We start from the raw sequence: 114,123 nt of genomic DNA on the forward strand, positions 1-114,123 counted from the left end.
TTTGGAACGATTTCTAAGACGGATTAAATCTCAGCTTACGCGTTAATAGCGCGAATTATATCGCGCGTTAATTGTCCCAAATTGGTCAAAATGGCCAAAATGGCAATCTTTAAACCCTCGCAACTTTACGAAAAATGGTCACAGGTGAAAAATTCTTTTCAAATTTAAGCTCAAGACAACAATAGCTTTCGAATGATATAAAAAAAATTCCATCAAAAATGGCTAGTTAAAAAGTCGAAATTTGTCTGAAGAAAAAAAAAACCCACCCGAGCACAAATTTTCCGTTACTTTCGTATCGAAAGTCGGAACAATAATGCCTTTTCTACAAAATGCATGCGTATTTTAATTATGGTAAAAAATCGAAAGTAACTGTAATTCGTTTGTCTAATTCAACAAATGAAGCACCACCTTTGTTGGTCAAATATTTGTTATAGCTTCATCAAAAAAGAAGAGCGCCGATATTTATTCAGAGCTGAAAAGACCAAATGGTCTGTTGCTTGAATGCGATCTATTTTCGGAGAAAAAAAACTGATCAAATTGATTGAAAAGTTAATCAACTTTAATCCACTTTGATTAAAAATATCAGTAACACATTAAATTTCAGTATTATTCGAGCTGTTGGTTTTTTACAGAGTAAGTTACTTCAATTAGTGCTCCAGACAAAATACAGTATATCAGCAACAACTTGAACTTAATTTTTTTTTGTTAGTTGATCCTTTTTGCTCTTAGCACTTCCAGCACTCAAAAAACTAAAATTGCTATTGGCTACATTTGATTTTAAATTGTTGTTCAAATTAATTAAATGTAACAACAAGAGTTTTGAAAAGGATTTAAATCGGTTTCAATTGATCTACTTATAAATTGATTTGTTAAATTTATAAAGGTTACTTTTTCAATATCAGTTTTTATTGATTTGAACGGATTTTGGGGGTTACTAATTTCTTTTCAAATTGAGTAGGTTTTTGGAGTTTTATAAAAAAACAATTTGTAGCCAAAGACTAATATCACTCTCAAATTTAAGTCAAATTCTGTAAACAAAAAAAATCAGATGAGCATGCGCTTGAGGATATTTTTTCAAACTATGGTTTTAGTTTCAGGGGATGCTTTCGACATTTTGTGGCGTCATTTCTAAGATCAACGTTTTTAACGCAATTTTATAAATCGAATCAACAAATCAAAAAAACTCTTTTGAGAATGACTAATTTCATTTGAAGAAAACTTCTCCTTTTTTGATCTTATACTTTTTTTTAAGTTGAAACATCATTACGAAAAATCAATTGAAAAATTTAATGAATGAGAGTCGATCAAGTGAAAATAAATGTATGTAATATGTAACTAATGTTTTATATACAAAGTGTGAATGAAAATTGATTTAGATCGATTTGGCTTGAATTGAAAGGACTCAAATAGAATTAAGTTGACTTGAAATGCCTCAAAATTGAAGCCATAAAAAGAAAAGTGATGAATTTTGATCGATTTAGATTCTATTCAATTTGATTTCTTTAGCTTTATTTAATTCAAACTGGCGTTATTTCATAGTTTTTTTTATTAAAGCCTTTTTATTAGTAAAATTAATCGCAATCCATCTTTGTTGGTAAAAGTTACTCTTTATTTTATTAATCGTCAATAAAACGACAAAATCTGGCGAATGAAAACCTGTCGACAAAAACTGAGGTTGAAAATGTCACTTTTTGTTCATTTAACATCAAAACGTTGATAACTTACTGAAGATTTCCGAAAATAGAAACAAGGAAAATATGCCATCTGAAACGTTGTTAAGTGTTAACATCCTTGTCTCCTTGTCCAAAAAATTGGTTTCATATATTAAGGTATTCACGAACTATATTTTTGTCATAGCTGGTCATATATTTCTCCCAAAAGTGGTTGTCAAATACAAAAACAAGCACTAGTTTCTAGCCTGATGGTTTAGTGCATTGATACCTTAGAAAAAAATTAGTGCATGCTTTTTTAAGTACCTTTATCAGAAAAAAAAAAACTACAAATGATTATTCATGCGCCAATAACACAGTGACAAAACTTTCAAAACTAAATCCCAGGATCAAAAATCTCCGTGTTATGTCTTTTAAATTTGTCAATGTGTTAGTGTTCCGCAAGCGGTTTCTAGACTCCATTAAATGTGACCCAATCAATTTTGCAACGTTTTGTCACAATATCGGAGTCTTAATAGAAATTTCATTAAAACCAGATTAAAACAAGGATAGCCGGTTACTATGAAAAAAGCACAGAATGTTCCGAGCATAGTCTTTAAAAAACTACAAAAGAAAGTTTTTTTCAAATTAGTGTATTTTATTTGCGTGGTGTGACAAAAGGATCTGACGTAATACTGTAATTTAGGCTCATACAGCCATAGTAAATCAGACAATTAAGCCATTCTTTGAAAAAAAAACTAGAAAAATTGAAAAAAAAAGTTAAAAATTTTTTTTTTTGCTGAAATTTTCAATTTTTCGAATTTTTGTTTCCCAAAAAGGCAGTAGAACCTAATTAATTTTAACTGCTTGAAACTAATTTTTTAGGGCTTAAGTGAAGCATAAACAAGCTGTTGTAAGCCTGCTCACTCGCTTTTTTCGCTGGAAATTGAAATAAATATTTTTAAAAAACTCAACCAGTTTCGAAATATTGGGAAAAAACTTTAGAAAATTTTTTTAAAATGTTCAAACCGCGATTGAAAACGCTTCAATTTATATATGACACTTGACTTATTCCGATGCTCATTTGAGATACCTGATTTTGCGAGGTAAACAAAACAAAAAGAAAAAAAAGGAAGAAAAAAACTAAAATACATACGAACACGAAATTTCTCCACAGATTTCAAATTTCAAAAGATCGGAACAAAAAGTCTCAATAAGTCTCATTATCTTCAAGTTTACTTTGTCGCAACAAAACTTTGCTGCATTTTACTTTGACCTGATTTCAAAATGAAAACTCAATGTCTCAACTTTCCCAAAAGTTCAATATCAACAAACTTGATTCAGTAACGAAAGGCTGCAGAGAATTTATTTCATTCCAGATCAAATCTAGATTTACGTGTACAATTTAAAAATTATTACGTGTAAACGTACATTTTAAGCGAGTAAGATCCGTCAAGCGACAACCGTTAAGCGACTCACTAGATCATCCAACTTCCTTTTAACGCCCTGTTTTAGTTTAAGACACCCTGATGATTTTTTTTTCGAAAATCGACAACCACATTCTATGAAAAAAGCAAAAAGAATTACCTCGTTTTTACTAAAACTCAAGTCTACCTCGATTACGTTTTAACCGATTTTTGAACAGATTTAAATCGCTGTTTACTTTTGAACTGAACAAACTATTTTCATTTATCACATTCGGCGCAAGTAGTATTTTGAAGCCTCAAATTATTACAAATTAAATTCATTGCAATAAATTTTGGAAAAGTATTGTAGCTGGCGTGCCAAATTTTATAGTTGTTATGAAGATATTCACAATTTTTCAAATCCTATTATGACATGACAAATTTTCGATTTGAAAACAAAATTTTTGACAAACGAGGTTTTTCAGTCTTTTAAAAACCATTAAAATAAAAAATAACAAATCATGTTGTTCATGCGAATCGCTGAGGGTCTATCAGTAGATATCATTAGTCCTGTTGAGGATAGACCATTTGTATTATCTCCCCAAAATCTGGACTGTGATTTTATGTTGAGCAAAGCTCTTTTCTTGCGAATCAATTCTCTTGAAAATTATATATTGTATAGATTGAAATATACAAAGTTAAACAAAAAGTCGATACACAAATTAATTACAACTTTCGAAAAGACTTTATTCAGTTTAGTTAATCAAAAACAAACTATCAAATCGATTAATGACAAACCTATACGACAGTGAGTCTCTTTTTCAGTTCAACAAAATTTGAAAAGTGTATTACCTCTTTGATTTGATTACTCAAATTTATTTTCGTTTGATAGCAAAAAATTGTCATTTTACTTTCTTAATTTCCTTAAGTACCAATTGTTATTTTGAAGCAATTTTTAAATGTTTTTTTTTGGCCTTAGGCTCTCAGAAACTTTGTTGAATTAAATAAGAGGATCACTGCCCAATAACTTCTTAGCTGTTCAATAACTTTCTTAACAAACTTTCTGATAATACGGCGTAATTTTTGATTGACTAGGAAACGCATGTAAGAAAAGCAAAAAAAAACTTTTTTTGGGGTATAATTTTTTTACCCAAGATTTGCGAAGCAAACTTCACCATACTAATTCTGTTAAATTTTTAAGTAAAATTTGTCTTCGCCATTTTTTGTCTAAAATCAACTCAATTTGAGTAAAAATATTTTTCAATCTTCATTCGTTTTGTCCAGACATTGTAAATCAGCACTGTTTGTCAATAGAATAAAATTAGGTTTTAATGATTGAGTCTCAAAAGGAATCAAACACCTCGATTGTTCTTTGCTTTTGTTAATCAGTAACTTTAAATACTAAAACTAATTTTTTTGTACTTTGTTTGTTACTTCTCAGATGTTTCAAAGTTTTCAGCACTTTTACAATTTTCAGCACTTTTACAGCACTTTTCGAAGATCATTTTTTGAAAAAAAAATTGTTAAATTTTGTTGGCAATGTCTCGACCCACGCGCCAACCCCCACCGAATTGAGCAGCAGTGTGCTAGGAATAACAAACTTTTGACATGAGAATATTTTGTCAACCATTCGGTATCGGAATGATTTTGTCACTCTATAAGCATACGACCTCCCCTTTCATATCAATGGAACGCCTTTAGAAAAAACAAATCAACTAAAATTGCAGTTTGCATTGAAAATGTCCCGAGGCTAAAAAATATGACCCAATTTCATTTCTAGATTTAACAGACGAATTTAGTGATTTAAATTGGGCCTTTTTTATATCTAGCTTTCAAGGTTTGTCTTTTTTTAACCTTCAGAAAGATGCAGTAAAGTTTGCAAAAATGCAAAAAGTAATTGTTTTTATTGATCCGACTTTTGATTATAGAAGGTACTTTTGACGTCAGGTTCTGTATTAACTTGTTTTCTCCTTAAGCGTTCCAAAAAACTTCTTTTTTTAACCTAGCTTTTTGTTTGCCTTTATTTCTGACGTTTCTTGTATCTTCAAATTGCTCGGGGTCAAATTTTAGTTATCCAATTTCAATATCTTATGACGTCACATAGCATCAATTGCTCTTTTTAGCCGTTTGTTGCCTTCAAAACCTTTTGTTAATCTATTTTTATTTGAGTATTTATTTACAGCCACCATAAAATTAAAGCAGTAAATTGCTTGTGTCCTTGAAAAATACCTGTAGCCCTATATTGTCCAAGGCTGTTTATCCTTAAAGAAAAGTTGATAACTTGATGAAAGTCACATTTTTCGTAAAAATAAAGAAAATTATTGCCATAGTTACTGTAAATTGGAAAATATAATTTTTCACTTTTGATTTTTGGACAATCATTTTTTGTTTTAGATCGCATAGACTTGCGGAACTCCAACCACCGTTACGATACCGACCAAGCAACTATTTGGCACCTATTGAATTTGTCTTTTGTATTAAATCGGTCAAAAAATTTTGCTTCAAAAGACCCTATTATTCGAGAAATTTTAGTGTGAAGATTAGATAGAGCAACCGGTCAACTTTAATGAACTTTGTAAGCTGTCAGCTCTTCGGATATTTCAAAGGTAAAAATGGTCTCAATTACCCGGCTTGAAGTCCTTTTGCCTCTGACCAATCAGGGTTAAAGATAGTTACTATCACGCTTTCAATCCATTTTAAGCCCCGTCAATTCAACCGCATCGACACTGTCACAAATCACAAGTAACTTCTAACCTTTTTTATCCGGGGTATAATCCCCCGATAAATTTCATTATTACTTTCTTATTCCAGAATAAATGCAGTCCTAAAAACTTGACCTTCTGCGCCGTTAAATGAAAATATCTCAGGGTACAATTTGAAGATACCTGTAAAATATTGCTTTCTATTATTTATTTTATTCAAACTCGTTTTTTATTCATTTTACTTGCTGGAAAATAGCCCAATCACTTCTGCTCATTTGAACTCAATTTATTTTCCCGCAGCTTTCTTATTTTCTCTGAAATCGAAAAATTACCTTCTCAAACTGTCCAAGTTATGTACTACCTTGTTTGTTTAATTTTTCTGCAATTAACAGCTTCGGAACTGGAGTATACACCGTAAGTTTATATGGACAATTTTTTCCGGAGATCTATCTCAAAAATAAACAACAAAAACCACGCGCAATGTTTTGCTTCAACACCTCGAATAAACCTATACCAACAGTGACAACTTTGAAGTCATAACAGAAGATTTCACAGTTTTTATGGAGTTTTGCAAACAATTTTCCCATTCTGAGGAATATTGTGATATATGAAAAAAAAAACATAGAAAATGTGAGGATGATTTTTGAGTTCCCGGGTTGAAGTCTCACCGTTAATCATTGCTTTTTCTGTAGTTTCTGTTATTTAAGGATTGATAGCAAAGAGGTAGCATACAGGTATTTAAATCTCAAGATAAGGGGATCGCAACCCTGTTAGAGCACTAGTTCTTCTCATTTTGATAGGTTTTTTATCGCTGAAAATAAGCCAAATTAGCGATGTTTATCGATAAAGTTTGCTATTGTGGCAATGAACATCGATAATATATCGATGGGGATCGCTGTTTTTTTTTCATTTTTTTATCGCTAATTTTCAATGTGAGCTCAACCCGGGTTGCAATAGTTCAAACAAAACTGGATTGAATTTGCCTTTTCGGAATCACACAAACCAATCAATTTTTTACTCAAAAAATAAACTCATATCCCTTTCCTACAGTTAGTTTAGGGGCATTTTTTCAGCAATAAAAATCAATGCAAATTTTTAACGGAGGCTGATAATACTATCTTTAAATGAAATTTGCAACTGTTAGTCCCCAATATTGGATATATAATGGCAAAAAAAAGTTTTCAACGCGGGAAACATTTTTGAAAACCATTTCGAAAGTATGAGATGACTTGCATGTAAATTGCTACCGATTTGCGAGCTAGTTTCGTTGGTGACAGTTCTTAGCAAGTGACAACTTATCCCAATTGTTAAAAAAATAACAATCAAAAATACGAAAAGAACTGAGACCAAACAATCATACTGGTACCGTATTTTCACTTTTTTACCTGGGTAGTGGAAGTTTGTGACAAAGCTTCCAATCACAAGTGGATCTAAGATTCCTCAAGTGCAGGTTCGGAAAACAAAAAATGTTTTTATCGAATTTTTAATCGAGATTATAGAATTTCCCCAAACTTTCTAAAGATCTTACTTTGCCAAATTGTTATAAGCCGCGTCTGCAATTTAAAAAAAAACAGGCAGGTCAAAGTGGCGTTCTAGGACACTTTTGGATTTGATAAACAATCTTGTTTTGCAGTAGACTACTCTTATGATAGAGGGACCAAATGATGGAAAACTTTCAACCAAGCTAAATTGTTTTTTTTACCAAATTGAATTCGAAATTAGCAGAAAAGGAAATTTAGCAGTACAACTAATTTTGTTGTACAATTTGTGCAGATACCAGGCAAAATTGTTTTTCTGTTTCAAAAAATCGGTAATTTTTAAGAATAAAAAACTTTTTTTCAATGCGTCTTAGTTCTAACAATAATAGATTTTTTTTCGGCTTCTTTTTACAATCAATCAATGTCATTGTTCCGACTTTCGAAGAAAACGGAATATTTATGCTCGGTGTTTTTTTTATTCAGTCAACTTTCGCCGATCGAAATAATAGCTATCAACAAAAACTTTTTATAACCCATTGAAGATATCGACTTTATGATTTCAATTTTTAAAAAATATTTTACCTCCAATTATGTTTTGTAAAGTTCTGGGGGTTTTAAAATTGCCAAATTGGCCATTTTCTGAACTAAAATATGCGCACTTTGAAGAGTTTATCCATACTGCTGAGTGAGTAACGTGAATTATTTATGCTTGGCGATTTATCCCGCACAATAAAATCGTTCCAAATTATACGGAGGCTAGTTAATCGTTCGAATTAGTTTTGTACAACTCAAAATTTCACACTTTGATTTTGTCCAAAATTTATAGGTTTTCAATATTTTCGTTTCCCAAAAACTATTCGATATGAATTAAGGGACTTTCGGAACATTCAAGTTTTAGGGCTTTGCACTGATATACGAGCATTCTTGTTTTGTTAGCCTGGGTTGGTTGCGTCCCTCATGCTGGAGGGGCCGAATGCCTGAAATTTATTTTGGCTTATTTTCAGCCAATCACAATTGAGTATTCAAAAAACTCACGGAAATTGCGAAAATCTTAAAGTAAGCAAATAAATCCAGGGCCCTTAGTGTTAATATTGCCAGATTAGATAATAAGCAGATGAATGAAATCAATACCGGATCGAAGGCGGATTGGAACAAATTTAATATTTTAAGAAAACCGATTTACGAAAAACAAATTTATTAGATCTGCACCTATTACATCTGCATCTATTATAGTTATTAGATCATTATTTTCTGATAATTTTGAATTCGATTTTGTGAGAAAAGCATTTAGCCAATAGGAACGCTTAGGAATTTTGATTGGTTGAAAATTTTCCCCCCTTGGGTTTCTTTGGTTAATTAAAAATTTTCATCATTTCTTTGACATTTTTGATTACTCAATTTTGATTGGCTGAAACTTGTCTTCCATCATTCGGTCTAAATGATCAATGAATGGGAATCAGTGAACAAATATTAGAAGACTAGGAGGTTTTATTCATCAACGTATAAACTAGCGTATCAAGGTTCATAAATTCTGTGCTGTGTTATAAAAATTTGGCGCCTTAAGAAAAGTTTTGGCGCCCTAAAAAAATTTAACGGCTGATCGAGTAATCTGATAAAAGTTCCCAAGGGGAGACCCATTTTAGTGGTAAGGTAACGTAGAGCGTCCGTGCCAACCCTCTTTTGCCCCCTTTCTTTAATGTTCCCCTGTGTTCCATTCGTTTTTTGTATAGTTGATTTTAGTTTTTTTTTTTTCATTTTTCATTTGCCTTTTTTTTTTCATTCCTCGAAGCTTCACATAAATCAGTTTTCTCTGCTCATAAAAATAAAAAAACTATATTGATAATTTGAAGAAAAAACAGTTGAACGCTGTTAATTTAAGGCAGTACCACGAATTATTTTAAATTTCAATAGATGATAGTTTTATTTGTTAGTTACAGGGCGCGGATGTAATATTTTTGCATAATTTGAATAATAATCATAACTTATAACAAACTGAGTGAGTGATTGGATTTACTTAACAATTGCCCTCCCTTTGGTACCTAGTTAAGAATTGCCTCCCCTAATAATGAAAGCAGTAAATTAGCGCTAGAGCTTTGTATTGAGACTTCTAATTTTGCTGCAATCTGCAATTTTGAAAATTTTCTTCGTTGCAGCCACCCCCACTGGGACGAGGTGGAGCAGGACGTGGGGAAGGGACTGGTGCGGGAAATATTACGTAACAGCAGTCGCAGTCTCCGCCCAGTGACCTCAAGTGAGAGGAAACTGATGGTCAGCTGCGAGTTTGACCTCTACCAACTCAACGACCTCAATGTAGTCGAACAAGTTAGTACTCATTCACTTTGATAATTATATTTACTTTTTTTGAGCTTCGCGGGCGTCATTAAAAATTTGTATTGTGTGGGTTTTAGTTTTTTTGCGGGCGTCATTATAAATACTAGAAGCTAGTTGTTGTTCCGACTATTGAAAATGCGGAGGAAATTTGTATTCATGTGTTTTAGTTTTTTTCTTTTCCTTTTTCGTTTTTATTTTTGTTTTCTACGCAAAATCAGGTACCACAAGTAATTATCGGGCCAGGTTAACTGATATAACAGAAAAAAAACCTTTTCAGTCGTGACTTGAACGAACCTAAAAAATGGTGAGAAAAACTGGTTTTGTTTTATTTCGACCGAATAAAGCGAACAAATAAAGTGACGATAACTTGCTAAATTAATCATTTAGGCTAAAAAAACCTGTTTTTTTTCAATAAAAACATCTTTGAAAGTTATTTGGCACTTGCCTTACAAAAATGCTTACAAAAAAATTTAAAAGATTCTGCAAAAAAAAAATACATTTTTTAAATTGTTTTTCTTTGTTATTTTTCCTTTGAGGACAACTTTTGTCAATTTAAGAATTTTTTTACGCGTGTGTATAGTTTTCTCACCATACCACGCACTAAAAAAATTACACTAATTTGAAGACCTTAATAATTTGAACATTTTTTGTTTGTAGTTTTTTTAAATAGGACTGTATATCTGTATATAAATAGGAACTGAATATTGCCCAGCAGCTGGCTGTTTGAAATTTATTATAAAATCTTTGAAAGTTTTTTTATAGAAAAAACATAAATAGGATAAAAAGATTAAAAATGATTTACTATAAAGAAGATTTTCATGTGAAACCCGCACTAATAAACTTGCCGTCCCGATCATCTGAAATTGAACAGAAAATTGAACTGGTCTTTTTTGCAATTTCGCGCAAATTGAAGTGTCATACATAAGCATCAGATCCTATAGATATAACAGTCCTTGTAACATTCGCCCGGAAGATACATATCGACGGATAACAAAACTAAGTCTTAAGACGACTGGCTAGCGTCTAAACAGAGCTTTGCATGTTTTTCACCGTCTCTACCAAGCCAGTACTTTTCGGTGGTCTTTCTTACATCAGGCTGACAAAAACGTTACTGTTCTCCGGCTTCGACCAGAACGCTCAAATTAACTGAATTACATGCAAAATTAGTGAGCTCATGGCTGGGTCTCTGTATCCCCAGACCACGAGGTCACTCCTAAAAACAGGGCTACTACTTATTATATTACTATTGTTTTTGTTCAGTAGATAAAAATCATCATCTCCATCGAAGATGGATCAACCCTTCCCCCCCTACTTCTAGCTCCTCATTCTTGTCAAAACGAATTAAGATCTTAATTAAATTCAAGTCAGGACATGACGGATGCTAAAATTCAATATAAGTTCATAAAAGTCCACGTCCCGAGACCCTTCCGGATTCTTGAATCCGGTGAATCAAGCTTCTTAATATCCAGTTCACAATAACTCGGAAGGCTGGGTTTTACCCTTCACCGTTGCTCGCAACGGCCTTGCAACTATTGTAACAGCACAATAGTTGCAACTCGGAACGTCCTCTGCTGTTCGGTAGTTCGTTGTTGTTTTTTAGTCTCGATTTCGTACTGTTCGTAATCGCAGATAAAAGTTGTTCTGTTTCTTTTTGCTATTTTAGCTAAAATGGCCGTCTCTGACGTTTCTCAGAAATATGACGTCATAATTCGAATTTTTAAAAATTAGAATTCCAGAATCTTCTAGCCTTCACCGTTTGGCCAATCGTTCAAATAACGTCCTTATCCGTTCTAAATCGCCAATTCGGAAGGCTTGCTGCTAAAATACCGAATTCTGCAGAGACTGCATTTTGGCCATTCTGGTCGAATGTCACATACTCCCCGGACAGTCCGGTCAATGTCCTCATTGAATCGCGCAATGTTCTAAACGGTTACAGTGTCATCGAACAGAATTTACAAAATGCACGAAATTACTTTTACCTACGTCACATCGACTCACTGCAGAATATAAATGGCATCATACTACATCACTATAGCCTTCAAATTCTTTCATTAATCTGCACATTGAGGATATGACTTAAGATAAAACATATTTTCTGACTTCCAGTGTCAATATCCCGATTGAAACTTTTTCTCCTAGATTTAAAAGGTGTTGGCTTGCAGGACAGTCCTGCCAACCAACAAGCTAAAATTATCCTACTATGCTCCTTCCCTTCGGAAATCTTGCTTGTCTATTGTCCTGAGTATTAAAACTAAGAAACTTTGTGGTTAGAAAGAACAATGCAACAACCTCCCTCCGCAAGAAGTTACTCAAGTTTTTCATGTCACCACAAAGTTATCAGTCTTCCTAAGTGATTAAAAACAATCATGCAGGCTGGAATATTTAAATATACTCTTCCCTCAAGCCTTTCTAAATAAATAATAAGTGAGTGTCTCTAAAGCCACTTCAACTAAAACCAAAATGCAAATTTATAAATGCAACAATTTCCAAACTCAACTTAAATGTTTCAGTTTTCAATTACAACTTGGTTGCTTGGTTTCTCACTTGAGTTTTTCACACACATAAAACAATTCTGAGTTTTAACTTTTCTTCATCATCCCTTTGTTCTCTTCTTTTTTCGTCGTTTAGAAGTTCTAAAACTTCTAAATTCTTCTAATTTTCTTTCTTGCTGCCTCTTGTTTTCTCGACCATTCGTCAATGCTCCATTTCCTCCTCCTGTGACACTGACTCCGCACTCTCGGTTTCCGTGTCTTGTAGCACGTCATTGACTATCCTGACGCTGTTGGAAGCCGTCCTCCAACACTTCTGCTCTTCCACCCTCTGTTTACAGCAAGGTAGGGGATCCACGTTTGATTCTCTGTTTCTACAGAAGCTGTTGTGGAGACACAACGTCACGTTTCTCTCCAAATCTTCTTTCAGCATCTCTGCCTTCTCATTTCCACTACGCTCGCTCGTCCTGGAAATTCTTTTCACAGCGGTGGTCACTGCATTCCGATGGGTCACGAAAGCTCGCTTGAAAGCTCCTGCCCCAATGTCCAGCTGATATTCACTGTACACTCTGCCATGTTTCGACATATGCTTTTTCGCATACTCGTACAACCATGCAGTCATGTTAGCTCTGAACCATGGCATCAATCGTTTTCTTGCCCATATCTTCTTCACTTCCATCGGAATGTTTAGAACTTTGCACATTGTCTCAAAAAGATCTAAATCTTTTAGACAATCTAATTTCTGCAATTGTTCTCTCGTCGGTGCCTCCTGTCTATTATTTTCTCTCAAATGAGCTTCCAGCCATCGTATCGCCATCATAACTCCCACTATCACTATTGTTATGGGCTGTGATGAATCTGGTAAACCCATGGAGAGCAGCTCTCCAGAGTCCCATATCAACACCAAATTACTACGCTTGGGATACCACCAGGTCTGCAGCAAGCAGTGGCAAGGAAACTCGTCATGTGTCAACATGACGCTCCTCCAATTGCGTTTTCCTGAAGCTTCCAGCAATGGTTCCACTTCCATCATCACTCGGTGGATTTCATCATTCTCATCTACTGCATTGTAATCTGTGACAGTTGATCCTCTCTGTTTCTGTTTTTCAAAGTCACTGAAGTTCCCGCTCACATATCCCATGAACTTCTTTCCTAGTATTGACTCCAACTCCTCTTTGGTTCTCTCTGGAACTGCTGAGAACATCTTACATAGTAACTCGTAAGACTTTTCAGACATTCTCGCCAATCTCACGCACTTTGGCACTGAGAAAGCTTGATCCACGATCGTTCTTGTACTCTTCACGTCCACAGCCACGAAATGTACAGGGTATCTGCTCTTGCACATTGGAGCCAACGTTGAACCCACCAAATATCGTGCTCCTGATGGTCTACAATAAGTTTCGCTGTGTCTGATGTTCATCTCCGTTTCGATTGCTTCCCTCCATTTTCCTATATACTTCTGCTCAGTCTGCAGAACTCCTGGGAATACCTCTACGCTGATGGCTGTGACCATCTCATGTTTCTGTTCTAGATTCAATAGTGACTCTAGAGAACCAAACATGCTGTAGAATCCTAGTGCTGTCACTAGATTCACACCGGTTCCTCCATGGCAATCTGCTATCAGTTCCGTTTCCGTTCTTGCTTTCATCACTACATTTCCAAACAATACCGTCAACTGCTTGTGTTGTTTCTCCAGGGTTTTCACACAGTCTAGACTTCCACAAACGTGACCCTCTAGTCCACAGACTTCCGCCAGACAGCTACCAGGTTTGACCCAGTCTTCTGGTCCCCAGCCAGGCAACTCCACTCCATCTTCTCCGTTGCTCTTAGAGGCTGTTGTCATCACATTATATATGATGTTGAGGTCACGCAGGTTACAGTCCACATTCAGTTCCCTCTGTATGTCCTGTGTCGCCCGTAATATTGAGTCAGCGTTGGGACTAGGACACCACGATGGCTTCATCAATTCCCACACTGCCATCAAGCTCGTTCTCAGTAATTCATCTGAGAATCCCAACCCAAATTCCACTCTCTTGTCGGATTTTGGTACTGAAGGTGCAGTCACCTCTTCTTCCAAGACCAATCCCAATTTGGCCTGTGGATTGTTAACGCTCTTAGTCGTCACAATTCTGGACGTCCAGAATCTTAGTAACACCGCCTGCTCATAATCAAAGAAGCAATCACGTATGTCTTCACTCAGGAAAGGATTGTACGCTATCCCTATGATCCCGGATACATAGCGATATGACTTCTTCTTGATCGGTCCACAGTATTCACTGGATTTCGGCAATGCTCCCATAGATTCTTTAGTGAGCCTCAACTCCTTGTTTGAGAATCTCCTGATCTCGTCTATCTTTTTCATGGGTTCCAATTCTTCAGGTTCTTTCATGTTCACCCTCATCGGTTTACTTTGCTGCATATCCAGCATTGCTAGTAAGAACATGGCTTTCGTTCGCTCATCGCCTTCCTTCAACATTTTAACACAAGTGCTTAATGCAGGTACTGAGATCTGCTCTATCAGGAATCGAATGAAACAGAGAGCGTCTCTCCGCTTTGCACACGCTACTGCTGCTCCCTCCTGGACTATCAGATCCCTCAGATTCGTCATAAGGAAAACTTTTTCCTCCTTTGATCTCTTCCTTTCTTCCGAATCATATTCTTCGCGAGTCAGTCCCATCATGCACCAGGCGAGCCTGAGTTGTAATTCTGTCCTTACGTAAGGTACTGCCACGAGAGCATGTATTCTTGGCGTAGTCCTCATTTCTTCTTCGAAATACCTCAATACTACTGCTTTCCATGGAAGGCTCACTAACTGCTCGATCGTCTCCGCCTCTACGTCAGACGACGCCAAAGTTCCATACGCCTTCTGCTTGAGGGTGGTGCCTTGCAACATCATTTCCAGATAACCCTCCATGGCTTTTTCGTCTTCCAGGGCCACTACATACCCTCTAGCCGAGTTCCGGTATTCCAACATCTCCATGTATCCACCGGTGGGTTCATCTATCGACACTGTCTCCGACACTGTTAGTCGGTTGTATTCCACTGGTGTCAGTTGTCCTGCAACACTCCCTTTTCCATGATTCATGGGAGATGGTTTGAAGTCCCTCATTTTACTCTCTCCACATTGACTGAGTATTTCCATTTCTAAAGTTGCTCCAGTCAGAGTGCGGTCACTCCTTTTGGATTTATAACCGGTTGACTTTATCCCCGCCATGAGAATGGGTGGCACCATCGCTATATCAGTTAATATTCTATCTGTGCCAGACAATTGATAATCACCTTGCCCCAAATCCATGACTTCCTCGACTCGTTTTCTTTTCGCTGAGTTACCAGCTTTCATCGATATTTCCGAATCCACTTTCGTCTTTCCAATCCTCCTCGGCATCACTCTGCTGCCTAACTTCATTTTCATCGCATTGATTTTATCAATCACCATTTTCGATCGCATCGTTCCTCTCCTGGTCCTTGACAGGTACACCACCTCTCCTTCATTATCCTGCGGTGTCATCTTGATGGGAGAATTCGCTTCACTCTCATCAGTGGCTGAGTCGATCAATAACTCACTCAGTCTCCCTTCACACTCATCAAGCTTGTCAAGTACTTCTCTCATCAAGGGTTGATTGAGACCTGTTTTGAGAATGGACTGGGTCCCATAGCTCTGAATCACAGTCCAGACTTCTTCCATGAACGCCACTCTGTCCAGCTTACATCCCGTCCTACTCTCGTGGTCTCTGTGATGTACTTCCCATTCTTCTTCGGGTAGCGTTCCCAAGAAAGGTACTCTGGCTGAGGCCTCTATTCTTCTCCTCCGAGGTGATTCCATGAGGATTCTCTGATCGTTATTTCTTGTATTGCCAGGAGAGCTGCTCTCCGGCAAATTTCGTTTCATCTCCTCAAAGGCTGACGGAGGTTCCAGTGTCGAGATGCCTTCATCCGCTGGCTCAGTCGTTTCCAACGTGTCTGCATTATTCTCAAGATCACTGAAGATATTGAAATCCAGGCTGGATGTTCCTCCTGTCGATGCCCTGTCGTCCTCCCCACCAGCTTGATCTTGTTGCATGGGTTCTTCAGTCTGACGGTTTCCACCCTGTCCGTCATCTCCTTCTGACTTGTCCCTATTCGAGTTCGATGGTCCTTGTTTGTCATTGTCAGCTTCTTCCTGGAATCTCGGTATGAGCAATGTACCGGCTGATTTATCTTCCTCTTCTCCATGGACCACTTTGATGTCTTCGCAGCCGAAGGGTGCTAGGAAAATTCTCGTCTGCAATATTCCCGCAACTTTCATCTCTTTTCTCACACTGGTCAGGATTACTGAGGCTTCAGGCAATTCAGTCCTGCCTCTCATCCTCATTGGAGCTAAGCCTAGTCCCCTCCATTCCTCATCAAATCCTTCAGGCTTGGGAGTAGCAGCGTTGCTTATTCGCCTTCTCGTCGCTTGATCCGTGTACGCAAATCGTGTGTACTGTAACACGGCGGCATTTCTCCCCACGAAGTATGGATCCATCGTCGCCGAGAAATTCCCTACTCTCCTTTCATTGGTTTCGAATGCTCTCAACCTAGGAGTTTGTACTACGGAGACTGCTCCGAGCAACATCCTTCTTATCAGAGGGAATTCAGGGATTGCTTCGGGTAGCTTCTTGTAATCGCCCCAGTCCTTCGTCTCTTCTCTCACCTTGTGATACGCTGCTGTGAGACGAGGCACTCTGGTCATTTCGCCATTCGTTTTGTCATAGGGCCTCAGATTCCAAAGCTTTGGAAACACCTCGATGTGCCCTCTTTCTACTTCTCCCATGCGGTCACAGAAGTGATCGTCAAAATTGATGACTGTCATCTCTGGCTCCGATATTTTCGCAAATAACAGATCTTCACTCATGAGCTCTCGCAATGCGCGCTGCTCACACCAGTTCAGTGTACTACCGTCCACTGCCGATATGAGGTTCAGGTGCAACACCGACCTCCTATATGCTTCCACTTTAACGTCAGGGAACGCAAAGGTGACTGCTGGTCCATAGATCACTGTCACGAACTCCGTGACTCCTCTGATCAGTGCCAAGGGATCGATTCTCATAGCTAAGCTCAAATCTGTTAACAGCGGCATGCCTCCAACATGTCGTCTAACATCTTCCTCTCTTTCAATTGTCTCGTCTTCTCCGGTTCCAAAGCGATTTTGCTGCAAGAGATACTGGATAAGAGTGTGTCTCAGGTCTCTTATTTTGTTCCACGAGTCTGTGGATTTCTTCATATCCAGATTCCTCACTCTCTCTTTCATCTGCTCTGGACAACGTGCCAGTTTCATCAGCCCTCCCAAGTTTCCGTGGGTTATTGCGATCAATGTCAAAAGTCCATCTAGTCGCAGGTTCTGTATTCCATCCGTAAGCAGTATCACCGGTCCTTTCACGAAATTCTCCGCTCCAAATGTCACAAACAGGGCTATTAATTCCACTATCGATACTTTCACTACCACTTGGAGGAATTCCTTTATCAAGTAGTGCGAGACTTTCGAGTAGACTTTTGCCAAGAAGGACGCGGTCCATCTGGCTCCCAACCCTTCTAGCATGCTGTCTGTCCTTTCAAATCCCTCCTGTCCTTTCACTTCCTGGGTCCAGAAGGTTTCCAGAGTAATCTGACACATTCTGTTCACGAACTCAGCTGTCTTTTCTCCGGCATTTTCCGCCAGGTTCACCTCCTTCAACAAGTAGGCGTATATCTTAGTGATCATTACTGGGCCTTGCTGAAAAGCATCTGCACCCAATGCCGCTACTCTCGGATTCAGGTGTAGCCACTGGTTTGCTTCCGGCTTGGTTCTCAGCACCATCGCTTCCAGATGAGCTCTCGTCTCCAGTGAATTCTTTCTTCTCGTGTCTTCACTCGCCACTTCCATTGCTCGGAACCACAAGTCGTTGGACATTGCCGTAATCACTCGATGGTCGTCATCTATTCCTGGTTTCAGTTTGAGTTGCCGACTGAAGTTGGACAGTTCCAACCCCAGCACTTCGTCCAACACCAACATGTGTAGCGCGTGGTCCTTGAACCCTCTCATCGCGTTTGAGATATCTGACCATACTGCAGGCAGTTCAGCCTTAAGTGGCCTCAGGTTCTCCATTTCTATCATGCGATTCGGGGCTGATATGATCACATCATATTTTCCCTCCGAAAGTAAGGCTACCATTGCATACACAAATTTCAGTCCATCCGGGAGATATGCATATCCCGGAGACAACGCAAATACTACTCTCAACGTCACTTTGTTGAATGTTCCCTCCTTTGTCGCGTCCACCACTTCACCCATTGATTCCAGGATGTCTTTTATCGCGGGCCATACTGCGTTTTCTGCTGTTGCAGGATCTCTGAGCCTGCTCAGAAAACCTCTACTGTGTAGATGGTCATTGATGCCAGCAAACACAATCGTTATCGGGTTCATTTCTGTCTGCCTTTGTACCCCTATAGCCAATGACACTGATTGCAATAGGTCTAGGTCAACTGCGGCCAGCATTATGACGTCCGGCCAAAACAAAGACTTAGAGGTGTACACGAACTCTGAATTCGCTACTACCATGATCTTGGCCTTTCTCATTTCTGCTTTGTCGTAGGCGGCGAAGATGCTCTCATCTTTCTTTATTGCTGTCAATCCGCCATATCTCTGGGCATCACCATCTTGGTTCACTTGTTTTGGGTATACTCTCTCCTTCACATGACTAGGTGGTGTCGTCAGTTGCCTGAATATCTTCACGTGTTGTCCAATTGGCGCTCTCGCCGTCAGGAATCTTCCTGGCCTTTCCTCACGATTCCTCTCCTCATGGTTCAATCTGACATCCTGCAACGGTCTTGCATTCACAGGTCCCATTGTGTTATTGGAGGGCAGTCCTTCCAAGTCAGCAAATCTTAAGGCTGTCGTGGAGCTGAAATTTATGCTAGCGGCTATCAACCAGTCTACGCCGGTTATTGAGTATAATCTGCTGACGGATAGCGTCGCTCCATTTAGCATCCTCCTTGCATCTTCGATGAAGCTTACTTTCTGCAGGTCCAGCTTCATCAGTTCTTCTTTGTATATGTGCCAGGGAGACGGCATGGGTCTAGACCATAACAATGAGCCTCTGTTCGGTCTCTCTTCTCGACTGCTACTCGTTGTCTCCGATCTAGTGTCTGATCTGGACGTGCCTGCTACTCCTTCGTTTGGTTGGTTGACGGGTCCTATCCTTCTCCTAGGATGAATTGTCCTCCTCGTCGGTGCTTCTCCCAACCGATCCTGCACGTCAGTTCTTCGACCTGATTCGCTGGAGCTTTGTTGCCGGTAATTTATTGCGGCTGGGACTGTACCCAAACGCGTTTCCAGGTTAGGAGGCACAAAGGTAGTGATCACCGTATCATTCACCGTTCCCTCTTCCTTCAGTACTCCTGTGTCAGAGAGTTCTGCTTCTAACTCGTCCAACCGTTCTTGGAAGACTCGATTCAACCAAGCTTGTCCCTCGATTGTGTCAAAGTGGATGCCATCCGAAGTCAGTCTGGCTTGCTCCATGGCTCTCAATTCGTGTTCAATGTCCATAAGGATCATTCTTCCGGCATTTCGATTTGCTAGGTTTCTTATGATGTTGTTCCATCTCATGACTCCCTCGTTGTGCCTTCTTCCTGATGCTGTCAGGTTTCCTGCTTTCATTGGCACCGTGCAAACGGTCAGTACCGCGCAACTGAACTTCTGCCAGAGAGTGGTGAACAAACACACCATCATTGATTCCCACTGTGCTTCCTGCTCGTCTGATCCTCTGGAGATATCATTCGTCCCAACTAATATCATCACACTGGGTATCCTCCCGGGATTCATCAGCTCCACCATCCGGTATAATTGGGCAATTGTCGCGCCTCCAAAGGCCATCACCGTGGTGACCCATGAGGTCCTCAAATTCGTTAGCACTCGGACTAAGCTGTCTCCCAATATCAGGTGAGATGTCCCGAGTGGTGGTTGCTGCAGGTTCACAGCCGGGCTCCAGGTAGCTCGATTGAAGCAGACTCTCGGATCTGTCTCCGGAACTCCCGTGAAATTATACTTTAATTGATTATTCTTCTGCACGTCCATCACACGAGACACTTTCTTCGCTGGCATCTTCCTTACTTTTCTCTCTGTGATCTTCGAACTCCCCCTGAGTGGCGTCACGTCACTTATCCCTTGTCTGATTATTGTCTGGGAGAGTTGTACTCTGCCCGTATCGTCAATCGTTCCATAGGGTGCAGTCACCCCGGAACCTGGTGCATTCTTGTTAGCGACCAATGGTCCAGCGGTCTCTATCAGTTTTCTCACTGTCTGTTCTACGACGGGATCACCCAAGGTGTCACTAGGATCCGGGATTGTTACTCGGTTCGTCTCTGCTGGAAGCCGTGTCTCCGTTGTTTGACTCATTTCTCGAGGTGTCAAGAGCTCCATCGGGGACTGCCCACGAGGAATATCCCTTGCAGGTATCACTTTCTCAATGGACGTCGTCAACGCCACCTGCTCCGATCGCTCTTTGTATTCCTGCCTTAAGCGTTCGATCTCTTGACCCTGCTTTTTGTTGCAGTCTTCAAACAACTTTCTCCACATGTCCCGGTCTTCCTCCATCGCCAGCATGGTCTTCGTCATATCGTCTAACTCCTTCTTCGTACTTCTCAACTGATCGTTCATCTCGTCCAGATCTTGTATGGTTTGGTTCGTCTGAACCTTCTGTGTTACTTTCGCCCCTTTTGGTGGCACAGCTACTCTCAGTGGTGAACCAGACGAGGTCGCCTCGCTGTTCATCTCCTGATGCATTCTCGTCAGCCCAGGTTTGGGCTTGGAGGGCATTGGCATCTCACCTGGTTGGTAAGTCCTAGAACTTCCCAACCCAGGCTCGCCAAGTCACTCCCTGAGAGAGCCCCGTTTCTCCACCTCATCACTCTCATGTTCGGGCGGTCTAGTACTCCTCTTTCTCCATATGCTGCCATCAACAGGACTTCCGTGGGGCGGTCCCCACGGTTGTCGTGCCCCAAGATGTTAATCAGGGCGGTCAGCAACATGACCACCTCTGGGTCCTCCAGAGCGAAGTCTCGTTCGATCAGCCGACGATAGATCGCATCTACCATCGGTCCTACATATGCCTCTGCCAGGTCCATCAATTCATCCAGGTTGAAATTGTCCATACTGTTCTTTCCAAGTTTGATTTGATTTCGATTTCAAGTTTTGACTCAAGTGAGCAATTAAATGATCAATCAGGATCTAGAAAAGAAATCACGAATGTCACACTTGTCAATTTCACCTTAACATACATCGTTAAAATTTGCTTAAAGACAGTTCAGATAAAAAGATATTTATCCTAAAATTTATTAAAATCAATTGGTCTCTAAAATTTTGGAATTCGACCTAAGATTGGACAGTCCAAACTTTGGATCTATTCCCAAGATCGTCATTTAGTTGTTCATGGTCACTAACCCCTACTTACCCATGATCTTAATAACCTAACACATAACATAACCTAACATAACACACATATCACATATTACATGCAACTTGGTCCTTTGGCCTAACACCCTCTCGCACATCATTCAGCCTATACTTAAGTAATATTTCTTATGTAGATATACTTGTATGTTCGTATCAGAGAATATCACGTGTACAAGCGCGTACAATTCCCGAGGATGCAGTCTTCCTCTATTTGGATCGTACACTGGAAGCGAAAGCTCCTTCACGTCCATTTCCACAAGGAAGTCCCTCAGCCTCGTCAAAGACAAGACTAGGTTTTCTGGGTCCACGTGCTGCTTCTCCGTCGCCCTCGTTACCAAGAAGCACAAGTACTTTCCCGGTATCTGCGACACCGCCGGAGGTAAGGCTGCTACGCCCCCTATCCCCGGTCTTTGCTTCCAAAGGAATTCCACGTTTTTATATTCCCTCTTAAAATCTGCCGCTAGCGCCGTCCTAAAACTCATGTCTGCGGTGATTGCTATCGCACATGTTCTGTTTGTGAGTATGAAATCACTATCTGTTAGTACTATGTTACTTGAATATTCATTTGGTATGTTAAAATATGACTCAACTACCCTGCCTATGTCAGTTTTCTTAGGTTCTTCGCCTGTTTCTGCTTCTAGGTTTCCTGTTTCTCTTGCTATTCTCAATTTTTTTATTATCAAGTTTTCAGTGTGGGTAAGTCCTACCCCCACTCCCCGGACAAAAATATCCATCGGCGTCCCCGTCGATCGCATACCGGGTATTAAGTCAAGATTAGAAGCTGGAATGAGAAGTTGTCCTTCCTGGGCAGCCCAGGAAGGATCATCTCGTTCGGTCTTAATGTATTTCGCGCTTTCGCGATCTACGTCTTGAATCGTAACGCTGGTCTTTTCAGGGTCTGATGTCATTTCGTTCAGCCACTCTAAGACACGCAGGTTCGTCAGGTCTTGTTCATTTGACTGCTGTTGCTCATCGTCGAACTCCACCTCGGGTTTCGACCAGTCGTCAACCCACTCATCGTTGTGATCATCGACTATGTCAATGTCCTGTGACACTGCTATTTCCTCTAAACCCACTACTTCCTCCACTATTTTCTTTAGATCTATCCTATCCACTACAAAGTCGTCACCGTAAGGATTGTATTTCTTTCTTAGTCTCGTCCCGTCTTTCTGACGAGTCTGCATCGTGAACGGAAGATCTGGTTCCATGTTCTTGGGAACCTCTGTCTGTTCGGAATCCTGCCAATCTTCCTCTGCGTAGGGCAAGGTTTCATCGTCCGCTTCGATCTGTTCGTTTGGATCCAGGTCCAATGGTGTATCCGTACCTTCCTCTACGACTTCGTTTCCATCGTTCTTCTCCCTGGTGCCTTTTTCATTGACCTCACAAGCAGGATCCATCATTAGATAATCCCCTTCTTCCATGTCTGCAGGTATACACCAGTCTTCTGTCGATGGATTGTGTGGCTTGATGTTCTCGTAATGGGCGGCTCGGCCAGTACTCAGTCTATAAAAGCGTCCCTCTTGGTGCACCTCTGTAATCATGAAGGGTCCCCTCCACTTCTTCAGAAGCTTTTTTGTCCCTTTCGGTGGTATAACGTTCTGAAATACCCATACGTAGTCTCCCACCGAGTAAGCCTTTGCACCAGCTGCTTTCTTGTCGAATCTTTTCCTCTGCCTTGCCTGTGCCTGCTGAGTGTTTCGTCTACACAAGTCGTTCAACTCTTGTTGGCGTCTGATCACATCCCTCACGTAGACCTGTGGGGATGTTTTCTTTCCCTCATACTCTGGGTAGAAGAATGTCAAGGGTAAAGATTTCTCGTGTCCCGTCAGCATCATGTGTGGACTGACTCCAGTGGTGGAGTGTTGCGTGCTATTTAAGCTCCCATCACCTGTGGAAGGTATCTGTCCCAATCGGTCATGTACCTGGAACAATATACTCTCAGCATCGATACTAACGTCCTATTCTGTCTTTCCACTAAGCCATTCGTCTGAGGGTGGTATGTCGTGGAGTGAGCCTGAGCGACCTGTGACCGTCTCATAAGCTCTTTCGTAAGCTCGCCTACGAAAGCCGTTCCATTGTCCGATTGAAACGTCATTGGACATCCGTGTCTTGCTATCCACGTATTGATCAGGTGGTCGCATGTCTCTTCCGCTGAGGCAGTTATGCAGGGCACGGCCTCTGCATACTTCGTGAAGTGATCTATCATGACCAAGACTTGGTTGTAACCGCTGTCTGTCATGCATATCTTCTGGTGATCTATCTGCACCACCTCGTTGAATTCAGACGACTCAATTGATTGTAAAGGAAATCGCAACTTCCTAGGATCCTTGACCTGTTGGCATGACAGACATGCTGTCACCCATTTCTCGCATGCCTTTTTCATCCCAGGCCACTCAAATCGCTTCAGGATCCTCTGATACACTTTGTCGATCCCTTGATGGCCCATCTGATCATGCGACCTGAATAATAGTTCTGTCTGATAGAGTTGCGGCAACACTATCGCGTTATATTTGTATAAGACCTTGTCTTCTTCTCTTCTCCTGCAAGCCACGATCCCATCCTTGTTCAGATATAATCTCCCCTCCTTCTGCATGAAGTATTGTCTCAGGATCCTATAGCTGTCTTCTTCCATGTCACCTTTGTCAGGTGCACCGTTTTCTATCCACCTTTTTAGGTTGCTTGTCATGCGATCATTTCTCTGCGCCCTTAGAAGGTCCGAGAGTCTGTATCTCGCCTTCAAGTACGTCTTCATGACTCTCATCTGACTGTTCAGCTCGTTGGGCTGATGTGTGTCTTCTTCCATCTTAACGCACCAAATCTTCGCCAACGGTTGTGTTTCTTGTTGAAACGGCTGAAGATCAGTCCTGACTACCTCTTTCTGCGGCAACAGGCTTATCGAACGTTTCGATACCGCTATCGTTTCTAAGTCATCCGCTGCGTTGTCAAAGACTCTTTCGCTTGGTATTAGGTAGCGATCACTGTCAGGATCCTGGTACACCTCTCTGTCCAGGTTTCTCGCCCGAGTTTCCACTAGTAGCGTGTGTATCGCCAGTTCTGACAGTTCTGATCCCGAGGTCGAATCCCTGTCTGAATAGGTGTTCATTCTCGAGCTTTCTGACTTATCATCCGTCGAAGGTGTTGTGCTGGAGACTGCACGCTCCTCCAGATCATGTCCGTATTTCCTTCGCATCCATCTGAACTCCCCGGACAAAACTTTGTTCTCTAGGTCCTGTTTCTCATCAGGAATTTTCTCGTCTATCTCGGACTCCCCGGACAAATTCACTTGTCCCGGGTGTTGATCTTGTGATTGCTGGTTTTTCTCCTCATCCTTCTCCCCGGACAAATAGTCTTGCAGCAGATTTTGTTCTACCTCTTCACCCTCTTTTTCCCGGTCTACAAAGGTGACGGTTTTCTTTCGCTTGCTGCTCCCCTGTTCTTTCCGTCCGTAAGAAGTACTGGTTAAAATCTCTTGGGGTATTGAGGATGCTAGTTGCTGAACTATTGTCCTACAATCCCTCTTGTTCTCTTCGTGCTGTTGTCTGGACGGCATGATCTTCACTTTCTTACTGACTGTTAGCGATGCCACTGCTGCTGTCCACTCGGGGTCATCTCTGGTCACTTCTCTTTCTAACAATCCCCCCAGCATCCGCATTACTTGTGGTGTGACTTGCACCGTTTTATCCAATAATGAGAGGCTGTTTATATTCATGCGAGAGAGTTCTTGCTGGACCAGGTTCGAGCGCAGCAACAAATCTAAGGGGACTAGATCCTCCTTGGACAGGATCTTTATCTCAGCTGCTTTCTCTACAGGTAACTCAGGATGCCCTGGAATTGGATGTCCAGACTTATCCAACCATCTCGTTAAGGGAAGCGCTTCATAAGTTTCTTTGTCCAGAAACGAGAATCCCTCCTTTACTTCCGCCTGATTGGCCTGCTTCTGCTCCAATCTTTCATAGAACTCAGTTTTCTTGCTGAGACTGTCAGCATTCTGATGTTTATCACGCATCCTATGTTCGATTATCATATGGTAGCCATCCAATCTGACTATCCATCTACCAATATAACTCTGATCCATCGAGTAGGTCTTCAACCAGGATAACGCTCTGTTGTCCACGCGTAACTTAAAGGGAGCGCTCCCCAAGTATGCACGGTACTTTTCCATGAAGGTGACTACTGCAAACATTTCTGCTTTCGGTGCGCCATATTTCATCTCTGTGTCACTCAAGACCTTGCTGCCGTATGCAATGGGACGGAGGACTGTTCTTCCGTTCCATTCTTGCTCTTGATGCAATATTCCTGAGATGGCCACCACCGATGCGTCTGTGTCAAGAACATACATGCCCTTTTCTGTAGGCATGCCCAGCACTGGCGCTTCGCACAGTTCCCGCTTTATGTTCTCGAAAGCAACTTGTGCCTCATCGTCCCATTCGAACTTTTTCCCTTTGTTGCGCATCAGCTTCTGCATCGGGTACACCTTGTCCGCGTATCCTTTTATGAATTCTCGGTAGTAATTGGCAAACCCTAGGAAGCTCATGAGCTGTGTGTCCGTTCTAGGAGCTTTCCATGTCAGCACAGCCTCTACTGCTTCTGGATCTGGCCTCACACCATGCCGGTCCACCATTCTTCCCAGGTACTTGATCGAATCCCTAAGGATTTCACATTTCGATGGTTTGCATTTCAAGCCTGCTCTTTTCATACATCCGAAGACCTCATCGAGTCGATCAATGTGATCCTCCAGGGTTGGTGTCGCTATGACTACGTCGTCCACGTAGCACATCAAGAGATTCCCGTACTTTTTGGTCACTCCTGTCAAAGCCTGAGCCATCAGCCTTTGAAAGGTTGCTGTTGCATTGCACAAGCCGAAGGGCATCCTCTTCCACTGGTACAACCCCAATTCGCACGCGAATCCTGTTTTCTCCCTGTCCTTCTTTCGCAGAGGAACCTGCCAGAAGGCAGAACCCAAGTCCAATGTGGTGAAGAACTTTGCATCACCAAGTTTGGATAGGCTCTCGTCTATTCGCGGTATCGGGTACGCATCTTTAATCGTTACCGCGTTCAAGTAACGAAAGTCGCAACAAAATCTAAGCTGCCCCCCTTTCTTTTTCGCCATTACTACTCCGCAAGCCCATGGTGATTTCGAGGGTTCTATCATGTCGTATTCAAGCAACATTTCTATTTCCGCTCGGCACGCTTCCGATTTATGTGGCGTCATTCGCCTTGCGCCTTCCCTATGGGGAACGGCGCCCTCTTCTAGTTCGATTTCGTGTTCGACGAAATTACAGCAACCGATGTCCGCCTTATGTTTTGAAAATACTTCGGCGTTCCGATCTAGGAGGTCCCGCAATTTTTCAAAATCTCCCTCACCTATTTTTCCTTTTAAATGCTCTATTTCTGGCAAAACCGGTTTGTCAGAATCTAGTTCATATGACGAGGGGCGTTCCGGAAAATTCGAGCAGCTTGATAAGCCGTCGTCCGTTTCGGATTTCATTGAAAACAATTTACGAATAGATTTTAATTCATCAATCCTCTTTAAAATTTTTTCTTTATTGGCATGATAAGGACAGTCTTTCACACTATATTTCTTCAAGTTTTGTGTCTCTTCATAGTCGGTCCTCATCGGCAATGCGTAACCAAGCTTCTTTCCACGCTGGATTGAAACCGTGGTGTCCAGTGTGTTCAACAACACACTGACACACAGTCCGTTTCGCGTTACCGAGAAGCTCCGGCCTAAAATCACCGAACTCTGACTATTTGGATTCGGTACTAAGCAAACCTGTTTGCTATCACTTAACGAATTTAAATTTCTCATTCTAAAAATTGCTACTACAGCTTGTCCTGGTTGTAACTTTACTTTTCTATCCAAAAAAACTGGTACCTTATTTTCATCTGTTATTATCCTATTAATGGGTCTCTTAACATACTTTCGGTCCGGGTTTCTAATCCGTATTAGACCGTTGTTCAAGTCAATCATCACATCAAAATTCCTGACAAAATCTCTGCCCAAGATGAATTGGTCGGCGTCGTCCAGATTCTCTACCACCAGGAAGCTCATCCAAAGGTTCCGTCCTCCCATGTGAAGGACCGTCACCGGTGTTCTTCCGGCTACGTAGATAGCCCCTCGATTTGCAGCGGCTAGTCGGAGATTCGTAGGAATCAGATCTTCCCGCGTGAAGCCCATTCTCTCCCAGGTTTTTATCGGCATCACACTCACCACCGCGCCTGTGTCCAGAAGCCCTGTGACTCCGATTTTTGTTCCGTTGGTGTCAAGCAGGTGTGCTGTCACATCTGCTTCATATCCAATATGTACCGCGTCTTGTTCCATCATGGCGTCATGGCCTATCCTGCGGACTTTGAGTTCCTCTTCACCCAAATAGATCTGCCACATTTGGTTATCATCTGTTGTTATGTAAGTCCTGGTGGAGATGCTGATTCCATCCACGTTCAGCATTATTTGATACGGCCCATAGACCTCCAAGTAGCGTCCATGAAGTTTCTTCATGCGAGGGCCACCCGTCGTTAGTAGTGCTCGCACAGCTCTCGACTCAGTGCGTGGCTCCACCTGCCTCAGATAATCTGCATATGTGTCCAAATGCATTAAAGTGAACTCTGATGGTTCACTCAAATTTCTTATTACCTGGTGTCCAGCCACTGAGATTATCGACTGTATCTTCTTTCCTTGCGGCGCCATGCCGAACCTCTTACCGGAGATCACTTTAAGTTTCATATTTAAACTGCTTGGTGTTTTCGTCTCCTCGAACTCCGTTGCTTCGAAGGTATTCAGTTGCTCCTGAAGCTTTTCATTTTCCAGTTCAAGTTTCACTTTTTGTTCGATCTCTTTCGTCACCAGTTCCTGTTGTACTCTATTTAGAGCATCCTTTGCGGCTGCCTTGTAATCGATCTTGAAGTCATCGGCCGCAGTTGCTGGTTCCGGTTCACATGCTTCTCCTGTTACCGCTTGTATTTTCTTTGCCGCCAGCTCTTGAGGTTTGTCCTTCCTGCGTGCCTCTGCTTCGTTTAAAAGTCGAGCCTTGCTTGCTTTCACTCCTGATAAAGCTTCTTCATGCCTTGGATGCTTGATGTCTGCCACCGCATCCCAGAATTGTGGACAGTCTGATTTAAAATGACCTTCCAAGTTGCAAAAGAAACACCTCGGGCCGAATTTCGCAATTACTCCTCTCATGAAATCCTCATGTTCCAACTCTGACGCATCTTCGTCCTCGAGGCTAAAGCCTATTGCTTTCATGCCTTGTTTATAAGCTGGGCATGCTGACACATGATGGTCTGTTGAACTACAATTAGCACAAGAGCGTCTCTTGTCCATATCGTCCCTCGGTTTGTACCAATTGTTCCCTTGGTTCGCTGGTCCGTTGTTAAAATGGCCATAATTGTTCTTGTAATATCCAGATCTCGAAGGAGGTTTCAGCAATAGATACTCTTTCGATTTGAGTCTCAACTCCTCCGGTGTTGGCGCATTAGTTGATAGTGGTGTGTAATGCGTTGCTAGCATCGTACGAAGTTCATCGTTTTTCACACCATCGATGAATTTTGAGGCTACGGCCAGGTTCATCCTTCGATTTGACTCATCCGGTTGGCTGCGTCTTCTCAGCATTTCCAAATCATCGAGAAACTTGTCTATAGTTTCATCTTCCCGCTGCCTCCGTTTCTCGAAGCGCATCATCGCCTGGTGCCCCTGCACCCCTGATCCGAAACGGTTTAATAAGATTTCGAAGATTTTCTCAGCAGTGTCACGTTGATACTGTTTCTTGGCCATGACACAGTTCAGGGCTGTCCCTTCTAAGTTGCTGGTGAGCGCGCTGCATTCCTGTCTCTCAGACAAGTCTTCTTCCTCGAAGTGCAGCTTCATTACCTCTATCCAGGTATCAATACAGCCATCAGATTCGTCTTTGTAGCATCTTGGTTTCTTAAAGACTCTTCTGGACTTTTCACTGCGTTCATTGGTTCTAGATAACCGCGTCAGGAATGTCTCTAAAGACCTGTTCAGGGGTTCAAATGCTGTGGCCATTGCCGTAGCATCCCTTGAGTGTCCCGCCTGAGTGTCCTCACACCTTGTCGAAGGCTCTGTGTGCGGTACATCCCTACAATCCGAATCACCATGAGCGTTTCCCGCTTGGCCCATGTGACTCCTCTTCGGGCTTGTATGCCCCATGTTGCCAGAATCGCTTCTCCCGGTCGCATGTGTGCTTTGCGTTGGTCGTTCGTTCGAGGTTTGTCTGTTCCCCGTTGAACTTGCTCTACTGTTCGGGCCCCATGCTGTATTACCCCTTGTGGCATAGCCTGATGAACTGCCCCTGCCTCTAGTGGATCCATTTGTCTTCCTCCTTTGATGTTCATTGAAGTTCACCCTCGGTTCCCTGCTGGGACCTCCCGAGTTCGGCTCTCCTTCTTTTGGTCCACTCTTGCTGCTTAGTAGCCCGTCCAACCTATCCATGATAGCCTGCGTTCGCCTCTCCATCATCGCGTCTATCTTTGTGTCAAGAGACCCAAGAGACTGCTCTTGCTGAATTCTTAACTTCTCCATATCGGCTCTTAATCGTAACTCCCTCTGTTCCGCTTCTCTTGTCATTCGCGACAAGTTCCTCGTCATATGTTCGTCCGTTCTTTCTTTCAAGCGTTTTTCGCTTCTGTCAACTTCTTGTCTGTTGCGGTTTATTTCTTCCCGCAGACTTTCTCTTTCAATGTGAACTGCTCTTTCTAGTTCACTCATCCTTATCGACATCTGTTCATTTTGTTCTCCTAAACTGCCCACTATGTTGTTTAAGACTTCCTCTAGTGCTGCCCCGTTATCCATGAGTGGCGTCACTAGTGGTGGTTTAACTCTGTCGGTCCCAGGTAGCTTCGTGCTGGTAGAGATCCGGGCCTTGACTCTCCGTCTTGACGTCTTTTCATTATCTATTTCAGGATCCGCTACGCGTTGCCAAGCCCTCTGGTTCTACTCTCTTCAGGTTGTGGCTCCGAACTTGTCCTAATCGCGAAGTCCTTCGACTGGCCCGGTGTGTTTGCCTCATTGCTTATCGTTGTCACTACACCAAATTTATCCATGGTTCCAGTCTCTCTTCCGACGTGTGCCTCACTCTCCTGGATCGAACTATTGAGACTGACTTGAGATCCAAAGTCCCCTTGCTCCTCTTCATCCTCTTCCTCCTGGGACTCCCCATCGTTTCCTGCTCCTCCTCCCATGCTGAATGGAAAGATGTTTCCGAAGGTGTTCTTCATTCTTTCTGAGAACGATGATGAGGTTGTTTGTTTTCCAGTTCCGCTTGCCATCATAGTGTTGTCTGTCGGAGATCTTCTAGTCGCCGTTACTTCAGTTGAGATGTCGGACAGTTCCGACATCTCCTCTCGATCCAACGTCCCGGTGGAAGTGGCAAAATCATGGCCTTGTTCTACCGGAGTAGACTCACTCGCCAGCCTTCTGCCTCTCCCTTCCAGTCCATTTACTCCCTGATTGTCGTTCATGGTATGGTCCGTATTGACCTCCACTTCTAACAGTTCTCTTTGCTCTTCTGAGGTCTTCTGACTTCTCGTTTCAACCATTCTGCCTGAAACCGTCCCCTCTTTATCGGACCGGGTTCGCTTGATCCAATCCACAAAAGGATCGGTCATCGTTTTTCTTTGCTTTTCAGGTATGAATTTCCTAGAGCTATTACCTCGTTTTGGTATCCTTGACTTGTCTAAACTCATTCTTTATTTGTCACTTTCCTATGCCTACTCTTGACTCAATTGCTAGAGACCTTATAGTTTTATTAACAATAATAATGACACAACACAATAAATTTCACCAGATTCTATTAAATAGTGACCACGAATCCCTGTATGTTGTCAGAGTACAGTTTGTATAAAATTTATTCACACTAGCCGATTATTGGTCCAAAGATCTGGAAACTAGCACAATATGATGTTATCAGTCAATTTAAAAGATAGTGTAGTCACTACCCAATCAAGCACAGTTTAGGTTGATTTAAAATCAAAAACAAAAAATATATATTGACACAATATGAATGTATATAAAAAAAACGTATGTGTCTTGTACTCTTAGTCGGTCGCAGTACAATAGTCGAACCTGTCTTTTAAAGAAAAAGCTTTCCCTGCTTGGTGCTGCACCAAACAGACAAAACTTTGAAGGCAGTAATTTTCTCAAGTGGGCGTCTATTGCACCCACCGAGTACTGTGTTACCTATCTGCCTTCGGACTGCCCGAGCTAGACCTACTAAAATCCTCAGGGCAGTCACTTTCCCCAAAAACGTATTATGTTTCAATCCACACCAATGAGTCACGCTCTTTTTTAATTTAGACTTAGTGTGGCGAATATCCGAGTTCGGACCTGTTTTGTATTAGTCTGGTTCTTTTTGAGAGGCAAGTTACCAGTGCAGTCACTGATACCTAGCCTGTGTATTAATAACCTAATACCTCTCGCTTTTTAGTCTTTCTTTCGTTTGCCTAAGTCCTTAATAAAATAATACCCCTCCGGATTGGCACAAATAGGACCCTTCCGGACTGTCAGAATATAGACCCCTCCGGATTTGGACCCCTCCGAATTAGCGACTATAAGACCCTTCCGGATTCGGACCCCTCCGGTTTTGTGGAAAGTAGACCCCTCCGGATTCGGACCCCTCCGACTTCGGAGCCCTTAGCTCTGTCAAAGTAGCTTTTTGTAGTTTTCTTAATTTCAGCTTATACCCCTCCGGATACGTTCTGCGTTGCTATTATGCTGTTTGAATTAACTGGGAAGGGTATAGGGTCCTTTCCTAGACCCCTCCGGGTTGAAGTTAAGGCACTTATTTGACAATTCACACTAACGGTGAAGGGTCTTATCACTTGCCTCACTTCGACTCTATTATGGTTGTCTTGTGCCTTCAGCCTTCCCTTTTTGTCTAGAACTGTCCTAAGTTACTTAGTTCAATCGCTATCAACTTTTGGTAGAGGTATAAGGGTTTTTCAGAAAAATTTATAAAACGTGAAGGGTGTACCCCTCCGGATTTGTGTAATTTGCTAAAAACAATCTCAAAAAATTTTCTCGCTCGCTTTTCCGAAAAATTTCTGATCCTATTAGTAAGCTCAGCTAATTTCTGATCTATTGGTACCAAGATCAACTCGATATGATCAGTAGTTCCAAAGTTATTAACCAAAACGTCTTTTTTCCGAACTCAAAAAATTTTCTCTCTTATAGGTTCCGCCTAACTTTTTCCGCAAATCTGGTCCTTTCGACCTAAAAATTATTGATCCGAGCTCAGAAGGCCTATAATCTTCTAGTTCAACGCAAAAGACCCGATCTAAAGCGCTTTTGTAGAAAAAATTTGCGAAAAACTATGCTACCTGGACCCCTCCGGATTGATGAATCCACCAAATCAAACACGTTATGTTCGATTTCTCTGCAACCCGGAAGGCTTTCGGGTAGCGGGTTTTAAAACTCGTAGATTCACTAGTGGACGTTGTCCGAACAACTATTTTTACTGTCCTAACTCAAAGATTTCAAAAAATTTTCTGATTTTATAGTGCTTCTTACTATCAAAAAATGGGAAAATTTGGTTTTTGGTACCAAACTAGTTCCAACCACTTCCGAACTAAAGTTAACCGGTTCTACTTATTACAGTAGTGCACTTACGATGTAACACACTAACTTAGCGCTTTTTTCCGTTTCAAAAAATATCGATATCTCAAAAATCGCGACTTGTGGGGGGATCAAAATATCGCTATTTTGACCCTAAAAACCGGTCTGTTTTCGTTGTTTTTCACTGAAAAACGATATAAGACTATTAATATAGGCTATATAAATAATAATATTAGTAATACTATACCCCTCCGGGTTTGTTTATTATCCGAATTAAGGTGCTTAACTCGGATATTCGCAGTTCGGTGAAGGGTCACTACAGTGCAGCACTGTCGAGCCCCCCACAGATTACTATCTTACTTTTTGTACCAAAAGGGATACAAAACTTGTTAACGATACCCAACAGTCGATTGTAGTTGTCGTTGAGCCTCTTCCTGTTGTTCCTTGTACTGCTTGCCGGATCGGTCTTCACCCCGGACCCTTCCGAATTGAGCGCAAATCAGCTGACCCTTCCGGATTGGGCGCAATTTATCATTAACGTGCTTAAATGCTCAAATAACCCTACAGTACAAGCCTCACAAACGGGCCACAAAATTGATCGTAACGATCCTGACTGATATAAATGCCTGTAACAACAATATATCTATCAACAACAAACGGGGGGTTGAATCACATCTTGTCTGGGGGGATGATTTCTACTGATTTTTTACTTTTTTACTGTTTTTGGTTTTTTCGGTTATTTTTTTATGTTTTTTGTTTTTCTTGGGTACTATACTACTTTTTGTTTGGTTTTACTTATATCTTTAAGTGTTTTTGGTCACCAACCGCTCAGGGGACGAGGGGACGGCCGATCCCCCCACCCTTCCTGGTTTGTGAATTTTCGGTCTTAACTAGGTTAAAAAACTATTCACGGCAATCCGGAAGGCCTCCGCGTTCCGAACTACCCTTCCGCCCCGGCGGTTTAGGCCTAATAAGGGCGTTAATGTGAGCATCCGCTCGGCGCGGAATGCTCGTTAACGGTTCCGCCGGTCATGATGTTAAAAAAGAATAACACCCAGGAGCGCCATAAAAACATACATGTAACATTCGCCCGGAAGATACATATCGACGGATAACAAAACTAAGTCTTAAGACGACTGGCTAGCGTCTAAACAGAGCTTTGCATGTTTTTCACCGTCTCTACCAAGCCAGTACTTTTCGGTGGTCTTTCTTACATCAGGCTGACAAAAACGTTACTGTTCTCCGGCTTCGACCAGAACGCTCAAATTAACTGAATTACATGCAAAATTAGTGAGCTCATGGCTGGGTCTCTGTATCCCCAGACCACGAGGTCACTCCTAAAAACAGGGCTACTACTTATTATATTACTATTGTTTTTGTTCAGTAGATAAAAATCATCATCTCCATCGAAGATGGATCAACCCTTCCCCCCCTACTTCTAGCTCCTCATTCTTGTCAAAACGAATTAAGATCTTAATTAAATTCAAGTCAGGACATGACGGATGCTAAAATTCAATATAAGTTCATAAAAGTCCACGTCCCGAGACCCTTCCGGATTCTTGAATCCGGTGAATCAAGCTTCTTAATATCCAGTTCACAATAACTCGGAAGGCTGGGTTTTACCCTTCACCGTTGCTCGCAACGGCCTTGCAACTATTGTAACAGCACAATAGTTGCAACTCGGAACGTCCTCTGCTGTTCGGTAGTTCGTTGTTGTTTTTTAGTCTCGATTTCGTACTGTTCGTAATCGCAGATAAAAGTTGTTCTGTTTCTTTTTGCTATTTTAGCTAAAATGGCCGTCTCTGACGTTTCTCAGAAATATGACGTCATAATTCGAATTTTTAAAAATTAGAATTCCAGAATCTTCTAGCCTTCACCGTTTGGCCAATCGTTCAAATAACGTCCTTATCCGTTCTAAATCGCCAATTCGGAAGGCTTGCTGCTAAAATACCGAATTCTGCAGAGACTGCATTTTGGCCATTCTGGTCGAATGTCACACCTAGAATTTTCTCGAGTGGGGGGAGGGCGGATTTTAAAAAAAAAGTTTTGAAAATTTTGTTGAATTTTTTTTATTAAGTCGACTAAATTGATTTTCTGAGCTCTCCAAAAGCACTAAAAAACACTGGTTTAGCCAAATTTTCGGCGCCGCATAAAAAATTATTTAAAAAAAACAGGCCAAAAAGAGTTTTAAGCACTTTTAGGAAAATTTTCAGCAAAAAGGAGTTTTTTCGGCGCATGCTTCCCCCTCAAATATAGAATATTTTGGCGCCAAAGGCGCTTTTAGAAAAGTTTTAGGGTCAGCCAGCCAAAAAAGGATATCTCAAAATAGTACAAGGGGGACCCTTTGGGTCGGCAGTGAGTTAAATCACTGAGGCAAGAGAGCGTTCCCCCCAAACCCGCCCCTGATAACAGTTGTGATTCTAGTGACATTGGAAAACTTCCCAAATCTTGTCGAACAAAATTTAGCTTTAAGATTTTGTTTGGTAAAGTAAGTCAAAACAAAGATTAGATGAATCCGATTTTTAAAGTTGTAGAGAGGATACATTTGGTTGATAGCCGCTTTGCGCAAGTTTTCGGTTTTAAACATTTTGCGCAAAATTTTGGAGTTTTTTTCTACTTTGTCGGACTGTTTGACTCCTAAAATAACATTTAGAAAAAAAAATTCTTAAGAAAACAAAAAATTGGATGAAATCGATCCATACTCATAGTTATGTTCTAACACGACTGCTATTATCAGGGCAAAACCATGAACGTGCAGACTTCCCTTAAGAGTTTATGTAGTATTCGCTTGAGAACAAAATTTTGAAAAGTACAAAAAAAATTCTAATTAATTTTCAGATTTTTTGCAAAAATCATTCCCCACAAGCTATGTAAAATACAAAGGAATACATTTAGCATATAGCTAAATATTAAATAGATCAAATAGCATGCCTCAATTCAATTTTAAACAATTTCTTAGGCGGAGTGAATTTCCGCTCACGTGTTAATAACATAAACATATCGTGCGTTAACTATCAGAAATTGGCCAAGTTGGCAATTTTTCAACTCTCATAATTTTACAACAATTGATCACTTTTTAAATTTGAGCTCAGGGCAACAAAATTGTTTGGTTGATATAAAAATTTTTCGTTCTTTCGAAAGTCGGAACAATAAGTATGTTTTTTTTTCTCCCTAAATTGGTTTGGGGCTGAGGACTCATTTTCTTCATGTGAGCGAACCCTCACAGCATCAAAGCCAAACCATGACCACTAGTGATATGTTTCGTTAGGGTATTGTATGTAACACACTGAGGAGCACTTGTGCACAATTGAATTAAAAGAAGCGAACCTCGATATATTTATTAAATACACAACTGATTGTATCAGAGCGAAGCCCTGAAGAGTCTGACCGCCTTTTCATTGTCTCAAATGATGTTCGGGTTAGAGAAGAGAACTCGTTATATCTTAACTAAGTAGATAAAATTACCTTGAATAAAAACTCCAGATTTATTGTTCTGACTATTTTCGAAGAAAATGACGAAATAATTGTGCTCGTGGAGTTTTTTCTCCGGAAAAAATCTGAAATTTTAACAAAACCTTCTCAATATCTCATTCAAAAGATATTGATGTATTGAGTTCAAATTTAAAAAAATTTTTTACCTGTGGTCATTTTTTATGAAGATATGGGGGTTCATAGGTTGCCAATTTGACCAATTTAGAAAAACAAACGGTCGTAACAATTCAAGTTTAAATTTTTTTTTCACATTTGTTCATTTTTCATGAAGTTATGAAGGTTTATAAGTTGCCAATTTGACCAATTTAGAAAAACAAACGCGCGATGTAATTCGCGCAACTAACACGTAAGCAGTGTTTAATCCATCTTAGAAATTGTCCCAAATTGAACTGAGACTAGCAATCTGGCCTATCTAATACTTCACTATCAGCAAAAAAATTACTCTGTATTTTAATTAGCGCGTGGGTGAAGATCTCCAAAAAAAATTTGAAAGTTTTCATCAGCTTTTCTCATTTTTTCTTATAAAATGTGACCAATTTTCTAGAAGCGAAAATTATTGCTAATACCTTAGAATGCAGTTGGAACATTCAAGATTTTCAACTCTCATAATTTTACAACAATTGATCACTTTTTAAATTTGAGCTCAGGGCAACAAAACTGTTTGGTTGATATAAAAATTTTTCGTTCTTTCAAAAGTCGGAACAACAAGTATGTTTTTTTTTCTCCCTAAATTGGTTTGGGGCTGCCGACTCATTTTCTTCATGTGAGCGAACCCTCACAGCATCAAAGCCAAACCATGACCACTAGTGATATGTTTCGTTAGGGTATTGTATGTAACACACTGAGGAGCACTCGTGCACAATTGAATTAAAAGAAGCGAACCTCGTTATATACATTAAATACACAACTGATTGTATCAAAGCGAAGCCCTGAAGAGTCTGACCGCCTTTTTATTGTCTCAAATGATGTTCGGGTTAGAGAAGAGAACTCGTTATATCTTAACTAAGTAGATAAAATTATCTTGAATAAAAGTTCCAGATTTATTGTTCTGACTATTTTCGAAGAAAATGACAAAATAATTGTGCTCGTGGAGTTTTTTCTCCGGACAAAATCTGAAATTTTAACAAAACCTTCTCAATATCTCATTCAAAAGATATTGATGTATTGAGTTCAAATTTAAAAAGATTTTTTACCTGTGGTCATTTTTTATGAAATTATGGGGGTTCATAGGTTGCCAATTTGACCAATTTAGAAAATTAAACGGTCGTAACAATTCAAATTTAATTTTTTTTTCACAAATGTTCATTTTTTATGAAGTTATGAAGGTTTATAAGTTGCCAATTTGAACAATTTAGAAAAACAAACGCGCGATATAATTCGCGCAACTAACACGTAAGCAGTGTTTAATCCATCTTAGAAATTGTCCCAAATTGAACTGAGACTAGCAATCTGGCCTATATAATACTTCACTATAAGCAAAAAAATTACTCTGTATTTTAATTAGCGCGTGGGTGAAGATTTCCAAAAAAAATTTTGAAAGTTTTCATCTGCTTTTCTCATTTTTTTAAATAAAATTTCACCAATTTTCTAGAAGCGAAAACTATTGCTAATACCTTAGAATGCAGTTGGAACCTTCAACATTTTGCTCTGACACGAGCAGTCTTGTTGTTAGGACTTTCAAATTTTTATGCTTGGGTGTTTTTTTTTCATTCAGTCATTTTTTGGTGGTCGAAATAATAGTTTTTAACAAACAAAGTTTATACTTCAATACAGATTTCGATTCCCAGAAATGAAAGATATTTTACCTCCAATCATTTTTTGCTAAATTCTGGGAGTTCGAAAGGTGCCATTCTGGCCATGCTCCGTACTAAGTTCTGCGCGCTTTGAAGAGTTCCTTCATAATATTCCAAGCGTAGCGCGAATAATTTATTTGTCGCGAATTAGCCCCGCAGAATAAAATCGTTCCAAATTGAGTTTCGGCTAATTTCGTACGACTGAAATGTTTGCACTAGATCTTATGAATTTAGGGCCAGTCGGAACATTCAGGGCGTTGCTTTGATATACGAACAATTTCTTGTAAAATTTTTTACAATGTTTCTTTTGCACGCACTGTTAATGACAAAGCGACATTTTCCAGTATTTGCCATTTTGATCAAATTGACCAAACTAAAACTTCTTAAGTGCACACAAACCAGACTGCTCGTATCAGGGCGAATCCCTGAATGTTCCGACTGCCTGGAGCAGTATTAATATGAAAAAATTAAAAAAAAAAAACAATTTTTTTTATTTCAGATTTTTTTTGTGAAAATCATACGACATATAAAGTACGACATATAAAGGGTATTGTATGTAACACACTGAGGAGCACTTGTGCACAATTGAATTAAAAGAAGCGAACCTCGATATATTTATTAAATACACAACTGATTGTATCAGAGCGAAGCCCTGAAGAGTCTGACCGCCTTTTCATTGTCTCAAATGATGTTCGGGTTAGAGAAGAGAACTCGTTATATCTTAACTAAGTAGATAAAATTATCTTGAATAAAAACTCCAGATTTATTGTTCTGACTATTTTCGAAGAAAATGACGAAATAATTGTGCTCGTGGAGTTTTTTCTCCGGACAAAATCTGAAATTTTAACAAAACCTTCTCAATATCTCATTCAAAAGATATTGATGTATTGAGTTCAAATTTAAAAAGATTTTTTACCTGTGGTCATTTTTTATGAAGATATGGGGGTTCATAGGTTGCCAATTTGACCAATTTAGAAAATTAAACGGTCGTAACAATTCAAATTTAATTTTTTTTTCACATTTGTTCATTTTTCATGAAGTTATGAAGGTTTATAAGTTGCCAATTTGACCAATTTAGAAAAACAAACGCGCGATGTAATTCGCGCAACTAACACGTAAGCAGTGTTTAATCCATCTTAGAAATTGTCCCAAATTGAACTGAGACTAGCAATCTGGCCTATCTACTACTTCACTATCAGCAAAAAAATTACTCTGTATTTTAATTAATGCGTGGGTGAAGATCTCCAAAAAAAATTTGAAAGTTTTCATCAGCTTTTCTCATTTTTTCTTATAAAATGTGACCAATTTTCTAGAAGCGAAAATTATTGCTAATACCTTAGAATGCAGTTGGAACATTCAAGATTTTCAACTCTCATAATTTTACAACAATTGATCACTTTTTATATTTGAGCTCAGGGCAACAAAACTGTTTGGTTGATATAAAAATTTTTCGTTCTTTCAAAAGTCGGAACAACAAGTATGTTTTTTTTCTCCCTAAATTGGTTTGGGGCTGCCGACTCATTTTCTTCATGTGAGCGAACCCTCACAGCATCAAAGCCAAACCATGACCACTAGTGATATGTTTCGTTAGGGTATTGTATGTAACACACTGAGGAGCACTTGTGCACAATTGAATTAAAAGAAGCGAACCTCGTTATATACATTAAATACACAACTGATTGTATCAAAGCGAAGCCCTGAAGAGTCTGACCGCCTTTTTATTGTCTCAAATGATGTTCGGGTTAGAGAAGAGAACTCGTTATATCTTAACTAAGTAGATAAAATTATCTTGAATAAAAGTTCCAGATTTATTGTTCTGACTATTTTCGAAGAAAATGACAAAATAATTGTGCTCGTGGAGTTTTTTCTCCGGACAAAATCTGAAATTTTAACAAAACCTTCTCAATATCTCATTCAAAAGATATTGATGTATTGAGTTCAAATTTAAAAAGATTTTTTACCTGTGGTCATTTTTTATGAAATTATGGGGGTTCATAGGTTGCCAATTTGACCAATTTAGAAAATTAAACGGTCGTAACAATTCAAATTTAATTTTTTCTTCACAAATGTTCATTTTTTATGAAGTTATGAAGGTTTATAAGTTGCCAATTTGAACAATTTAGAAAAACAAACGCGCGATATAATTCGCGCAACTAACACGTAAGCAGTGTTTAATCCATCTTAGAAATTGTCCCAAATTGAACTGAGACTAGCAATCTGGCCTATATAATACTTCACTATAAGCAAAAAAATTACTCTGTATTTTAATTAGCGCGTGGGTGAAGATTTCCAAAAAAATTTTTGAAAGTTTTCATCTGCTTTTCTCATTTTTTTAAATAAAATTTCACCAATTTTCTAGAAGCGAAAACTATTGCTAATACCTTAGAATGCAGTTGGAACCTTCAACATTTCGCTCTGACACGAGCAGTCTTGTTGTTAGGACTTTCAAATTTTTATGCTTGGGTGTTTTTTTTTCATTCAGTCATTTTTTGGTGGTCGAAATAATAGTTTTTAACAAACAAAGTTTATACTTCAATACAGATTTCGATTCCCAGAAATGAAAAATATTTTACCTCCAATCATTTTTTGCTAAATTCTGGGAGTTCGAAAGGTGCCATTCTGGCCATGCTCCGTACTAAGTTCTGCGCGCTTTGAAGAGTTCCTTCATAATATTCCAAGCGTAGCGCGAATAATTTATTTGTCGCGAATTAGCCCCGCAGAATAAAATCGTTCCAAATTGAGTTTCGGCTAATTTCGTACGACTGAAATGTTTGCACTAGATCTTATGAATTTAGGGCCAGTCGGAACATTCAGGGCGTTGCTTTGATATACGAACAATTTCTTGTAAAATTTTTTACAATGTTTCTTTTGCACGCACTGTTAATGACAAAGCGACATTTTCCAGTATTTGCCATTTTGATCAAATTGGCCAAACTAATACTTCTTAAGTGCACACAAACCAGACTGCTCGTATCAGGGCGAATCCCTGAATGTTCCGACTGCCTGGAGCAGTATTAATATGAAAAAGTTAAAAAAAAAAACAATTTTTTTTTTTTCAGATTTTTTTTGTGAAAATCATACGACATATAAAGTACATAGGGATAAATTTCGCTCCTATTAACAAATTAATTATGGCAAATAAGCTTCCTTAGCTTCCTTGGAACAATTTTTGAGAGATTGAATTTCAGCTAACGCGTTAAAAGCGCGAAATATATCGCGCGTTAATTGTGCCAAATTGGCCAAAATGGCATTCTTTAAAACCCCATAACAAAAAATGGTCACAGGTGAAATATTTATTCAAATTTAAGCTGAAGACAACAATAGCTTTCGAATGATATAAGAATTCCGTCAAAAATTGCTAGTTAAAAGTCGTAATTTGTCTGACGAAAAAAATCCACCCGGAGCACTATTGTTCCGTTACTTTCGTAACAATAATAGCATCAAATTTTTCAATTTGAGATTGCGCTCGAGATATCAATATTTTTCAGTTGGTGTTTGCTCAACCTCGTGGATTAATCGTGCTACCAGCCACCATTCTATCGTGTCTGAAAAACTTTGATATGTCGAAAATTTCGAAATTGATAAAACAATTTATGTACAATTTTACAGAATAAGTCAATTTATAAAGAGCTTTTTTAAAGTTTTATTAAAGCGTTGATAACCTTTTATCAGAAGTGGCAGCCTTCTGCCTATTTTTCATCTTTTTTTGAAGCACTCAACTTAATTGTGTCAGGGTAGATTGCGCATCTGGCTTTTAATAAGACATTTTGGCATTTTACAAGAGGTATTGCCTGGAGACGTTTACGGTTGCAAAATATCTAATCAGTTAATGTATTTTGCTGGTGGTTTTTTATATTTTCACGGCAGGTGGGGGAGGGGGTTTTTGTAAGTTGGTGCTTTTTGACTTTTAATGAGCAATTAGAAAAATATTTGAAATAAGAGATGCACAATTTCAGTGTAAAGCTGGATGAAAACTTTTTTCCTTTTGAAACGCGAGATTTGTTGAAATTTTGCGCTAGAATTTTTCAAGTCAGAAAAACCCCACATTTTTGCAAAAATAAGAGACATTACCGTATATGGGTATGAAAGAAGCACTCATTCTATTTTTGTGTAGGTTGTGGATGTGACGATGTGGGTGGGGCTGCACTGGTTCAACGAGAAGGTATCCTGGGACCCGTCCAAATACGAAGGCAGGAAGAGGGTGGACTTCACCGAGAAGTCTGACATGTGGATGCCCGATGTGGGTAAGAAAGATACCGTTCAGAATATTATACTAATTGCTGAAATAAAAACGAGCCAAAACTACTGAGCAGTTACATAATAGTTTCGTCACAGTTGTTGGGGGTCTACGTGACAGCCGCCCTCCCTATTGCCACCCTTATAAATAAAAAGCAGTAAGTTAGCACTAGATCGTTGTATTTAACAATCGAGTTCTGCTGCAATCTGATTGGTCTAAAGTTCTACTAGACAATGCTCCCCCTTTCTTAAAGGGAGGGGGGGGGGGGCAATTGTTGAGTAGATCCCAGTTAAGTAGCATCGTACGTTCGATTCTTCGTAACTCAAAATTTGTGTTTTGAATCAGGGCCTCCATCAAATTTAGTTTTTTTTTTCCAATTATTTTTGTCGGCAAATGGATTTCGTACCTAAAAACAAAAGTTCAAAACAGCCTATATGCACCACTCATGATGGTTAAAAACATACAAATTACGGATCTCTTTCACTATATCACTCTCTTTTGCAAAAGAGGGGAAAGTCGTTGTATGGATAAAATTCTCATATGCTTAATTGTTGAGTTGTTTTTTTTTTAAATGGGAGATATTCGTTACAAGGTACCCGAGGGGGATATAATTAAAGCAATTTAAATCACGTTCTCTCAGGCTTGAAGTAAGTTGTATATTTTACAATAACTTTTTTTAAGTATAAGCTTGAAAACAATATCTTTAAAAACTTTTTGTTTTGGGACTAGTTCTAAGTTGCGCGACTATAGGCTCAAAATTTGAGATTTAGAAATTTCAAGAGGAATCTCAATGTGAACGAAAGTCATCCAAGCACACCTGCAGATACTTATACAACTGAAAACGAGCAAAAATGATTTTCAGAAATGCACAAAATAAATGCGCTGATTTAAGAGCAGTTTGTTTTCTGATAAATAGTTATTTGAGTATGCAAGATTGGGGGTATTATTATGACCGAAAGTTCATATAAGGAAAAACTTTTGACGTATTTTACAGATTACAACAAAAATTATTCTATGCTCACGGAGACGGAACAATAAGCAGAATGGTCCAAGCGCCGAATGGGTCCAAGAGCAGAAAAACAGAAAAATATTGACTTATATTAGTTTATACGGGCTAATTGATAAAACAATTATTAGAATCGTCAAAAAATACCAACAAAATTAACAATTTATACATGAATTGACCAATTTCATTAAGGTTTTTGATTAAATTCTTTCAAAAAATTCTTGATTAAGTTGTTCAAACTAGGCATAAAATGTTCGTTGCTTTGCTATTATAGACATTTCTGATAATCATTTTACCGATTAGCTTATAGAAGTTGACATTTTTCTATTTTTCTGCTCTTGGACCCATTCTGCTATTAGACCATTCTGCTTATTGACCATTCCGTATGCCACCGTATGCTGACTTTCTCTAGCTAACTAATTGATGATATTAGTCAGAAAAACTATTTTTGTCCAACATTTAAAGTTAGATGGCATAAAACAAGCCAAAAACAACATTTTTACTTTAAAAAATCAAACGCTTTATCAGTATACATCAGATTTATCAGATAAGAAATAAATTTTTAAATGGATTGGAACTTGATTTTATCGGTGTAAGTATATGACGCAAATGTTTATCAGATTAAATGGATGACACATAAAAGGACCAAATTTAGACAAAATCTCATCACAAGTTTCTGTAGTACATTAAAAGGGCTAACATTATATTGTACAACTTCAAAGTGTGTTTTATGACAAACCCTTTTCATGCTTGAAATTGCAAGTATTTTATTGAAACAGCAAAACACATGAATGTGATATATGAAGCAAACAAATCAAAGTGGAAGAGATACGAAAATTTTCAAAATCAAAAATTTCGCTTACCTTCTTTAAGCTAAATTTGAAATCCTACCCTTCTGGAGAACCAAACAAAAGAGGAGATAATGCCTTCACTCTTTCCTCTTTTGATTGGTCCTCCAGAACGGCAGGATTTCAAATTTAGATCAAAAAGGTGAGCTAAATTTTTGATTTTGAAAACATTCGTTTTTCTTCGACTTTGATTTGTTTGCATCATGTATCACATTCATATATTTTGCTGTTACAATGAAATAGCTGCAATGATGGCAACCAAAAAATCAAAGTCGAGAGCTATTTGATAAATTTATTTTACTTAGTAACACGCGATCCGGGGCTTGAAAATTAGGCAAACAACAAACTAGACGTGACCAAAAAATGAATTTTGACGTGGATGCAAAACTACAATAATGGGAAATTAGACGTAATTGTAATGTTATCGTTTGTGAATTTTGTTTGCTTACTGTAATTAACTTTTGATGACTGCAATCAACTTTCGTTCGTGCTTTCTTAATCAGTTTATTGCATGTCGCAAATGTATAATTTATGCAATTTTAAAATTGTTTTTATAAAACTTGGATTAACGTTTCGTCAATAATAAATACTTTAAAAAAAGGATTATAAATTATTCTTCTACTTGTGAAAGTTTTTTTTCAAGCTTTGTTAGCCCTTTGCTCTTTGTCCAAAATGCTATATTTGCAAATAGAAGACCAGTTTTGACAAAAAGTTTATAGAGAAATATATTGATGCCCTGAGCTCACAGTTGATAAAACATTTTAGCTATGATCAATTTTTTTTGAAAAAAGGGGCTTTAAAAATAGCTAAACAGGCAAACATGGGATATTTATTGGTCGATTTACTGCGTTCTTTAACGCAGTCTTCGATACTGTGATTCAATTTGGCTTCGGAAACATTACATTTTGAATTGTGTTACGCTAACTTACCAACATTTAATGTACTAAAATAAAGAAACTTTATCAATTGTTGTGGAGAAATTTTTCGATTAGCAGTATTTTTACATAACACCGTATCTTTAAGTTACTTCAAAAAACACTGGTGTTTGCCTTCTTGAACATATTTCTTAATGACTCTTCAGAATTATCAAACTACCAATTATCCTAAACTACCAATTATCCTATTATCGACTTCAGAGCTAGATTGACAGCAAACAGATGCTTTTTTTACAGTTATTGCTGACAGCCTTTTAAGATCTATAGAATAATACTAGCTTTAAGAATTGATGCAATGTTAAAAAATAAACAAAAATAAATAAATTTTTGTAAGATTTTTGTGAAAATCATCACCTCACTTGCTAAATGAAGTTCAAAGTGATAAATTTTGCGGATAGCAAGGTATGAAATAGATCAAACTTTGAAAATCATTACCTCACTAGCTATATTAAGTTCAAAGTAATAATTTTTGGGAATAGCAAAGTATTAAATATGTATCACATTCAAGCTGTTCGAAGTTGCTTCTTGATCTACATTTTTATTTGATGATACAGCAATTAAAAACGACCAATGTAGCTCTACTGTTGATTTTGCTCGCAGCAAATTAATTTTGCGGAGCTAATCTTTTCTTGTAAGAACAAATGCTCGGAAAGTCTTTAAACCAAAGCTATGTAACCACAAGCTATATAAAGTACTACAAAGTGATTTACATTGCAAAGTAATAAATAGACCAAATAGCTTGTCTTAATCCTATTAGGAACGATTTTTGAGACGGATTAGTTCTTCGCTTACGCGTTAAAATCACGAAATAATCGCGCGGTAATTGTCCCGAATTGCCCAAATTGGCAATTTATTCTTTATAGCTTTATGAAAAAAGTTCGCAGGTGAAACAACTCTTTAAATTTAAGTTTAGAACAACAAAACCTTTTGATTGATTTTTTAAAAATTTCTTCGAAAACGGCTTGTTAAAAAGTCGAAGTTTTTGAGGAAAAAAAAAACTACCGGAAAACTTTTTCACCTTCTCCGCAAGTCAGAACAAAAACTACATATTTTTCACTCGCTGTCGAAAAGCTTTTAATTAGTAACTATTATTTTTATTGAAAAATTTTTTAGGTTGATTTTTTTGGAATGAATAATGCATTCAAATTTTCAAAACTTTTTGAAGCGGCGAAACACTCCACCTAATAAGTTACTCAAACAGAATTGAGGCGAGCTTATTGAATCAAATATTAAATTAACAGGCGCAAATGAATCGTTTCATAATCGTAACATTGCGTGTGGCTGATTATCTTTTTGTTCCGACTTTTTTAATTGCCGCAGCTCTGAGTGGTTGCTATGCCTTTATCTAACGTATTTGAGTAGTCAAAAAGCTTTGGTATTCAAGAAACATCAAGAAAAAGATACGAAAAAAAATAAAAACAAATCATCGTTATACCCAGTAGACTTATACACTTCCCTTCAGTGAATCGACCCACTGACGACCCAAAAAGTCCCCTCTTTGATACCATACTGATACCAGACATTCTTTTTGGGCTCACCGACTCTTTTTTGGGCTGGCCGCCTATATATCCTAATTTTGAAGGGGCGAGTTTGGATTGAAGGGCGTTTTGATTTTTCGATCAAAACTTTTCAAAAAAGTTTTTTTCTTATGTTGCTTGCTGGTCCCGAATCTCTCCCCCCTCGCCCGAGAAAATCTTAGATCCATCCCTGGTTTTATTCAGTTATCCTTTCATTTTTTCAAGATTTTGGAGTCAAGATTTTGGAGTCAAGATTTTGGAGTCAAGATGAATATGTAATATACATACAATCATGATCACTAAAAGTCTCTATTATTGACTGTCTAATACAATTTTTCATGCCTGTTATTTGTTCAGTGTTCTACAACCAGATAGACGGAGCCCCCCTGACTAAAGAACTAATGGCCCCCTACAGACTGTACAACACAGGGGAGACATACTTCTCCCAGTCTATCAGGAGCAGCTTCCTCTGTCCCCTAGATGCCAGCTACTTCCCCTTTGATGAACACGTGTGCAGTCTCAAGTTTGGACCCTGGACTTACAATACCGAGGAGTGTGACGTCGAAGGTACTATTGCTCATTTTTTTGGATCCTGTTTAGTTGACTTTTTTGAGACTCGAAACACGATTGACGATTTTTCAAGGTGAAAAGTATAAGTCATGCTTTTTTTTCGAAACAATTTTGCTTTCAGCTTTTCGACAGAATTGAATTACTGACAACAATTAAATCAGTTGCTGATTTTGTAATAAAAATTATTTTTACGAAAATCTGATTTTTAAAACTCATTTTCCCGACCGGCTCTTTTATTAGTTCATAATAAGTGAACTTTGTGCTAGTAAACTTTATTTTTTTTTCATCATCAAGATAATTTCATAGATGAAAAACAGTAGCCCCCAATTCTCGGACAGCATTTGTTGTTCCGACCACGAAGTGAGAAGTAACAAAGGCTTCTGGTATTTTTCCTGGAAGTTTTTTCAGTCGGGGGCCGAATGATGCTTTAAAAAACGAAAAAAAGGAGTATGGACGATATATAAAAAAAATGGCAATTTCAAAACATCGACGATGAGATTAGATAATCTGTCTACCCAATTCTGTTTTAAAAAAAATTAGTTACAATTTGAATAAAAATAAAAAAAAAAGTAAAGAAAGACTACAAGGTGGACGCATCGTTCAAATTTGGTGCTCCTAAATTGAATTGGGCGCATATTTGAGTAATATGTACTTAGAAAGAAAACAAATATTTTTTTGAACAAAATGGAAGAAAAAAATTTGCTGGCGAACAAAAATAATCTGCTATCTTTTCTGTAATGATAATTCGTTTATTTAGTTTTCATTCTGCAGTCAAATATCGAGAACACATAAACGAATCAGAGGCCTAATATTGTATTCTTAACAGCAAATAATTTGATATTTGGTCAAAAAAGTTACTCTATTGGTGACAATTTTTTATTATGTGGCGGGGGGGATTTTCAAAAAAGATTTTGGGGGGATTTTCAAAAAAGTTCTAAATTTTGTCGAAATTTTTTAGGCCGACCGAATTGGTTTTCCGAGCTCTCCCAAAGCACTTAGTAGACCCTGTACTGGCCAATTTTTCTGCACTGCAGGCAGCACACTTCTGAAAAAAGAGACGAAAAAGGCGTTTTAAAGAACTTTTGGAAAATGTTTACCAAAAAATCGCGTTTTTTCAGCGCGCGCTCCCCCCTCAAAATTGGTAAATATTGGCACCGAAAGCGCCTTTAGAAAAAATTGAAGATCCGTCAGCCAAAAATGGATATCTCAAAATATTACAAACGGGGACCCTTTGGGTCGTCAGGGGCCGAATTCCTCCCTTAATCCGCTGGTGATTTGTATGTGAATTTTATGTGGATTTCTAAAAATCATGTCCAATAAGGTCATTTTTTGCTAAAATTGATAAAGTAATCCAGTTAAAGAATATGTTGGAAACAAATACCTGACCAAAATGGTTGTTTTGTCAGTCTGATGTTTTGGGCTTTTTCTTTTTCCAGTTTTTTAAAGTTTTTTTTTCGGTCGGAATGTTTTGTTTTGTTAATTTTTTGGCTTTTGGATTAACAACTTATCATTTGACATATTTAAAATTTAAACTTTGTTCTCTCTCAAGAAATTCATTTTGTGCTATCTATTTAAAACTGTTTTTTTGGCGTTAATCAATTCTGCTTTTGAGACAAGGGAATATGTCGGCTGTTGTCACGTTTTCTCAAAATTTACGGCTAAATGATTTCTTCATCAATCTTGAAATAACTAGACATAATTTTAACAATCCATCAATTATAAAAGCTCAGCTGATTAGCCAAACATTACAGTTTTTAGCGACGCTTCAGAGATGAAAACTTTTATTGATAGAAAGAATTTTTTGTCTGTATGCATTATCAATGTTCTAGGATAATAGTTGTAATAATAATCATAGTTATAATAATAGTTATAACAGTTATAATATCTGCTGAATTTTTGAGGTGTATGCCATGGGATATCTAGTTTCTGTCGGTTTTGTTTAACTTCTCTCAAAAAACTAAATTTGGAAAATAAAATCAATGACCTCTACATTTTCCTTCAATTCAATTCTGTTAAATGTTTAAGTTTAGGCACAAGTATCTTCTCGTTTCTTTTACTTTGCCGTCACCTTCACTAAGAATCCCTTCTCTATACAAAACAAAGACAAAAATTGTGTACCTTAGCAAAGTGCTCTTAGAATAAATTTAAAATTTACGTGTACGAGCATTTGACTATGAGAAGTGTAACATTGACTAATTGATAAAAAATTTGGTGTAACTATTGTTAATAGAAAGGGCCAACAAATGAAAAGGCGAAGGAGTTAACAAAAAAGGCTAAGTTTTTTTAAAATTCATTTCCATGAGATGATTAGATACAAACATATGCATCTTTAATGAGCAACTACTTTGTTTTGTTGATAAAAACCCTTCAAAACTCTAAACTTTTACGCTCTAAATAGATAAAAATTAGCTCTAATACATTACCAATTTTCTCCAAATTGTAATCCATTTATCTCTTTTTTATTTTTTGTTCCCACCATTGAAAATGGGGAGGAAATTTGTATTCGGGTGTGTTTTAGTTTTTTTACTTTTTGTTTTCCTCGTAAAATCAGCTATAACAAAAATCATTGGACCGGAATGATTGATAGATCAAATTGAAGCCCTTTTAGTTGTGATTCGAACGACTTTAAAATTTTTCAAAAAAGTTTACCAGTGTTGAAAAAAACTGGTTTGAAACTTTTGATTTTCGTCTTATTTCGAGCGAGTGGGTGAGCAGACTTACATTAGTTTATTTATGCTTAACTTTAGCTTCAAAAATTTAATTTTACGCAAATTAGGTTATTTTTTGGAGTTTTAAGCTTCATTTTGGAAATCAAAAAGTATTCAAAAATTTGGGAAAAAATTTGAAAAATTAAAAAAAAATTATAATTTTTTTTTGGTTTTTTGGTTACCAAAATTGTCTTCCATTTTGCATATTTTACAATGACTAACGAAAATACCTCAGCTATACTTTTTTGCTCAGATTCATTTATCACACTACGCCGAAAAAATAAAGACACTAGTTTGAAAAAATAATTTTATTGTAATTTTCTGAGACTAGTAGGAACATTCTGCGCTACTTGCTCAGTAACCGGCTATCCTTAAAAGAATATTGGATCTGCTGCACGTGAAATGGATGAGTGCTTTTGACAAGCATGCAAAATGACTAAGACGCAACATAAGTTAAAATAAAATGTTTTCTTAAGCACATGCGTATTTCTTAAGTTTTCATTCTCAAAATATACATATTTTAAAAAATATCACACAAAAGTATCACAAAAATATCACACGAAAAATTAATTTAGGAAATGAAGAGTTTTTGAACTGCTTATTCTAGATATTCATACCTTGAGTGTCTAGAAATGCATTTTTAAAGCTGTCAGATGAAAGAAATGAGTTTCTTATTTGGGTGAAAACATGATCGTTTTTTTGCACTTTTCATGTATGACAAACTGTCTATCAAACAATTTTCATACAGGTTTCAAAGATATTTCTCAATGTACTCATCGGAAACTTTTTGGTAGTTGTTGTTCCGACCATTGAAAATGGGGAGAAATTTGTATTCGGATGTGTTTGAAGTGATAGACCAAATTGAAGACCTTTTAGTCGTTATTTCAACAACATTGAAAAATGAAAATTGTCCCACTGCTGAGAAAACTGGTTTTAAAGATTTTTTATTGTTAGATCGCGTAACGACCGTTAAATCATTTTTCTTAAAAGATTTTCAGGCCTAGAAATTTTTTTTTCATAAAAAAATACCAATTGTGGATTTTTAATTTAGTGCTTCCTCGGCAATAAAGATTTACTAAAAGATATAAAAAAATTTAATGCAAAAAATGAAAAAAAAAAGATTTTTTTTTTCATTTTTGTTTGTCATTCTTTATTTGAAGACAAATAACGCGTTAGTATAATGAAACCGATCGAAGCCCCCCCTCATTTATGGTTGCAAATTTTTTCAAAGGGTCCCCCCCCCCTTGGTATAACTTTACGACAACCATTTTTGCCTAACCAAACTCAAAATTTTCTAAAGGCGCAAAAATATATAATTTTAAGGGGGGAGCGCGCGTCGAAAACACGCATTTGTTTAATCCGAATTTTTCAAAAGTACATTAAACGCTTTTTTGGCCTCTTTTACCAGCGGCGCAGAAAATTTCCCCTAGAAAAATTTATGCGCACGCCACTGCGGTAGTTTAAACAGTAAAACGAATGCCTTGACCTAACTTAGCTGAACCAGTGATCCATTGTTCTAGTTAACGAAGACATGCTATCAATCAAGTGTTTCCTATTATCAGATATCTCTTTTAAGTTGAATCATCATCAGGGTAGGTATAATTTATATCCGAAGGGGTAACTAAATTGTAATTAATAGCGTACGACAAAAAGTCAAAACCATCTGTTTCAATTAAAATTTTCAAATTGTACTTTCAGTGAGCAGAACACAGTCATTAAAATTGACAGACTGAAAGGCTTTTGTGAAGCGAGATCCTTGAAACAAACCCATTCATGAAGAAGATGTCAATTAATCTGATTTAGAGCTTTTCTCTGTGAAAGTTTAAAAAAATTAGGATTAAGAATTCCTGATGTAGCTTAGTCTCTGATCTGATGTGTTTATATTTAAGTGAGACTTTTTTTAATTGGCCGCGTTTTGGAATGATAGTCGTTTCATAGTTATTTTTGAACCTTTGCTCTGTCGATAATCAATTGAAAATTCAATTTAAATAAAAAGAAAACAGAATAATTGTTTTTGTACCGAAAATGAACTTTCATTTCAACCTCACCTAATTATTGGACTTCCTAATTTTATATGATATCTGTATGATGTTCGTTGTCTTAAAAAGGGCAAAAACCAAAAAAGAATTTTGCGTCTTGTACGTGTTGAAATTTAGAGGGGAAATAACAAGACTTCCCTTCAAGTGTAGAACCTGAGATACAAAAAATTCTCTTTTTTTTCATTTTCTTTTAGTTTTGTCTTCATTTGAGCTATCAAAATATATAGACTAGGTTGACCTCAATACCTCAATTTTCATCTTCCTGTTTCTCATCTGATAATCTGAGTATCTATCTCAGTTATGTGTATCATGTTTCAGAACTCGTTGCTTATTTCCAAACTAGGAAACTGATAAAAAACTAAAAGACTGAATTTCCATTTGAATTCGGAAATCTGAGGCTCGTCAAGTTTTTGCTACTTCTGAAAGCAGTATGTAATAAAAACGCTTTTGGATATTGTATCTGTCAACTAACAAAGTTACATTTAAAGTGTTAAGAATTCTGATCTTCAATGTTCTGACTAAGGTTAAGGCTGCACTGTTTTAAATTTAAAAAATAATCGAATGCTTATTATCAATATAAAGGTTTCAATCAAAAGTTCTGGAGAAGATTTATTGAACTTTTATGGCTTTGAATATTTGTGGTCGTTGGGATGATATTTTCAGAAAATTTTCGAATATTTTGTTGAATAGTTTTTGAAGCAACTCTTTTGAATTAAATACAACCATATCATGGCAAAGCCCTCAATATTCCAACGGCTGATTTCCGCGTCTGATGCAGTATCTTGGTAACCAATTTTGATAAAATGTGTAGTTTATTTTTTGAAAATTTCCAAAATTTTTCTAAAAAGAAGATTTCTTTCTAAAAAAGAGCAAAAAAATTGCAATTTATTTGGATTATTTAGCTGGCCTCAATGTTCCGACCACTGAAATGGTGTTTTGAGTTTATTTATTTCCAGTGAAATTAGGTACCATAAAAGTAATTGGAACCAGTTGAGTGATATATTTTGTTGAAGCCTTTCAAATGTGATTGAAACGACATAAAAGATTTCCAAAAACTTCTCAAAATCTAAATAAACGGTTTGAAGCGTTTGCCTTTCTATACAATTCGAGCTATGAAAACAAACGTGCAAGTTTATCTAGGGCAACAATCTTTTATTTAGCTTGAAACCTAATTTTTCTACATTAAAATTAATTTTTGAAGCTTTTTTTTAGCACTTTATTGGCAAAACGATTCAAAAACAGTTGCTGTAAAATGCTTGAAACGATTTAAGAAAAGTATTTTTTTGAACTTTTTGAACAATCCTATTTCTTTTTAATATGACAAATAATTTCAAATATGATTGTTTTTCTAAAAGTTTGACGTAGGCCCAAAGTTTTGTTTTTGATTTGTTGTTTAGATCACTCATCGCAACACAAACAAAAAACAATATACATCAAAAAAAGAATTGTTTTTTACTAACAGTTTTTCTTCATTATTGTGGTCGGAATGCTCTGCACTACTTGCACAACATGCTGCTCTTGTTTGTTTTGGAATGATTTTATGAACCGAATGAGTCCCACGACTCGCTGCTTTTATTACGCTACGCATTCATAAAAATATGGATTTTTTGCCGAATGAGTTTTGCAAACTGGCAATTTTTAAACTTCCTTCTCTAACTCATAAAATGTAGCAGATGAAATAACATTTTAGCTTTGAACTCTGTGCGTCATTTTTTTCAGATGGTTCAATTTTCATCACAAATTGTTTGGATACAAAGTCAAAATTTATTGAAAAAAAAATAATACCAAACACAAATGATTCGTTACTTTCTTTAAAAATCAGAGCAATAATTAAACTTGAAATTCATTTTCGTAATCATTTGTTTTGTAACATAAGTTTTTCTCAGACACTTCATAGGGTAGCCAGAACATTGAGGGATTTGCCTTGAGACGAGCAATTTTTATGCTGGCGCACAGACAATTCGGCCAACGACAATTCGGCCAACGACAATTCAGCCAAATTGAAATTCAGACAATTCAGCCAAAAGTATACAAACATTCTGCCAGTTTTTGCAAAACGCTAGATTCAAAAGAAAAAATCAGAATTAGAGTTGTTTCTCGGTTTGAGTTCGCCGGTGGACGCGCTACGTGCTACTGCGGCGGTCACTATTATTGGCTGAATTGTTTGAATTTCATATCAGCTGAATTGTTTTTGGCCGAATTATTTGGACGCGGTTCATGCTACATGGGTCCGCTACAGAGAAATTGTGCTCGCTAATTAATTTTGACTTCTGGGTTTCAATATTTTGCAGATGTAGGAGAAATTATTCGGCGCTTTGATCGCACTCATTGAATATTTGGTATCATAATTTTGTAAATGATATTTTGGTTTTTTCAATAAAAATATGTTATTAATCTCAAGTTCTCGAGTTTTGTTATTTACTAAGTCCTGAATTTCCTTTGTTTCATTTATCGGCAGGTTCATAAGAACTTGTTTATCTTGGAGGTCATTGAAACTATACGTAACTGCGTCCGGCAAACAATCAAAACCATCTGCTCTTATTAAAACGTGCAGATGTTTACCATAGAGCGAAAAACTACATGTTCATTGAAAAGGGTTGTCTGAATTGTATTCAGTAAAAATATCTAAAGCAGACGTGCTTAAGAACATTTCTCAGCTCAAGTTCCTGTTTTTAGAGATATCAGCTGCAAATACGGATAAGAAAGCACAATTGTAAAACTATTTAAAAAGCTGATAAGATGTTTGGAAGAAATTTATGATTCGAATCTGAATATTAAGTTGAAGACAACATTTATAATAAGTTCGAGATCGTTTCTTTTTTTTTCCACATACTGTTTTTTCCGCGCGTGCTAACTGAAGTTTTGGGTGTTAGGTGTTAGAACTGAACGCACTTTCAGAAAAAAGATTTATGGTTATTCGACTGAAATTGTGAATGTGAAATAGTAGCAAAGAGAGGCTATGGTTTGTCAGCGAGTCAGGCCCCTGACGGAAGAAAGCGTCCCTAAACTCACGCATTCCCTAAATCCACCCCTGTCAGGGTGATTTCTTCGTTTTTATGTTTTTGAAAAAAAGTTTTTTTTTTGATATTTGATATATAAAAATGATATTTTACATACTTAAAATGATAATACGGTTTTTTTGAGGAAAAATAAGGATATAACTTGAGTTACATTATTAGTATTTGAATTATTAATAATCAAATTATTAATATTTGATTAAATTTGTTCCCGCGACATATGCCCACACGCCATGTTAAGTACACTATGATCTGTTTCTCACTTAAAAACTGGTTCTGAAAACGAGCGTCCATCTGTCCAATTTGCAAGTGTTTTTGAGTCGGATTAATTTGCAGCTGGTGAATATCAAACCCTTGTAATTTAAACAAATTTGATCACAATTGAGAAATTGTATCTACTTAAAAATGCCCCCTTTCAACAAAGGGGGACAATTTTTCAAAGTAGGTTAAGTGAATTGAATTCTCGACTAATCAGAAGGTTTTAAAATTCGAAATCCACAACGAACGCTCAAGAGCTAATTTACAAATAAAAATTACTGCTTTCATTTATAGAGTACACAGCTTTTTAGTAGATAACAAAGGGAAGACGATTGTTAAGTAGATCCGAGAGATTTTTCTGAAGCTTTGGACCAAAGAAGATATAATTCTCGGACTATTTTTTAGAGTTTTTTTCGAAACCTGTTAAATGAAAAGATTGAACTAACTTGAATTGGATGAAATTTCTTCCAAAAGCAATTATCCTAACCTTTCTTCCAAAACCGGAACAACCTATTTCTGTACACCAATATCTCTTTGAACAAACGTTGCCAATACTTGTATTCAATAGTTGCCAAATAACACTACTTCTTAGGAAAACTATTCTAAGGAGAATGAAGACCACCTAGTTTTGCTTCTAAGTTATCTCAAAGTAAAGGTCATCAAAAAATGCATATTCTTCTCCGCCTACGCCAAGCTTGAACTTTAATATTTCTAATTTTTTTTCTAACAAGCTAAAAGACAAAATGGGATCTTGAAGGCTTTGCGCTGTCAATTTTACAAGCTCATTCTAAAATCAAGGCTTCACCTCATTTTAAGAAGAACCAAATATTGAAGATTTCAACGTCATTATTAAAAATGTTTCCTAATTCTCATTAATGCATAAATGCTTTTCCGTTTTTGCTTTTTTTTCTTCAAAATTTAATCGATTTAGAGTATTTCATTTAATAAAGTTTTATGCCTTTTCCAGAAAAAATTTTTTCGAAAGAAATAGGAGGAAAAATATTTTGATAGATATGTTTTTGATTATGGATAGGTTACAAAATTTTTTTTATACTTCAAAATTCAGATGGAAACAATGATCGGTAAATTATATTGCCGCATATATTTTTTGCCTCTAATAATCAAGAGCCCTGTTAAGTCACATTTGATTTTTTCATTAGATTTTTAAGAAAAAAAAATCACTAAATTGGCAATCGACTAAATTATTTACTAGTTCAGAAAAGACCAACGATTTTGATTGATGAGAGAAAAAAGGCAATTTTTGTAATGGAAACAATTTATATTATGAATATCTTATATCTAGGAGTTCTGTAATTTTCCGGAGTAAATGAAGAAACGAAACTCGATGAATTGATGCGCAAAATAAAAACTAGGTTTAGTGTTTATCTTAATGCATGTCAATGTAATAAGAAAATAGAAATAAATTAGTTAAAATTACCAAAATGCCGAATTCGCGGAAGAATGAAGTTTTCCCGAAAAAACCAGTGGATAAACTTTTCTAATGAAAACATCAAAAGAGTTAAATTTTGAAATTTGGTAATTAAAATTTTATAAAATTTGGTTAGAAGCAAACTTGATGAAGGCAAATTTAGATATAAAATCTACGTTTTATGATTTGAATTTTTCCATTCCTTCCTGGTATTTGACATCTCGCCATTTCAGAAAAAAAGTTTTAAATGTTGCAAAAAGTTGCAATGCATCTATAGACAGGGTGATTTTCAAAGTTTTCCCCGTCCAATTTACCAATCAAACTTGCCTGTTCGTTTGCTTCAAAAGCACTTTTTGAAATTTTTAAAGATTAATCAATTAAAAACGAATGTATTAAAATCATATCAAATTGTTAAGACACTATGATGGGCCTGGCCTCTACCTGATCTGCCAATGATGAAATGGCTTGTCAAATCATGATAAAAAACAAAAGCTTCATTTCAAACCTACCCGGGTTCACCGAAAAAAAACGCTTATCTTACATTTCCATACACCGAAAAGGCTTATCATACAATTCCATACATCAAATGTATGGAAAAATGCTATTCATACAATTTTCATACCATTTCAAAAAATCATTAAAAAAAGATTCCAACTAGTTTCTGCGGCTAATTAAACCAAACAAAACAGTCTGTTGATGAAACAGTCTGTTGATTTCTTTTTTTGGAAAAAATGGTTATCATAAATTTTCCATATAAAAAAATTGAATGACTAGTTGGTTACAACAAAAATTTTTCGAAGTAATATTGAAATTGCCCCCAACTTTTTTCTATTTTTTTTTCAACCGCAAATCATTTTTTGTACCCAAACAAACATTTTCCAAAAAAAATTGCATGCAAATTTTAATTTTTTTTCTGCATAACGTAGTCCTAGATACACAAAAATTGGATTTTTCCCCGTTCCGCTGGATAACTTTTTCAAACAGGCTAAAAACTCCTTCTTCTTTTGCATGGCATGTTTATATATGCCTTGATCAATGTCTGATAATTTGAAAATTCTAATTTCAAAAATAATCATCTTTGAAATTTTTTGCCAAACTTTTTAAGTTTGATGCTTTTATTATATGATTTGTTAAGAGAACTCTTACACAATTCAGGTCGTTTCCAATGCATTGAAAATTCCAGATGATGAACCCTTTGGTTTTGAGAACTGAACCACTCTAGTTTTGAGTAAACTATGGTATAAGTCACTTGTGTTCGGTCATGAACACATCCCAAAAATTATGAGAATTTTTTTTATAAATCAACTTTTTGGTTTATGAAAAAATGCTCGTCCTACAATTTCCATTTATAAAAAAATGTTTAAATTTTTCCGTATCTATGGAATTCTAAGAAATTGTATGATAAGCTATTTTCCATATATATGAAAATTGTATGGTACGTTTTATGGTCAACCTGGAAAACCAACAGAACACTTATGACAAAAATTTCCGGGTAAACAATTAGAAATTATCTTGATTCTGTAAACTTGTCATTTTGCTTAAAAGTGTTAAATTATTGAAATTTGTCGTTTTGTTCTCGGATGATACGTTTAATTCTGTTGTATTTTTAAAACACTGTTTTAATATACTTTTTTTGAGCTAGAAGCAAGGTTGTCAGAACATTTGTGAAGCTTGGTCATCAACTGATTATTATTATGTTTACACCAGTTGAACAGACTTTCAGGTCAAACAACAGATGCCGTACTGTTATTTATGATTGTCCCTTTTTCCATACTTTTCCTAATCACTATTGAGCTGTTCGACGGGACTTTTTGATAGCTAAAACTTATAAATATTTGCTTTTAAAAGGTATCTAACAAGGTATTTCTGCTTGAGTCCCGGAGCTTCTCAGAAAATAATCTACTGTGGCATATTTTGCAATTGATTATGTCTTCAGCGCAGCTGAATCTGAAAAAGAGTATAAATCACTTCAAATGAAAGCTTTTTGGGATAAAAGTGTGATTAAGTTAGTCAATTCAAAAACGAGGGAGAATATGGAGTCAAACTAAATGATTTTCAGCTTCCAAATACATGTCGACCATAATGGCTTGATAAGAATCCTGTAAATAAAAGTACGCCCAGTTTCAAAAATTAGCCCGGTGACAAGTTATTTGAAATTTGCCATTTTTAAATAGTTTATTAAGAAAGATATAAAATATTTAAAAGCGGCATACTATTTTTTTTTCGAGGAACAACCGGATATTTTTGTTATTTTTCCAATGAACAATTGGAAAGAGGGGGTGCGCAATTGTTTATTGACAATAAACAATTGGAACTAGAAGCAGGAGGGCTGGATGTGAGGAGGAAGGGGCGGCGGAGGGGGGGGGGGTTTCGGAACATTCGGTTTCGAAACATTCAGATTTTGAGCTCCCTTAACTATAACATTACTTTTGAGTCCATCTCTAGAAAATCTTAAGGTTTTTTCATATTAAAATTTGCAAAATAAGGTGCTTAGAAACTCTTTTGGAAAATTTGAGCATCCAAATTTTGAGAAAGACTGTTTTCTGCAAAACTTGCAAAACTGGGTTTTTCTAAGTTAAATACTTAATTAGGATCCAAGTCACTCACATTATAAAAGACGGCGAAATTACTTTCTTATTTTTTCTACGTTATTTCAATGAATAAATTCAGCTGCCATCCGTCTTTCAAGTCATAAATCATTTTTTGAGCAAAATATTTTTGTTACTTTTGGTCGCATTTGCATTTGTCAGAGAAAATGAAACGCGAAATTGATCAATAAATCTTTGTTCATTTCACAGAATGTGGTCACTTCAATTTTTATCTTGTTCGATTTGCAACCTTATCGAATTTACCTTCTACTATTGAACTTTCCTTAGTCGTAAGATGAAAAAAAAATCACTAAGGGTTTGTTATCAACAACATCAAAGATTAATAACGGATGCTAAGAATTTGAAGGAAAGTAAAAAAATTAGTCCAACCTCTGCTATTTTAGTCCAAACTATGCTATTTTTTTTTGGTTTCGATGTTGCTATATTAAACTTTCCTCCTCCCAACACCAAGATGCTTTCAGTAAATCTCTTTTTTTTAAGGTTGTCTTCGCACTTTTGCAGAACTCCAATATAAGTACAATAATTCTGAACATTAAAATTCCAAATTTCAAGGGAAAGTAGGAATAACCGTGATTTGTTCCAACATCTCAAAAAAAAGAAGGAGATATCCTGGCTAAATTTTTCGATCACTTCAGGTTACTCACAAAAAGAAAATGGTATCATGTGAAAGTCCTCCTCTAAGTCGTTTATTTATATTAGTGAAAACACTTTCAATATTTTTGTAGTATTTAGTTTCTCAAATTAGCGAGTGAAAATAACAGAGAGGAATAAGTGGGAATGGGTACTGACAAACAAGGCTTCAAAAAATTTTTCATAAATTCTCAAGTAGGTTTGCAACCACCCCTTCCTCCCTGTTTTCGTTAGGAAATTTGTTTTTGAAATGTTTTTCCAAATAAATTCTAGGTCAGAACATTGTGTGTAACAGTAACAACTATACTTGAAAAGAAAACTTTTTTTTCAGGAATTCGTCTCACAATGAATTTTCTCCTACCAAATACAGTGTGGGAAGTTCTCAACCTCAGTTCGAAACACGTGTGTGAAGACTACGGCGACGGAATCGGCAACTTCTCCGCTATAATTTATTCAATTCGGGTTCGGAGACGAAGTCAATTCTATGTAGCCAACATTATCATACCGAGCGTCGCAATCAGCTACTTAACAGTGTTTAACTTCATAATACCATGTGAGGCTGGTGAAAAAATTAGCTACGGGGTCACTATTTTTCTGTCTCAAACCGTTAACTTGATGCTAGTTTCCGAACTTATGCCACGAGGCGGGAAAAGTGTCCCGATTTTGGGACAATACCTGCTAACTTCAATAATTTTCATCGTTTTGTGTCTTTTGACGACGATTGAAATCATCTCGATTTACGCCAACCCATTCCCAGAAAACGCTATAGGTCAACGCAAACTGAAGTTTATTTTGAAAAGGTTAACCCCAATTATGGGGCCAAAACTGCCGAGAAAAATGAAAAAGGTATGCAAGGTCAACCCTGAAATCGAAACTGCAATTGCCAATCTGCATGTCAATGGAAACGCTGTTCTAAAGGAACAAAAACGCGACCCAAAGAAAACCAATGGACAAATTCACTACTCTACAAAGACAACTTGCAATAACAACGAGGAATACCAGAAGATGACCAAGCGTGAAGAAATAATTATTGCATGCGAAACTCTGAACAGATTCGGGCTCTTTTGTTCGTTCACGTTTTTGACTGTCCTGACTTTTGTTTACATAATGTTGTTGACTCACCAATCAGGCGCGGAGCCTCCGCAAAATTTGATGTTGGCCGTTTGAAAACAAATAATTACCCAGGAAAACTAACTTTAGACCATGTGTATCAACTTAAGTGTTTTAGTTTGTAACTATTTTGAAAATGAAATATTATGTTTTTCACTTTTTTTATTAAAAAGGATAAAGCATAAAAAAATTGAAAATGCACATCCAGATAACAAACAAACTCTATGACTGGATTAAAAAATTTACCGAAAGTTCCAAGTATTCTAAAGGAAGAAGATAAAGCAACCATCAAGATCAAACCATGTTAAGAAGCTCCTTTTGACGGTTTTATCAATAAGCGATAATTTTTGATCATTTAGTTTGCGTGCTTTTGCTTTTCCTCAAAAAACAGAAGTAAGACTGCATAGCAAATCAATGTTGCAGCAAACTGCAGTTTTAAAGCATAAAAATTTGCGATAATCAGAGCATAGGAGTAAGTTTTTCAATGGCAACAGCCAAAATGATGCAAAAACTGGATCATGGTCTTGAGAAAAAAAATGTTTTCTTTTGCAGTTTTATATTGCAGTTTCATTGCAAGGACTAATCCGATATAAATTTTCAGGATAATTGAATTACCGAAAATTATACAAAAGGCCAAAAATCATAAACAATTTTTTAAAAATCTACAACAATTAAACTGAGTCTATGAACAAGTTTTTTAAAATAGCATTTAATTGAAAAACGATCAAAACGATGTATTTCAGAGGAAAACAGACATACCCGCTGTTTCTACGAAATCCATTCTCCAATTAAAAAACCCTTCTATCCAATTTAAAAAGGAAAAAATTTTAAAGCGTTTTTTTTTCTTCAAAAAACAGATTTAATAAACAAATTCAAGCGAAAAATAATGAAACCTTAAAAACGGCTCCAACCAAAATTTTTTTGATTATTTCGTCAATTTTTAAGGTGAATTACTGCTTTTTAAGGTCTGTGGAGTAGTGTTTGCTTTCAAAAAATTAATGCATGTTTCGAACAAATACAAGTTTTGTTTTAGAGAAATGAAAGAAAAAAGATATATATTTTTTTAAAAATCATCGCCTACACGTCATATAAAACTCAAAATGACACAATTTTCTACTATTAATGTTGCAATTATGATAAATTACTTAAGCTAACCAATTTAGAACAACTTATAAGACTGATTAAATCTCCAAGTACGCATTAATAGCGCGAAACAACTTGCGCGTTAATTGTCCCAAACTGCGCATAATGACAATCTTTAAGCCCCCTTCATTTAACCAAAAATAACCACAGGTAAAATATCTTTTTAAATTTGGGCTCAAGACAACAATACCCTTTGACGTATTTAGAAAAATTCTGTCAAAAATGGCTAGTTAAAGAGTCGAAATATGTCTGGAAAAAAAAACCATTAGTACAAATGTTTCATCCCTTTCTTTGGAAATCGGAACAAAGTTTTTTAAAATGATCTTACAGTGCAGTGGGACATAGACGCGATCTTGTTAAGAAATTTTGTTTCTTTTTCAATTTTTCAAGCAAGAAGCAGTATAGAAACTCCAAAAGTCAAATGAAACAGTCAAGAGATTTTCTTGTTGTTCAGAAAAAAATGAGGATTATATATACCCATGGTGGTTTTTTATTCAGACCAATTTTAGAATAGTTGACTGCGCATGGTCATTGATGCAGAATTTTTGCCATTGGCAAGTGAGTATGCTTCCACTTGACTAAAGTGTGACTTTGCTACTAGAATAATTTTTTAATGAGTTTGTTTCAATACGCGAATTATTTATGCGTAGCAAATTATCCGCACTAATAATCATTCAAAATTAAATTGAGGCGAACTAATGCTTCTAATTAATTCCCATAAACAACTCAAGTTCAAATACTTTCATATATTCAGCCTAAAAATTGTAGTTTGTCATTATTTCATATAGCAAAAACGACACGACACCAAATAATAGGGAAAGTCGGAACATTCAGGGCTTTGCACTGAGACGAGCAGTCTTGATAAAAATTGACTTTTTTTACTTTATGAAAGCAGACTGAAAACATGTAATAGATAACTCACAGCTAAATATCTTCAAAGATTCAATACTAATTCAGTTTTGATTTATGAAATTTTCAATATATAGATTTTTTTCAGTTATAAATCAATGTCAAATCAGAGTAAACGCTTGAGAACTTTTACTTTTTACTTAAACACCATGCTTATCAAAAATCTCAATTACTGAAGTTGATATTCGGCGAATTATAACAGCACTGGTCGAGGTCCGGCACTCATAAAAAAAAACAGCGCGAGCCAAATTTGGCCATTCTTGACCAGCGCGACTTTATAATGGCAATTCCAGACTGGCGCGACCGCAAATTGGCAATTGAAGACCGACACGAGTGATAAAATTCATCGCTGCCTAGGCCAATCAACAAACCGTCGGGACCTGCGCGAGATAGGTTAATGGCGCAACCGGCACGACTGAGAATAAACCACCGCGACATGCGCGACTGAGCAAAATACTATAAGTCCTTTCCTAAGTCGCGCCGCTGAAGTCTCTATTTAAGTCGCGCCATCAGTTTTTTCTTTATTCGCGCAGTCAATCTTTTATAAAGTCTGCTGAACTTACCAAAATACTGAAGCCGCGACTTGAGGAAAGACTGGCACCGCGACTTAAGAAAAGACTGACGGCTCAACTTACGAAAAAACTGACGGCGCGATTTACAAAAAAAACTAAAGCGGCGCGACTTAATAAAAAACTGACGTCCCGATTTACAAAAAAATCGACGGTGCGACTTAAGAAAAGACTTAAGCGGCGCGACTTACGAAAAGACTGACGGCGCGACTTAAGAAAAAACTTAAGCGGCGCAACTTAACAAAAGACTGACAGCGTGACTTAAGAAAAGACTGACGGCGAGACTTAAGAAAAGACTTAAGCGGCGCGACTTACAAAAAGACTGACGGCGCGAATTAAGAAAAATTTGACGACGCAACTTAAAAAAAGACTGACGGCGCAATTTTAAATTGCGGCGTGACCTCGAAATTCAATCTAAAAACGGTATGCGGCGCGACTTGCAAAGTCTTTTCTTAAGCTGCGGATCTCGACCCGGGAGGTGATTTTTCGAAATGGTTCCGTACAGGTATCAAACGCCTGGTCGCAAACTGGTCGGAGGTTTGTTTTCCACAATTTATCCTAGATGCCTCAGAAGTGTTATAGAACTGTGACAGATTTCAATTTTTCAAGATCAGAGATAAAGTGACGTTCTCGAGAAATAAAATTTGGAATTCAGTGAAGCATTGGCAAAACGGTACTGATTTGCACTGCTTAATTAATCTCGAGTTGATTTTTTCTACAAGGTTTTTCAATCAAAGCGAATACTCGTTTCAAACCAAACCGATATCTATTTGGTTTATTGGCGGGGTGAATAATAATTGAGAATAATCTAAATTTTGTTAATCAGTTGTAATTTTAAGACTGCTTCTTGCCTTGTACGGCTTCAATCTCTCGAGCTTAGTTTAAAAACCCCCTTGATTGAGAAGGGGGACCGAACGTTTAGCAGACCATTCTTTTAGCATAAAAAGTGAAAAATGAGTCTCTTATCAGACCAACGTAATGAAGTGATGAATAGTTGATTAACATACTCAAAAATACGCTCAGTCTGGGGACAAATTTCCCCAATTAAGACAATTACATCACGACTTGTCAACAAAACTATCAACTTCAAAAACAAAACAGTCTAAAATAGCGGCAAAACAAAGATTTACGCGCACAATAACACTCGTGTTGAATTGAAGCGCAGCGGAGCAAACGGTCGCTAATCGTCAATGCCGCGTTTGAAGTTAGCTATCACACTTTATTCTTGTTCTGAGTCTGCTAAAAAGCCGGTCTGCTAAAAAACCAGTCTGCTAAATTCCCTAGACCCATTGAGAAGGTATTTTTTGTTGACGCTTTATGTTGACAGACAAGTAGACAAGTAGTAATTGGAGTGCAGATTAATTAATGTTTAACAATGAATTTGACAATTTCAATTTTTAAAGGTTTTCACTTTGCTTATTCAAAACTGCCTCTGCAATTTCCCGACGAGGCCGAAGTTTTTTAAAACTATCAATTAAAAACGAATGCTGTAGGTTTTTGGTCTCGGAAAATTAACGACGTGGAGCAAATTTGTATTTGATTAAGAACGAGTGCTTCAAAACTTCTTCAAAAATCATAGTTGCCTTAAATCAAATTGTGGCATAAAAACATGCAGTCCATGCAATTTTTGCTGAATCGCCGGTTGAAGTTTCCAATTAGAAAGTGTTTATATGCGACTGTGAGTTGGAATAAGTGATACGAACCCAATAACCCAAAGAAAAGTATACAAACCCCCATTTTTAAGTAGCAATCGGAGGTTCTCTTATGCAGTTTTTTCAGCATATAAACTTCCTCCGACAACAAACTATGGGCTAAGCATCAATGCCCATTATAGGCACTCGGATCTTGCTAGCTTGATCACTGATTGTATAAATTTATTTTTACTTTTTCAGAAAAATCAACCAAATCAATTAAAACAAATAGTTTCTTTTTAAAACTTCGAAGTAATAAAATTTGTCAAACAGTTTTGAATGATGAAGCCGCCGGGAGTTTAAGCGAAAAGATTTATTACCGGAATTTAATTTGTAAACTCCACCACATAAAAACTAATCATGAACAATTGCAAACCTTTTCATCAACAATTAAAAAAGCTTGATCAATACCATAAGAAAAACTTAAAGCACGCATACTGTTCTAAAACTTGAATAAAACATAGAATGTTCATGACAAGAAAAAAATTTCATGAAACAATGAGTTGCATAAGAGTTGCAAGAAAAGCTCATATGCAAAATTCATATGTTGAATCATTTTTGAAAAAAAAGCAAAAAACAAAGAAAAGCAAAAAAATTTTGAAACGCAACTGGTCTTTCAATTATGTAAAATATGTAGTTATAACAGCAAAGCTAGAGAAAAATAACTTCAAATATCAGCCCAGCTAAATCTATTTTTTTATGATGATTCAAGTTTCCTTTGCGTTCTCTTGAATATTAAAATCAATTATGCCATTTAGGTAGGTTCTTTTGTTCTGTTTTGAAAAAGGACACATTACAGCCATAAACGTCCGGTCCATTCAAAGCGCAGAAAAAGATACAGATTATGAGCGCAGCTGCAAATCAGCTGCAAATTATTTCATTTCTTATTAAAAGTTATATATCAACAAACAACTAATGTACAATTTCCCTATGAGTTGGAAGAAGAAAATGCTATCGGATAAAACAAAAAAAATGATATTTAGACAACAAAAAACTGACACGTTCCTGCTTCAAAAAGACCGGTATACATCTTCATTGTTCTATCACTACTAGCTTAGTCGAGCTGATAACATATTTATAGTTTTTTTCTGAAGCTAAAACCTTTTTATAAACTAAATTCCTTTGAAATAATAAATAGAACTTATTTTCAGAACTTTTTGTTTTTAAAACTTAACGTACAAACAGGTTTATGGGAACCCAGTGTTCAAATTTTTTGCTCTCAATTGTGTTTAATCTCAATCATGTCTGCTTTTATATCTGTTTGTGTTGACTCTAAGTCAGATCGAAAATTTCTTGTGATATTAGGTTGGACTTAAGTTATAAATTATGAACTATAAATTATTTTACTTAGCAGAAAAGACAACCTATATAAGCACAAAAATTTTCTTCCAAGTAAAACTAAGTTAGCTCTATAAAGCATATCTTATCTCACAGATCATTTTGATCCATTTATATATCCTTTAATTTTAAAAAGTTTAACCCAAATATAATTGATAGTTCGAGTCATAACTTGAGACCAATGTAACTTTGTTTCAACAATTAAATCAAAAGAGGAAAAATAATTGTAGTATAGCTTACACTTCACTGAATTAAGCTTAACTTGATTTTTTCTAACTAATTAAACACTCGTTCGATAAAAAGTTTTTTTTTCTGATTTGTTTCATAATTATTCTGTTTTGTCTTGGATATTTAGATCAAATATGTCACCAGGTAGCTAGACTAGTTTTTTCCTCTGCTTTTCAAAAGAATACAATAAAACGATAAGCATTTACTCTTTTCAAAGCCTACCAAACAAAGTAGTCGATAGCATTTTGAATAGTTTCCAGTTTTTTTTTAGGAAAACAAACCTATTATGTAAAATAATTCCCTTTGTCTACTTTACCTTTCCAGAATTGAGAGAGATACCTTTTTATTCAAATTTAATAGTTCAATGTTCAAACAATTCAACTAAGTTGCCCTATTTGGGGGTATATTGTAAATAATTCTAGTACTCTTATTTATATCTATATATCTATTTCATTTTATGTGAATCCAGAACTCTTTCATTAATTTTAAGGTCGATCAGAAAAAGTATGAACTGAGGTGACACTTATAACGTTATCTCAAAATTACCATAAAAAACCAAGGAAAAAGCTTTTGCTGTTCTTCACAAAGCTATAACAATTGCAGCAGAGAACTACTCGATAAGTAACTGATGGTAAACGACAGATCCAAACAGCTTTCAACTAAAAATTACAAGAAAAGTTTTGGTATAAGACAGTTACTACCTGATACTAGCGTACGAATCTCAGTTTATTATATTTGTTGTATAAAAATTAAGGGAAATCTTACCTGCTCAAGTCTACTAGTAGGATAAAATTTTTAGACTAAACTAACGTACGTATCGATTATTTAAGCATTACATCAAAAGTTCACCTTTGATTATTTTGAAAACCAATGATTAATATTATTACCAACAATCTCAAAAACTAAATAAATTCTCAAACTTTCTAAAACAAAGAAGGTAAAAAGTATCCTATATGTATAAAACTACCCTGAATTGATTTATGTCTCATCAAACACATAACCACATCTTTCATTCCGTTCTCATTTAAGTTTCCTTGTTCAGGCTTTCGACGTCTATTCTCAAATTTCCCTAAACTAAACTTCAGTTGAACTTATGATCGACATCATCACCAGGGAAAGAATCATACACCAAAACTAAGAAAGAGACTGATGCAAAACCAAAGGGAAGAAACTGATTTGGATAATCCTTAGGAAAACCGCAGTTTTTTAAAAAACAAAATTTACAACAAAACTTAGGAAACCTAAATTCTATCAAACCATTTCGTTGCTGTCGAGTTTCAATTTTTTAGGGAAAACAGCCGCTATTGAACAGCTTTCATTTTTGAACATTGGTTTTAAGTCTAGAACCAACGTTCCAGGTTTTGAGTTTTAGGTTTGCGTTATCATATTAGCACACTATTTTCATGTCTTGCTTTTGAAACATGAAACTAAAACTTAAAAAAAATTTAACCCAAAAGTCAGTTTTAAAACTCTACAACCAATTTTTGCTATAAAGTTTGAGCGTTTTAATTAACGAATTAAATTCAGAAATCTTTATTTTTTGAAAAAGTTTTAATTTCAGGAGGCGTTTTTTTTACTTAATTGGAAAAGGCCAAATATTTATTTATAACGTTGTACCTCGAATGAAGATATCGTACCAATGTTCAGGATTTAGATTTTTCTGTTTTAGCTTATAGACTCAGGTTTCTGAAAATTATTAAATGGTTGTTTAGTGAGAAGATAGATCAAGTATCTAAGGTAATCTTTTTCAAATATGATTCTGAGTTTGAGGGAGCCTTAGGTTCTTGGCTGCAGCTTTTAGATTTCGAGATTTAGGTTAATCAAATTTAGTTTACATGCAAAACTTTGCAAATTATGGTCGGAAGTAAGGTAGCGAACTTCAAAAATAATTAATCATTCAAGTCTGAAACCAAAGAAACAATTCGAAGTCTTAGATTTAGGTTTTCTTTCCAAAGATTAGATTTATTAAGATTAATTTTTTGGTGCTTGTGACAATCAAGATTCAGAATAAGGTTTTAGTTCCAAAAACTACGCTTTTTTAAGCAAATTTCTCACCTTATGAAAATGATAAAATTTTTTGAACAAAAATGAGGACTTTATAGCGTTTTTAAGCAAACTGTAATTAATTCAAAGGCTCAACTTCCCGTTAGTTCACAAAAAAGTCACTTAAATTTTCGTAATGTAAAATAAAATGCTAGAGCGACAAAATGCTAGAAAAAAAAACAACTACTTTCAGAGCGACAAAATGCTAGAAAAAACAACTACTTCCAATTAAATATCACATAGTTATCCATAAGATCTAATACTTAGACCTATTTTATTCAAAATTTTACAAACCGCAATTTTGATCCTATTCAAGCAAAATGATTAACCAAACTTTTGATTTTGAACTTGATTATTAAAAACTATTAACGGAACTCTTTGTGCGAGGTCTGAACACATCAGGTCTAGAGTAAAAATTTTATCAAATTTTGATCGAAAATCCATCCGCAGCTTAACGACAATGATAAGATCTTAAAGGTATTGAAGACCTCAGTTTCACTGTGAGAAGCAAATTATTGGAACAGCATCCAGAAGCGTTGATCCAGAAGTTAGAAATAGACAAAAAACAGCAAACAAGTTTAATTTTAAATAGATCATGAAAGTAATGCATCAAATAACTCAATTAAGAAAAGATTTTTCCACCACCAGAACACGTTAATGTAACTGGTGTTACAGAACAAACCAAATCACAAATAAATTTTTCAAGTAATGAGATTATATAAAAAATGTTTAGTTGGACAAGCTTAGTGTGGAGGAAGTTTTTGTGATAAAGAGATCATGTTTAGGTAAAAATTAGTCAATGGATATTTTCAATATCATTACCAGGAAACTCAATGAAAAATGTATAAAAGCAGAACTGATTACTCTAGCGATTAAAAAAACAACAAGGATCTTAATTTCAATAATCAAAAATAAAAATATGATGATGATGATGATGATGATGATGATGATGATGATGATGATGATGATGATGATGATGATGATGATGATGACGATTTTGATGATAATGTTGCTGCTACTAATGTGAGAGAGAAACTAATGGAAACTAGAGCAGTCTTCGCACAACAAAAAAAAACAATTGAATCATAATTCAAAGCAAAATTTTTTCGGAGACAGTATAAAAAAACACTCTAAAAATCATTTTTTGAGTAGTTTCCCTTATAAAGTGTTACCTTATAAAGGGACAAATTGCTCCCTTGTAAAGTTTTAAACTTCATAGAGGAAAGTTCTAAGTTACAAACTTTTCAGACTTAAATCAAATAGACAAGCAGTTTTTGGAGAAGGAACTAGACCAATATGATACATTTTCTTGAAGCTGGTTGTGATGCTAAGTGCGTTTTTTGGTAAGGAAGGCATTGAAAGCGGCCAGAGACTGATGGAAGCTTAACGTCATAGGACTGGCTTTGGCGTCCCAATGTATTAAAAACATTAGGTTTTGCAACAACTATTATAGAAAAAATGTTTCTGAGAAGATTAATGCCTAGAATTGAATAAGAAATACAATTACCCCGAATTAGGTTTTTTATGATAAAACACCTTGAAATCAAGATAAAATTTTTGCACCAATGCCAACTTAATTAATCCAATTTCGCCTGCGATCTTAGTAATGAAGAAAGAGCGTCCTTTCCACTTGATAAACTAGTAGAAAAAACTGGCCTCACGCCTCGATGCTTATTGCTTTTAGGAACAAAAAACATAAACTATCACAGTAAAAATCTTGAGTCTACATGTTTATGACTCCACAATTATGAGTCCACAATAATTAAATCAAAAATATTTAAAATAACGCAAAAAAAAATCCAAAAATTAACAAAAAAAAATTAGTTAAAAGTTAGTTTTTGAAAAAAGGTTGCCTATCGTTTTCAAAGCTTAAGGTTTTCAGCGAGTTTTTTCTCTGAACTAAATGGATTTTGTTATGAACGGTAGAGTGGTAATTTTTGTTTTATATATTCTATACAAAACGAAATTTACAATTCTCGGATTCTGTAAGACGCATAAATTATCAACGTGTATTGATGTTTAGCAACGGAGGGCAAATATGTGATATTTCTATGCTGCGTTCTTAGGTAATGATAAAACAGAAGAGTTATAACTTGTAAATTAAACTCTTGATCAATCTTGGTTTTGTTTAGAGATCATGATTGATAGTTTCTTTTATCTCTTTTGTTGGCAACTGTCCAAATGACGTTTGCATTCGGCCTACAAGATTGGCCTTGAATAATAATAACAATACATAACAGATTATTAATAATACTACTTCTCCAAGGTTACTGTGGCAACAGTACTTCACAGTACCACATTCACCTGAGAACAACAAAATTTTATATAATACCATATAAAATTTTTTAATCAATATATAATTTTGTATCTCATTTTACTATAAATGTTTGGGTTTGAATTAATTTCCTTTGTTATTCTTTTTCAATTCCGCTTTGTTTCTCGCAGCATTCCACGATCCAGAAACGTCCAACGATGTAGCCCCAAATCTCCTTTTGAAGAGATGTCTCTCTAATAGGCCAAACGTGTTGTTTTCCAGCGTTGTTTCTTTGTTATTGGGATTAAAAGTCGCTAACCTTGTCCTGTAGGCCTCGAGAGCTGCCAGATTTAGATCCGTGATATCGTCCTCACAACTAATCAGTTTTACAGAATGGGACACGGGGCTGCCATATCTCTTTGGCCACTGATTCTTTGTTTGCCCCTGTTGCTCCGCCTAACTGTCGTTGCTTCCTCTTCTTCATCCGACTCGTCGGAAAAATCTGGTGGAGGACAAGTATTACTTGGTCCCGCTTGTTGAGTCAGTATTTGTTCAGCTTCTTTTTGAACCCCTCTGGTCAAAACCTGCTCTGTGATACCATCCCATTCGTCTGGCATCATATCCTTTTTCTGGAATGTATCCAGAATCTCCTTTTCGTTGGTTTGAAGAGTAATACGTTTACTCTCTGGTACTTTCTTCGAAGTGGATGACTCTGTTAATTCAGCATTGCCCGTGTCACGCTTCTTGGATTCTTTTGCTACTGTTTTAGCAGCTTTTGATTTCCGTGGTTCTTGTGTTGTGGACTTGCTCAGACAACTTTTCTGATTCTGTACTAACGGCCCTGCTCGATTTGGCTTATTCCTTTTCCCTCCTATGTTAAGGCCATCGCCCATCTCTGTCTCTTTCGACGTTACTATGATCGGCGAGTTTTGAAATTTGTCAACAATTTGACTATCTTTGTTTAGTACTTGATCTCTTGGCCCCTGATCGTTTATATCATGTTCGTCGGCCGACTCACTATCAATGTCTTCATACTGAGTTACTGTCTTTTGTTGTTTCCTTCTTGGCTCTTCCGCCGTTGGGCTTCTTTTTTTGTCCGATCCTTCTACATTAGACTGTACAGGCAGTCTTGATTTCGCTATGTCGCTCTTCCGATAAACTGCACCAGCAGCCGTCTTTACTGCCTCCGATACAATTTTCCATTTAAGTGGTATCGTTAGAGCCTTTCCACTTTTCCGTTGCTCGTGTTTACGGAGGAAACTACCTGACCAATTGTCAGACACTGCAGTTGGTTTATCTTCGATAAACCGTCGTTCCCATGAATATAATAATTCTTTTCTTAGGTCGGGATTTATCGTGCTGGTCTCGTCTACGACTCGTCTTAGCTCGCTATCTGAAATGTCTCTTCGAGTGACGTTCCATCTCGCATTGGCCTCCAGTAGTTGCTTCAACTCCTTCGCTCTTGCTCTTTCTTTTGCTGCTGCCGTATTACGCAGAACAGTGGACTGACGTCTCGACTTTTCTGTCCTTTCCGAATGATTTTCACATTATCCCTCGATTGGTCTATGCGTCTCATCAACTGCGAAGCTGTTAACGCCGATCTTTCCAAATGTTCTTTATCTAAACGACCAGACTCATTAAGGAATTTATCTCTCACAATTTTAAATTCACTTTTGGGTAATCGACCAAAATGCGCCTCAAATGGTGACAACTTTATCGTTTTCTGCTTATTCCATCTTATATCGCTAATGATTGTACTTAAGCAAAATTTAATCAATTGCACGTTTTCATCGAGAAGCACAACACCCAATCTTTGTTTAATAGTCTGTATTGTTCGTTCTACCAAACCACATCCTCGATGATCACCGACCGGACATAATTTTTGTTTAATATTTTTTTCTGTGCAAAACATTTTCATCGCCTTTCCTTTAAACCCGGAAAACTGATCCGTTTTAATCGACTCCGATATCCCATGTGTGTCAATAAAGGTACGAAAAAAATTTATTGTTGATTTTCCCCCAGTAGATTTCGTGACCTTAACTGATGGAAACTTAGAGTATCTATCGATAGCAACTAATAAATATATCTTCTTCCCCTTATGATCTTCAAGAGGGCCCGCGTAGTCTAATTGCATTTCTTGTCCCGGCTGTGTCAACAGTGGAAGTGATTTCGCCAAATTTTTTGTGATTATATATTTAGCATTCTTACCGTAACGACTGCAACTCTTCGGCCATGTTGACTATGTCTTTGTGCATGTGGGCCACCATAAATAGTTGGAGACCTCTAACATCGCTTCTTGACCGGGATGTCCTTGATGAAGTCGCCGAAGCACAGCTTGTCTCAACTTATCCCGTACGGCTAATCGGTTATCCACCAAAAGACAGTCATCCACCACAGACATCTGGTGCCACAGAGCATTAGTGTAGGGCCCCATCAGCTCAAATACTTGTCTGTCATTCCGCTCCACCACTCGCCTGAGGCGATCCATCCAAGTATTCTCTGATACTGGTTCGGCCAGCAGACTTTTGTCGAACAATTTTGTGAGTGATAATGGGCCATTCTCCGTATTTAATTGCTCCGACAGTTGATGTTCGTTTTTCCCAGATCCGTGACCAACCCTTTTTGTTTGTTGAGGTGTGACCACACTAACTTTTGGACTATATTCCCTGTACCCGATGATATCCGCAGTTAGATCCACTTCAATTACTTGTCCTATCCCTGCTTCATCTCCTGATGTGTTCTGCAAAAATGATTTCGGGCTTTGCATCAACGAGTTGGCTTCTAACTCCATCATTGATCTGGGGTGATCATTTCTCTCCGCTCCTATGAGTTCCCAAAACGAAACTAATGCTGGTTGGGCTGTTGCAACAGTTGATGTTGACTGACCGCTGTTTCCGGTGTTTGCCAGGATTTGTCTGTTCATTGCTTGCCATTCCACCTGTGGTATTTCGTCTGAGTCCGAATTTTCTGAGTCTGATTTAGTTGGAGTACGCTGTATCGTCCTAGTCCTTTGAAATGTCGTTTCCGTTACCTCTTCCCTCAATGTATCAATGCTATTCCAATCCTGTATCCTGACCATCTTTTTCCCCTTTCCGTTCTTCGCTACTTCGCCTGGTTTCATTTCTTTATTCTCGTGATCTGATAAATTTCCAGTTATTTTAAGTGATTCGACCGACTGTCTTTGCTGACAACTTTGAGATAAACTGATTTTTGAATTTTCGTACTTTTCTCGTTGAAACAATCGCGAACTCGTTTTGCTTTCGTTCCAGTCGTGCTTTTTCCGTTTTCGACCGTTTTGGTTGCCATAGCAACTGTTGGATGACTATTCTGATTTGATACATTTTGATCAATTCCAGAATATTCTAGAACGTTTTTCGTTCCGGTCGAGCCTATCGTGATCACTAAGTCGACTGTGTAAACAGTCGAGAGCTTTGTGAAAGCTTTCTATCGATGTGACTACAAATTTTTCATCCAACACTGACTCCGGCCACGGTTAAATTTTTGGGTCTCTAGACAAGTAATCTACTATACCCATATCTTTCCCTGGTATATGAACAACCTTAAATTGATAGGGTAATAGTCTGTGGCTATCACGAATTTCTTTCCTAACAAGTAGTGTTTAAATCGGTCAACAGACCATACTTCTGCTAGCAGTTCCAGCTCATTTGTGGAGTATTTCTTTTCTTGTGTGTTCAAGTTTTGGGACGCAAATGCGATCGGTACCCACTCCCCCTCAATTTTTAGTTGTTCCAACGATGCGCCTAGCTCACTGTGGCTGGCATCACATTTTACCCTAGTAGCCAACTTAGGGTCGTAATAGTGAATTTTGCTTATGTTCGCAACCGCTGTTTTTATCGATTCGAATATCTCCGAATGTTCTTCCCCCCATTCGATTTTTTTAACCTGAATTTTCACACTTTTGAGTTTCTTTTTCTCGCTCTCTTTCTCGCAAAAGAGGTCTCAGTTTTTCAGTTAAATTCGCCGCGTTGGGGATGAATTTGGCCAAATGATTTATGCTACCCAGAAATGACCTGAGTTGTTTCAATGAGGTTGGCGGACTAAGCTTCAATATCGCTTCCGTTTTTGCTACTTTTGGTGAAATACCGTCTAACAATAACTTATGTTCCAGCCAATTTACCTCATTTTGAAAGAATTCACATTTCGACAATTTTAATGCCAAGTTTACTTTGTCTAACTTTTCCAGCACATTCATAATCAGTTTTTCATGTTCTTGTTCACTCCCTTTAGATACAATGAGTATGTCATCAAGGAAACAGAACGTATTTTTCGCATGATTTAACGTTCTATCCATAGCTTTTTAAACTCCGCTGGCATGTCTGCCAGGCCATGAAATCCGGTCAGAAATCTGTATGTTCCAATAGCTTGTCCGCTTATGATGTTAAAGTTGCATTGTTTAGCTGTCTCTGCAGTCAGTTTTAATTGACTGTACGCATACTTTAAATCTAGTACTGAGAAATACAGCGTACCGTTTGTATTCGCTGTAACTATTTGACTGACCCCATCCAGTAACTCATCAACATTATGCATTTGATATTTGATTTTGAACAACTGTCTGTTGATGGGTTTTGCATCTAGAGCCAATTTTATGGAATCATCTTTTTTCACTGTGATTACAATAGAACAATCACTAGTACATTTGTCCAGACGTTTTATATGCCTTTCTTTTAGCAGTTTTTCCATTTTTTTATGCACCTTTTCCTGAATAGGTATTGGATTTCTTCTCCCTTTTTCTTGTAAGGGACAAAGTGGATATTTGAACTTTGTACTGACAACATGATTTTTCGAACACCCCTGACGATCAAAAAGGTCTTTAAATTTACTATAAAATTTGTTTTTCTAACCTTCTGGCTGTTCGCACAGTAGCACATCAAACCTCGTCTTGTCTTTTGGTGCCAACTTCTGTGTTGTGTGTATCCCCACTTTGCTCTGTAAATCCAGCCCCAATATACATCTCGTGCGTCGTTCTGTAATCAGGAACGATGCTCCCACTACTTCCCACCCTGCCGAACGGATGGTTGGGGTGATTGCTCCCAGTATATTAATTGGCTGTTTATTGTAGTCTACAAATTGAGCGGTCAAATTTAGATTCTCCCAATTTTGAAGACTCTAAAATTTGTTTTGCGGTCGCCCAATTTAGGAACGATTCTGGACTACCGGTATGAATAGTCATATTTATGATTTGATGATCGATTCTCACCAAAGCTTTTATGACCTTATTTGTTGTGATCGAGGATTCCTGCGAATATCAACCTTCTGTATGTTCTTACTGCTGTCCCCGATTTCCAGTTTTCTATTCGATAGCTGTTTTATATATTCATCTATTTGTTCCATCGACGAAATCTCAGATTCTATTGCCATTATTTTGAACTCATCACACGAGTCAAAAGACTGAATCAAATTACACTCTTCATCTGAGTTAGATGATTTTTCAGCAATTTCATTTACTTGTTGGGACTTACACATTTTTGCAAAATGATTTGGTTTAGAACATTTTTTACATGTTTTGCCCATGGCTGGATATTTCTTCAAATGTCCTTCTCCAAATAATCGACCACATCGAGTACACGTTTTTGAATCCGTAGAATTTCTCATCTCTCTTCTGTCCGAAGTTTTTCTCTTTTTCTACGTATTGCTCGATTATCTCCTGCCATTTGCATTTTTATTACCAATATTCATGATCGGTTCTTGTTTTATCTTCATTGTTCCATGAACCTCACCTGCACTTGCAGTCGCTGTGTTCGATTTTTGAAATGCCTGAGTTGTCTGTTTACTCTGCTCAAACTTCAATGCTCTCTTCAAAATTCCCCTGTTGAGAATGTTTCGAACGTTAATGTATCCTGCAATACCACATTTTTCATTTTCGATATGAATAGATCACGCACTAGGTCATCTTCAAGTGTTCCTAACTCCGCTTTGGCTGCCTGTGCAGTTAATGCTGCATGAAACGCCTCTATTGTTTCACCTGTTTCTTGTGCTCGATTAAACAGTTTGTAACGTTCATACGTAACACTCTGTGTTTTATCAAATGAGACTTTTGCCAAGGTAACCACTTCCCGAAATTCTAACAATGAAACTTCCACATGCGGATTCTTTTGTACAAATTGCTTTTTTTTCTTCTGTTCCCAACGCTAGGAATAATCTAGAGGCTACTCTTTTCTGTACCTCATTATAATATACATTGTGTCCAACCTTTGGTCCTCTAGCTCTCCTTTCTTCATTTTCCAAAAGAATTTTGTCCCGTGCTAGTTTGTCTCTCTCTGCAATCGCTTGTGCATTTTCATGTTCTCATGGGGTCTCCGGTCGTGGTAACGGCTCAAACAAAACTTCCCTCGGTTCTTCTAACAATAGTTCCGGATTCACGCTCTCCTTAACTGTAACTGCCAGTAAAAATTGGTTTAGCCATATCTTGAAATTCCAAGGAGGGTCTGAATTCGCTGTTGTCCAGAATACAGGAATTCCCATATCCGTTCTATTGTCTTGGGACATAAATCCTGCTGACTGCGCCATGTGATATTCCTATGCTGCGTTCTTAGGTAATGATAAAACAGAAGAGTTATAACTTGTAAATTAAACTCTTGAACAATCTTGGTTTTGTTTAGAGATCATGATTGATCGTTTCTTTTATCTCTTTTGTTTGCAACTGTCCAAATGACTGTTGCATTCGGCCTGCAAGATTGGCCTTGAATAATAATAACAATCCATAACAGATTATTAATAATACTACTTCTCCAAGGTTACTGTGGCAACAGTACTACACAGTACCACACTGGTTATAATCAGAAAGCTTCTATTTAAGTTTGGACTGATTGATTTGTTCTGTTTGAAAAAAGCGAACAAAAAAGCGATAAACATCCTATCAAAACCTATAAAAAAAAACAGGGAACCGTTGCAAATCAAAGACTTGTTAAATGTTCGACTTTTACTTTAAAAATTCAGCAAAAGACTGTTATAGAATTTCCCGGTAGCTGGGAAGATGGAAGTGCTATCGAGTGATTAAAACATTTGATAATGAGACAGTTAGAATCTTACTCATTTACGCTTCAGAAAACACCTGTCTAAATCTTCGTTATAACATCCCCGCTCGCCCAGTCGAGTTGACAACATTTCTTTTTTTATCTAATAAGTCCCAATTTGTCAACTAAATCTTTTGTATACCTTAAAGATTTCTGAACTGAGTGAGGTGTAACAAATTACCAATTAGTACCAAATTCAGTTACTAAAAATACATTTTTAGCTGGGGCGGAGTAAACCATGTTGAACAATGTTGAAGCTTTATCGCAATTCAATCATTTTTTTAATTTTTACGAAAAGTTTTCCCATTGTCGAGAAAAAATTGATTGATTTTTTCTGCTTTCAGACCAATTTAGAGCGAAGACAGAATTCACGAGTAAGAGCCCTCTCCTACAAAACAAGAAAATACCACGAATATAGATAAAAACTAGAAAAAAAAGAGAACTGCAAAAAAAATTGTGGATGGATCCGTCTCTGCCTTTTGCGCAGCAATCGGCTGTTCTTTTTATGTATTTTGCACTAGTTAGCATTTTTTTATTACGTTTACAACTGTCGTCTTGAAATTTAATCCAGGTATGTCGTGTTTTAAAACTTAACCCTCTTTCTTTTCATGGTTTTCTTCCAATGAAATGATCTTCAAAACAAACCAGAAACACATCTGATCAAAGCGAACATTAAAGTTTTGTTTCTGAGTTTCTTTATAAATAAAAATAATTACAACTCAGCAGACAAATTAAGCAAATAGATCATAGGATTACCCCTTTAACTTTATATTTATCCAACTTGAAACGTGATCAGCTATGCCGTTGGTAACAAATATCAATGTTTGATCCAGTTTGTTATCACAAACACTATCTATGTTTGATTGAGAATATGATTTGGCTACAGTTGCGAAAAAGCTTTATTTCATTAAATTTGAATACTTCTAAAACAAACCTGGCAATTAAATCTTACTTCAGAGAAAAGCTTTTGGTGTATGTTTTTAATCATGGCCAAATGGTCGCATGTTTGACCGAATATAACGGGTTACAGTAAAATTTGCAGTTGCAGCTTTGTAATCATTCTTATAGATCAAACTTGAATGCAGCCTTAAGTTGCTTAGAAGTCGGAGGTTTACCAAGATAAAATTTTTTAATTTTTAAATACTTTTCTGTGCAGCAAGCGACGGCGTAATTTAAGTTGGCTCTTTTCCACACCCCTATCTCCTCTACATTTGATTTTCAGTTCTGAAAGTTCACTAAAAGTTTCGTGAAAAATGCAGTGAAGTTTTGTGAATTCGTGACCATATTGGTCTCAATAATCTATATCGCAACATCACACATCAATCCATAATAACAAGTCTAAAAACTATAAAAATAGAAGAGGTGTTGAAAAGGTGCTTCTTCAACATTATAAATAAGTAAATATGACACGAAATTGAAGACAAACCTAAAAAAAGTTATGAAAAAACAATTTTGGCATAAAACTATGGCTATTCTTGCTATTAGAGGAAGATTTGGGGCCGACTGACCCTAACTTGTCAGTGGCGTGTTGTCAGGGTCGGAAATCAGTAGATGTACCAGGCAATTCAAAGTGAAACGTTACGAAAAAAGGAAATGGAAAAAATTCTTGTCTCCAGAGCAGCAGTGCAATTTGCTGCGGATTGTTTTAATTTCAGAAGATTCAGATTATACTTCGAAAAATTTGACAAAAAGGCAAAATTTACTTGAAAGGAGCTTGGCTAAAAGCGACAGACAACCAAGTCCAAACAATATTAAGCCAAACATTATTAAGCGATGGAGTTTTTATTTTTCCTTCAAACTGTACGTTTTACAGTAAAAATTTTGACCAAACAAATCCGATTTTGTATGCAGGGTACAATTTTCCGAAAAAATTTCAAGTTCCATTAGAAAATTAAAATCAGTTATTGTTTTTTGATGGTGGGAGCAATTTGATTTAAGTTTGGCGCCCGAAATTATACAAGACTGCTCGTATCAGGGCAAAGCCTTGAATGTTGCGACTGCCCTTCAAGTTCTATGGAGCAGTAATAACGTGAAATAATTAAATGTAATAAAATGAAAGGAAAAAATTATTAAAGTTTGAGATTTTTTGTGAAAATCATCCCCCACACGCCATATAGTAAAAATAGTAACAAATCTTAGTAACAATTCATTTATGGCAAATAGATTTCCTTCAACCAAATTGGAACGATGACTAAGACGGGTTAAATCTCCGCTTACGAGTTAATATCACGATACTGATCGCGCGACAATTGTCCCAAATTAGCCAAAATGGCAATCTTCAAGCCCTCATAACTTTTGAAAACGAAATCGTTTATTTAGTTTTGAATCAAATATTTAGCCTGATTTTAGTTCATAAAAAAAGTAAAAGGATGAGCTCACCACCTTATAGATTGGCTAATCAGCTTAATTTGTACCTGGATCTAGGATTTTCTGGAAATTTTTGTCGATCTTTTTTTTCGACCAAATTGATTTTCCGAGCTCTCCCAGAGCTCTAAAAAGACTCTGTACTGGACAAATTTTCTGCGCCGCAGTAGACAACAGACCATACTTCTGCTAGCAGTTCCAGCTCATTTGTGGAGTATTTCTTTTCTTGTGTGTTCAAGTTTTGCGACGCAAATGCGATCGGTACCCACTCCCCCTCAATTTTTAGTTGTTCCAACGATGCGCCTAGCTCACTGTGGCTGGCATCACATTTTACCCTAGTAGCCAACTTAGGGTCGTAATAGTGAATTTTGCTTATGTTCGCAACCGCTGTTTTTATCGATTCGAATATCTCCGAATGTTCTTCCCCCCATTCAATTTTTTTAACCTGAATTTTTACACTTTTGAGTTTCTTTTTCTCGCTCTCTTTCTCGCAAAAGAGGTCTCAGTTTTTCAGTTAAATTCGCCGCGTTGGGGATGAATTTGGCCAAATGATTTATGCTACCCAGAAATGACCTGAGTTGTTTCAATGAGGTTGGCGGACTAAGCTTCAATATCGCTTCCGTTTTTGCTACTTTTGGTGAAATACCGTCTAACGATAACTTATGTCCCAGCCAATTTACCTCATTTTGAAAGAATTCACATTTCGACAATTTTAATGCCAAGTTTACTTTGTCTAACTTTTCCAGCACATTCATAATCAGTTTTTCATGTTCTTGTTCACTCCCTTTAGATACAATGAGTATGTCATCAAGGAAACAGAACGTATTTTTCGCATGATTTAACGTTCTATCCATAGCTTTTTAAACTCCGCTGGCATGTCTGCCAGGCCATGAAATCCGGTCAGAAATCTGTATGTTCCAATAGCTTGTCCGCTTATGATGTTAAAGTTGCATTGTTTAGCTGTCTCTGCAGTCAGTTTTAATTGACTGTACGCATACTTTAAATCTAGTACTGAGAAATACAGCGTACCGTTTGTATTCGCTGTAACTATTTGACTGACCCCATCCAGTAACTCATCAACATTATGCATTTGATATTTGATTTTGAACAACTGTCTGTTGATGGGTTTTGCATCTAGAGCCAATTTTATGGAATCATCTTTTTTCACTGTGATTACAATAGAACAATCACTAGTACATTTGTCCAGACGTTTTATATGCCTTTCTTTTAGCAGTTTTTCCATTTTTTTATGCACCTTTTCCTGAATAGGTATTGGATTTCTTCTCCCTTTTTCTTGTAAGGGACAAAGTGGATATTTGAACTTTGTACTGACAACATGATTTTTCGAACACCCCTGACGATCAAAAAGGTCTTTAAATTTACTATAAAATTTGTTTTTCTAACCTTCTGGCTGTTCGCACAGTAGCACATCAAACCTCGTCTTGTCTTTTGGTGCCAACTTCTGTGTTGTGTGTATCCCCACTTTGCTCTGTAAATCCAGCCCCAATATACATCTCGTGCGTCGTTCTGTAATCAGGAACGATGCTCCCACTACTTCCCACCCTGCCGAACGGATGGTTGGGGTGATTGCTCCCAGTATATTAATTGGCTGTTTATTGTAGTCTACAAATTGAGCGGTCAAATTTAGATTCTCCCAATTTTGAAGACTCTAAAATTTGTTTTGCGGTCGCCCAATTTAGGAACGATTCTGGACTACCGGTATGAATAGTCATATTTATGATTTGATGATCGATTCTCACCAAAGCTTTTATGACCTTATTTGTTGTGATCGAGGATTCCTGCGAATATCAACCTTCTGTATGTTCTTACTGCTGTCCCCGATTTCCAGTTTTCTATTCGATAGCTGTTTTATATATTCATCTATTTGTTCCATCGACGAAATCTCAGATTCTATTGCCATTATTTTGAACTCATCACACGAGTCAAAAGACTGAATCAAATTACACTCTTCATCTGAGTTAGATGATTTTTCAGCAATTTCATTTACTTGTTGGGACTTACACATTTTTGCAAAATGATTTGGTTTAGAACATTTTTTACATGTTTTGCCCATGGCTGGATATTTCTTCAAATGTCCTTCTCCAAATAATCGACCACATCGAGTACACGTTTTTGAATCCGTAGAATTTCTCATCTCTCTTCTGTCCGAAGTTTTTCTCTTTTTCTACGTATTGCTCGATTATCTCCTGCCATTTGCATTTTTATTACCAATATTCATGATCGGTTCTTGTTTTATCTTCATTGTTCCATGAACCTCACCTGCACTTGCAGTCGCTGTGTTCGATTTTTGAAATGCCTGAGTTGTCTGTTTACTCTGCTCAAACTTCAATGCTCTCTTCAAAATTCCCCTGTTGAGAATGTTTCGAACGTTAATGTATCCTGCAATACCACATTTTTCATTTTCGATATGAATAGATCACGCACTAGGTCATCTTCAAGTGTTCCTAACTCCGCTTTGGCTGCCTGTGCAGTTAATGCTGCATGAAACGCCTCTATTGTTTCACCTGTTTCTTGTGCTCGATTAAACAGTTTGTAACGTTCATACGTAACACTCTGTGTTTTATCAAATGAGACTTTTGCCAAGGTAACCACTTCCCGAAATTCTAACAATGAAACTTCCACATGCGGATTCTTTTGTACAAATTGCTTTTTTTTCTTCTGTTCCCAACGCTAGGAATAATCTAGAGGCTACTCTTTTCTGTACCTCATTATAATATACATTGTGTCCAACCTTTGGTCCTCTAGCTCTCCTTTCTTCATTTTCCAAAAGAATTTTGTCCCGTGCTAGTTTGTCTCTCTCTGCAATCGCTTGTGCATTTTCATGTTCTCATGGGGTCTCCGGTCGTGGTAACGGCTCAAACAAAACTTCCCTCGGTTCTTCTAACAATAGTTCCGGATTCACGCTCTCCTTAACTGTAACTGCCAGTAAAAATTGGTTTAGCCATATCTTGAAATTCCAAGGAGGGTCTGAATTCGCTGTTGTCCAGAATACAGGAATTCCCATATCCGTTCTATTGTCTTGGGACATAAATCCTGCTGACTGCGCCATGTGATATTCCTATGCTGCGTTCTTAGGTAATGATAAAACAGAAGAGTTATAACTTGTAAATTAAACTCTTGAACAATCTTGGTTTTGTTTAGAGATCATGATTGATCGTTTCTTTTATCTCTTTTGTTTGCAACTGTCCAAATGACTGTTGCATTCGGCCTGCAAGATTGGCCTTGAATAATAATAACAATCCATAACAGATTATTAATAATACTACTTCTCCAAGGTTACTGTGGCAACAGTACTACACAGTACCACACTGGTTATAATCAGAAAGCTTCTATTTAAGTTTGGACTGATTGATTTGTTCTGTTTGAAAAAAGCGAACAAAAAAGCGATAAACATCCTATCAAAACCTATAAAAAAAAACAGGGAACCGTTGCAAATCAAAGACTTGTTAAATGTTCGACTTTTACTTTAAAAATTCAGCAAAAGACTGTTATAGAATTTCCCGGTAGCTGGGAAGATGGAAGTGCTATCGAGTGATTAAAACATTTGATAATGAGACAGTTAGAATCTTACTCATTTACGCTTCAGAAAACACCTGTCTAAATCTTCGTTATAACATCCCCGCTCGCCCAGTCGAGTTGACAACATTTCTTTTCTTTTTCAAATAAGTCCCAATTTGTCAACTAAATCCTTTTGTATACTCTAAAGATTTCTGAACTGAGTGCGGTGTAACAAATTACCAATTAGTACCAAATTCAGTTACTAAAAATACATTTTTAGCTGGGGCGGAGTAAACCTTGTTGAACAATGTTGAAGCTTAATCGCAATTCAATCATTTTTTAAATTTTTACGAAAAGTTTTCCCATTGTCGAGAAAAAATTGATTGATTTTTTCTGCTTTCAGACAAATTTAGAGGGAAGACAGAACTCACGAGTAAGAGTCCCTCTCCTACAAAACAAGAAAATACCACGAACGAAAATACCACGATAAAAACTAGAAAAAAAAATAATAAAACTGCGAAAAACAAAAATTGTGGATGGATCCGTCTCTGACTTTTGCGCAGCAATCGGCTGTTCTTTTTATGCTTTTTTTGCACTAGTGTGGTACCGCACTAGTGTGGGACACAATGTCTTCTACCATGAAGTTGAAAAACGCTTGACATCGAGATTATTCCTCGCTTTGGGAGCGGAAGGGAAGAAAAAATTTATTCAAAAGAATCCTTACACAGAAATATCTAAACTGGGGTTTCGCGATATAATTCGTTTAGCCAAGGTCTCATTTGAGAAGACGAAATGTATTACCTATGAGAGATACAAACTGTTCACACGGTCTCATGAATCGAATGAAACGCTGGAATCTTTTCATGCGGCACTGACTGCACAAGCAGCAAAGGCCGAATTGGGAGCGTTGGAAGAAGAATTGGTAAGAGACTTATTTATCTCCAGAATGAAAAATGTTGTCCTTCAAGACACATTAACTTTCGAAACGTTTTCTCCCGAAGAAGTCCTAAAGCGTGCGATAAAGTTTGAACATAGCAAACAAACCACCCAAGCATTTCAAAAATCTTCATCAAGCGCAAACAACTCAGGATTATTTCCAAATACACAGATGAAGATCAAACAAGAACCAATTATGGCAATTGGAAACAAAGGGTATAACTCTAAACGTCAAAATCAAAATAAAAGAAAACAGTACGAAAATAAGAATACTCAGAAAGCTAAAGGAGACCAAAAACAATGCACGAGATGCGGTAGAGCGTTTGTGGAAAATCATTTGAAAAATTGCCCGGCAATGGGTAAAACATGTAAAAACTGTAACAAACCCAACCACTTCGCAAAAATGTGTAAGTCTCAGCAAGTTAACGAAACCGCAAATGAAGATTCGAGTTCAGAGGAGGAGTGCAATTTAATACAAACGTTTGATTCATGCGACGAGTTTGAAATAATGACCGTGGAGGAGGATTTCACCTCCATTTCAAACATAGAAAAATACATCAACAAACGGGTGTTAGAGAACGTGCACAATGATGAAAAGATTCAGAAGGACGGGTTGACGAAAAAACCGGACAATATTGAAAAAATCGAAATTCGCCGGAACCCAAATTCTCATCAAATTAAAGCACTAAAAGCTCTAGTTAAAATTGATAGTTATATTTTGAATATGACTATCGATACTGGTAGCCCAGTATCACTTCTGAATTGGGCGACCACGAAACAAATTTTGGAAGGACCTTCAAATTCTAAATTTATTCCAGCAGAAAAGTTGAACCTGTCCGCGCAGTTTGTGGATTATAATAAACAACCTATTTTGATATTAGGAGCGTTAAGGGCTAATCTGCGCTCTGCGGGCTGGGAGGTGTTGGGAGCAATGCTACTAGTTACAGAAAGACGTATGCGATGCATACTAGGTCTAGACCTTCAAAGTAAACTGGGAATTCAGACCACCCAAAAATCAGCTCCAACACGAAGATCCAGATTTGATGTGCTACTGTGCGAACAGTTGGAAAGTTGGAAGAATCTCTTTTATAGTAAGTTCAAAGACATATTTGATAGACAAGGGGAATCAAAAAATCACACGGTGAGTACAAAATTTAAATATCCTTTGTGCCCGATTCAAGAGAAAGGTAGGAGAATTCCTATACACATCCAGGATAAAGTACAAACAGAACTAGACAAACTGCTAAAAGAGGGACACATTGAAAAATTGGATAAATGTACGAGCGATTGCTTTATTGCTCCAATTGTTATCACAGTCAAAAAAGATAACTCTATTAAATTAGCCTTGGACGCCAAACCCATCAATAGGCAGCTGTACAAAAATAAATATCAGATGCCCAATGTGGACGAACTGATCGATGGTGTTAGCCAGATTATCACATCAGCATCAGGAGGCTCTCTTTATTTCACTGTGTTGGACTTAAAATATGCCTACAGTCAAATAAGACTAACTGCGGAAACAGCAAAACAATGCAATTTTAATATTGTAGGAGGTAATGCAACGGGAACTTACAGATTTCTGACAGGTTTTTACGGGCTGGCAGATATGCCGGCTGAATTCCAAAAAGCGATGGACAGAACACTAAACCACTCGAAAAATACATTTTGTTTCTTGGACGATATTCTAATTGTTTCTAAGGGGGAAGCTAAAGATCATGAGAAATTGGTTCGCAATGTATTGCAAAAGTTGGATGATGAAAATCTCGCATTAAAAATTTCGAAATGTGAATTTTTTCAGCCTGCAGTGAACTGGTTAGGTCATAATTTGTCGATACACGGTATAATACCAAAAATTACGAAAACCGAGGCTATTGCAAATCTCAAACCCCCCAAGTCACTGAAACAACTCAGATCGTTCATGGGTAGCATCAATCATCTGTCGAAATTCAACCCAAATGCGGCTAGTTTAACTGAAAAACTTAGACCACTGCTGAAAGAAGAAAACGAAAAAAAGAAAATGAAAAATGTTCGTTTACCAGTGAAAAAATTTGAGTGGAACGATCAACACTCAGTAGCTTTTGAGGATATCAAAAAGGCAGTTGCTAATATCGCTTTATTAAACTATTACGATCCATTAAAGCAAACTAGAATAAAGTGCGATGCAAGTCATAGCGGTCTAGGGGCTACTCTGGAACAGTGGTCTCATCAAAACGAGTGGATACCGATTGCATTTGCATCCCGGTATCTAAATTCCCAAGAACAAAAATATTCTACCAATGAACTTGAACTGTTAGCAGTAGTTTGGGCGGTAGATCGTTTCAAACACTATTTACTGGGGAAAGAATTTGTGATAGCAACTGATCATAAGGCGTTATCATCTGCTTTGGGGGAACATAGATCTAATAAAACGAATCAATCTCGACTAACCAGGTGGGTTGACCGATTACTACCTTATCAATTTACAATTACTCATATTCCAGGAAGGGATATGGGTATTGTTGATTATTTGTCAAGGGAACCTAATGGGGAACCATGGCCGGAATCGGAACTGGATGAGAGATTTGTAGTGACGTCTATTGAAAGTTTCCATAAATCACTCGACTGTTTAAGCAGTCGGTTTAGTGAAACAAATCAAAATAGTGCTATCAACATTCTAGAACCAATTTGTTCAAAACCGGACAAAGCTCGACCGGAACGAAAACGGTCAAAACTAAAGTTTTCAAACAGATCAGAACCTGAAAAACATGAAAAACACATTGGACAAATTAGCTCGTGAGAAACAGTTGGTCGATAAATCAAAATTTAATACAATTTCCATCAAACAAAAAGGTATCTCGAATTCAAAACAATCAGCAGATTTCACAAAGGCGGCGTTGGAAGACAAAATGGAAAAAAGCAATTCAGGAAAATCAAAGAAAACGTCAAACAGACAGGATGAAAATCGGAGGGGAAACGAACTAACAGAACAAGTGACGGAAACCACCTTCTCCCGAACAAGGATGGTGAAGAGAGGTGCTGCGTGCAGTAGGCAAGAGTCAGACGATTCCGAGTCAGATGTACCCCAGGTTGAGTGGAGGACAGTAAGAAAACCAGTCAAGTCTAAAGGATGCAAGGAAATCACATCCGGAAATGCAGCAGTAAATAGTGAAACAACTCTGATGTCATTTTGGGATCTCATGGGGGCAGAAAAACCAAACAACTCAAAAAGCTTACTAGAATTAGAAGCACGAACAGTCCTGGACGATCTGAACAGAAGTGACCAATCATTGGAATTCAATACCCAGAGAGGAATTCCCCAAATCATTGAAGTGGACCTTACAGCTGAAAGCCCTCCGGAAACTCCAGGAATAAGCATAATTAAGAAAGACAAAACAGGTCACGATTCCAGAAGAAGCAGATCGCATCAAAGAGATATGAGTACAGAAATATGCCTGGACAACCTCACCAAGCTGTTTGATAGAAGCCTCTTAGCGGAACTGATATCAGAGGACGTTTGGATGGATAGATTGCGGCGGGTGATTGAGAGGAATGACCGATACAGCTTCGAGTTGATGGGCCCGTATACTAATCCTCTCTGGCATCAACTCTCAGTCGTGGACGACTGTATACTGGTTGACAACCGACTAGCTGTTCCGGAACAATTGCGTTTGGCGGTGCTGAAGAGGATCCACCGCGGTCACCCAGGCCAGGAAGCGATGCTGGATGTGTCGAAATACCTGTGGTGGCCGCACATGCACAAGGATATCGTCAATCTTGCAGAGGAATGCAGAAGCTGCACCCGCTACGGTGAAAATGCAAAATACATCATACCAAAAAATGCTACAAAGCCCCTTCCACTGCTAACGCAGCCAGGTCAAGAAGTTCAGTTAGACTACGCGGGTCCACTTGAAGATTACAAAGGAAAAAAAAATTATCTGTTGGTAGCAATCGATAGGTATTCAAAATTTCCGTCAGTGAAAATCACTAAATCAACAGGGGGAAAGTCATCGATAAAATTTCTTCGCTCATATATTGATATACATGGGATACCCGAATCAGTTAGAACGGATCAATTTTCCGGGTTTAAGGGCAAATCAATGAGAAAATTTTGTTCCGACAATAACATTGAACAAAAATTTTGTCCAGTGGGAGACCATCGCGGATGCGGTTTAGTGGAACGCACTATAAAAACTATCAAAAGAAGGTTGGGAGTAATGTTACTCGATGAAAACGTAACATCAATAAAATTATGCCTTAGTACGATACTTCGTGACCTCCGTTGCAGTAAACAGAAGCGATTAAAATGTCGCCATTTGAGGCTCATTTCGGGAGATTGCCAAAAACAGAATTTAAAATTCTCAGTGATAAGTTTTTACGAAACTCTGATCGTTTAGATAAGGAACATCTGGAACGTTCAGCTCTGATGGCCTCCCAACTTAAAAAACGAATCGACCAGTCTCGCGATAATCTAAAGACTGTCCGAAATAGACAAAATAGCCGAGACGTGAGTCCAATATTCAAGCAACAAGAAGACATGGCAAAAATTCGGGCAAGAGCGCGGGCCCTGAAAGAGCTTCTAGAAGCCAACGCCAGATGGAATCAAACACGCCGCGATACATCTGCTAATGACCTAAGGCGTACGGTGGACGAGACGAGTACCATTAACCCCGAATTGCGCAAGGAAACGCTGTACTCGTGGAAACGTGGGTTCATTGAGGACAAGCCAGAAACCATCTTCAATCAATGCCAGTCGTCACCAATCCTGATTAGAAAGGACAAGGGGAGGAAAAGTGGTAAAGCCCTTATGAAGCCATTGAAAGGACGAGTCGTGTCCGAAACGCCCTCCACTGTCAAAACAGCAGCAGGGTCCATTTACCGAAAGAGTGACGTCGCTAAAATTAAGGTTGCTGTTCCAGATAAAGAGAAAAGCAACAACAGGCGTTCCCCAACAGGAGAAGAGCCTAAGAATAAGCAGCAGAGGCAATCAAAGCGACAGGCCAACGAACAGGATGAGGCCGAAATTAGTCAGTCGGACGAGGAATTACTGCTAGAGCAGGAAAGCATAGATCCATTTGATGCAAAGCTGAAATTTCAGGACAGCCCGTCGGTGGTCACGTCAAAAGACATTCTGCAAGGCGGTGGACTAAATCTAGCAGTTCGAAGAGCAAAGCCAAACCTGGCTGGCCCATTCGTCTCAAAATCCAAGGCAAAGGTGGGCGTAAACCCAAAAGATGCTCAACAAAGCACTGTTCAAACTAAAAATGCTGCGACGGCAGCAGAAGTGCAAGAACCTCAAGCGAAAGATCAGGCGTGCTCGTCCAACACAAGAGACGTACCAAATTCGGGAGACGTACCAAATACACACTGCAATACGAGAAACAAGAAAGAAATCTCACGAAATACATCTCCCGAAACAATCCTCAACACATTCAATAGTAAAGATCTATCGGCAAATGACTGAAATCGGTTAGCTGACCAAGTACTCGAACGCGGAGTACAACGCACGGCGGCAGAGATTTTGCATTCTAAAGAGGACGCGGATGTCGAAGATGAATCTATGAATCCTCCGGGGTTCTCGGATGAATCAGAAGTTGAGGAAACATCGGTCCGTAAAAGCGGAAGAGCCAAGAAGGGGCCAACCAGATACGGAAATCCGATTAAGCATTCGGTGAAGGCAATCTCGTATGAAAACGATCTATTAGATTTAATTCGAGCCGCACTTGAAGCGTACCGAGTTAAGTTAGCAAACTTCAGACCCGGGGCGTCGAATTCGGTGGAAACCAAATTTGGTCTGCTTGAGAAGCACCTTTTCCGAAGAAAGTTTGGCAGCGAGGCTCTCAACATAAACCGATCATGGAACGCGGAGTGGCGAGTCCCACTAAATTTCGAAGAAGAACACGAGGAAAGAGAGGGAAAGTGATTATAAATCAGTGCGAAAAAGAATAAAACTCCTTAAACTGAGTATTAAAACTCCTATTCATTATTATTATTAAAAAATTGATAACGCATTATAAAACTTTTCTTGGCCGAGGGGGTATGTGGTACCGCAACTGCTACTGCAATTGCAGTAACCATGCAGTAATCATACAGTGGCCTTGAACGTGCTATTCATATTGTTATCTGTAAATTATAGTACATTATTATAAATAACCAAGGTCAACTCTACACGACCTTTATTGCAAAGATAGAGAGTCATTCTCTCTCAGATCTGTGTATCCGTACACAGTCAACAAATCGGAAACTAACAAAAGAAAAACAATATAGTTCAACGGTTAAATTAATCCTTTGAAACCAATTCAGTTTTCATTATAAAACCTTAGAGGTTCAGTTAGTTACCACAACTAGTTAGCATTTTTTTTATTACTTTTACAACTGTCGTCTTGAAATTTAATCCAGGTATGTCGTGTTTTAAAACTTAACCCTCTTTCTTTTCATGGTTTTCTTCCAATGAAATGATCTTCAAAACAAACCAGAAACACATCTGATCAAAGCGAACATTCAAGTTTTGTTTCTGAGTTTCTTTATAAATAAAAATAATTACAACTCAACAGACAAATTAAGCAAATAGATCATAGGATTACCCCTTTAACTTTATATTTATCCAACTTGAAACGTGATCAGCTATGCCGTTGGTAACAAATATCAATGTTTGATCCAGTTTGTTATCACAAACACTATCTATGTTTGATTGAGAATATGATTTGGCTACAGTTGCGAAAAAGCTTTATTTCATTAAATTTGAATACTTCTAAAACAAATCTGGCAATTAAATCTTACTTCAGAGAAAAGCTTTTGGTGTATGTTTTTAATCATGGCCAAATGGTCGCATGTTTGACCGAATATAACGGGTTACAGTAAAATTTGCAGTTGTAGCTTTGTAATCATTCTTATAGATCAAACTTGAATGCAGCCTTAAGTTTCTTAGAAGTCGGAGGTTTACCAAGATAAATTTTTTTTAATTTTTAAATACTTTTCTGTGCAGCAAGCGACGGCGTAATTTAAAATGGCTGTTTTCCACACCCCTATCTCCTCTACATTTGATTTTCAGTTCTGAAAGTTCACTAAAAGTTTCGTGAAAAATGCAGTGAAGTTTTGTGAATTCGTGACCATATTGGTCTCAATAATCTATATCGCAACATCACACATCAATCCATAATAACAAGTCTAAAAACTATAAAAATGGAAGATGTGTTGAAAAGGTCCTTCTTCAACATTATAAATAAGTAAATATGACACGAAATTGAAGACAAACCTAAAAAAAGTTATGAAAAAACAATTTTGGCATAAAACTATGGCTATTCTTGCTATTAGAGGAAGATTTGGGGCCGACTGACCCTAACTTGTCAGTGGCGTGTTGTCAGGGTCGGAAATCAGTAGATGTACCAGGCAATTCAAAGTGAAACGTTACGAAAAAAGGAAATGGAAAAAATTCTTGTCTCCAGAGCAGCAGTGCAATTTGCTGCGGATTGTTTTAATTTCAGAAGATTCAGATTATACTTCGAAAAATTTGACAAAAAAGGCGGAATTGACTTGAAAGGAGCTAAAAGCATCGAACCAAGTTGTTTTGCTGCTACAAAGCATCGGAGTTTTGGCTTTTATTATTATGGTTTTTATTGGTTTTGAAAAAATCCAAACAATATTATGCGATGGAGTTTTTTTCCATCAAACTGTACGTTTTACACTGACAGTTTTGACCAAACAAATCCGATTTTGTATGCAGGGTACAATTTTCCGAAAAAATCTCAAGTTCTATTAGAAAAATTGATATCAGTTATTGTTTTTTGACGCTGGGAGCAATTTGATTTAACTTTGGCGCCCGAAATTATACAAGACAGCCCTTTAAGGTCAATGGAGCAGTAATAACATGAAATAATTAAATGTAATAAAATGAAAGGAAAAAAAATTAAAGTTTGAGATTTTTTGAGAAAATCATCCCCCACACGCCATATTGTAAAAATAGTAACAAATCTTAGTAACAATTCATTTATGGCAAATAGGTTTCCTTCAACCAAATTGGGACGATGACTAAGACGGGTTAAATCTCCGCTTACGAAATAATATCACGATACTGATCGCATGTTAATTGTCCCAAATTAGCCAAAATGGCAACCTTCAAGCCCTCATAACTTTTGAAAACGATTACAGGTAAAGTATTTTTTCAAACTCAAGCTCATGACAACAATAGCTTTCGAATGATATGAAAGTGTTCTGTCAAAACCGTCTAGTTAAAAATGCGAAATTTGTCAGAAGAAAAAACACAACGCGAGCCCAAATATTCCGTTACTTTCGTTAAAAAACTCGGAACAATAATCTGCAATCTTTTCTGAAATGATAATTCGTTTTTTTAGTTTTGAATCAAAAATTTAGCCTGATTTTAGTTCATAAAAATGTAAAAGTATGAGCTCACCACCTTATAGATTGGCTAATCAGCTTAATTTTTTTCAGGCTCTAGGATTTTCTCGAAATTTTTTTCTATCTTTTTTTTTTCGACCAAATTGATTTTCCGAGCTCTCCCAGAGCTCTAAAAAGACTCTGTACTGGACAAAATTTCTGCGCCGCTCTAGACAAATTTTTGAAAAAAAAAACAGACGACAAAGGCGTTTTGAGGCAACTTTTGGATTGCCTCAAAATGTTTAGGAACGATTTGGAACTATTTCTAGGACGGATTGAATCTCATTTACGCGTTAATAGCGCAAAATATATTGCGCGATAATTTTCCCAATTTGGCCAAAATGGCTATCTTTAAACCCCCATAATTTAACAAAAAATGATCACAAGCGAAATATCTTTTCAAATTTAAGCTCAGAACAACAATACCTTTTGAACGATATAAAAAAATTTATTCAAATTTAAGCTGACGACAAAAATAGCTTTCGAAAAAAAGAATCCGTCAAAATTGGCTAGTTAAAAAGTCAAAATTTGTCTGAAGAAAAAAAACCCACCCCGAGCACAAACATTCCGTTACTTTTGTTATGAAAGTAGGAAGAATAACTCAGTGAACTCTGGCAAGTTTCTACGGAGAAAAATAAGCCAAAGTTAGAGTCTTGATCTTTTCAAGTTTAAGTTTATGTTATGAATACCTTTCAACTGATACTTCAAAATTCCGTCTCAGTTAAAATGTGGAAATTTTTAGGAAGAAAAAAAACATTCCAGAGCACAAATATTCCGTTACTTTTGTTTCAAAAGTCCAAACAAAAACAAATTTCAATCATTTAGAAGCAAGAGAACTTCCAATAGTTTTCCAATAGAGTTTTGTTTTAAATTTTCTGTCGTTTAGGTTTGAAATTAGGTTTTTTTCTTTTATCATGATTTGAAATAACATTTCATCATTGATAGATAAGGTGGAGGCCAGAAATTCATAAAACCATAGTGTCTTAACAATTTGATACAATTTTAGTAAGTACATTCGTTTTTAATTAATCATTCACAAAATTTTCAAAAAGTGCCCCTTGGCGCAAACAAACACAAATGCTTGAGTGGTTAATCGCACTAGAAAAATTTTAAAAATCGCCCTGTCTATAGATGTATTACATTTTTGCAACCTTTTTAGAAATTTTTTTTGAGATGTCAGTTACCAGGTAAAAATGGGAAATTTGGAAAAACTAAAACGTAGATTTTACCTCTACATTTGACTTCATCATGTTTGCTTCTAACCAAAGCTTTAACTTTAACTCTTTTAAGTTTCCATTAGAAAAGTTTTTCCTCTGGTTTTTTCGTTTTCATTCTTCCGTGAATACAAAATGCAACTGTTCTATTTTTAATGTAATTGGTTTATAAGAATGACATGCATTTAGATAAACACTAAAGCTAATCGTTGTTTTTCGTATCAATTCATCCAGTTTCTGTTCTTCATTTACTCCGGAAAATTACAGAAATCCTTGGTATAAGATGTTCATAATTTAAATTGTTTCTATTACAAAAATTGTCTCTTTTCTCTTTTAAATCAAAATAATTGTTCTTTTCTGAACTAGTAAGTATTTAGTTGATGGCCATTTTTCAGATTTTTTTCCCTCAAAAGTCTAAAGAAAAAATGAAATGTCAGCTAGCAGAGCTCATGATTATTAGAGGCAATAAAAATTTGGCAATACAATATATCGGTCATTGCTTCAATGCAGAAAACTTTGTTAATTGAGAAAACAAAGGGTTTTTTCAAACAGTTCAAATAGCGTATGCGATTTTTTCTTTTTTAAAAAATTGCAATCTACTAAATAAGGAAAAAAAATGGAATAGCACGGATATGCATTTATGTGAAGCAGGAAACATTTTCACTAATATCGAGGATTTCTTCAATTTTAAATTCTTACTAAAATGTTTTAAAGCTTTGATTTTAATATGAGTTTGTTGAATTGACAGCGCAAAGCCTTCATAATCCCATTTTGTCTGTGAGCTTTGAAAAAACTGTTGCTGCACAAAAAAGTATATTGAAACAGCATTATTCTTGAAAAATATAACAGAAATAATTGTTTCATCCTTAAACAGAACAAGAGTGCTCGTATCAGGGCAACACTGTCTTTTAAAGTCTATGAAGCAGTGTCTGCTTTAAAAAGTTTTTCGAAAAAAAAATTTCAAAAATTTTGAGTTTTTTCTAAATCATCCCTCCACTTGCTAATCAAAATGAAAAAATGATAGATTTTGCTACTAGTAACGTACGTAAAAAGATTTGACAAATAGCCTGTTTTGACCAATTTGGAAAAATTTTAAAGACGGAATCATTCTCCTCTTACGCGTTAATAGCGCGAAATACATCGCCCGTTAATTGTCCCAAATTGGCCAAAATAGCAATCACTGAACCCACGTAACATTACAAAAAATAATCTTACATTAATTATTTATCAAATTTAAGCTCAAAACAACAATACCTTTCGAATGATTTCAAAAATTTTGTCAAAAATGGCTAGTTAAAACTTAGAAAATGGTCTGAACAAAAAACCACCCGAGCACAAATATTCCGTTGCTAACGTAAGAACAAAAGCTATTTACTGTTCATGCAGATTGCTCAAAAAATGTTGAGTTAAGGACAACTGTTGCTCAAAAGTTTGTTTACAAATGTAAGAAATCTTGTTTGATCACCAGAGCGTCAGAATGTTATTCACACATTCATGTATTGATGGAATACGCCAAAAACTTTGAGTCGAGAAAATTGAAGTTATGATGCGGAATGTATACCTGCGGTACGTGAAAATTAAATTTTCCAAATAAATCGTGAAAATAAAGGAAGCAATAGCCTGATATTTTCGTGGTTAAAAAAATAAAATGTGTATCATGAAACAACTTCAACGGAAAACTGAAAAATCAAAAAAGTTATAAATTTGAAATGATTTAAAAATTTAAATTAATTTTCCCATTTTTCGCGTAAACCTAAATCTACGAAGGGCATAAAATACAAGCTATTCAGATGTAAGGTCGCAGACAAAATGGGCAAAAAAGGGATTATGATCGATTATAACCAATTATACTTGTACCGAAGAATAGTTGGATCAATAATTGTTTATAATCAATTAAAATGTATTTTAATTGATTAAAATTTAACTTCAAAAAACGAGATTTAAAAAAAGAGATTTTTTTTCTCAATTTTAGCAAGAGCGGTACTGAAATCATATAATAATTGATTATTAACGTTTGAAACTGGAAAACACTTCTTAACTCATGGAATCTTAGCTGAAGTAACATGTTTTTTACCCAAGTATGCTTCACAATTTTTGTCGACGGTTTGTACGACCTTTCTGACATTGAATAAAGTCACTAAAAAAAGTTTCTGCCAAAATTTGCAGCCTCGCTAAAGATAACCGGGACAAAGCCACTTCTGTCATTACGCCAGGGTAAAAACTCTTGACAGGTTGGGGATGGTATTCCATTTTCGTTGATTGCAAAAATCAGTTGACCCTATGAAGTATTCTTCTGATTGGCAGATAAACATCTTCCGTCTTCTTCCACGGGTATAATGTATTTGCAGTCGATTACATAATAGATGTGTGGGGTCATTGATGGAATGGTATTATACAACATAGCGTCTATTGAGAATGTTGAATCAGACGGAAACTGATTATTCACACTCTTTGCCTCAAAAGCATACATTAAAAAGTTGGAAGTAAACGTTCCAATAGCTAGCTCAGAATCTACTAACAGTTTTAGATCTTGAACAAGTTAAATTACTGATCTTTGGCTGTATCTGTAATATGGGAAGTTTTTATTGTCAAAACTGTTTTCAGAAAGTGTTGATATTCTGAATTTTTTTTGAACATCATCTTTTGATGATCTGATGAATTCAGCAACAATATGGTACGAATCTGTAGCTACCCAACAATGGGTACTAATTGCACAACTTTTGAAATCTTGGCCATAAAGAACACAAATTTTTTCTAGATATCGCAAATAATTAGAAGCTGCTAATATTTCAGTTTCAGAAATTTTATCGGTGCTTCGAATATGCAATGCGGCAAATGGATCACTAACGCCCTTCAATTTCTTTAAAGTTTGAACAGATTTTTCAATAAAATCAGAAACTTGTAGAGCATGTTTCATTATAACACCCGAATATCAAGCTGAAACGTCTTCCACGCAATGTTGGAGATTCTTTTTAATATACAGGGGTACTCATGGAAGTGAAAAGTCCCTAAATATCTGAGGAAGACCAACAATATGGTAAGAAAACTTTTGGAAACAGTTTTGCTTCAGGGGAAGTTTTCATGGCGGATTTTGAGTATAGTTATAGGTTTCCGGGGTCGTAATCAAAATTTGTGTCATTTATAAGACACGGTTTTCCGGTTATGATAGCCGTGGCAAAACAATGTGATATTCTGTGAAGTAGGCTCTCCATTCCATAGCCAATAGTGCGTCTAAACTCCTCTTTAATTTAAAGCACTTCAGTCGCGTTTCGACATATTGATCCCTGTTGAGTTTCAAAAATAAATTCGGCAATATTTTGTTCGTCATCTTTCATTTTATTTTTGCAGTTTTCATGATAAGACTTGCTTTCTTGCAAGTAATTGATTTTCACGAGTCGGAACCAGTTGCCAATTTTGTCCAGTAAAGAATCCAGTGTCTGTTCCGTCGAAATGTTTTCATTGAGCTGAATGTTTCGGAAACTGTTGTACAGATCAAAAAACGAGCCAATCTTCTCATTGGAAACGAAAGAAGAATCTGTCTCAATTCGACCTTTGACGAATTTAAGTGCTAGTTTGACGTAAGAGAATTTATATTTTATGTCTTTCGGGGCGGCCGAAATGAATGAAACACTGTGCATAACCCTTCGCAGACTAATAAACTCATGAAATTGTTTTTGACTGGTTGACGAATCTTGATTCTCTTCTACTCTTCTACTCCTCTACAATTTTATTATAACACCCTTGAAATCTTGGTGTTATATACACAGCGCTATAAAAAGTCTAGTTTATGTTCACAGCGCTATTTTACATTGCACGATTTCTACATTGCAAATTTTTTGAAATGAAATTTAACTAAACAAGACTGCTCTTAACATGGCAAAGCCCTGAAGGTTTTGACTGCCTTTTAAGGTTCATGAAACAGTATAATAAAAAAAGTGTAATAGAATATAATGAAAATTTTTTTAGAAAAAATTTGAAATTTTTTGTGAAAATCAATCCTCCACACGCCATATAAAGTGTAAAGTAATAGATTTTGCTCCCAGTAACAAACCAATTTTGGCAAAAAAAAATTTTTATCTTATTTTGAACGATTTCTCAGACGGACTTAATCTCCGCTTTCGCGTTAATAGCTCAAAATAAATCGCGCGTTAATTGTCCCAAACTGGCCAGAATGGCAGTTTTCAAACTCCCATAATTTTACGAAAAATGATCACAGGTGCGACGGTTTTCCAAATTTAAGCTCAAGACAACAATACTTTTTGAATTAAAAAAAAATTGTTCAAAAATGGCTAGTTAAAAAGTCGAAATTTGTCTAAAGAAAAAAAAACAAACCCGAGCTAAATATTCCGTTTCTACCGAAAGAACAAAAGCAATTTACCGTTCACGCAGATTGCTCAAAAAAAAATTGAGTTAAGGACAACTGTTGCTCAAAAGTTTGTTTACAGATGTAAGAAATCTTGTTTGATCACCAGAGCGTCAGAATGTTATTCACACATTCATGTATTGATGGAATACGCCAAAAACTTTGGGTCGAGAAAATTGAAGTTATGATGCGGAATGTATACCTGCGGTATGTGAAAATTAAATTTTCCAAATAAATCGTGAAAATAAAGCAATAGCCTGATAATTTCGTGGTTAAAAAAAATAAAATGTGCATCATGAAACAACTTCAACGGAAAATGCTTCGAATATGCAATGCGGCAAATGGATCACTAACTCCCTTCAATTTCTTTAAAGTTTGAACCGATTTTTCAATAAAATCTGAAAATTGTAGAGCATGTTTCATTATAACACCCGAATACCACGCTGAAACGTCTTCCATGCAATGTTGGAGATTCTTTTTAATACACAGGGGTACTCGTGGAAGTGAAAAGTCCCTAAATATCTGAGGAAGACCAACAATATGGTAAGAAAACTTTTGGAAACAGTTTTGCTTCAGGGGAAGTTTTCATGGCGGATTTTGAGTATAGTTATAGGTTTCCGGGGTCGTAATCAAAATTTGTGTCATTTATAAGACACGGTTTTCCGGTTATGATAGCCGTGGCAAAACAATGTGATATTCTGTGAAGTAGGCTCTCCATTCCATAGCCAATAGTGCGTCTAAACTCCTCTTTAATTTAAAGCACTTCAGTCGCGTTTCGACATATTGATCCCTGTTGAGTTTCAAAAATAAATTCGGCAATATTTTGTTCGTCATCTTTCATTTTATTTTTGCAGTTTTCATGATAAGACTTGCTTTCTTGCAAGTAATTGATTTTCACGAGTCGGAGCCAGTTGCCAATTTTGTCCAGTAAAGAATCCAGTGTCTGTTCCGTCGAAATGTTTTCATTGAGCTGAATATTTCGGAAACTGTTGTACAGATCAAAAAACGAGCCAATCTTCTCATTGGAAACGAAAGAAGAATCTTTTTTAATTCGACCTTTGACGAATTTAAGTGCTAGTTTGACGAAAGAGAACTTATATTTTAGGTTTTTCGGGGCGGCCGAAATGAATGAAATACTGTGCATAACCCTTCGCAGAATAATGAACTCATGAAATTGTTTTTGACTGGTTGACGAATCTTGATTCTCTTCTCTTCTTCTACTCCTCTACTATTTATATACACAGCGCTATTTTACACTGCACGATTTCTACATTGCAGTTATTTTGAAATGAAAATTAACTAAACAAGACTGCTCTTAACATGGCAAAGCCCTGAATGTTCGACTGCCTTTTAAGGATCGTGAAACAGTAGTAATAAAAAAATGTAATAAAACATACTGAAAATTTTTTTTAGAAAAAATTTGAGATTTTTTGTGAAAATCATTCCTCCACACGCCATATAAAGTATGAGGTAATAGATTTTGCTCCAAGAAACAAACCAATTTTGGCAAATAAGTTTCTTTCATCTAATTTCGAACGATTTCTCAGACGGATTTAATCTCCGCTTTCGCGTTAATAGCTCAAAATAAATCGCGCGTTAATTGTCCCAAACTGGCCAGAATGGCAATTTTCAAACTCCCATAACTTTACGAAAAGTGATAACAGGTGCGACGGTTTTCCAAATTTAAGCTCAAGACAAAAATACTTTTTGAATTTAAAAAAAATGGTCAAAATGGCTAGTTAAAAAGTCGAAATTTGTCTAAAGAAAAAAACCCAACCCGAGCTAAATATTCCGTTACTTTTGTAACAAAAGTCGGAGTAATATAAAAAAAACAATGCAGTTTTTCTGCTGCTATCATCGCTGTCCTAGTGAGTGGAACGAACCATTGAGACTGAATTCATTTCGATTAATCTGATCAAACTGCCCTCAAAATTGAAAACAACCGTACTTATCGTATCGCAGACAACGTTGAAAAGAAAACTTTTTTTTCGAGGTATATTTTAAAAACGACGAAAAATTACAGTGCTAAAACGCATGAACTTGAAATTTAGAGCGTTTTTTTTTCAATTTAGGTCTGTTTTAGGTGAAAAATGGCTGTGACAAATTTGCTTAGAGTTTCAACGAAATTAAAATGATGCAATTTGCTGCAATTTTGGCCCAAAAATTTACCCCAAGAATGGGATTTTTTGGCTTTTTTTAGTTAATCAAGAGTTAGGCTGAAATTACTTATTCGATCATTGACATAATTATATCAAAGTGAGCCTCTTACATAGTAACAACAAACTATAAGAACGGCATACAATCCAACAAATTGTATAAACTAAATTATTTTTGCTTGACAAGCAAAAATGTTGTTTTTTTCATAAAACACCATTTTTTTTATTTAAAACCTTTTTTCAACGTTTGCGCAACTTTTTTGAGCTTATACATTTGTTGAAATTTGTTGGGCTACATAAAAACAATTATGTCAAATGTGGACTGAGAAGTTTCAGTATAGTTCTTGACTCTCTAATCAAGGTCAAATAGAAATTGTGGTGAAATTTTGGTTCTGCTTTTTGAATAAACAGAAGCACCAAATAATTGTGGAAAAAATCCAAGCAACTTCTGTTCTCTCCTGTTCTCTTCAACCCAATTTGAAAAATGCGCGTTTAAAACTTCCCTTGTTGGTCGTTTTGGTCCAGATAATTTAAATCATTACTTTTTCCAGCGATCATGTACTAGCTGATTTTGCTATAAAAACCCCAAAAAAACAGCTGTAAGTAAATTTGATTTTCTGAAAACTGAGGGAATTTTTCCTCGAGACCACAAGTTAATGGAGAGGCTAAAACGCTTCTGCTTTTATTCCTAAAAGTAGTGATTTAAACGAATTGAATGAAATTGAAATCCTCCAATGACTACGGTGACCATGCACTGACATGGTTAATTGTCAGAGATTTGTACCAAAACAACCATACCGCAGGCGAAGACATAAAAAGACTTTTTCGCCATAAAAACATACTATAAACTACAGCAAAGTACTTCAAGTCAACATACTGTTTTTGAAGGTGCAATATCAACTCGAAAAAGCCTGAATGTGCTTTTGAAATTGTGACAACGACTGAGGGACAAATCCTATGTGAAGACTAAAATTGGCAAAGGTAGCCTGTTTTGAGACGACAAGTTGAGCAAATCTAAATACCCCAGTGAAGTTTTGCTCCTATTATAATCGTTTCCTTAATAAATTGAACGACATGATATAAAATTTATTTGATCTCGTTGACTACAAAGGACATACACTGTCCTGAAAAACTAGAATTAAATGCACAAAAACAACCATATCACACACGAAGACATATACTTACTAGTTGTTCCGACTTTCGATACGAAAGTAACGGAATATTTGTTCTTTTTTTTCTTCAGACAAATTTCGAATTTTTAACTAGCCATTTTTGACGGAATTTTTTTATATCATTCAAAAAGTATTGTTGTCCTGAGCTTAAATTTGAAAAGATATTTCACCTGTGATCATTTTTCGTAAAGTTATGAGGGTTTAAATATTGCCATTTTGGCCATTCTGACCAATATGGGACAATTAACGCGCGATATAATTCGCGCTATTAACGCGTAAGTGGAGATTTAATCCGTCTTATAAATCGTTCCAAATTGGTTGAACGAAGCTTATTTGCCATAATTGATTTGTTATAAAGAACGAAATCTATCTTTCTATTTTTTATATGGCGTGTGGGGGGATGATTTTCATAAAAAATTTCAAATTTAAAAAAAAAATCATTTTATTTTACTTCTTTTAATTTTTTCATGTTATTACTGCTGCTCCATAAGCCTTAAAAGGCAGTCGGAACATTCAGGGCTTCGCCCTGATACGAGCAGTCTTGTTATACTTGTCATTGAGGGATCATAGATAAAAACAGTTTAAACATAGAACAAGACTGCTCGTATCAGGGCGAAGCCCTGAATGTTCCGACTGCCTTTTAAGGTTTATGGAGCAGTCATAACATTAAAAAATTCAATGAAATAAAACAAAATGAAAAAAAAATTCTAAAATTTGATTTTTTTAAATAAAAATCATCCCCTCACACGCCATATAAAGTACAAAAGGATAGATTTCGTTCCTTGTAACAAACCAATTATGGCAAATAGTCTTCTTTTAACCAATTTGGAACGATTTCTAAGATGGATTAATTCTCCGCTTACGCGTTAATAACGCGAAATATATCACGCGTTAATTGTCCCAAATTAGCCAAAATGGCAATCTTTTAACCCCCGTAACTTTATGAAAAATGATCACAGGTGAAATAACTTTTCAAATTTGAGCTCAGGACAACAATACCTGTCATATGATATAAAAAAAAATTCTGTCAAAAATGGCTAGTTAAAAAGTCGAAATTTGTCTGAAGAAAAAAAAACCCACCCGAGCACAAATATTCCGTTACTTTCGTATCGAAAGTCGGAACAATAAATATTTTCACAAATTGTGAAAGCTATTATTTATACACCGAAACTACGAGCATTGCATAAAATTTTTCACAAAATCAGAAAGTTTTTTCATCATGAAATTAGTCTTTTCGATGGTCGATCATTCCGTTGCAAATTAATTCTTTCGATGGTTGTATGAGTTGGGTGATTCATTGAAACATAATTCTCCTATAGAAATCAACTTGTTTGTACATCATTGCTCACGGATTTTTCATTGTTTTCTAGAGTTTCCACTTTCATCGTGATATTTTCCGAGTCATGTTTTTTCACCCTCCTCTCCATATCGTAGCTCATTGTCGTCGGTACTATAATTCACCTCTTGATATCTCTTCCTGTAGCTGTTTTGATACCCTCTTCGATTACCGTTGCTTGGTCTCTTCCTCCATTTTTTCTCGTCCATCTTTGATCTCTCCCTCTCCTGCAAACCTTCGCAAAATGTTCCTCCATACCGCAGTTTATACATTCAAAACTCGTTCTCCCTCTTCTTGTGGAAAACGTTCCGTCTCTACCTCTATTCGTTTTTTTATGTACATGATGTTCCCTGCTCCTTGCTGATTTCATACGGTAAACCTATTTATGTTGTGTTCCAGTATTGCGAGAACCAGTTGTTCTTTGCTACACAATCATTGGTCATTTTTGTACAAAAAAAAAACAAAATAGGTTATATTAGTACGGCTGCTGAATAAGAGCCATCCGGTTTTTTCATACCCAAATTCTCCATTTCTTTCCAAATTTTCGTCTTGTATAGATTCCATGTGATATTTGCCTTATCCTCCCATGTCCTCCACTTCCGGTAAAATAGGGTTTTTTTCAGAAAGGATGTGATCTGCGCGTGCTCATATAACACTCACATAACATCATTTAACACTAAAATTCTCTCCCATGTTCCACATATGCTTCTATTTCTTTGAAATGCTGATTGATATCCAATTGTTTTCGGGATGTTGGATTCCGTTCAAGATTATCTGTGCCGCATGCAACACAAGGTCTTTTTGGGTGCATTCCTTCCACCATTCTAGTCTTTTCTTCCATTTCAAATAGTCGTGCCGTGTATGAGACTTGTTTTGGTAGTTGCATTTCCTTTGTCTTTATCTTCTTTCCTTCAAGATTATTTCCGTTTTGAATACATTATTGCGAAATACTCCTTTGATCAATTTGCGGTGACATCATTCTCATTTTCGGTTTTTATCTCTCAATTTGGCTTCCCTGCCGTTGTTCAATTAACATGGTTACATTTGTCGTTAATCCCCAATACTTTTGCGCATTTTGGGGGTTGGGTTTTGATTTTGTGACAAATCAGTGAAAGTTCCTCTGTGAAGACTAAAATTTGTGAACAAGTTGAGCAAGTTATCATGCCCGAACTCTTCATTTCTTTCCTAATTTTTTTTTGAATAGATCCCATGTGATTTCTGATCTTTTCTCCCATAGGAATCTTTTTGAAAAAGATTCGAACAATGTGTTTTCATATAAAACTCTAAGTAATAGTTCTATACGATATTCCACATACGCTTCTTCTTTTGAAGTATTGGTTGCTGTTCCATTGGTTTCTCGATTCAGGACGTCGTTCAAGATAACCTTAGCATCCTGTAATACATTGTCTTTTTAGGTTCATCACTTCTACCATTCTTTTTCTTCCATCTCAAGAAATTGTGTCGTGTATCAGATTTGTTCTGGCCGTTGCACTTGATGGGCTCTTCACTTCTTTTGATTTCACCGCTTTTTTAGGAAGATCTCCGTTACGTCTAATAAAATTCCAATTATTCATTTGATCAATTGGCAGTAACATCCTTTTCGCTGAAGCTTTTGGTCTCTCAAATTGGCTTTTCTGCCTTTGTTCATTTGAAATGGGTACATGTGTCGTTGATCCCCAGTACATTCGCTCATTTTGGTGGTTGAGGTCACGAACGGTGGTTGAGGTCACGATCATGGCCACTTTGATAATACTCTCCGTTATAGCACCTGCAGCGTTTTGGCTTCTTGTCTGATGGTTTGAATACGATACACTGACAGTTTGGTCTTGGTAGTTTAGGATGTCTAACGAGTTTCTCACCGGGTCGCGTCTTTTACCTGCGTTTGCCTTAGCCCCTGATGGTATTGTTCACTGTCGCCTTATTGTATTTTTCAACTTTTGCTACTTCCAAATAAATGCAATAACTTCCTGCTACAAAGAAAAAAGTAAAATAAGTATTGCTTTATTGCTAAAGAGCGTAAAAGTAACAAAAAACTAACTGTTCTAAACTACTTTAGTTCTCTCCTTTGATCGTCGCTTTCCCTTTTCTCTCTTTTCTCAATTTCTCCTTTGCCGGTTAAGTTCGCAAATCTCACAAAAACTATACAAAATCTTCGGCACTGGTTAGAAAGCTATTTTTTGTGAATACAGCGTCCTTGAATTAATTCCTCACTTTCTGCCAAAATTGAAATTTATTGAAATTCCTCAAAAGAAAAATAGAAACAAAATTGAAGTAAATTAAAACTTGCCATCAAGCTAAAAGTCTTCAAATATTTCTTTTACCTCAAAATTTTTTTAAGTAAGTTTGTGAACGCCCGATTGAAATATTTGTTCCGCAAATTGGTTTTTAAGCACGAGAAAAATTACCCCGGGGTTTTCTGAAAAAGAATCCTGACAATCAATGTAGATACAGTTTAGTATCAAAAGGAATTCAAAAATTTAAGTTAACTTTCAAGTTGATGGGGAAGCGCCTGAAGCTCCATGAGAAATGAAAGAGATATTATGTACAAATTTGTCTTCCACCCACAATGAATTATGCCTAAAATAATTGAAAAATATTTTAATGCAAACACTTTTAATCATAAAAGGGAATGCGAGCCAGAAAAAAACTGAATATTCAGAAATTTACATGATGGTTTTAGAAATGAAAAAATACTGATGTTTGGTTGAACTACGAAAATCAATGAAAGATGACCTTATTTTTCAAAATACGCACTCATTTGAAAACAATTTTTGAATTCCGGATTGGCCTCTATACACCAAAAATGCTTATCATACAATTTGATTCCTTGAGTGTATGAAAAAAAGTTATTCATATTTTTTCGTACGATTTCAAAAAAGGGTTGAAAAAACTATGAACGAATTTCTGTGGCTGTTTGATTATAATAAAACAGTCTGGTGATGACCGAGTTTTTTGTTTTTTGAAAAATGCATATCATACATTTCTCATAGATGGAAATTGTATGAAGAGAATTTTTTTGATACAAAGTAATTTCAAAATTGCCCCAAAAATTTGTTTGTTTTTTTTCAACTACAAATCCAATTTTTCACTCAAACAAACGTTTTCAAAACAAATTTGCATGCAAACCTTAGTTTTTTGTGTGCATAACGTAGTCCTGGGTTCACTAATGTTTGATTTTTTTTCTTTTTTATCTAATTTTTTTTTCAAAAACGCTGAAAACTCCTATTTCTTTTGTATAGAATGTTCACGTATGCCTTGATCAATGTCTGATCATTTAAAAATTCAAATTTTAAAAATAAACATCGATGAAACATTTTGCTAAAAATTAAAATTTTGTTACTTTCGTTATATCGTTTGTGAAAAACAGCTCTAAAACAATTCAGGTCCTTTTCTATGCACTTTAAACTTAAGGTTGTCCAACTTTTGGTGCCTCGAGTAAACCAAGGTCTTTGTAATTTGCGTTTCGTTATTAAATTTAGAATTTAGAAATTAAATTTCGAAAAAAAGATCAACTTTTTTGTTTATGGAGAAATACTTGTCATACGTTTTTCATATATGTAAAAATGCTTATCATAGAGATTTCATGCAATTTTCTGTACGTAAGGAATTAAATGGAATTGTATGGTAAGAAGTTTTTCATATATGGAGATTGTATGATAAGAAGTTTTGGTCAACTCGTGATTTCAAAAAAGCAAAAATTCCCATGGCGAAGAAAAGACGTACACTCTTTGATTTTTTGTAAAATCTGAAAAATATGGAATAGGATATTGCATAAATTTTATTTGGAATTAGAAAAGATCCAAAATTTCTCTGTATCTTAAAAATGGTCGAATTGGATTTTTAGAACAGCTTATAATAACTTATAAAAGATTTTGATTTGAATGAAGGATTATATGTCGCTGTTTAAGAATAATTTCAACCATGCCTAAGCTAAACTTATCTCCCATTCATTCATCCAATTAAGCTTAAGCTCCATCTAATTGTGTTATCCGAGAAAACGCATTCACTCCAATGGTTACATACAGCTGCCATGACTATACACAGAAAAACCGGCTCCTTTTGCTAATAAACTTACTAAAATAGGATAAGAAAGATGTTGCTACTTTGCGCAGGGCAGTCGGTTCATAAGTGATCCACCATTTTGTCACTTTGGATGTTCATCACGAGGCCACACTGTGTATTTTTTGAATTGTCAGCATATTTCGCAACAAGGACGATCTCTTGGTTCTTTTTTGTTCTTTCACCTTTCACTTTCTTTGATCATTCGGACAAGATTTAAACTTGTTCGAAGACTTGCCACTGAGTTTTTAGCCTAGCAATGTTGTTGAAGTGACCAAAAAGACATATGGCACTCCTGAGACAACGAATCTCCTTATGATAAAAATCAATTTACAAGCAATGCTTATCTTGCTCAACTCTTTCAACTCCTTTGAAATCGAAAAAACAAAACTGTTATAACCAAACTTATCAAAATTCAACCGTTAAAGCAAGATAAATTGATCTTTTTACAATTTTTTTTTCTGATTTTGAAAAAAAAAACAATCAAGTTTAAGTATAAATTTATTTCATTCTTTCTCTTTTCGATTGAAATAACAATAGTCTCAAGGAAGTTCTAGTATTTTTTTATCAATCATTTTTCTCATTTTCTATCAATCATTCTTACTGTCTTGATCACTGTTTTCCATGATAACAATATTTAAAGAAAGCAAAAAGCCATCAAAGAATCAAAAAGCCATGAATTTGATTTCAGTTCCAAGTACACAAACTTTTTACGCAACTTTTTTCCCGAGACTAAAATATATCTCGTTAAATGAATTATTTGAAGCCGAGCAAATACTGAGAGTCCTGATAGTTTTTTCTAAGTGCATTTTTACCATAGTTTCTTACCATTTTGATTTCAGGTATATACCTATCAAGGTCAGATGCATTTTTAGACATTTGGAAAAAACCGTAGGGAGGGGGAAAACGAGCTTTGAAAATTTTGATTTATGTTCTGACTTTCGAAGAAAATGACAGAACAATTGTATTTGGAGTTTTTTTTTCTTCAAACAAATTTTGATTTTTCAACCAGCTCTTTTGAAGAAATTTTCTATATCAATCAAAAGATAGTATTGTCTTGATCTCAAATTGAAAAGATGTGACCTTTTAAGCAAAATTATAATGGATCAGAGACTGCCAATTAGGCCGATTTGAGACAATAAATATAGCGAGTTTTTTCTTTTTAAAACTCCTTGTCGTCATTTTATAAAGCGACCACTACTCCATAGACTTCAAATGAATTTCCTAAAAATAGACTAAAAATGATTTTCATAAATTTTACCAAAAACAGACTATAGTGGAAACAGTATATTTAAAAATGATCATCATCAAAAAAATCAACAGCAAAGAAAAAACAATTTTTTATTTAAAAAAATTTGTTCTATTTAAAAAAAGCCAATAACCAATAAAGAGTTGATTTTATTGATTTTACGCGTCATCAAAAGGTTCCATTATTTAATTTGAAACCGTTGCAACGCAAAAGGGCAGGTCTTATGCATTTTGGTGTCTTAAATTTTAAGTGGCTTCTGAGCATGGTTTTATTTTTTTCATTTCAAAAAAAAATTTCAAGAGCTGAAAGCCTAATGGCAGAAAAACTTAGTATCCAAGTATCTAAAAACTAAATTAGCCAATCCGTTTTCTACAGAACAAATTTTTCATATAGTTAGCAATAAAACTATTCAATTTTGAGAAATTAAACCTGTGTTTTTTCAAGTTTGAAAATAATTGAAGCTTATTTGAAAATACAGGTTGTTTAAAACGTTTGTGTTGTTTTCATGTTCTTAAGCCAAAGTCATCATTTAGTGAAAAAGTTGTTTGTTGAACTCTCGTGTGCAGCTAAATAGAATTTTATCTAACCCAAATTGGGACGTGTTTGAAAAACGGATGCAAGATTTAGACTGACAGCTAATAAGTAATGGCTGGCAGCGAATGCCCGCTTTTTTTTCTGAAACAATAAAATGACTGAAATCATTATAAAGTAAATGATAATGAAGGATAAAATGAAGGATAATTTGTTCGAAAATGAAAGAAAGCTTAAAGTAGCACACTGAGTGTTTCACTCACAGTGATTCAATTTCTTAAAAACCAAATTTCTTAAAAACCACAATTCTAAAAGGTGGGCACAGGCAAAAAAAAAACGATTGACTAGCAGACTCTTACAAAATGAGCCCACAAGCGGGCAGAATAGGGCTTATTGATTGTGCTAAAAAGATCGTTACATTACACAAATTTTTTCAAATCTGAACTCACTTGCAAAAAACTTTATATTAAAAACACCAAACAAAAAATTTAAAAAGTAGCTGTTGTTTTTGTTCTGCAGCAAAAATTTTTAAACTTTTTACAAGAGTCAAACATTTTTTGAAACAACTCAAAGATGATTTTGGAACTTTTTTGCAGCAAATTTTTTTTCAATTTACTCGAAGTTTTTTGCAGCTCTTGCGCTTGATATGAAAATTTTTGAAAGTTTTTATTGATTTGTGAACATTGTTTGCCTCAATTGGACTTCAATTAAATAACAATTACTTAGCATTTCAAAAAGAAAACTTTTCCATTTTGTCAAAAATCATTAAATGCTTGAGGATTAAGCCAAGTGAACATAAAAACTTTTGAACTGTTGTTGTTTTTTTGCGGTTTGTTTTTAATTACATCGATCATTGCCTTATTAAATTGCCTCGGCCAAATTTCAATTCCAAAAAAAAATTCTCAGTGCTTAGAAACTACCCTCTGATTGTTTCCTTTATTGAGCACTCTTCTTTTGACTATACTTTTTTTGATTTGAAGGTGAACTGTGTTCATTTGTGATACACAAAAAAACTACAAAAAATTTTAAACATACTTTTTTGAAGTTTTTTTTCTGTAATAAATTGCTACGTTTTGCAAAAAAATCCACCGGCTGTAAAAGAGACATAATAGGCACTCTTGTGATTTCGCCAAAAATGATAGGACAATCTAGCCAAAAGTGAGTAAAACATGTGAGATACGTTTATTGAAAACGAGAACACTTAAGTGTTTTGAATATTTGCACAGTCTTTGAGCCAAACCGAACTTTTAGAAGGGCCAAAAATAATTTCATGACAGACTATCCCTTTCTTTTTTATCCAACGCGAAGGTATGCCTCTCAAAATAACCTATTTGTTGAAATATCTTAGGAAAAGTAGCCCAAGCTAATCAAAATTTCCCATCTCAGGAACCGAAACAATTAAAGTATCGCAATAGGTTAATCAAATGTACTCAAACCAAGGTACCGCAATTGAACAAACTGATCGAGGCAATGTCACCTTTTAAAAAGCGCCTAAACTCAAATTTAGTTCAGAGCGTGAAAATTTCTACGCACGTTTTAAATCCACCGTTTTCTTTGAAATATTAAAGCAAAGAGCTATGACTTTCAAGCTCACTTGGCACTATGGTTAAAGATTATGACTCTTGGGCTAAAGCTCAAACAGCCGATTACGATGGATAAAAAATGCTTGTTCGAAATTGATGAAAAATTGCCATTTTAAAAGGCGAAAACCAACCTGTACTGGGTAACCGGTGTGTAGTGGGAGGGTTGGAGGAAAAGGCCGATTACGATGGATAAAAAATTTTTGTTCGAAATTGATGAAAAATTGCCATTTTAAAAGGCGAAAACCAACCTGTACTGGGTAACCGGTGTGTAGTGGGAGGGTTGGAGGAAAAGACACTATGTTTGGTGGTTTGGCCTCCTCTGTTCCCTACCAAAAAATGGTGCCACTACGATGACTATAAAGCCATAAATTATATGAATCTTCGAAAACCAATTATTAAGACCTCAAATTGACAATTTGACATGTTGAAACCTAGGAGAGTCGAAGGAGCCAGTGTTTGAAGATAAGACATATATCTGATTTTTCGTATGAGTCATTTATCACCCGGAGAGTTTCCTTAAGTTCTCTGTTGTTTACGAGTGTGATTAGTGGTGCCGCTGCTTGTTCTTGGAATATTGAACTTCTGGTTGTTGAGTCAAGCTGTATTTTTCCTAAAACGTTTGAATCGACGGTTGGCTGCCCTGGAAAGCGACGTAAAGCCGTTATGCCAGCCTACAACAGCATAGGTTGTTCAAATGAGACCTGCCACCTTGTTGTCGTAATGGTTCAATAGAGCTGAGGAAAAAAGATCACGCTGTTTTTGACTAAATAATGCTCCTTTATGTAAGTTTTCTTGAAAAACGATGCGAGGTTGTCAACTTTCCGAGAATATCATTTGGAATGTCAAACGATGTCATTTGAAAATGTAAGCTGGGAGCTGGGATCTTTTATAACGTTAAAGCTAGCTTAGCATTGTTTTCTTGATTTTTTTCAGACCTAATTTTGAAAATTTTCAATGAAAGCTTCGGCATTAAAATAAAGCAACCTTATGTTTCAGTTTTAAATAGGAACGAAAAGGCTATCAAGGCAGCTTGTTCGAAGTGAGAGACATATTTTTTGTGCATGATGTCTCCGATAAAGCTAATCAGGTTTTCATGGAACATGTGGTAAATTGACTCTTTCTTGTTAATATCGGGGGATGAAGCCGTCAAGCTGGATATGTACTGTGTACAATTGATAAAAATTGAGACGACAAATCTTAAAATTTCCATCACAAAGTCAAAGTTTGCTATGGACGCGAAGAGCGTTTAAATTTTCTAATTCCTTGAGCATAGTCAGTCTGTCGATCTTCTCTTTTGCGCTATAATTAGACAAAAAGGCAGACAATTGTCGGGATTGTCGAACTGAAGTTCTGTCGATGAAAACGCCTGAGTGGTTTCTCCGTCTCATTCCGATTGAGGTTTCTCGCTCAGTCTGGAAATGAAGGAAGTGAAAGCTGAATTGCCGGATTATCGTTTAATGTCTTGAGGCTAGCTGCTATCAACTAGTTCTTTACAGGATTGATTTGGAAGTTGGCACATTTTTTTTCAGCTGACCACATAGCTGCCTTGCTTCTACACAACCTGGGCTAATTTAATGACTATGTTCGTGGTAAAGAGAAAAAATGGGTTCGTTCATAAAATTTGCCTCATTTAAATTTGCCGTAGATAAACTATGCGATTTTGGTGTTCATTGCACTGGTGCTAGGTGCTATGTAGGTAATTATATATCTTTGCGTTGGTTTTGATTATCAAAACTTTCTCAACCATGACTCCAATAACACGTTGAAAAACAAAGTTTAATACCTGGAAAAGAGTCTTTTATCATTAGCACTTACTGTCAATGGTGTCTGAAAATAAACGAAGCAACTGAATTGAGACTCTTTTTAATTTCGATAAAGATATATCCACCGATCCTGGGTCATTTATGAAAAAAATTAAATTTTAATCTCTTATGGATTAATTTAATTGACGTGGGCTATAATTTTATGGGCTTTTGTGTCCATTGTGAAATATTGATAAGGGATGTTTTTTTTTTGTAATGGGATATTTTCATTTGGGATTACTTAGTCCTGTCACCGTAAAAATTTAAACAGCGCTATCATCTGTTTTGAATGTTGAGCAAGCATAAATATTCCGCATTTACTTCAAAAATCGTAAGAAAAAGCCATGTATTTCTTCGATTTGAGAAAGACCGCTTTTTTTCCGATTTATTCAGTTAGCGTTTCGGCTTCGTCTTTCATCCACCAGAACTGTATTTACCTTTTGTATATCTATATAAGTTGTTGGGATCTCATTGTTACGGATTTTCAAAACATTCATCAACGCTGTAGAAAAGCTTGTTTAGAAAAAACTCATTCTAGATCTCTTTTTAAGAACAAAATTAAGCTACCTAAGCTAAAACCAGCATATCCTTCCATTTTGTGCAAAATTGCAAAAAAAATACAGGCTTTTGTGAATAATTTAAGATGGTGGGAAATCGCTATCTACTCGTTCAGAAACTTCGAGGCCACTTTCGTCAATTGAACATAATAAAATCCATCCTAGCAAGACAAGATGTTGCCTTTTTATCATAAAAATTGCAGACAAAAGACCAACAATGAGGCGTCACAATGGTGTTTTAATAAAAGAGTACTGACAAGTGCTCAAATAAATAAACTCCTGACGTATTCCACATAGTCTAGCGAAAACATTTTTCAGTTTTTGTTTTTTTCCTTGCACTAACTAAGACAAAAAAGATATTATTTATTTATGAATAGCTTTTATACCAATTTGAAACATTTGAAATCCTGAAGTGTGGAGTCTTCGATAAAAA

At 36.5% G+C, this 114,123-nt stretch overlaps 1 protein-coding gene across 4 annotated transcripts; it reads left to right on the forward strand.

Annotated features, from left to right (window-relative positions):
- Positions 1–486: 486 nt before the first annotated feature.
- On the forward strand, positions 487–61,362 carry LOC134851502 (acetylcholine receptor subunit beta-like 2). Of its 4 annotated transcripts, none has more exons than XM_063867621.1 (6): positions 487–633; positions 5,450–6,171; positions 9,389–9,557; positions 42,472–42,601; positions 47,258–47,467; positions 60,492–61,362. In XM_063867621.1, exons 2-6 carry the CDS (start codon positions 6,110–6,112, stop codon positions 61,325–61,327), a joined length of 1,407 nt encoding a protein of 468 aa, XP_063723691.1. In that variant the 5' UTR covers positions 487–633; positions 5,450–6,109; the 3' UTR covers positions 61,328–61,362. The 4 variants fall into 4 exon arrangements, with proteins under 4 accessions (XP_063723691.1, XP_063723693.1, XP_063723694.1 ...); XM_063867623.1 differs by having other exon boundaries at positions 5,450–5,661; XM_063867622.1 differs by lacking the exon at positions 487–633 and adding an exon at positions 4,881–4,948.
- The last annotated feature ends 52,761 nt before the right edge of the window (positions 61,363–114,123 follow it).

This window comes from Symsagittifera roscoffensis, chromosome 7 (genome assembly GCF_963678635.1).
Source record: "Symsagittifera roscoffensis chromosome 7, txSymRosc1.1, whole genome shotgun sequence".
In the NCBI taxonomy this organism is placed as follows: Eukaryota; Metazoa; Xenacoelomorpha; order Acoela; family Convolutidae; genus Symsagittifera; species Symsagittifera roscoffensis.

Coding starts and splice junctions, on each gene's coding strand:
- LOC134851502 (XM_063867621.1), top strand. CDS start 6,110: ATGTACTACCTTGTTTGTTTAATTTTTCTGCAATTAACAGCTTCGGAA. Junction 9,558..42,471: donor ACCTCAATGTAGTCGAACAA/GTTAGTACTCAT, acceptor ATTTTTGTGTAG/GTTGTGGATGTGACGATGTG. Junction 47,468..60,491: donor CGAGGAGTGTGACGTCGAAG/GTACTATTGCTC, acceptor CTTTTTTTTCAG/GAATTCGTCTCACAATGAAT.